Raw genomic sequence first — 127887 nt, 5'->3', positions numbered from 1 at the left:
GACATATGGTGTTAATGAACTGGAATACTCAATGTAGTAGAGATGTCAGTTCCCCCAGAGTGATCTATAATTCAATGTAACTCCTTTCAAAATGCCAGCAAGATTTTTTTTGGTATATATACACACATACTTATCTTAAAATTTATATGGATTATTATGTTTAAATTTATATGGAAAAGAAAAAGAACTAGAACAGCTAAAACAATATTGAAAAAGAAAAAGTATTAGAGGCATCACCCTATCTAATCTCAAGACTTATTGGATAGTGACAGTAATCAAGACAGCCTGATCCTGGGGGAAGCACAGACACGTTAATCAATGCAACGGAATAGAGAACCCAAAAACGGGGCCACATAAGTATGCCCAAATGAACTTTTGACAAAAACTGGAAAACAACCCAATAAAGGAAGGATAGTCTTTGTAACAAACGGTGCTGGAACAACTGGACATTAGTAGGCAAATATATGAACCTGGACCTAAACTTCACACTGCATACAAAGGTTAACTCAAAACAGGTCGTCTTGCAAAGCGGAAATTGAGACAAAGTCATACAGAACAGATGTACGGACACCAAGGAGGGGACGGGGGGTGGAATGCAATGAAAGAATGGGATTGACATGTATGCATGACTATGTATAAAACAGATAACTAATGAGAACCTGCTGTATAGCACAGGGAACTCTGTTCAATGTTAGCACCACCTGGGAAGCCCCATTTAATGCTCTGTGACCTAAATGGGAAGATAATCCAAAAATGAGGGTATATATATATATATATGTACTTATATATGTATACATACATATATATATACACACACACGTATGGGCTGCCCTGGTGTCTCAGTGGTAAAGAATCCGCTTGCCAATGCAGGAGATGAGGATTCAGTCCCTGCATTGGGAAGATCTCCTGGAGGAGGAAATGGCAACCCACTTCAGTATTCTTGCCTGGAGAATCCCATGGGCAGAGGAGCCTGGCGGGCTATGGTCCATCAGGTCACACAGAGTCAGACGTGACTGAGCACAGCAGACGTACATATGTATAGCTGATCCACCTTGCTGTACAGCAGAACTGACATAACATTGTAAAGCAACCATACTCCCAAAAAATTTAATTTAAAAAAAATAGGTCAGGTCTTCCCAGGTGGCTCAGAATTTGCCTGCCAATGCAGGAGGTGTTCAATCCCTGATCAGGGAAGATCCCACATGCCGTGAAGCAACTAAGCCCAAACATCACAACTATTGAGCCTGTGCTCTAGAGCCTGGGAGCTGCAACTACTGAGCCCAAGTGCCACAACTACTGAAGCCTGCGTGCCTTAGAGCCTGCCCTCGGGAAAAGAGAAACCACTGCAACGAGAAGCCTGTGCACCAGAACTAGAGAGAAACCTGTGCCGCAAGGAAGACTGAGCGCAGCCAAAAATAAATAAATAAAATCAAAAAAATTAAAAGGCATCTCATTAAAAAACAAACACAGGTCGTAAATCTTCATGTAAAATGTAAAACTGTAAACTTAGACGAGAACATAGAAGACCATCTTCATGATCTGGGGTTAGGCAGAGTTCTTAGACTTGACACCAAAAGCACAATCCTTGAAAAAACCAAAAAGGGTCAAAATTTAAAACTTTTACTCTGAGAAAGACTCTGTTAAAATGATGAGAAAATAAGCGACTGAAAGAAAATACTTGCAAACCACATATCTGACAAGGACTAGGGTCCAGAATACATTGTAAAACCCTTAAAATCTATCAATTACAAAAAAATCCAATTAGAAAATGGGCAGAAAACATTGACGTTTCACTGCATGGTGTATTCGCTTGACAAATGAACATAGAGAAGATGTCAGCATCACTTGCCATTGCGCATGCTCCGTCCCTTCAGTCGTGTCTGACTCTTTGCCACCCTATGGGCTGTAGCTCGCCAGGCTCTGTCCACGGGATTCCCCAGGCAAGAATACTGGAGTGGGTTGCCATGCCCTACTCCAGGAGATCTTCCAACATAGGGATCAAATACTCACCTCCTGCATTGCAAGCAGATTTTTTACCCACTGAGCCACCTGGGAAGCTCTGCCATTAGGAAGATGAAAATTAAAATTACACAAACTAAAATCAGAATAAAGTGATGATCCATCGTGCAGGACACACCTAACTAGCCTGGCTAATCATAATAATAACAATAAGAGAACCAAATGCCGGTGAGAATTAGAAGAAACTATAACTCCCATATTGCTGATGGGAATGTAAAATGGTACGGCCACTCTCGAAAACAGTTGGAGATTTCTTAAAAAGTAAAGCATACACTACATTGCATTACTCAGCAGTCACGATCCTGGGCATTTATCCTAGAGAAACGAAAGTGCATGTTCACATAAAAATCTGATATGAATGTTCATGGCAGCTTCAATAGCTCGTTAAACAGTTGTTGTTGTTTAGTCGCTAAGTCGTGTCTGACTCTTTTGTAACCCCATGGACTGTAGCCCACCAGGATCCTCTGTCCATGGGATTTTCCAGGCACGAATACTTGAGAAAGTCGCCATTTCCTTCTCCAAGGGATCTTTCCAAATCCTCCTCTCTTGCATTGGCAGGAAGGTTCTTTACCACTTAGCCACCAGGGAAGCTCATTAATACTAGCTAAACTAGTTAATATTATTAGTTTGTAGTAGCCCCAAACTAGAAGCAATCCCTGTGTCCTTCAGCTGGTGAATGGTTAATAGTTCATTGTCAGCACACCCGTTCAATGGAACAGTACGCAGCAATAAAAATAAACTAGTGATATACAAATTGAATGATTTTAAGGGCAGTATGCCGAATGAAAAAAGCCAATTTCCAAAGGTTACATGCTATAGGATTCAATTTATATAACATTCTTGAAATGACAAACTATAGAGATAGAGAACAGATTAGTAGTTGTCAAGGGTAACAGAAGAGCAGAGATGGTGTGACTGTATAATGATCTTTTTTTTGGCCACGTCTCGGGGCTTGTGGGATCTTAGTTTCCTCACCAGGGATCCAACCTGGGCCCTTGGCTGTAAGAGTGCAATGTCCTAGCCACTGGATTGCCAGGAAATTCAGAATAAATCTGTATCTTGATTGTTATACTTATGCATCTTATACATGTGATATAAATGTCACCAAATTATATACAAGTAAAAAAAAATGTGCATTGGAAAACTGGGGAAGTCCCAGTAAGGTCTGTGGTCTAGTTAATTGCATTGTGACAATGTCAGTTTCCTAGTTTTGGGAAAGTGCTACAATTATGTAATAGTGGATTCAAGGAGCTTCTCTAGTATTTTTGCAACTTCTTATAAGTCTACAGTACCGTAAAATTTTAGAAATTTTAATTTTTTTACACAATAAATGTACTAAAAGGAGAACAAGAGATTGCATGAGTATTTTTCCGTTCAGCTTCCCCCTTCTTCCTTACCTCCCTTTCCGCCCCTCCCTGCCCCACTCCAACCGCCTTAGATAACCATTAACTCACAGCCTTTTCTATACACTTATATGAAATGCAGACTCGTGCACATATTCTCCTTTGCTTTTACAAAAGTGGCATCGGTCACGTCTTTCTCTGCAGTTTGCTTTACTCCTTTCACGGTGCTCCTGACACTGGCCAACTTTGTCCTGGGTGGTCAGGGTTGGGAAGCAGGAAGGGGAAGGCATGGCTTCCCAGGTGGGGGTGGGAAGAGCTGAGTCAGGGCACATTTCCTGTGGTCTCAGCTCACCTCACACTGCCCACCCCTCCCTCGGTGCCCGCGGAGCCACCTTGAAATCTCTAGTGAGTCTCTCAGGAGCCCCGCTGCAGGCTGGGCGGTGGCGGCGTGGCAGGCAGGGCGGGGCGGGGGTGCGGGGACCCAAGAGGCAAGTACGGGGGAGCGTTTCCAAGGGCAGAGACTGGGAGATGGCAGGAAGGGGCACTTCGGGTCAGCTGGGGTAAGGGAGGTAGACTGGCTCCACCTACTTGCCCTGAAGAACCTTGGATCCCGCCCCGCCCCGGGGGCTTCCGTTTCCCAGGCAGCCGCTCCCTCCACCTCTCTCCAACCTCTCGCAGATCTGAGAAGACCCGCTGACCCCACATCCCTTCTGCGCCCTGAGGTCCCCAGCCCTGCTCAGCCCTGCCCAGGTGCCCAGAGGGGAAGTTAGGGGAGGGAGAAAAGTGAGGAGAGATAGGTGAGGGAGGCTGGGGAGAGGAGCCGGAGGAGAGGGCCGGGGGAAGCCACGGAAAGGCAGGAGAGTTAGGACTTGTGTTGGGCTCTCGTCCTCTCTGACTTGCTCCGCGCTTGTGCCCGCCACCTGCACCCACCACCTGTGCCACTCAAGTGTGTCTCCTCACCTCTCTGCCTTCAACCTGACTTTGAGAGTCTCCTGTCCCCCTTAACCTGACCCCGCTGTCCTGCTCAGCTTTGACCCTCACATATACCCATCTTTAGGCTCCCCCAGCTCCTCGCTTGCTGTGGCAGGCCTCAGTTTTCCCATCCTGTTGGGTGGTGGGCAGGAGCTATGCCCACCAACTCCCTGAGGAGTCTTTCATTATGTAGATAGATAGATAGATAGATAGATAGATAGATAGAGATAGAGCTTGTTTATCTTGGCTGTGCTGGCTCTTTCCTTGCAGAGTGCAGGCTTCTCTAGTTGTGAAGCTCAGGCTTAGTTACCCCGTGGTATGTGGGATCTTAGTTCCCCAATCAGCGATTGAACCTATATCCCTTGCATTGGGGATTCTTTATTTTTAACACCAAAAAGATTTTGTATTGGGGTGAAAGTCACTCAGTCGTGTCCGACTCTTTGTGACCCCAAGGACTATACAGTCCATGAAATTCTCCAGGCCAGAATATTGGAGTGGGTAGCCATTCTCTTCTCCAGGGGATCTTCCCAACCCAGGGATCAAACCCAGGTCTCTCGCATTGCAGGCTGATTCTTTACCAGCTGAACCACAAGGGAAGCCCAAGAATACTGGAGTGGGTAGCCTACCCCTTCTCCAGAGGATCTTCCTGACCCAGGAATTGAACCGGGATCTTCTACATTGCAGGCGGATTCTTTACCAACTGAGCTATCAGGGAAGCCCCTTGTATTGGGGTAAAGCCAATTAACAATGTTGTGATACTTTCAGTGAACAGCAAAGGACCTCAGCCATACATACACAGTTATCCTTTCTCCCCCAAGTCCCCCTCGCATTCAGGCTGGTACATAACATTGAATAGAGTTCCATGTGCTATATAACAGGTCTTTGTTGTTTATCCATTTTAAATATAGGAGTGTGTATATGACCTTCCCAAAGTCCCTAACTATCCCTTCCCCTGTAAGGGGGATTGTTACTCACTGGACCGCCAGGGAAGTCCCTCTCGCGTCCTGTGTTAATGAGCCCGAGCCGCGGGCCAGGTGATCAATTGTCTACTGTCTTGGTCCCTCAGCGGGGAGTGGGTCTCAGAGCAGCAGCAGAGTGGGAGGGGGTCTCAGCCCACAGCATGAGGGATGGGTAACGGGGATAGACCTCAATAGTAAGAGCTCTCTCTGATATCTCCCAGTGAAGGAGGGTGTGACTCCACAGAGGGCCTGAGAGCGGCGTGCGGGGAGTGGGAGCCCTGGAGGTAAGCCTTCAGCAGGGCAAGAAGGAGGCCATAAACCCCGGGGATGATATTTGACTGCTTACCCTATACTAGGCCCTGCTCTAAACGCATCACTGTTTTATCCCCCTAAATCCTCAGGACGGTCTCAGGACCCAAGTCAGACATATTATTTCTATTTCCCCTTTTCCAGATGAGGAAATCGAGACACAGAGAAGTCAAGCAATCTGCCCTAGGCCACACAGCTTATAAGTGGTAGCTGCTGCTGCTGCTGCTAAGTCGCTTCAGTCGTGCCGACTCTGTGCGACCCCATAGACGGCAGCCCACTAGGCTCCGCCGTCCCTGGGATTCTCCAGGCAAGAACACTGGAGTGGGTTGCCATTTCCCTCTCCAATGCATGAAAGCGAAAAGTGAAAGTGAAGTCGCTCAGTCGTGTCTGACTCTTTGTGACCCCATGGACTGCAGCCCACCAGGCTCCTCCGCCCATGGGATTTTCCAGGCAAGAGGACTGGAGTGGGGCGCCATTGCCTTCAGATTCAATTCTAGGTGTGCCTGACTTGAGAACTGCTTAACACTCATGGGTGCTTGCATGCTATATCGCTTCAGTTGTGTCCGACTCTATGTGACTCTGTGGACTGAAGCCCGCCAGGCTCCTCTTCTCCAGGCAAGAATACTGGAGTGGGTTAACATGCTCTCCTTCCTGACCCAGGAACCTGCATTGACAGGCAGGTTCTTTACCACTAGCGCCACCTGGGAAGCAACATTCATGGGGGAGGCTCCCAAAGATGGTGAGTTTGAGCTGTTCTCTTGAACGCCTGGGGACTCAGACCTTACAACACAGCTGTATCTCCCAGGTGTGTGCCCCTAAATGTGCCACTTGGACCATGACTGGACCTGTGGCCGTTCCTGCTGGATGGACAGGCTGAAGGGATAAGGACATGGCAGGGAGAGGGAAGTCATGGCTGGGCCACGGACTAGGCAGAGGGATAGATGGATAGACAGACAGATGTTGATCGGGGGAGGGAGGTCGGCCTCACCCAGCTCTGCCTCTAACTTCTGTGTGTGGAAAGGGTTGGTACTTCTCTATGGGTGTATCTCTCCTGGAATCTCTGTCTCTCTCTCTGGGTGAGCCTGGGTTCGGCTTTTGCTTTTATTTTTCACACCACGGGGTCTTCGTTTCGGCTCTCAGGCTTAGCTGCATCTCAGCATGTGGGATCTTAGTTCCTCAATCAGACCAGGGATCGAACCCCGTGTACCCTACATTGGAAGGCGGATTCTTAACCTCTGGACCACCACGGGAGTCCCTCAGTTCAGCTTTTGACTCGGGTTTCAGACTCCGGCTCTTTGCTGCTGTCTGTTTCCTGGCTCTGGCCTCTGTCTGGGTGTGTGCATCTCCATTTCAGTCTGGTTTCATATTTGATCAATATCTTCATGGCTCCTGAGGCCCCCCGGGGAGGGGCCTGCTTTTAGCCTTGCTCTGTGTTTTTCAGCCTCAGCTGCACATTGGAAACATCTGGGAAGGTGATAATATAGCAAACATAGCAAATGTTTGTTTGGTGCATATCCGATGCCAGGCACTGTTATGGTTAGGTTAACTCATGTAATCCTGGTTATGTCCTTATAAGGTAGGTATTATTATTACTCCCATTTTACAGGTGAGGAAACTGAGACCTCAAGAAACCACTTCCTAATCTCATAGTTAATAATAGGCAGCACTGGGATTGAACCTGGCGCTCCCTCAACTTTAACATATGTATGAATCACCTGGGGATATTGTTAAAATGCAGATTTCTGATTCAGTAGGTGGGGGGTTGGGCCTGAGATCCTGAATTTCTAGCACTCTCCCAAGGTGATGCTGATGATCTGTGGATCACACTTGAGGAGCAAGAGTTTAAACCATTATAAGTTACCACCTCTTGGTATAGAGCAGTGGTTCTCACAGTGTGGTCCTTGGGCCAGCAGCATCAACTTCACCTGGAACTTCTTTTTTTTTTTTTAATTAAAAATTTTTCAAATTTACTTATTTATTTTTGGCTGCGCTGGGTCTTTGTTGCTTTGGAAAGTCTTTAGTTGCGGCGAGCAGGGGTTTCTCTCTAGTTGTAGCGCGCAGGCTTCTCATTGCGGGGGTTTCTCTTGTTGCGGAGCACGGGCTCTAGGGCGCATGGGCCCAGCAGTTGTGGCGTACAGACTTAGTTACCCCTTGGCATGTGGCATCTCCCCAGACCAGGATTGAACCCATATCCCCTGCATTGGCAGGTGGCTTCTTAGCCACTGAACCACCAGGGAAGTCCAGTAGGAACTTCTTAGAAATGCAAATTCTCTGAGCTACAGTGAATCAGAAATTCTGGTCGTGGAGTCCAGTCTCCTAGGCTTTAGCAAGAACTCCAGCTGATTTTGATGCACAGTAAAGCTTGAGAGCACGACTGATCGAGTGTAACAATTAAGACCAATCAAATCTCTGGGACTGCAGCCCAGACACCGGTGGTTTTACAGTTCCCCAAGTGATTGTAAAGCAAGCAAAGACCCTGAACCACTGGATTGGCTGGAGGGACAATCTTAGTTTATGTAAGAAAACAAACACGCTAGCTGAATTGGAATTTGCTGTCAGGGTTTGGTCCGGCCTGGGGAAGTCTCGGTGGGCATGGCCAGGAGATGACAGATGAAATACTGACTTTGGGAGAGTATCAGAAAACTGAATTCGGGAGGCTAGGGACTTCCCTGGTGGACCAGGGGCTAAGACTCCATGCTTCCAATGCAGGGTACAAGGGTTTGATCTGTGGTCGGGGAGCAAGATTCCTCAAGTTGCAACTAAAGATCCCGCTGCAAGGAAGATTGAAGGTCCCCTGTGTTGCAACTAAGACCTGGAGCAACCAAATAAATAAATAAAAGGAAAGGAGGCTAGAATAGGGATCCTGGATCCTTCCAAGAGAACCCTGGACAGGCAAATCCTTAGAATCCATGGAATGGGTGGGAGGAAAGGACGTTACCCTGAGTTGCCCCTATTTTCCTTGTGAGGAGCACAAAATAAGGGAGCAGATGTTTTTGATGTTTAAACTGGAGCATGGCAGAGGGCTTTCTTGGAATCCCAGGGGACATATGTAGGGTTTGGGGGTGGTGGTGCCAGAATAAAGAAGATGGGTTTAGATGAATTGTCTTAAACACCTCCAGTAATAAATAATGATGATGGTGGTATATGAAATGTGCTCATCATTAGAGAGATTCCCTGAGATGAACCTATGCAATGTTGCTTTCCTTTTTCTGTTGATAAAATTGAGGCTTCATTGTATCCATCAAGTCATCCTTGATTTTTCTCTTTCTCCATCTCTTTCTCACACCTAGCCCATACTGTTTTCAATTTATCAGCAAATCCTGCTGGCTGGTACTTTCAAAGTGTTTCTAAATTTACTCACTTCTCATCCTCTCCACAGCCCCCATCCTGGTTGTGTTATGCTCACCCCCCGGTCAATCACAGCAGCCTCCTCCCTGGTGCTCACTCCCACCCTAGTCTGTCTCCCACACACAGAGATTATGTCCCCCCTTCTATTCAGGAGCCTCTCGTGACTCCCATTTCACTCAGAATCAAATCCAAACCCCTACCATGTTTTACAGAGCCCTTTGAGGGCTGGCCCTCCGGGTCTTCTAACCTCATCTCCCTCATCACCCCTCTCTCCTCTACAAATGGCCTTGCTACTGTCCCTTGAATAAACCCCTTCCTGTCTATAGCTGTCAGGGCTCTTAGTTGCAAACAACAGAATCCACACTGGCTAGAGCAGGAAGGACATTCGGTTAAAGACTTTGGGAAGCTTGTAGATTATCAGAGAGAGTAGAGTGGCAGCTTATGAAGCCAAACTGAAGGTGAAGGTCACTCAGTCGTGTCTGACTCTTTGCAACCCCGTGGACTATACAGTCCATGGAATTCTCTAGACCAGAATACTGAAGTGGGTAGCCTTTCCCTTCTCCAGGGGATCTTCCCAACCCAGGGATTGAACCCAGGTCTCTTGCATTGGGGGCAGATTCTTTACCAGCTGAGCTACCAGGGAAGCCCAAGAAAACTGGAGTGGGTAGCCTATCCCTTCTCCAGGGGATCTTCCTGACCCAGGAATCCAACCGGGGTCTCAATTCTTTACCAACTGAGCTATCAGAGAAGCCAAGAGCCTGGACTAATCTCCAACCACACCATGAGGGCCTCTCTGGGGAGAAAAACCCTGTACCTGTTGCTTAGAATTGCTACAGGACAGGATTAGCCTCCATGAACGTCCTTCACAACCTCCCCTAAAGAACCAGGGGCCTTAAATAGATTTTTATTGGAGTATGCTGTGCTGTGCTTAGTCGCTCAGTTGTGTCTGACGCTTTGTGATCCCAAGGACTGGAGCCCACCAGGCTCCTCTGTCCATGAGATTCTCCAGGCAAGAATACTGGAGTGGGTTGCCATGCCCTCCTCCAGGGGATCCTCCCGACCCAGGGATTGAAACTGCATCTCCTATGTCTCCTGCATTGCAGGCAGATTCTTTACTACTAGTGCCACCTGGGAAGCCCATATATACGTATATCCACTCTTTTTCAGTTTTTTATTTCTTTTTGGCCATGCTAGGAGGCATGTGGGATCTTAGTTCCCTCATCAGGATCGAACCCATGCCCTCTGCATTGAAAGTGCAGGGTCTTAACCACTGGACCACCAGGGAAGTTCCATAGATTCTTTTCCCAGAGGCATTTTATTATAAAAGCCACTGAATGACTGCTTTCCATTTTTGTGGCCACCTACTGTAGCTCTCTCCCTCTCCTTTTTTAAACAAAACCTAAGATTTATTGAACATGTTTTATCTCCCAGATATTGTTACCTTTTTCATTTAATTCTCACAACAAGTACATGAAGTAGATATTATTATTATTCCAGTTATATAGATGAGGAAACTGAGGGTCAGCAAGGTGAAGCAACTTGCTCAAGCAATTATTACACTCCAGACTTTATATTCAAGTCTGTCTTATGTATTTCAAACTAGAGATTCTCAGTGGGAAAGAATCTGCCTGCTTGTATAGCAGATGCAGGAGACACAGGTCAATCCCTGGTTTGAGAAGATTCCCTGGAGTAGGAAATGCCCACCCATTAGAATATTCTTGTCTGGAAAATTCCATGGACAGAGGAGCCTGGCAGATGGTGTGGCAAGGAGTCTGTATCTACCTGACATTATCTTACATATATTTTTGGTAGCAGCTTTATCAAGATATAATTCACACACCATGTAATTCACCTATTTAAAGTGTATAGTTTAATACTTGGAGAAGGCAATGGCACCCCACTTCAGTACTCTTGCCTGGAAAATCCCATGGGCAGAGGAGCCTGGTAGGCTGCAGTCCATGGGGTCACTAAGAGTCGGATACGACTGAGCGACTTCCCTTTCACTTTCATGCACTGGAGAAGGAAATGGCAACCCACTCCAGTGTTCTTGCCTGGAGAATCCCAGGGACAGGGGAGCCTGGTAGGCTACCGTCTATGGGGTCGCACAGAGTCAGACACGACTGAAGTGACTTAGCAGCAGTTTAATACTAACACAACATTAGGATTTCCCTGACAGTCCAGTGGTTAAGACTCCATGCTTCCAATGTAGGGGGCGCAGGTTCGATCACGTATGCTGTGCAGCCTGGTCAGATTAAAAAAGAAAATAAAAAAAATAAATAAAAGGGCCCTTTAAACAGCAATTACATCATCTCAACCTAGTCTTCCTGGCCAGTGGAAACATCTCAGGAGGCTGTTCCTCTCTCCCCAAAGCAATCTTGGTGTTGTCAGTATAATTGGGAAAATAAAAATTCTTAAAAAACAAAGCTAACACAACATTGTAAATTAACTATACTTCAATGTAAAACAAAAGAGCACAATTCAGTGGTTCTTATAGATTCACAGAGTTGCAAAGCCATCACCACAGTCAATTTTGGAACATTTTCAACACCCCCAAAAGAAATCCTGAATGTTTTATCAGTCACTCGGCATTTCCTCTCAATCTCTTCCCCTCACATACAGCCCTGGTGGTGATGGTTTAGTTGGTAAGTTGTTTCTGACTCTTTGTGCCCTAGACAACCACTGATCTACTTTCTAGGGCTTCCCTGGTAGTTCAGATGGAAAGAATCTGCCTGCAATGCAGGAGACCCCATTTCTATTCCTGGATTGGAAGATCCCCGGGAAAGGAAACAGCAGCCCACCCCAGTATTCTTGCCTGGAGAATCCCACGGACAGAGGAGCCTGATGGACTACAGTCCATGGAGTTGCAAAGAGATGAACACAACGGAGTGACTACCCACTTTCAATCTACTTTCTCTCCCTATGGATTTGCCTGTTCTAGCCATTTCATACAAATAGAATTATATAGCATATGATTTTTTGTGTCTGGCTTCTTTTACTTGGAGAAGGAAATGGCACCCCACTCCAATACTCTTGCCTGGAGAATCCCATGGACGGAGGAGCCTGGTAGGCTACAGTCCGTGGGGTCACAAAGAGTCGGACACGACTGAGCGACTTCACTTTCACTTTCTTAGTATGGTGTTTTCAAGGTTCATCCATATTGTAGCATGGGTCAATACTTCTTTTCTATTTATGGCTGATAATATTCCATTGTATGGATATACTGTATTTTGAATATTCATTTATCAGTTGGTGGACCTCTGGGTTGTTTTCCACTCTTTGGCTATTATGAATCTGGCTGCTATAAACATTTATGTACAAGTTTTTTTGTGGATGTTATAAAGGACAGAAAAGTAAGGACCTAAGAGAATCAGAAGATATTAAGAAGAGGTGGCAAGAATACACAGAAGAACTATACTAAACAGACAGATACCCATGATGGAGTGATCACTCACCTAAAGCCAGACATCCTGGAGTATGAAGTCAAGTGGGCCTAGGACTCATTACTACAAACAAAGTTAGTGGAGGTGATACAATTCCAGCTGAGCTATTTCAAATCCTAAAAATGATGCTGTGAAAGTGCTGCACTCAATATGACAGCAAATTTGGAAAATTCACCAGTAGCCACAGGACTGGAAAAGTCGGTTTTCATTCCAATCCCAAAGAAGAGCAATGCTAAAGAATGTTCCAGCTACTGTACAATTGTGCTCATTTCACATGCTAGCAAGGTTATGTTCAAAATTCTTCAAGTTAGACATCAGAGAACTTCCAAATGTACAAGCTGGGTTTTGAAGAGGCAGAGGAACCAGAGACCAATTGCCAACATTCATTGGATCACAGAGAAATCAAAAGGATTTCCAGAAAAACATCTACTTCTGCTTTATTGAGTATACTAAAGCCTTTGACTGTGTGGATCATAAGAAACTATGGAAAGTTATTAAAGAGATGGGATTACCAGACTACCTTACCTGTCTCCTGAGAAACCTGTATGAGGGTCAAGAAGCAATAGTTAGACCCTTACATGGAGCAGCCGACTGGTTCCAAATTGGGAAAGGAATACAGTAATACTGTATATTGTCACCCTGCTTATTAAACTTATATGCAGAGTACAACATGCAAAATGCCGGGCTGGATGAATCACAAGGTGGAATCAATATTTCTGGAAGAAATATCAACAACCTTAGATATGGAGATGATACTACTCTAATGGCAGAAAGTGAAGAGGAATTAAAGAGCCTCTCGATAAATGTGAAAGAGGAGAGTGAAAAACTGGCTTGTTTCAATGTTGTTTCAACATTAAAAAAAAAAAAAACAACTAAGATCATAGCATCCTGTACCATCACTTCAGGGCAAATAAATGGAGAAAAAATGGAAGTGTGACAGATTTTATTTTCTTGGACTACCAAATCACTGTGTATGGTGATTGCAACCATGAAATTAAAAGATGCTTGCTCCTTGGATGGAAAGCTCTGACAAACTTAGTGTATTAGAAAGCAGAGACATCACTTTGGTGACAAAGGTCCATATAGTCCAAGCTCCTTGGACTGCAAGGAGATACAACCAGTCCATCCTAAAGGAACTCAGTCCTGAATATTCATTGGAAGGACTGATGCTGAAGCTGAAACTCCAATACTTTGGCCACCTGATGAAAAGAACTGACTCATTTGGAAAGACCCTGATGCTTGGAAAGATGAAGGCAGGAGGAGAAGGAGATGACAGAGGATGAGATGGTCATCATTCAAACTCAATGGACATGAATTTGAATAAGCTCCAGGAGTTGGTGATGGACAGGGAAGCCTGGCGTGCTGCAGTCCATGGGGTTGCAAAGAGTCGGACATGACTGAGCGACTGAACTGCACTGAACTGGTAGTCACGTACAGAGGTGAGAGTTAGACCATAAAGAAGGCTGAAACTGAAGCTCCAATACTTTGGCCACCTGATACGAACAGCCAGCTCACTGGAAAATACCCTGATGCTGGAATAGATGGAAGTCAAAAAGAGAAGGAGGCAGCAGAGGATGAGATGGTTAGATAACACTGTCGACTCAATGGACATGAGTATGAACAAACTCCAGGAGATGGTGGTGGACAGGGGAGCCTGGCATGCTGCAGTCCATGAGGTCACAAAGAGTGGGACATGACTTAATGACTGAACAACAATTTCATAGGTTGATGTAAAGATTAGAAAAATTAATGCATGCAAATACTTAAATCCATGCCTGGCATGTAGATAGCACCCAATAAACAGGGTCATCATTAACACTTTTCCCCTTCGGCTCTGGTTGGTTTGTAGGCATTCCTAAGGGCTCTTGTGTTAGTTGTGAATTATATTTGACTGGTAGAACAGAGGTCACTTATGCAAGACAGGAGTTTATTTCTGTCCCATGCAAAACAAATCCAGAGGCAGGGCTAGTATTTCAGCTCCACATTAGGGATCCAGGCTCCTTTCAGCCTTCTGCTCTGCCAGTCTCAGCAATGTGTTCCAATCTTAAGATCATTTCCTGGGACTCGTCTGGTAGTCCAGTGGTAAAGCATCTGCCTTGCAATGCAGGGGATGTGAGTTTGATCCCTCGTTGGGGAACTAAGATCCCACACGCCTAGAGGCAACTAAGCCCATGTGCTGCTAGTGATCCCTGAGCCTGCAAGCCACAACTAAGACCAAGGCAGCTAAATATATAAATATTAAACAAAAAATTTCTTCCTTCATTGTGTTTGCTGGAGCCCAAGCCATATTCAAAGTAGATATTACATGGAAGAATAAAGGGCATAAATGGTATCTGCCAGCTGCCTATTCCCTTTAAGAAATTTTCCTGGAAGCCCTATCCAATGACTTGAGAGTTTTCTGTTTGTTTTGCTGCACCAGAAGGCTTGTGGAATCTTAGTTCCTTGATCAAGGATTGAACTGGCACCCTTGGCAGTGAAAGCTCAAGAGTCCTAACCACCGGACCACCAGGGAATTCCTTGACTTGAGGGATTTTTTTTTGTCTTAGCTGCAAGGGAGGCTGGTACACATCTTTTAGCCTGGACCATTGCCATCTGCCATTAAATCAGGGTTCTGTTATTAAAGAAGTGGAGGTTGGATAGAGCCTATGCCAGTAGCAATCTTTGCCACACCCCTGTAGCCAGGTGGGGAATGTGCTGGTGTGGAGAATGCCAGATATGTCCGCTTGAGAAGCATTTCCCACTAGACTGCCACAGTTCTATGAGAGCAAGGATTTTTAGGTGTTCTGTTTACCCAGTGCCTTAGAATAATGCCAAGCACACAATAGGCTCTCAATAAGAATTGAATGAATGTGCTTCTGGCTAACACTCCAAGGAGCAGGAAGAAAGCTTAAAATCATTTGGAATGCAGAAGAAATTTAAAAAAATATTTACTTGTTGACTTGCCTCCAGTTTTTTATTTTGAAAACTTTCACTCTTATAGAAAAGTTACAAAAGTGGTACAATGAGCACTCATATACCCTTTACCTTGATTCACCACTGTTAATTTCACTTCTCCCTTCCACTTGAAAGTAAGTTGCAGACATTACAATACTTCCCACCTAAACACTGTCTTCGAAGCTCCTAGAAACAAGGACATCTTCTACCTAACTCACAATAGTCCACAATTTTAACATTAGAGTAACAGGATCAACTGGGTATTACCTAATATGCACTCCATGTTAAAATGTATCCAGTTATACCAACAATAGCTTTGTTCTTCATTTTTTTTTTTTTTTCAAATTCAGGATCCTATCTAGTCAAGGACTGTGGATTGCATTTTGATGTGAATGTCATCTCTCTTGCCGTCCTTTGATCTGGAGCAGTTCCACAAGCCTGTTTTTTTTTTTTTTTCCTTTTATGACATTGACATTTTTGAAGACTCCAAGCTAGTTGTTCTGTAAGGTATTTTTGCTTGGGTTTGTTTAATTCTTTATTCATGATTCAATTCAAGTTAAACGTTTTGGCCAAGAATAATTCAGAGATGATGCTGCGTCCTCGGTGTATCACGTCCTGAGGGACATGCTGTCTGTTTATGTCCTTTTTGGCTGATTGGGTTAAAGTGTGTGTGTGTGCATATGTGTGTGTGCTCGATCTCGACCGACTCTTTGTGACCCCATGGACTGTAACCTGCCAGGGTCCTCTATCCATGGAATTTTTCAGGCAAGAACACTGGAGTGGGTTGCCATGTCCTCCTCCAGGGGATCTCCCTGACCCAAGGATCGAACCAGCATCTCTTGTGTCTTCTGTATTGGCAGGTGCACTCTTTACCACTGCGCCACCCGGGAAGTCCTTGGGTTAAGGTGGAGTCTGCCAGATTTCTCCACTGGAAAGATTTCTTTCCTTCCTTCTAGTTAATGAGTCATCTGTGGGATTATACTGGAGATTGTGTGAATATCCTGTGCCCTGACAATTTGTATTTCTTTTTAAAAAATATTTTATGACCCAGAGGGATGGGATGGAGGGAGGAGAGGGAGGGGATTCCCTCCCTTCCCTCTTGACTGATTCACATTGTTGTATGGCAAAAAGCAACACAACATTGTAAACCAATTTTCCTCCAATTAAAAAATAAATTTAAAAATATTTTATTTAGTTTACTTTTTTGCCATACCACCCAGCTTGTGGGATCTCAGTTCCTCAACCAGGGATTGAACCCGTGCTCCCTGCAGTAAAATGTCAGAGTCCTAATCACTGGACCACCAGAGAACTCCCATCCAACAACTTTTCACCCAAAGGTTTTAGTGTCCATTGCTGATCCTCTTCTGAATCAATTATTCCATTGGTGGTTACAAAATGCCTTGAGGATTTTGAAATATCCATCTTTGTTCTAGCTTAAACAGTGCAGATTTTCCACAGAAACTAGTTTGCTCTTGCTTTTTTCTTGAAGTCTTTTTGTAGCTGGATTGCTCCTAGCCTGAATCTATTTATCTGTCTGTCCCTGTTCCAGTCCTTATTGATTTTTTCCCTCTTCTGGTTCAGAACTTCTTGGAAAGACTGGCCAAGAGTCCCTATATTCCAGTGTTTGTGGAGAAGACATTAAACTCAAGTGGGCAATAAAGCTTCAGGAACACGGATAGGTGGTGATGCTCATGATGATGATAACTAACATTTATTGAGCAGAGATGATGTGCTGAGAATTATGCTATGATTTAGATGTGTTAAATGACCGTAGATTTTCAACAACCTTATGAGTTAGGTGTTATTTTTACCTTTATTTCAGAGGAAAGCGAGGTACAGAGAGGTTAGATGATTTGATCAAAGGCGCAGACCTTCTCGGTGGCAGATCTGGGTCCTGAATCCAGTGATCTCACCTGAGATTATCCAAAAGACTCACCTCAGCCCTTAACAAAGAGACTTTGTAAAGAGAAAGACTTTGAAGCAGTTAACAAGTGTCTTGTGAAAAGGCCGATACTGATATCAGTCAAGGTTCATTTCTAGAAGGAATAAACCAGTCTAGCTGTTCTAGACAGAAAGGAGTGTAATAGTAAAAATTAGGTAGTTAACTTTATGTGTCTGTTTGCCTGGGCCATGGTGCCCAGGTATTTGGCCAAACACTATTCTGGATGTTTCTATGAGGGTGTTTTTGAATGAGGTTAACATTTAAATCAGTGGACTTTGCGTAAAGCAGATTGTCCTCTGCCATGAGGGTGGGCCTCATCCAATCAGTTGAAGGCCTGATAGAACAAAGAACTGTCCTTCTCTGAGCAAGAGGTAGTTCTGCCAGCAGAATGGCTTTGGACTTGAACTGTGACATCCCCTCTTTCCAGGATATGCAGCTTTTCAGTACACCCTACAGATTTTGGACTTGCCAACTTCCATAGTCATGTGAGCCAGTTCCTTAAAATAAATCTCTGTCTTTCTCTTTCTGACTCTAGAGCTTCCCTGGTGGCTCAGAGGTTAAAGTATCTGCCTCCAATGCAGGAGACCCGTGTTCGATTCTTGGGTCAGGAAGATCCCCTGGAGAAGGAAATGGTAACCCACTCCAGTATTCTTGCCTGGAGAATCCCATGGATGGAGAAGCCTACTCTATCTATATCTAAATCTGTATCTATATTTCTTATTGGTTCTGCTTTTCTGGAGAACCTTAATACACTTATAAAATCATTTCTCAGAGGAGAAAGCTGTAGGCTTGGCCTCCAGAAATGATTCTCAAACAATGCTGCAGAACTGAACCAGAAATTGCTATTTCTGCCACAAGTGGAAAATGGGATTCAAGAGACTATCGCAGGACTGTTGAATTCAAGAGCATATTGGGAAGACTGTTTATTCATCTGTAGTCTCAGCCTCAAGCTCGTTTGTCTCTACTCTGCTCTGTGATTATAGGGCTGAAAGCTTACAAACTACATTTGCCTAGACTCCTTTGCATCTTCTGATTAATTTCTGCCAATGAGAGAAAAAAGCAGGAACTTCCTCCAGCTCAGCATCCTCTCCGTCTCTGTGTATCGTGGCTGTGGTCCCTGAGGAGAGCACTAGAGGGGGTTCTTGAGATCAACACCTGTGAAAGCGAGGGCACTGAATGAGGCTTGGGCAGAGAAGAAGTTGAGCTGTGATGCATTCCCAATAAAGACCTCTCCTGACCTTCCGGGGGCTCTGGATGGCTCTTCAAATGGTCTTGAATCACACTCCTATATTGAGTTGGACTCCTTTTGGACTCCTGGGTCTTTACATCTCCTTGCTCATCAGTCATTGGCTACACTGGAGTGAGGTGTGAATTTAGGCAAAGCAGTTTTATTCAGCCTAGGCAATTCCTAAAGAGAGCTGACGGCTAAGCATTCCCAGCACCTGGAGAAGTAAGCGCGTCATTCCTGAATGGGAGTTTGGGTCATTTATCATGGCATCTACTACACAATGGATAGCTCTAGTTTCAGCTGGAATACTGCAGTGTTCCCAGTCCTAGCTACTTTGTACATTTCCTCCCCCCACAAATATACCAGCAGGATAATATGTCAGGCACCCTGGATGATCAAAGAACCAGTTGCAGGGAATCTGCATTTGAATATCAGAAAATCAGCTTCACAGTTCTCCTTTTGGAGCTTGGGCATCTATTGCAGGGGCTTCCTTCAGAGGCCAGAGCTGAACTGCCTTGGTGCCTCCTTGGAGATCCCAGCCCCTGCTCTTGGTAATCTTGGAATCCACCAAGTGGGGTCTCATCTCTAAGGCCCTGGATTCTGGGAGTACCACCTGACTTCCTTTGCTCCTTCAGACCCAGAAGTGATAGTGGATTTATTCCATTACAATCTTTGGGTTACCCTGACATCTTTTTTTTTTTTCGCTCACCCAGCCTTCCAACACCTAGGCAACCAATTAATCTGACCATAATGAAAGCTGAGAGTCAAAGAATTGATACTTTTGAACTATGGTGTTGGAGAAGACTCTTGAGAGTCCCTTGGACTGCAAGGAGATCCAACCAGTCCATCCTAAAGGAGATCAGTCCTGGGTGTTCATTGGAAGGACTGATTTTGAAGCTGAAACTCCAATACTTGGCCACCTAATGCGAAGAGCTGACTCATTGGAAAAGACCCTGAAGCTGGAAAAGATTGAGGGCAGGAGGAGAAGGGGATGACAGAGGATGGGATGGTTGGATGGCATCACCCACTCAATGGATATGAGTTTGGGTAAACGCCGGGAGCTGGTGATGGACAGGGAGGCCTGGCATGCTGAGGTTCATGGGGTCACAAAGAGTCGGATACGATTGAGCAACTGAATTGAACTGAACTGATTATTTAAAGTTTTATTTTTTATTGAAGTATAGTTGAATTACAATGTGATATTAATTACTGCTGTACAGCAAAATGACTTAGTTATTTATATATATATATGATGTGGGTTCAACTTAGCATGCATGTATATATATATACACACACACATGTATATATGTATACATATACAAGAATACAAAAAAGAACACAACACACACACACACACACACACACACACATAGTCTTTTTCATATTCTTTTCCATTATGGTTTAGCACAGGATGTTGAAGATAGTTCTCTGTGCATACACTAGGATCTCATTTATCCATTCTATGTATACAAGGTTGCATCTGCCAATCCCAAACTCCCAATCCCATCCTCTCCCCTTTGGCAAGCACCAGTCTGCTCTCTATGGCCCCGATTCTGCTTCACAGATAACTTCATTTGTGTCACATTTTAGATTCCACATATAAGTGATACGGTATTTGTCTTTCATGTTTAGACTTCCTTCGCTTAGCAGTCAAGTGATTGTCTCCAGTTATCTGAATTTAAAACCCTCTTGCCTGAAATAACCTAGAGTGGCTCCATTTTCCTGACTGGACCTTGACTGATCCCTCTGCCACAAACAGGTGGAGATGGAAGATCACAAGGTCATCACTGAGACTGATGACTTCAACGATACATCCTGTGCTGGGACTCAGTGACCATGAGGTTGTTCCACCGCTTCTCGTTTGGTCGAGCCACTTGGCATGGAGATCTAACCCTGACTAGGGATTGAGCCTATACCCCCTGAGTTGGGAGCACAGAGTCTTAATCACTGGACCACCAGGGAAGCCCTGTCCTACTGATTCTTGACACTTGTGAATGGGTAGGAATTTCCTGGAATGCTGTGTGTGTGTGTGTGTGTGTGTGTGTGTGTGGTCAGTCGTACTTGGCTCTTTGTGGCCCCATGGACTATAGCCCCCCAGGCTCCTCTGCCCATGGGATCTTCCAGGCAAGAATTCGGGAGTGGGGTGCCATTTCCTACTCCAGGGGATTTTCCCAACCCAGGGATGGAACCCAAGTCTTTTGTGTCTCCTGCATTGACAGGCAGATTCTTCACCACTAGCGCCACCTGGGAAGCCCAGCTGGGATCCTGCCGCAGAACAAAATCAAGACAGTGGGAGGAAGGCCTACGTCTCACTCCCCCCTTTTAAGTCTCTTAAACTACACCTCATTGGCCAAAACTAACTTGCATCCAGAGCTTAACTGGAAAGGGGTCTGAGAAAGGTTTCTTGGTTTCCAGCTTCATGAGGACACAGTGGAGGGAGGTTGGAAAGGATGCCTCTTGACCAATTAACCCTTCTGGCCCCATCAACAAAAGGCTGCCCCAAAACTTTACCAGTGGCAGTCATGGTAGGCAGGTGAGGCTGGGGGACAGATTGTAGGGGTTGAGTGAAGAATTGGGATGAATTAGGAAACTGAGAGGCTGGGGTAGTTTGAGAAAATCCAGGTCAATTGGAAGAGATAACAGGACCTGAGACAGTTGTTGGATGGATGAGACCGAAGTGAATGACAGGGAAATTCACGCTTTCGCCGCTGAGGGCCTGGTTTCAATCCCTAGAGGAGGAACTAAGGAACCGCAAGCTGAGTGGCATGGCCAAATATAAAGAAAAAGTGACAGCAGTATGTTACATGGCAAAAAGGACTTTGCACATGTAATTGATGTTTCAGGCAACAAAATAGAGAGATTATCCTGGGTTATCTGAGCGAAAGTGTTAATCACTCAGTTGTGTCTGACTCTTTGTGATCCCATGGACTGTAGCCCATTAGGCTCCTCTGTCCATGGAATTTCCTAGGCAAGAATACTGGAGTGGGTTGCCATTCCCTTCTCTAGGGAATTTTCCCAACCTAGGGATCGAACCCAGGTCTGCCACATTGCAGGCAGATTCTTTACTGTCTGAGCCACCAGGGAGCTTGTATGAGTGGGCTCAGTCTAATCCCATGAACCCTATAAAAGCAGAGGACTTTCTGTGGCTGGGGTCAGAGAATCGATCCTGAAGGAGAAATCAGAGAGGTTCAAAGTGTGAGAAGGATTCCAGCCAGGGTTGCTGGAAGGGGCCCGCATAGAAACTACCAGAAGGAATATAGGCAGCCTCTAAGAGTAAGACTGATTCCTGCTGGACGCCTAGGGAGGAAGCAAGACCTCGGTCCTACAGTTGTGGGGACAATTCTGCCAGCAACATGTTTGAGCTTAGAAACAGATTCTTCCCCTGAGCCTCCGGGAGGGAAGGCAGCCCTGATAACACTTGATTTTGGCCTGGTGATAGACCCTAAGCAGAGGACCCAGTGGAGCCCCCTCAAAATTCCCATCTACAGAAACTGTTAAATAATAAACATGTGTTGTTTTAAATGGCTAAATGTGTGGTGATGTAGCATGGAAGCCACAAAAACATAAAAAAATAAAATAAGAGAGAAAAAGCCCCCAGATGAGCAGTCTCTCTGCCTGATGATGTCCGTGCGTGTTGCCTCAGCCTGCAGAGGAAGGCTTGGCCCAGCGTGAGCAGTTTCTGGGGCCTGAGTCCTAATGATATAAAGAAGTCACCCGGTTTATGATATTTTTCTGACTTATTCAGAAGTGGGTTAATAAGCAAGGCGGCGCAGGTCATTCCCTGGTGGTACAGTGGGTAAGAATCCACCTGCCAATGAGGGGGACATGGGCCTGATCCCTGGCCCGGGAAGATTTCACATGCTGCAGTACAACCAAGCCCATGGGCCACAACTACTGAGCCTGCACCCTAGAGCCCACAAGCCAAAACCGCTGAAAGCCTGTGCGCCTAGAGCCTGTGCTCCACAGCAAGGGAAACCACTACAATGAGAAGCCCACGCATCGCAGCGCAGAGTGGCCCTGCTCGCAGCATCTAGAGAGAGCCCACGTGCAGCAGTGCAGGGCCAGTGCAACCAAAAACAAAATCCATTAATTATTTCTAAAAATTAGCAAGGAAGGGAAGAATTACAAAGTAGCGGGACAATACTATAGAGGTTAGTGATATGGTTATTATCTTGATTGTGGTGGTGGTTCCACAGATGAGTCCATATATCAAAAGTGATCAAGCTGTAAATTTAAATATGTGCCATTTACTATAGGTCATTTGTGTCTCAAGAATACATATAAACTATACATAAAAAATAGACACGGTGAAGACATGAAAAGACAAGCCATGGAGGGGGAGAAGATATTTGCAAAACTATTTTTGAATAAAGGTGTTTTATCCAGAATATGTTTTTGAGAACTTGCAACTTAGTTAATAAGCCAAAGAACCCAATAAAACTGAGAAAAAACATTTGAACAGACACTTCACCAACAAAGATATATGGATTGCAGATAACAATAGGAAAGCATGCTCATCATTGTTAGTCATTAGGGAAATGTAAATTAAAATAGAAGAATTGATGCTTTCAAACTGTGGTGTTGGAGAAGACTCTTGAGAGTCCGACTGCAAGGAGATGAAACCAGTCAATCCTAACTGGAATCAACCCAGAATATTCATTGGAAGGACTGATTCTGAAGCTGAAGCTCCAATACTTTGGCCATCTGATGCGAAGAGCTGACTCAGTGGAAAAGACCCAGATGCTGGGAAAGATTGAAGGCTGGAGGAGAAGGGGACGCCAGAGGATAAGATGGATGGATGGCATCACCAACTCAATGGACATGAGTTTGAGCAAACTCCAGGAGATAGTGGAGGACAGAGGAGCCTGGGGTACTGCAGTCCATGGGGTAATAAAGAGTTGGACATGACTTAGTGAGTGAACAACAACAACAACAAAATCATAATCAGTCCAGTTCAGTTCAGTTGCTCAGTCGTGTCTGACTCTTTGCGACCCCATGAATCGCACCACGCCATGCCTCCCTGTCCATCACCAACTCCCAGAGTTCACTCAAACTCACATGCCTCGAGTAGATGATGCCATCCAGCCATCTCATCCTCTGTCGTCCCCTTCTCCTCCTGCCCCCAACCCCTCCCAGCATCAGAGTCTTTTCCAATGAGTCAACTCTTTGCATGAGGTGGCCAAAGTACTGGAGTTTCAGCTTTAGTATCATTCCTTCCAAAGAACACCCAGGACTGATCTCCTTTAGGATGGACTGGTTGGATCTCCTTGCAGTCCAAGGGACTCTCAAGAGTCTTCTCCAACACCACAGTTCAAAAGCATCAATTCTTCGGCACTCAGCTTTCTTCACAGTCCAACTCTCACATCCATACATGACCACTGGAAAAACCATAGCCTTGACTAGATGGACCTTTGTTGACAAAGTAATATCTCTGCTTTTCAATATGCTATCTAGGTTGGTCATAACCTTTCTTCCAAGGAGTAAGCGTCTTTTAATTTCATGGCTGCAAAGTCACATTAAGACACCATTACTCATCCACCTGAATGACTTTAAACAGAAGGATTTAAAGAAGCAAGTGCTGAGACTTCTCTAGCAGTCCAGTGGTTAAGAATCCACCTTCCAATGCAGTGGATGTAGATTTGATCCCTGGTTAGGGAACTAAAATCCCACACGCCAGGCATGCTCTGAAATAGGGAAGCCAGCGCAACATGACAAAGACCCAACACAACCCCAAACAAAACAAAATAAAGAAACTAACAAAAATCAAGTGCTAGAGAGTTTGAGAGTAACCGGACTGCAAACTCTGTGAGGGCAGGACTTGGGCTCTCTTTGTCATCACAGTGCCCCCTCATCACCCAGTTCAGGGCCTGGCACAGAGCAGATGTTTATTGAGTAAGTGGACAAAATTATTTACGAAGATATTTTTTGATGACTTCTGGGGTCCCAGAGCACTTGGACCATCTCTCCTAGGGGTTCTCCCTTTATATCTCTCTTATGATGATGCTTGCCTGAGCATTTCCATCTCAGCCTGATAATTCAAGACAATTTCATCTCAAAATACTTAATTTAATCATCACATCCTTAAAAAAGCTTTTTTTTCCCCCTTCCACAAGTAAGGTCACTTTTATAGGTCCTAGGGTTGGGCTGTGGATATCTCTGGGAGAATCGATTTTCAGCTTACCACAAGAAAGATCATAAAATCTTTCTTAGAGCAGTCACCTCCTCTTAAGCCAAATTCTCCTCCGCATGGGTCAGAATCCGACCCCTGTGAAAAGTTTCCTGTGTCTCTTCTTCTTCTTCTTTTGGCGCGCTTTATAGCATGATGGGATCTCAGTTTCTCGACCAGGGATCAATTCTGTCCTCCTGCAGTGGAAACGCAGAGTCCTGACCACTGTACCGCCAGCGAAGTCCCAAAGCACGTGCTCTCTTTTCCCTCTAGAGTCCCTCTCCGCTCTGCTCTAGGTGGGGGTGTGTGGATTACATCCGCTGGGACTCCCTTGCCTTCTGCCTTCCAGCTGGGTTCAGCCATGGGAGGTGTTAGCAGAAAATTGGAGGGAGGAAGAGAGCAGGTGGATATTGACTCTCCTGACTAGCTCCCGGCTGGGCTGGCAGCAGCGATGTTGCAAGAATCTGTGTCAGGGGACTGGGAATCACTCCCTCCCAGGTCCCTTCTGGTTTAGGAACGGTGGTAGCTTCCGGCTGTTGGCTGGGCGGGGGTGCTGCCCTCTGTTGGTCTCTCTTAGCTAGGCACCCGCATCTTTGTACAGTTGTTGCTTCAATAAATCTCTTGCCCTATCTGATCGTTTGGTCTCCCTAGAGGATCGAGAGGATCGTGGCTGATACAGTCACCTGGTCAAGCCTACGCTTGTCCCCAGCAAGAGCGCTAGTGCAGGTTGGTTTAGGTCAATCAAGAATGACGTTGATGGAGGGGAGGGGGAAGAATTCCCTGGCAGTTCAGTAGTTAGGACTCCATGTTTCCATTGTGTGGGTCACAGGTTCAATCCCTGATCCCTGATCCAGTTCCCTGCAAGCTACATCTCACGCCCCAAAATAAAAAATATACAAATTATTTTTAAAGAAAAGAAAAACTGGGGAGGGGCTGTGCTGAAAAGAATGACCTGAGAAATTTTGTTGGTCTGCCCACAACCGTGGGCTTCCTCTCTTTTTCGACAGTTCACACGTTAGAAAAAAAATGTTTAATGATGATAAATTGATTTAATAACGAGTCCTTATGTTATGCCAGGGATTGTGTCTTGGTACTTGACATGATTTAACACATTTAATTCCCACTACCTCCCAATGGGGGCAGGATATTATAATTTATTTTACTGATTGGAAACTAAAAGCTTAACTGACTTGCCCCAGGTCATGAAGTAACTAAGTGAGCGTTGGTTGAGATTCCAAGATCTCTCTGACCTCAGAGCTCGCATTTTCAACCATGACCACCATCCTTTCTCAAACCTGAGATACTTCTGTCCATCAGCTGAGATGCTAATCTCTTGGCATATATTGTTTCTAATCTATGGAAGAACCTCTTTACTTGAATACATGTCACCATCATCTCTCACCCAAACTCCCTCATCTACTCTTAGGTACTTCAGGGAGCTCTCCTCCTCTGAGGCCTGAACTTTTAGAAACAAATCTGAGCAGTTGTATCTTTGATTAAAACTCTGCAGTGACTTCCTGTGTATCTTACAGAAAAATCCAAATGCTTAAAGATTTCACAGACACCAAAGGCCCTGGTCCTGATCTGCCTGTCTGACCTCACTCCCAGCCATCCCTCTGAGGCGTTCTGGACTCACACTGGCCTTCTTTCTGTTTCTCAAACTTTAATGACCAGAGTCCTCCCCAGACTGAAGTTCCTGGGAGGACAGGGACCTGCGGCTCTGTATCCACAAGACTGGCAAACAGCAGGCAACTAGGAAACACTGTCTGTGTAGAATGAGTGAATGGCTGCAGGGGTGAATAAATGAAACTTTCAAAGTGAGGAATTCCTAAGTTGTTTTCTTTAAAAATTTTTTTTTACAATTTGCATTATGTATTTATTTGATTGCGCTGGGTGTTTGTCGAAGCGCACGGATCTTCTATCCTTGTTGGGGCATACAGGATCTTTAGATGTGGCATTTGAACTCTTGTTGCAGAATGTGGGATCCAGTGCCCTGACCAGGGATCAAACCCGGACCCCCTGCATTGGGAGCAAGGAGTCTTAGTCACTGGACCACCAAGGAAGTCCCCTTAAGTTATTTTCAGATGAAGAAACCTAGAGGCCAGGAAAGGTAAACATATTATAAATCACTCAGCAGAGTGACTTGTAAATGTCCCATTTGGGTATCAAATTCAGGTCCAAGTTCAAAGTCAGGCTTCCTCCATTCTCACTGTCTCAGAATGATTGCTCTCAGTAGTAAGTATAACACCACTTAATAAATGAAAATGAACTGACACCAGGAGAAAAGAATACCACCAGGGACACGGGGTTTGCAAACACGGGGACACATAAATAGCAGGACCCAGAGTATTATAACTGTGAACTTTGACATCTGTGATTCCCAGATCCCTCAAGGAATGAGACTTACTTGGGTGGGGAGAGCCAAGAGTGACAGATTCATAGAATCCTCCAAAGGCATTGAAGGGTCAAATCAGAGGACCAGCCCTATAATGGTTAGAGGAACCCACGCAATTATGTAAGTAAGACTGGTTCCTGGTATGCAGGGGTCAGTGACCAAAGTGACCCAGGAATCAAGTCTTCTACTGACCACCAGAGATGATATTCTGTGGCCGTGCATCCCGCAGAAATGGATGCATCCAGGGAATGTGTTCTAGTCTTGGGGAAGAACTAGTGTCTCCTGCACCCACTGTGGGTGGGTTAAGGTTCAGTCGGTGGTGGCAGAGAAGCCATCAGCTGGTGTTCTACCCACTCCAATAGTCTTGCCTGGAGAATTCCAGGACAGAGGAGCCTGGTGGGTTACAGCCCATGGGGTTGCAAAGAGTTGGACACAACTGAGTCACTAGCACTTATTTTGGGCTTCCCATGTGGCACTAGTGGTAAAGAACCCACCTGCCAATGCAGGAGACTTAAGAGACGTGGGTTGCATCACTGGGTCGGGAAGATCCCCTGGAGGAGGGCATGGCAACCCACTCCAGAGTTGTTGCCTGGAGAATCCCATGGACAGAGGAGCCTGGCGGGCTACAGTCCATGGGGTCGCAAAGAGTCAGATGCGACTGAATCGACTTATCAGCACAGTAACAGTAAGGCAAACTCCATCAATAGATGCTAAAACAAATGGGTCAGAGTTTGAGAAGTAATAGGGACTTACGTGGTATCAAAGTCTCCCCACATCCTTATTTACTCCAAAGAGAAATATAGTAACAGTACAGTGGAGAAACTTGGCAGGCACCATCTGAAAAAATAAAAATAAGAAAAACAAGAAGTCATTAAATTCTGATTAGAGCATAGCTCTGCTTGTACTGGCTACCTCTCAAATACATGATAGCTACATGTGATCTGGAGACCATACTGAACAGCTCATCTTAAATGGACACCACTGTTCGAGATTTCTCATCCTATATAGTAACAAATGTTCTCATTGGTAAGGCATTTTTAGTTAATATTACTTTACTTAGAATACATTCTAGGGAATTCCCTGGTGATTCTGTGGTTAAGACTCTTTGCATCCAGTGCAAGGGGTGCTAGTTTGATCCCTGGTCAGGGAACTAAGATCCCACATGCCCAGTCATGGCTTAAAAAAAAACCCAAAACTAATAATAATAAAAAATTTAAAATAAAATAAATTAAAAAGAAGGGGTTTAAAAAAGAATGCTTTCTAGTGACGCTGTCACACCATCACATAGGTACTATGGGAGGATCAATGCTGCTGCTGCTGCTAAGTCACTTCAGTCATATCCAACTCTGTGCGACCCCATAGACGGCAGCCCACCAGGCTCTCCCATCCCTGGGATTCTCCAGGCAAGAGCACTGGAGTGGGTTGCCATTTCCTTCTCCAGTGCATGAAAGTGAAAAAGTGAAAGTGAAGTCGCTCAGTCATGTCCGACTCTTAGCGACCCCTACCAGGCTCCTCCGTTCATGGGATTTTCCAGGCAAGAGTACTGGAGTGGGTTGCCATTGCCTTCTCCGGGGGGGGATCAATAATGGCCCCCAAAGATGCAAATCCCGCATCCCTGACCTATGAATAAATCTTATTACACATGCAGGTGTAATTAAAGGATCTGAAGATGTAATTAAGATTTATGGACTTTGAAATAGAGAGATTATCCTGGATTCCCTGAGTAGACTCAATCTACACACACGTTCTTGTTTAAATTTATTTATTTATTTTAAAATTTTATTTATTTATTTATTTTACTTTACAATATTGTATTGGTTTTGCCATACATTGACATGAATCTATCATGGGTATACATGTGTTCCCCATCCTGAACCCCCCTCCCACCTCCCTCCCCATCCCATCCCTCTGGGTCATCTCAGTGCACCAGCCCTGAGCACCCTGTATCATGCATCAAACCTAGACTGGTGATTTGTTTCACATATGATATTATACATGTTTCAATGCCATTCTCCCATATCATCCCACCCTCGCCCTCTCCCACAGAGTCCAAAAGACTGTTCTTTACATCTGTGTCTCTTTTGCTGTCTCGCATACAGGGTTATCGTTACCAGCTTTCTAAATTCCATATATATGTGTTAGTATACTGTATTGGCATTTTTCTTTCTGACTTACTTCATTCTGTATAATAGGCTCCAGTTTCATTCACCTCGTTAGAACTGATTCAAATGCACTCTTTTTAATGGCTGAGTAATACTCCATTGTGTATATGTACCACAGCTTTCTTATCCATTCATCTGCTGACGGACATCTAGGTTGCTTCCATGTCCTGGCTATTATAAACAGTGCTGCGATGAACATTGGGGTACACATGTCTCTTTCAATTCTGGTTTCCTCGGTGTGTACGCCCAGCAGTGGGATTGCTGGGTCATATGGAAGTTCTATTTCTAGTTTTTTAAGGAATCTCCACACTGTTCTCCATAGTGGCTGTATTAGTTTGCATCCCCACCAACAGTGTAAGAGGGTTCCCTTTTCTCCACTCCCTCTCCAGCATTTATTGCTTGTAGACTTTTGGATCGCAGCCATTCTGACTGGCGTGAAATGGTACCTCACACGTTCTTAAAAGCAGAGAAATTTCTCAGGCTGAAGATAGAAGAGAAATGTGGCCAAGGGAGAAATGAGAGGGACTGCTAGGATAAGGAGGATTTGACTCACGATTACTGATCTGAGACCTAGGGTCCTCGTTAATGGACCAAGAGCTAAGGATGGACCATCACAGCAAAGGATATGGAACCTTAGTCTGACAACGATAAGGAACAGAATCCTGCCGACAACTTAAATGACTTTGAAAGGGGATCCTTTCCTGAGCCTCTGAAACTATCCAGCTAGCCACACTTTGACTTAGCCTGTGAGACCCACAGCAGAGAAACTACCCAAGCCCACCCAGATTCCTGACCTGTGTAAGTGTGAGATAATGAATTTGTGTTCTGTGGAGTCGTTCAATTTGTGAGAATTTGGTGTGGCACCCCCCCAAAAAAACATTCACATACACAAGTACAGAGACCCACACCAGAGGAAGTATCATTTTCTCATTGTTTATTTGTACATTTTTTTTATAAAAAGTAGAAAAATAAACACACTGGGTCTGAGTTTGAGAAATGTCATCCATAAATAAAGAAATAATTATTTGGAGGCAATAAAAAAAAAACACTGGTTTTTTTGCATTAAAATATCTAAAATGCATTAAAAATATCTAAAAAGGTGGGACAGGTTGCAGGCGGGTCTCCCGGGTCAGACACACTGGTCTCCACTGGCAACACATTTCAGGTCCTGGGTGAGGAGGCGGAAGAGGTTGAACATCACGGAGGCTTCGAGGCAGTCCTGGGACTCCTGAGGGAAGAGGGGGACGGCTCAGTATCTCCCACGCCTGGGATCCCAGCTGCCCCAGACAATGGTTTGCCTTCTCCACTCACTCACCTTCTTTTGGGCCTCCTGGAGCCGGTGCAGCCAGTGGTGGAGGCGGCCCCGGGGCCTGGGGCCTGCTGTGGGCTGAGCTGGGACCTGGGGGCAGAGGAGAGAGGGGTGAGGCTGTGAGGCGGAGCCGGGGACCGAGGGGGACGCCCAGGCGGTCAGAGCCCAGACCCGGCCCGGGGCCCCAGCACTCACACAGGCCTGGAGCTTGGAGCGGATGTGCTGCAGCGTGAGAAGGGGCTGCTCCAGGCTGTGGCCCAGGGACGAGTTAGCCATGGCCTCCAGGACCGTCAGCGTCAGGGCCAGCTCTGCCTCCAGAGCCACGGGGCGCTCCCACACCTGAGGAGACAGAAGACACGTGAGAGCTGCATGTGGGAGAGACCAGGTGAGGGGCGGGGGGGCGCAGATGAGGGGGCAGCTGAGGGGGCAGGTGGGGGGCAGCTGAGGGGGCAGGTGGGGGGCAGCTGAGGGGGCAGATGAGGGGGCAGGATGAGGGGGGCAGGTGAGGGGCAGCTGAGGGGGCAGGTGGGGGGGCAGGGGAAGGGACAGAGGGAGGGGAAGCAGGGGCAGGTGAGAGACACAGTCCACGAGGTTGGCTGAGGGGAAGCGGTGGGAGAGGACTGCGGAGGGCAGGGAGAGAAGGAGGAGGTGAGGGGCACCTGCGGAGCCAGAACAGGTGAGGGCAGGTGGGCCTGACTCTTCCAACTCACCTGCAGGTGCTTCAGGTCCCGGGTCCTGGGGAACAGGCGGCCGCTGCAGTCCCAGTCCTTCTGCAAGAGCGAGTCTTCCTAGAGAGCAAGGGCAAGGTCGGGTCACAGCGGGAGGGACGGAGGGGGCCCTCAGGGAGACCGGAGGATGGCCAGCAACAGAGGCGGGAGGTTCAATTCCCAAAGGATGGTAGAGGCTCATCCGGTGCAGGACAGGGGATCGCCCACTGCGGGGAGGGGGGCGGTCAGCCCGGTGGAGGGGGGCAGACCCGCCTGCAGCCCAGGTGGTCTAGGAGCCCACAGGAGGGGGCTGGGGGCTCACCCACTGCAGGAGGGGTGGGGAGACTCACAAAGGCATCCCTGGCCGTCTTGAAGGCCTGCAGCTCTTGAGGGGACAGAGACTTGAACTGGGCCATGTGGCAGCCCCTGGCAGGTGGGAAGGCCCTGGAGGCAGAGGGCACAGGAACTGCTCCTGTCCTGCTCAGCGCCGCAGTCATCAGCATCAGCACCAGCACCAGCGCACAGCCGGGGGCTATGTCTGGTTAAGGAAGGATAGAAAGGTGAGGGGAGGGAGGGCGTCAGGGAGTGAGGGTGCAGGCTCTCGGGAGGTGAGGGTCCCAGACAATGATGCGGGGGCTCACCTAGCTTCATTCCTGCTCTCTGGTGTCTGTCAGAATCGGGGATCAAGTGCCCACTTGGAGGCTGTTGCCTGGGATCTCAGTCTTGTCTGGCGTCTCTGACTTCAGCCTTCTCTTCTGGATCTTGGCTCGTTGCTCCGTTCGTGTCTCTGAACTTCCAGCTCTGTCTGGTCTGAGGTGTAACTGCTGCCTGAGCTCCATGGTGCAGCTTTTAGCCTGTGCAGCCGGGCAATCCCAGCTGATGTAGGAAAAGTGAAAACACAGGTAAAGGCTGACAGTGGCCACCAGGGGAGGCCCGGGCTGGGAAAGCCCAGAGCAGGGTGGAGCCAGTGAGCCAGGTGAGCTCACTGAAAGATAAAATGACATCAATTCATGCTCGCCTCGAATGAGTAATGAAGTAATGAGTGAGTAATGAAGACAAAATCAGGATGGGGACAGCTTCAGCCCCACAAGGGGTTGGGGGTTCTTCTGGAGGGACCAGGCTGATTTAGACTGGGTGGGGAGGGTCAGAGGGATTTTCTCTTTTGCAGCTGCCCCAGTGCAGGGAAAGGAAGGAAAAGGCACCTGTAGGAGGTGTTACCATGAACAACCTAGACCTTCCTAGAGGGAGGCTGGTCAGAGGATGGTAGAAGATCCAGGGGTGCTGATGAGGGTGGGGAGAGGGGGTCAGAAAGGCAGAAACACTCTGTAACTAAGAGAGGAGACCAGCCCCTCCCCACCTGGTACTGATAGTGACAGAATAGGGGAGGGGTGGAGCCTGCACTAACCTGTTCTCTGATTGTCAGGCACAGGAATAGGAGGATCTACTATGAAATCAGGGTGTGACCAAGAGTTCTGGGAAATCAACTGGGTTTGAGAAAAACGACTTCATTTATTCACTAAGTAATTACTCACCCCCTCCCTCACTTTGGGTCAGACCCTTTTTAAGGCACAAGGAAGAGATCATTAGAAAAATAAAAGGCATAAAACAATCCTTCATGAAGCTTTCTTTCTTTCTTTCTTTTTTTTTTTTTTTACAAGAAAAAGGTACCAGAGAGTATGGGATGGGGGGATTAGGCATGTGGAATGTATTATGTTAGATAACATCAGATAATGAAAATGAAAGAAATGAACCAGGGTTGAGAGCAGAGTGGAAGAGAAAGTTTGCATTAAATAAGGTAATGAAATGACACCTGAGGGCAGACCTAAAGGAAGTGAGGGAGGCAGCTCTGTGGAGACCTGAGAGGGAGCCTTCTAAGAAAAGGAAACAGTCAGCGCAAAAGGAAAAGAGAGAGAACCTCCTCTTACTGTGAGCCTGTCTATTTCTCTACTGCAGTGTGGTCTTGAATACTCACGATAGCACCAAGTCATCCATGCTTTAGCCTACATTTCAAATACAGAAGACAGGGTGGGGGTGGGGGACCCAGAGAGGTTAAGATAGTTATTCATGGTCACACAGCAAATAACCAGTGAGGGCAGGATATGAACTGAATTTTGTCTGAAACCAGAAAATAGCCACTGCACTCAGCAGCCCCAGCGTGCTTAGATCTCCTGGACTTGGAGGGAGTTGGATTTTTCCAATAGAAGGTGTGGAGTCCTTTTGACTGTTTCTCTACCCCCTCTTTGCTTCATTCGTAATTCCAGGGAGAGGGTGGACCAAAGTCTTCAGCTGGTAATATCTTTGAACACTAATGGATAATAATGTTTCCAAAGCAACAGCAGGGATATGCCCAAGGCACCTACCAGTGTTCTCATCAGTTCTGTCAATTGCAGGGACCTTATGTCACGGGAGGAGACATGGCTAAAAGGAATCCTGAAAATTGACGAAATACCTCAAAATTCTTAAGCATCATAGTGCTTCTCTTACCAAGGGAGTTCAGGGCAGTGGTTAAGAGCTTGGGAAGAAAGAGAAAGTGTTAGTGCAGTCACCTCCAACTCTTTTTGAACTCTTGAACTGTAGCTCGCCTGGTTCCTCTGTCCATGAGATTCTCCAGGCAACAATACTGGAGTGGGTTGCCATTTCCTCCTCCAGGGGATCTTCCTGACCTAGGGATTGAATCTGGGTTTCTTCCTTGCAGGCAGATTCTTTACTCTCTGAGATACCAGGTAGGAGCTGGGAGCTGGAGTTAAAGACTCTGGGGTTCAAACCAGGCTCTGACCATCACTAGTTGTGTGACCTTGGGAAACAGGCCTTGTAGCTGTCCATAAAGATTGTCCATCCAGAGGTTCAGACTTTTTTTTTTTTTTTTTTTTTTGCCTCACAGCAGGGCAAATAGGATCTTAATTCTCCAACCAGGGATCCATCTCAAGCCCCAGGCACTGGAAGCCCAGCATCTTAACCACTGGACTACCCAGGAAGTCCCTTGACAAATTTTTAAAGTCCAATTGTTTTGCATTTATATGTGTGATGACTTAATGGAGATCAATTATTACTGCCATTCCATGACTTCAGCTGGAAGTTTCAGAAACATTATTTCAGTGTATATTATTCACTGCAAGAGAAGTGCAATAATGCCATGGCATGGATGAGAAAACTGAAGCTCAAAGAGAATTTGTCCAGAGACACGATTCTGAAGTGGCAGGGACAGAACTGAAACTCAAGTCACCTGATTTCCCTGTCTCAGCATTCTGCACTCAACAGCCCTCCTCACAAGGATCACAGGAGAAACAACCAATAAAAATGCAAAAATATTTAATCATTGGCAATAAATTGACAACAGAAGACAGAATAGCAAATACACAGAAACTTCATCAATACAAAACACACAAGTTATGGAATTAAAACAAAAACAAAAACAAACTGCTTCTCAGGACTTTTGGCCCCTTCACTACCCAGTCCCTCAGGGAATGAGGCCTCCCCAGGGGGGAGCTCCAAGAGTCCCAGATTCATGGACTCTCAAGGTGACCACTGAAGGTTCAAAGCTGGGATTGGAACCTGTCATAGGACAGGGGTTGCTGTAACTACAGAAGTAGAAACCGGTCCATGTCTGTGGTGGTGGTTAGCGACCAAGGCAGACTCCAGTCTTTTCCTGGGAGGTTCTTAGGGCGACGCATCCCACGGGAATACCGCTGGTTGCCGGGGACTCTTCCTGGTCTTTGGGGAAAGGGTGCCTCAGGCACCAGCGCATACGGGTGGAGGCTGACAGACCCCCGGGTTCAGTGAGACCACGGAGGAGGGCGGCGCCCGCAGCCAGGCGCTCTGAGCGCTCCGGGTCCAGACGCAGCGGCGGCGGCATCACAGACAAGGTCCCGCGCGCGCCACCAGCCGCAGGTCCCACGCGAGCAGGCGCAGGAGGTGGAAGATGACGGTGGCTTCGTGGCACCGAGGCGAGTCCTGCAGCCCGGGAAGGAGGCAGGGCGGGGCTGAGTCAGGACTCTGCTTCGCGTGAGACACCCCCACTCCAGACCCTCAGGGCGCAAGCCCGGCCCCCGCCGCTTCTTCACCTCCCGCGGTCCTCCCTGCGGTCCTCCCTGCGGTCCTCCCTGCGGTCCAGCCGCGCTCGCGCCGGCTCCACTCACAGCTCGGCGAGTCTTGGGACGCCTCCCGGGCCGCCGCGGGGACCTGCTCCAGGAGCCTGGCCGGGCCAGCTCGAGCTGGAGCGGGGAAGGAGGTCAGCGAAGGCGGTGGAGACCCGAGCCTCCCGCCCCCTCCCCGCTGACTCGGGCCCTCTCCCTTCCGGCCGCAGAGCAAAGCCGGGAGGATGCGATTCGGGTCCGTGCCCGTTTCCGGGCTCAGTGGGACAGCTTCGCAGTGCGGGCCGTGGCCCTGAGACCAGGGGCGCCGAGCGAGCCGGGAGCGGCGCGGGGCCAGGCCGCCGAGCACTCACGCAGGCCGCCACGTCCCGCCCCGCGGCCGCCAGCAGCTCCAGGGTCTGCCCGACGCCGGGGAAGAGCTCGGGGCTCGGCAGGCTGCTCAGCACGGCCCGGGCGTCGGCGAGGTCGCGGGCCAGCCGGCGGAGCATCGCACAGGACTGCGGGGACCGGGCTGGAGTTAGACGGGGCGGCGCCCGAGCCACCCCCCACCACACACACAACCCCGCCCGCCTCGGGCCTCACCGACGGCCGGGGAGGGTTCCTCTTCCGGCGGATCGAGCAGTTTTGGGGGCCCCAGCTCAGCGTCTCTTCTTCCTGCGGGACAAGAGCTGGGGTGACGCAGGGCCTCCTGGCCAGGGCCCCTGGAGCACTGGGACGTCGAGGATTCCTGGACGTGGATCAGGACTGGTCGGGACGGTGGTGTTTTTCTTGTGCTGAACCAGGCTGCGCTCTGTTGAGTGAGCTGAAATGCACGCGCGCTGTGTGTGCGGAGCCTAAGCCTCGACGTCGAGCCGAGTCCGCCTGGAGGGGGCGTCCCATCTTGATGTACCTCAAGGTCTTGTATGACCGACCACCAGAGCCTCAGGGAAGGGGTCGGGGTTCACAGTTCTCTACTCTGAGATGAGCCATGCACCTACTAGACTCCAGTTCGCCAGGGCCCCTTGGGACAAAGACTGGCATATCTGAGCCCGGTGGTGCCAGGGGCGGAGGGGCGGGGGCCTCTGAGCATCACTCACATAGTGGTCCCTCAGCGCCTTGACAGCCAGCAGCGCCCGGGGGTCCAAGGAGCGATAGTGTGAGAGGAGGCAGCGCTGAGGCTCAGTCACGTTGGGGTCGGCAGCTACACCCACAGTCACCAAGACCCACAATCCCACGACCACTGCGGCTGCGCCACTCTGCCCCATCTCTGCTCCTGCTGGAGGCGACAGATGTCAGGGAGCCCAAAGAGAAGGCCCTGAGTCCAAGCCCCTGCCTCTGGTTAGACTGGCACAAGGACTGTCACTCACAGCGTGGACGCTGATCACACCCAGGGGAAGAGACAAGGCGGGTCCTGACACGCCTCCTCCCCGCAGCCTCTCTCCCCTCACTCCTCACCTGCACTGTGGCTTGAGTGCCTGGCGCTGCAGCAGGGCCTGTCTTCCACTGGCCTCTGGGTGGTGTCCAGAGTGGTGCCCACCTAGGTCGGCGGTGCCTGCACCCTCCATGGTGGCTTTTAAGTGTTTCAAGTGGGACCAGTGAGCAACTGGGCTTCCCCGGTGCAGGGTAAGCTTTCCCAACGTCAGTGCTGGCCATTGATCGGCCCAGAGGGTTGTAGGCAGGGATGTGAGGACTTTAACCCACAGTGGGGCAATGCCAGCTATGATGCCACCCCAGCTGACTGCCAACACTTCCAGTCCGTTTCTGTATCCTTTCACTTTCATCACCCTGGGTGTTGTTATCTCTTTTCTATAATGCTGATTAGCTCTTACACAGTTACAAGGCCCTGTTCCAAGGTATTGATATGTACTCATCTCACTCAATGTTTCAAAAATGACACTGCAAGAATTGTTCTATCATACCTCCAATTTGCAGATGGGAAAACCGTGGCACAGTAAGACGAAGGAACTTCTCCAAGATACGCAGCTCACAATCGGCAGAGGCAGAATTTGAGCCTGTCCTCAAACCAGCTTCCAAGCTTGATCTCTAAGCCGTAACTACGCCCACCCCATATCTGACTGAGTGCCTCCTCTCTTTCCTCTTCTGTCCTCACTTCATTCTGTTTCTCTCTCTTCCCTCTCTATTCGCCTCCCCTTTTGTCTCTACCTCTTTGGTCCTGTGTTTGTCTCTGTCAGTAACTTCATTTGTTTCTTATTCCTTTTTCTCACTGAGAAATGGAGTATTTCCTGCCATATCAATAGACAAGGGTGTTACAGCCATCAGTGACTCCGGCCCTCCAAAGGTGAATTTCTGAGCCCAGGAAGAAGAACAACATCCGGCAGCCATCAGGCTGTAACCACTCCCTACGGTGAACGCGGGGGACCTCAGGATACTGGCCCCAGATAGCAGAGATGCATGTGAAAGGAATGATTTCAGTGAGTCCTTGCACACAAGGAAAAGCGCTAAATTCCTTAACTTGTGGTATCTGATTTTCTTTAATTCACAAAAATACTTCTGATGTTCAGACTACCTACCCCTTGATGCAAATTTCAATGTAACCTGACTCCCTCCCCCTCCCACCTCCTCTGAGTAGTTCTCCCAGGACCACTTGAGATGCTGCCTCCTGGACTTAAGTCCTGAAAATTTCCACCAAATAAAATGTAACTCAACTTTTAGGCTGTGACTATTTTTTAGTCAACATCACAAACATGCAAGTGTCTCTGTGTGTCTCAGTCAGTCTCTGTTTTGGTTTAAAAATAAAATCTACTGGACTTCCCTGGTGGCTCAGTGGTAAAGGATGGCCTGCCAATGCAGGGGACATGGGTTCCATCCCTGGTCTGGGAAGATTCCGAGTGCTGAGGGACAACAGAGCCCATACGCCGCAACTGCTGAGCCAGTGCTCCAGGGCCCTTGCTTTGCAATGAAAGAAACTTGCAATGAGAAGCCTGCACGTCGTAACTAGAGAGTAGCCCTCACTCGCTGCAACTGAAGAAGGCCTGCAACAAAAACCCAACAGAGCCAAAATAAAAATAAATAAAAGGGACTTCCCTGGTGGTCCAGTGACTAATACTCTGGGCTCCCAATTCAGGGGACCTGGGTTCGATCCCTGGTCAGGGAACTAGGTCTCACATGCCACAGCTAAGACCCTGGTGCAGCCAAGCAAATAAATAAAAATATTAAATAAATAATACAACCTACTACTTTTCCTGATAAAATTAGTAATGCAGGGCCATTGGATAATGCCTGAAAAATAGAGACATGCATAAGGGAGAAAAAAAAAAATCTGTAAATTCACCACCCACCTCACCCTGTCTCACCTCACCCCAGCTCTGGAACAGTTTTTCCAATGTGTAGAAATGTTACATATATTGATTTGTGTGTGTGTTTTCTGATTATCGAAGTAACACATTCGTTATAAAGATTCAGCCAATTAAAAAAACATACAACTTGGAGAGTTAAAAAAGTCTTTAATCTCACTTTCTGGAGGTAATCTTTTTAGCAGTTAGTTGCTAATCCTCCTTTTTTTTTCTTTTTTCCTCTGTGAACAATTTCTGCCAAGTTGGAGCTTGTCTGTATACAGTTTGGTAGCCTGCTTTTCGTGTCTTACCATTATCTCTCATTTTCATTCCCCCACATCTTTAATTATACTATATCAGTGAGGTCCCCTGCAGGAAAGATGCCTTAATCAATTTAGGCTAATTTGAAGTGGTTTAATACCAGGAGCATTTACCAAGGGATTGGATGGTAAAGGGAGCAGAGGAGGAGTAGTTCAAGGTCTTGGGGCCCAGCTGGCGTGGGTCTGTCATCCCTAAGCCTGAAGAAAGCAGATAGGGGAGGGAGGGGTTACCTGACCTGGGAGGAAGAGAGTCATACACACAGGTGGAGGAAAGAAAAGTAAATACGCTGACTGTATTCTACTTTCCCTCTCTCAGGCCCTATTACTAGGCTCCCCATTGACTGCACTCAGCAGAAGCCAAAGGCCAGCTTCTGGGGCCCAGAGGAGGCTAGAGAAGTGGGAAGAATGAACTTGGAGGGGCAGATGGAAGACAATTTGCATGTACCACTAGTAAGCCTTCCAATCTAATGGGATTATTGAATAACCAATCCCAAACTCCTATTGGTGGGCATTGATATTCTTTCCAGTCTTGTTAAAATCATGCTTCTTAAGACTAGGGGAGAGAAAGGGAGCGACTTTTTCATTCTCTTAATGGTGTCTGTCATCTGATATTTTAAATTTTTCTAATTCACCAATTTTTCTTCTTCCATGTCTTGTGCTTTCAGCGTATACAAAAAATCATCACCACGGTTCCCTAGATTTTCTCCTATACTACATTACAGGAGTTTTATAGTTCTGCACTTTACATTAGGTCTATGATATATTTTAAGTTAATTTTTGTGAAAATGTGCAAAGTCTGCATCTAGGTTTATTTATTTATATTTATTTTTGGCCACACCCTAAGGCATGCAGGATTTAGTTCCCCGACCAGAGACTGAAACTTCACCCCCTGTAGTGGAAGCTCGGAGTCTAAACCACTGGGCCACCCTGGAATTCCCTATCCAGTTGTTTCAATACCATTTGTGGGAAGATTATCCTTTCTTTACTGAATTGCCTTTGGTCCTTTCTCAAAAATCAATTGACTGCATTTGTGTGGGTCTATTCCTGGGCACTCTCTTCTGTTACATTGATTTATTTATTTTTTCACTAATAACAGAGTCTTGATTATTGTAGCTTTATAGTAAGTCTTAACGTGACAGTGTCAGTTCTCCAACGTTATTCTTCTCCTTTAATACTGTGAAAGCTACTCTGGGTCTTTTGAATTTCTGTTTAACTTTCACTTTGTCAATATCCACAAATTAACTTGCTGGAATTTTGGATTGCATTGACTCTATAGATTAAGTTAGGAAGAACTGACATCTTGACAATATCGAATCTTCTTATCCATATTCATAGACGAGTTCTATTTTTAGATGTTCTTTCACTTCTCTCATCAGAGTTTTATAGTGTTTCTCATACAGATTTTGTTTATATTTTGTTAGATTTGTATTAATACTTAAGTATTAAATTTTGGGGAATGCTGAATGTAAATGGTATTTTTAATTTCAAATTCAAATTGTTCATTGAAAGCAATAGGCTTTTGTGTATTAACCTTATATCCTGCCACCTTGCTGTAATCGCTTATTGATTCAGAAATGTTTTTTTTTCCCAGATACATGTTTTTAAAGACATAAAATTAAATACACAGGACTATTAAGAAAACTGATTATATTGAAACACAGTTACCAAAACATTAGAGTAACTTTGCAATAAGTGATACATAGGCCTAATGATCTAAGTACAAGATAGAGCAATAGGTTTAACAACTACTATACTTTGAGGTACTAATAGGAGTAAATGATATCGCGAGACGTGTGCCATATCTGTAAAATGCTATGAAATATCTGTGCCTTCTTTTATGACAAAGTCACAACTTCTGCTAATATTATTGTAGCTTGTTGCTTACATTCATAAGGGAAAGAAATGCTAAATTTCAGTTAGAGGTTAGTGAAGAAGATGTAACCTTCTCCCATGCAAGTTCACCCTTCCCTGAATCCTACTGTAGGGTGGTTCATGAACCCCAGGTTAAGCTGGACTTTAAATAGAATGATGTAGATCTATGTGTACTGACGTGGAAAAATCTTCAAGACAGAGAGAGAAAAAAGGAAACTGTTGAGAACAATGCACATGTTGTGACACTCCCCGTGTTTAGAAATACTCATCCAAGCAAAAGCAATTCACTGGGGAAAAGAGCCCTTTCAAAAACAGTGCTGGGCTTCCTTAGTGGCTTAGTGGTGAAGAACCTGCCTGCCCATGCAGGAGACACCTGGTTCAATCCCTGGTCTGGGAAGATTCCACATGACCCAAGCCAACTAAGCCTGTGCACAATTATTGAGCCTGTGCTCTGGAGCCCAGGAACGGCAACTATTGCAGCCCCCCGTGAAGCACCCTAGAGCCCCTGCTCCGCAGCAAGAGAAGCCACCACTATAAGAAGCCCATGCACTGAAATGAAGAGATCTCACTTGCTGCAACTAGAGAAAGTCCGTGAAGTAATGAAGACCAGACCCAGCTAAGAATAAGTAAATTAATTAACTAAAAAACAATGCTGGAGTAATTGGACATCCATAGGCCAAACAATGAACGTTGATCTAAAACTCACATGAAAATAAAAATTAACTCAATATGGAGCACTGACTTAAATGTAAAACATAAAGCTACAGAAGTTAGAAAAACTTAGGAGGACCATCTTCAAGGTCTAGAGGTGGACAAAGGGATTAATCCATAAAAGGAGAATTGATCAACTGAACTTGATCAAAAATTTGCTCTGTGAAAGACCATGTTAAAAAGACAGGACATCTCTCATGGTACGGTGGATAAGAATCCACCTGCCAATCCAGGGGACATGGGTTCGATCCTGGATCTGGGAAGATCCCACATGCCTGGGAGCAACTAAGCCTGTGCTCCACAACCCCTGAGCCCATGCTCTAGATCCAGTGAGCCACAACTACTGAGCCCAAGTGCTGCAACTCCTAAAGCCCATGTGCCTAGGGCCTGTGCTCCACAACAAGCCACCGCAATGAGAAGCCAGAGCATGCAACCAGAGAGAGCCCTCGTGAAGCAATGAAGACCAGCACAACCAAAAATAATTAATGAAAAAAGAAGATAGAGGAGCTAAAGACTGGGAGAAAATACCTGCAAACCCCCCATCTGATGAAGGACTAGTATCTTGAATAGATAAAGAACTCTCAAAACTCAACAGTAGAAAAATTAAACAATCCATTTGGGAAATGGGCAAAAGACATTAAGAGACATTTCACTAAAAGAGTGAAAGTTGGGAAATAAGTATATGAAAAGATGTTGGACATTATTAGCCATTCAGTTCAGTTCAGTTCAGTCGCTCAGTCGTGTCCGACTCTTTGCAACCCCATGAACTGCAGCACGCCAGGCTTCCCTGTCTATCACCAACTCTCGGAGTTCACTCAAACTCACGTCATTAGAGAGATGCAAATTAAAACCACAATGAGATACCATTATATGGCTATCAGAATGCCTAAAAAAATAGTGATAACATCAAATGCTAGTGAGGATACAGGAAATTGATCACTCATTGCCGGTGTAAATGCAAAATGGTACAGCCCCTCTGGAAAACAGGGTTGGTCATTTCTTAAAACACTAAACATGTGGGGCTTTCCTGGTGGTTCAGTGGTAAAGAATCTGTCTCCCAGTGCAGGAGACATGGGTTCAATTCCTGGCCTGGGAAGATCCTACATACTGTGGAGCAACTAAGCCTGTTAGTTGGTAATTGGTAAAGGACTACATATCATTTAGTAGAGTGTTATTAAATGATATTTATTCATTTAATAATATAAAACTATTGTTCATTTGCTGTTGAAAATTGGAACTGCAGACATGTTTTTCTCAACCATTGTTAACAATAATTATAGCTGATACATGCTGAGCACTTCCTGAATGAAGAATCCCATGGACAGAGGAACCAGGCGGACTACAGTCCATGGAATCACAGTCAGACACGATTGAAGCAACTTAAAATGCACACACACTAAATAACACTCTAGGGAAGACAGAATTTTTCTAAGACCCAGATGAGAAAAAAGGCCGAAAAACAGAAGGGAGGGATATTTGTGCAAGGAAAGAGAAAGAAAAAGACAGGGAGAGAAGACAGGATGTAACGACAAAAGAGTGTGATGGAAGAACAAGCATTAGAAACCCTAGTGTGAGCTCCTGGAGGGCAGGCACTTGTATTGGTACCTCTGCCAAGCTTGCCGCTTCCAATTGAAGGCAATGGTGTGTTTTCAGTTCATCACTAGAGAGCAAAAGAAAGATCAACACACAGAAAATACAGAGTCCAGAATGCAAACAGTAGCAATTGGCTCAGGAGCGAGGGTCAGGCAGAGTCATCGCTGGCACTGGCCCAAGGTGGGTAAAGTACACACACGCTGGCCACTGGCCAGCACTGACGTTGGGAAAGCTTACCCTGCACCGGGGAAGCCCAGTTGCTCACTGGTCCCACTTGAAACACTTAAAAGCCACCATGGAGGGTGCAGGCACCGCCGACCTAGGTGGGCACCACTCTGGACACCACCCAGAGGCCAGTGGAAGACAGGCCCTGCTGCAGTGCCAGGCACCCAAGCCACAGTGCAGGTGAGGAGTGAGGGGAGAGAGGCTGCGGGGAGGAGGCGTGTCAGGACCCGCCTTGTCTCTTCCCCTGGGTGTGATCAGCGTCCACGCTGTGAGTGACAGTCCTTGTGCCAGTCTAACCAGAGGCAGGGGCTTGGACTCAGGGCCTTCTCTTTGGGCTCCCTGACATCTGTCGCCTCCAGCAGGAGCAGAGATGGGGCGGAATGGTGCAGCCGCAGCAGCCGTCGGGCTGTGGGTTTTGGTGAGCCCGGCACTGCCTCCTCTCACATTATCGCTCCTTGGACCCCCGGGCGCTGCTGGCTGTCAAGGCACAGAGGGACCACTATGTGAGTGATGCTCAGAGGCCCTGGTGCCCCCACGGACCCTCCGGCCCCGGGCCCTCCAGGCTCAGAGACACCAGTCTTTGGCCCGAGGGGCGCTCATGTTCTAGCGTCCAGCAGGCACACCTCTGATTTCAGGGTCCACAACTGTGACTCTGACGTCTTCCCGGGTGTCCCGTGGTCGGCTCACATACGGCCTTGGTGAGGGTCACAGAGGGGCGCCCCCTCCAGGCGGACTTAGCTCACGTCGAGGCGCCAGCTCCGCACCGGAAGGCGGGAGCTTTACAGCTCCGCACAATTATCAGAGCGCAGCCTGGTTCGGGACACGAAAAACACCACCGTCCCGACCAGTCCTGATCCACGTCCAGGAATCCTCGACGTCCCAGTGCTCCAGGGGCCCTGCGTCACCCCAGCTCTTGTCCCGCGGGAAGAAGAGACGCTGAGCTGGGGCCCCCAAAACTGCTCGATCCGCCTGAAGAGGAACCCTCCCCGGCCGTCGGTGAGGCCCAAGGCGGGCGGGGTTGTGTGTGTGGTGGGGGGTGGCTCGGGCGCCGCCCCGTCTAACTCCAGCCCGGTCCCCGCAGTCCTGTGCGATGCTCCGCCGGCTGGCCCGCGACCTCGCCGACGCCCGGGCCGTGCTGAGCAGCCTGCCGAGCCCCGAGCTCTTCCCCGGCGTCGGGCAGACCCTGGAGCTGCTGGCGGCCGCGGGGCGGGACGTGGCGGCCTGCGTGAGTGCTCGGCGGCCTGGCCCCGCGCCGCTCCCTGCTCGCTCGGCGCCCCTGGTCTCAGGGCCACGGCCCGCACTGCGAAGCTGTCCCACTGAGCCCGGAAACGGGCACGGACCCGAATCGCATCCTCCCGGCTTTGCTCTGCGGCCGGAAGGGAGAGGGCCCGAGTCAGCGGGGAGGGGGCGGGAGGCTCGGGTCTCCACCGCCTTCGCTGACCTCCTTCCCCGCTCCAGCTCGAGCTGGCCCGGCCAGGCTCCTGGAGCAGGTCCCCGCGGCGGCCCGGGAGGCGTCCCAAGACTCGCCGAGCTGTGAGTGGAGCCGGCGCGAGCGCGGCTGGACCGCAGGGAGGACCGCGGGAGGTGGAGACGCGGCGGGGGCCGGGCTTGCGCCCTGAGGGTCTGGAGTGGGGGTGTCTCACGGGAAGCAGAGTCCTGACTCAGCCCCGCCCTGCCTCCTTCCCGGGCTGCAGGACTCGCCTCGGTGCCACGAAGCCACCGTCATCTTCCACCTCCTGCGCCTGCTCGCGTGGGACCTGCGGCTGGTGGCGCGCGCGGGACCTTGTCTGTGATGCCGCCGCCGCTGCGTCTGGACCCGGAGCGCTCAGAGCGCCTGGCTGCGGGCGCCGCCCTCCTCCGTGGTCTCACTGAACCCGGGGGTCTGTCAGCCTCCACCCGTATGCGCTGGTGCCTGAGGCACCCTTTCCCCAAAGACCAGGAAGAGTCCCCGGCAACCAGCGGTATTCCCGTGGGATGCGTCGCCCTAAGAACCTCCCAGGAAAAGACTGGAGTCTGCCTTGGTCGCTAACCACCACCACAGACATGGACCGGTTTCTACTTCTGTAGTTACAGCAACCCCTGTCCTATGACAGGTTCCAATCCCAGCTTTGAACCTTCAGTGGTCACCTTGAGAGTCCATGAATCTGGGACTCTTGGAGCTCCCCCCTGGGGAAGCCTCATTCCCTGAGGGACTGGGTAGTGAAGGGGCCAAAAGTCCTGAGAAGCAGTTTTTTTTTCTTTTAATTCCATAACTTGTGTGTTTTGTATTAATGAAGTTTCTGTATATGTTTGCTATTCTGTCTTCTGTTGTCAATTTATTGCCAATTATTAAATCTTTTTTTGCATTTCTGTTGGTTATTTCTCCTGTGATCATTGTGAGTGGGGCTGTTGATCACAAAATGCTGAGACAGGGAAATCTGATGACTTGAGTTTCGGTTCTGTCCCTGCACAGAAGTGTCTGTTCCACACACACTTCATAGCTGTGTGTCTGGACCAATTGCTTCTCTTTGAGCCTCAGTTTTTTCATCTATGCCATAACATTATTACACTTCCATTACAGTGAGTAATATACATTGAGATAATGTTTCTGAAGCTTCCAGCTGAAGTCACAGAATGGCCTTAATAACTGGTCTCCATTAAATCACCACACACATAAATGCACAAAAACTGTACTTCTTTCACTTGTCCTGACCTATGGATGGGCAACCATTGTAGCCCAAGTGCAAAGACTGTTTCCCAGGGTCATATAGGTAGTGATCAGAACCAGGTTTGAACCCAGAATATTTTCCTCCAGCTCCAATGCTCCTAACCACTCCCCTGAAGTTCCTTTCTAGGAATTTTCAGATAAACAGTCAGTTTGCATGATTCATTGTTGTTGTAGGGATATCTTTTCCCCTGATATGCTGTTGTTGCTGCTGCTAAGTCGCTCCAGTCGTGTCTGACTCTGTGCGACCCCACAGATGGCAGCCCACCAGGCTCTCCCATCCCTGGGATTCCCCAGGCAAGAACACTGGAGTGGGTTGCCATTTCCTTCTCCAACGCATGAAAGTGAAAAGTGAAAATGAAGTCACTCAGTCGTGTCTGACTAGTAGTGACCCCTCGGACTGCAGCCTACCAGGCTCCTCTGTCCATGGGATTTTCCAGGCAAGAGTGCTGGAGTGGGGTGCCATTGCCTTCTCCAGGGGATCTTCCTGACCCAGGGATCGAACCCAGGTCTCCTGCATTGCAGGTAGACGCTTTACCCTCTGAGCCACCAGGCAAGCCCTAAAAGCAAGCGCTGACCCCGACCTTTCCCCTTGATAGAAGGTGCATGCAGTTGACAGAATCTGACCAGAACACTTGTAGGTGCTCGAGGCACATCCTTGCGGTAGCTTTGGAAACATGATTATGCATTGGCGCTCATAGATATTCCCAGATGAGGGCTGTGGTCCACCCTCTCCAGGACTCCACACTTTCTGTTGGAGAAGTGCATTCCCTCCAAGTCCAGATCTAGCCACACTGGGGCTGTTGAGTACAGTAGTTACTCGTCTGCTGTCAGACAAAACTCAGTTCACATCCTGCCCTCACTAGTTATTTGCTGTGTGACCTTGAACAACTTTCTTAACCTCTCCGAGTCCCTTCAATATCTTCTGTATTTGAAATGTAGGTAAGCATGGATGTCTTTGGATGCTATCACGAGCAAGACCACATTGTAGCAGAGACATAGACAGGCTCACAAAAGGAGGAGGTTCTCTCTCTTTTCCTTTTGCACTGACTGTTCCCTTTTCTTAGAAGGCTCCCTCTCAGATCTCCACAGAGCTCCCTCCCTCACTTCCTTTAGGGCTGCCCTCAAGTGTTATTTCATTACCTTATTTAGTGCAACTTTCTTTTCCATTCTACTCTCGACCCTGGCTCATTTCTTTCATTTTCCATTATCTGATGTTATCTAACATAATACATCCCACATGCCTAATCCCCTCATCCCATACTCTCTGGTACCTTTTTCTTGTAAATGGCTCTGTGAAGGATCATTTTATGTCTTTCATTTTTTTCAATCCTGTTTTCTTGGCACCTTAAAAAGAATCTGACCCAAAGTGAGGAGTAAATAATTACTTAGTGAATGAAGGCATTTTTCTCAAACCCGTCTGATTTCTCTGAAGTCTTAGTCACACCCCAGTCTCATAGCAGATCCTCCTATTCCTGGGTCCCTCTGTGCCTGAAAATCAGAGAACAGGTTCGTGCAGACTCCACCCCTCCCCCATTCTGTCACTATCCATAGGTGGGGAGGAACTGGTCTCTCTTAGTTCTAGAGTGTTTTTGCCTTTCTGACTCCCTCTCCCCACCCTCAACAGCACCCTTGGATCTTCTCTCATCCTCTGAACAGCCTCCCTCTTGGAAGGTCCATGTTGTTCAAGGTAACACTTTCTATGAGTGCCTTTTCCTTCTATTCCCCACACTGGAGCATCTGCAAAAAAGAAAATCCCTCTGTCCCCTCCCCACCCAGTCCTAAATCAGCCTGGTCTCTGCAGGAGACCCGCCCTTGTGGGGCTGAAGCTACTCCAGTCCTGATTTTGTCTTCATTACTCACTTCCTCGGAAGTGAGCACCAATCAATGTCAGTTTCTCTTTCGCTCAGTTGCTCACCTGGCTCACTGGCTCCGCCCTGCTCTGGGCTTTCCAGTGTTAGCCTGTAGCTGTGTTTTCACTTTTCCTACATCAGCTGGGATTGCCCGGCTGCACAGGCTAAAAGCTGCACCATGGAGCTCAGGCAGCAGTTACACCTCAGACCAGACAGAGCTGGAAGTTCAGAGACACGAACGGAGCAACGAGCCGAGATCCAGAAGAGAAGGCTGAAGTCAGAGACGCCAGACAAGACTGAGATCCCAGGCAACAGCCTCCAAGTGGACACTTGATCCCCGATTCTGACAGACACCAGAGAGCAGGAATGAAGCTAGGTGAGCCCCCGCATCATTGTCTGGGACCCTCACCTCCCGAGAGCCTGCACCCTCACTCCCTGACGCCCTCCCTCCCCTCACCTTTCTATCCTTCCTTAACCAGACATGGCCCCGGGCTGCACACTGGTGCTGGTGCTGATGCTGATGACTGCGGCGCTGAGCAGGACAGGAGCAGTTCCTGTGCCCTCTGCCCCCAAGGCCCTCCCACCTGCCAGGGGCTGCCACATGGCCCAGTTCAAGTCTCTGTCCCCTCAAGAGCTGCAGGCCTTCAAGACGGCCAGGGATGCCTTTGTGAGTCTCCCCACCCCTCCTGCAGTGGGTGAGCCCCCAGCCCCCTCCTGTGGGCTCCTAGACCACCTGGGCTGCAGGCGGGTCTGCCCCCCTCCACGGGGCTGACCTCCCCCCTCCCCGCAGTGGGCGATCCCCTGTCCTGCACCGGATGAGCCTCTACCATCCTTTGAGAATTGAACCTCCCGCCTCTGTTGCTGGCCATCCTCCAGTCTCCCTGAGGGCCCCCTCCGTCCCTCCTGCTGTGACCCGACCTTGCCCTTGCTCTCTAGGAAGACTCGCTCTTGCAGAAGGACTGGGACTGCAGCGGCCGCCTGTTCCCCAGGACCCGGGACCTGAAGCACCTGCAGGTGAGTTGGGGGAGTCAGGCCCGCCCGCCCTCAGCTGCTCTGGCTCCGCAGGTGCCCCTCACCTCCTCCTTCTCTCCCTGCCCTCCGCAGTCCTCTCCCACCGCTTCCCCTCAGCCAACCTCGTGGACTGTGTCTCTCACCTGCCCCTGCTTCCCCTCCCTCTGTCCCTTCCCCTGCCCCCTCACCTGCCCCCTCACCTGCCCCCTCACCTGCCCCCTCATCTGCCCCCCCCGCCCCTCACCTGGTCTCTCCCACATGCAGCTCTCACGTGTCTTCTGTCTCCTCAGGTGTGGGAGCGCCCCGTGGCTCTGGAGGCAGAGCTGGCCCTGACGCTGACGGTCCTGGAGGCCATGGCTAACTCGTCCCTGGGCCACAGCCTGGAGCAGCCCCTTCTCACGCTGCAGCACATCCGCTCCAAGCTCCAGGCCTGTGTGAGTGCTGGGGCCCCGGGCCGGGTCTGGGCTCTGACCGCCTGGGCGTCCCCCTTGGTCCCCGGCTCCGCCTCACAGCCTCACCCCTCTCTCCTCTGCCCCCAGGTCCCAGCTCAGCCCACAGCAGGCCCCAGGCCCCGGGGCCGCCTCCACCACTGGCTGCACCGGCTCCAGGAGGCCCAAAAGAAGGTGAGTGAGTGGAGAAGGCAAACCATTGTCTGGGGCAGCTGGGATCCCAGGCGTGGGAGATACTGAGCCGTCCCCCTCTTCCCTCAGGAGTCCCAGGACTGCCTCGAAGCCTCCGTGATGTTCAACCTCTTCCGCCTCCTCACCCGGGACCTGAAATGTGTTGCCAGTGGAGACCAGTGTGTCTGACCCGGGAGACCCGCCTGCAACCTGTCCTACCTTTTTAGATATTTTTTATGCACCAACTACCTCCACTGAATTATTGGTTCTAGATTCCTATATTTTTATGAAGCCCCTAAATTATATTTATTCTTGTACTTTTTATACAATGTGTGAAAATAAACTATTTGTTTATGACATTGACCTTGTTTATATGTGTCTGAATACGTGACTGCATATGTGGCAGGGGGAATGGGAAGAGAGAACTGAAGAGAATATGAAAGAACAGGGACTGGCCTGGTGGCACAGTGGAAAAGAATCTGCCTGCTAGTGCAGGGAGTGTGGCTCAGTTCCTGGTTCGGGAGAATTCCACGTGCCATGGAGCAGCTAAGCCTGTGGGAGCAGCTCCTGAGGTAGCACTCTACAGCTCACATGCTGTGGGCCCTTGAGGTGCACCTGCTGAAGTACATGCTCGCAGGGCCTGTGCTGAGCCACAGAGAGACCACTGCAATGAGCAGCCCGTGCACTGAAACAAAGAGTGGCCCCTGTTTTCTGCAACTAGAGAAACACTGCATGCCACAATAAAGACCCAGTGCAGCCAAAAATAAAGAAGTAAATCATGTTTAAAAAGAGACTATAAAAGAATGAATGAGCAAGGAGTGCAAGAATCACTAAGGATTTTTCCAACCACCACAAGGGGAGATTTTATTGCACCATAAGCTGTCATTACATTAAGAAATAAGATGTCTAGAGGTGGCTGGGTCTGGGTCAGATCAGTGGGACAATGTCTTTATCATGGACCTACAGTCTGTATCTGTGAGTATGTCTAAGGATATGTGTTAAAATTGTGTTTATGGTTCATTCACCCCAACTACCTGTGGTTCTGAACGTGGGATGGCTTGTCAGATTGGAGATTTGCTGGGAGAATTATCACAGAGGAAGTTATCATCAAAAACTATTTAGTTCCACTGTGAGCATTGTTCTATGTAGACAACTGTGTTGGCTACAAATCATTTTGGTTTCTGATCTATGTGTCTTTCATTTCCTTTTCTTGCCTTATTGGAATGGATAGGACTGCACTATTATGTTGAGTAAGAAGGGTGAGAGAGAACATATTTGCTTTCTTCCTGATCTTAGGGGGAAAGCATTCAGTTTCACCACTGAGTGTAAATGTCAGCTGTAGGGTTTGTTTGTTTGTTTGTTTTTTGTGGATGTTCATTTCTTTCTTTCTTTTTTAAAAATTTATATATTGATTTGGCTGTGCCAGGTCTTAATTGCTGCATGTGGGATCTAGTTTCTTGACCAGGGATCAAACCCTGGCCCCCAGCATTGGGAGCATGGAGTCTTACACTGGGCCACCAGGGAAGTCCCAAGATGCTTTTTTTTCAAGTTGAGGAAGTTCCTTTTCATTCCTATTTTTTCTAAGAGTTTTCAAAAATCATAAATGAATGTTTGTGTTTGGAAAATGTTTTTTCTTCATTGATATGATCATGTGATCTTTTTTTTCTTTAGCCTGTCTTGGTGAATTGTATTGATTGGTTTTCAAATGTTGAACCAATCTCGTATGCTTGGAATGAATCCCTTAGGTGGTATAATTCTTTCGATGTGCTGCTGAATTCTATGTGCCAACATTTTGCTAAGGATTTTTGTGTCTGTATGCATTACTTTACTTTGTGTAAGATAACAAGTTCAGACTATTCTTTAAGCCAGTCGAGTTAAAACTTACTGTGTGCTCTGCTGTCACTTCAGTCACGTCTGACTCTGCGACCCTATGGACTGTAGCCCGCCAGGCTCCTCCATCCATAGGATTCTCCAGTCAAGAATACTGGAGTAGGTTGCCATGCCCTCCTCCAGGGGATCTTCCCAGACCTGGGACTGAACCCACCTCTCCTGTGTCTCCTGCATTGCAGGAGAATTCTTTATTGTTGGGCCACCAGGTAAGCCCAAAACTTAATTGCAGCCAAAAGCGTCTTTAATGATACACGTGGAAATGAAAGGCAGGTTTCCCACAGAGCTGACGAATTCTGGCTGCATGGGATCGTTATGCCTCCACCATACCCAAGACTGTCATTGATACAAAGCTGCAAAGAGCCCTCATAATCAGTATCCATGGAAGCGGGGCAGAAGATGAATAACCTGGAGCTACAATCCAGGTGAACAGGCTCTTCTGCCTACCCCAGTCTCTATGACATCGCTGTTCCTTCAAACCTCTGTTTCTTGAAAGTTTCACTCCAACTCTTTCAAGTCTTCTCTGCTTCCTCTTATCAGTGACTCCATCATGCCTTTTCTCTCTCTCCAAACAGATTGCTTTGCTCTCTTCCTCACAGAAGCTACCAGGTAAAAATTCCACATCATCTACACCACACCCTACCTGTCCCCACCCTCTTCTTGCTTCCCCATCAAGATCAGTGAGCCGCCTTTCTTCCTAACTTGGACCAGTGCCTGACCCTGTTCCCTCTTATGTCCTTCCTCCATAAATTATCCTTCTCTTGGCCTCCATTTTCTAGAACTTCCTTTCTACAAGTACCCGCCCATCGGTAGTCTCCGCTTTTATTAAATCCCTTTCTTAATCTGTCCTCTTTTCTGCAACTGTTTCTCCCTCTCCCTTTACCGGCTCCACCTCTTTCTCGACTCCAGGTCTCTGCAGCCCCTACGGCCGCTCCTGTTCCCAGATCTGCACTCCCCAGCAACAGTCTCCTCACAGCTAAACCCTGCGTTACTTCTCCAGTGCTCACCCTAGAAGACTTCTCAGCGGCAGCTGACCCATTCCTCAGTAACTCCTTCTTGTAACTCTCTCCTACTTTGACCTTTGCGATACCACGCTCTTCTTGTCTCCCTTCCACGTCTGCCTGCTTCTTCTCAGCCACATTTTCTGCTTCTCTTTCTTCTTCCATATCTCTTGAATACTGGAGTGTCTCAGGGGCCTATCCTAGATTCTCATTTCTCTTCTCTATACTCTCTTTGGGGTCTTCTCACAAATCCTCATGGATTCACCAACTATATTCTCATTGACCACTTTTGCATCAGCCTGCTTAAGCTGGGTTATGCCTCAGTAACAAATGACCCTCAAACCAGAGGCTTATGACAACGAAGGTTTATTGCTTACTCATGCAACACAACCGTCGTGAGTAGGCTGACTCTCAGCTCCTCACTGGGATCCAAGATGAAGGTGCGGTTCTATCTTGGACTTTGATGGTCTTAGAGAGAGTAGAGAGACAAGGACACATGATGGACTAGTCACTGGCTCTTAGAACTTCTGCTCAGAAATGATACAGATCACTTCACTTCCATCCCCATTTCATTGGCCCAAACAAGTGACACAGCCATGTCTGAGGTCAATTGGGTAGAGATTAATAGTTTCCCACAGAAATGGATTCCTCTCTTTGGAAGGTGAGAAGATATATTTATTTACTTTTGACGTGTGTCTGGTCTTAGTTGTGGTGCAGGGGCTCTCATTTTGCAGAGTGCAGGCTTAGTTGCCACACAGCATGTGGGATCTTAGTTCCCAGACCAGAGATCAGAACCGCATCTGTTGCATTGGTAGGTGGGTTCTTAATCATTGGACCACCAGGGAAGTCCCCGGGAAGAAAATATTTTGAATGATAAGGCAATATAAAACATTTTAAGTTCTTATCTCCAACTCTGACTTTAAAGACAGGATAAATTAGCATTATTATTGTGCATAGAAATCAGCTCAAGTTCAGATCTAAACTGGACCAGCTGATAAGCTAATAGCAACAAAGACTCTGTCCCTAAAAGTTCCCTTGACATCTTCTGAATAATGGTCCTTAGAAAGGGATTGACTGGTGGAAACTCCCATAAGAAGAGATAGTCCACAGGGCTGAGAAGGCAGGATCAGCGTCCACTCTCCATGGTTCTGAACGCCACTGACAGCCAGAAGAAGGTGGTTTCTTCCATCACTGGGACCTTGGTGACTGCCTGTTAACTTCTTCAGCACTTACAGATTTTTTAAATGGCATATTGTCATATCACATGTGGTTGGAGAACAAATGGAACAATCCTACTGTGTGTGAAATGCAAATATGTTTACAGGGATTTTTTTTTCCTTAAATAACAGAAAACTTCAATTCAACTTGCTTAAACAATCAGGACTTTGTAATTTCATACAACAAGAAACCTGATGGTAAGAAGATCAGGAGTTGGCTAATTCAAAAAATCACACTAATGTTATTAATAATCCAAATTCTTCCCATCTTTCAGCCTTGCATTTCAGCTGCATCCTCAGGTTTGATCATCTCAGGTCGTAAGGTGGCTACCACAGTTCCAGACACAATCCTTTGGGCAGAAAAAGGAAAGAATATCCATGTGTCCTGCTTATCACCAAGGAAAACCTTTCCCAGAAGCCTCCTAGCAGACTTCCCTTTAACCCCACACCAACAACTCATTAAGAAGAACAAATCCCAGGACTTCCCTGGTGGTTCAGTGATTCACAGTCTGTTTCGCAGTGCAGGGGATGTGGGTTCAATCCCTGTTTGGGGAACTAAGATCCAACATATCTCAGACCCTGTGTGATGCAACTGCTGAGTCTGCAAGTCACAGCTAGAGGCTCATGCACCGCAACGAAAGATCCTGTGGGCCAAAACTAAGACCCGACATGGCCAAAGAAGTAAATAGTTTCCAAAATTTGCAGTCCTCTGTGCTGTGCTTAGTTGCTCAGTTGTGTCTGACTCTTTGTGACCCCGTGGCCTGCAGCCCGCCAGGCTCCTCTGTCCAGGGGGATTCTCCAGGCAAGAACACTGGAGTGGGTTGTCATGTCCCGGTCCGGGGGATCTTCCCAACTCAGGTATCAAATCAGGGTCTCCTGTATTGCAGGCAGATTCTTTACCAGCTGAGCCACCAGGGAAACCCCAGTGGTCCTGATATCCCAGTGCCTGACTTTCCACCTCTCCCCCCAGCAAATATCTCCTTCCAACAGATCGTAAATGTGCTTACTTACTGGAACTTCCCTGGCAGTCCAGTGGTTAAGACTTTGAGCTTCCACTTCAGGGGTCATGGGTTCGATCCCTGGTTGGGGAACTAAAATTCCACTTGCTATAATGTGGTCAAAAAATAAATAAATAAAAAATAAAAATAAGGACTTCCCTGGTGGTCCAGTGGCTGGAACGCCATGCTCCCGGTGTAGGGGGTTCAAGTTCAATCCCTGGTCAGGGAAGTAGACCTCAGACGCTGCAGCTAAAGATCTCCCATGCTGAGATGAAGACTGAAGACTCCATGTGCTGCAATTAAGAACTAGCACAGCCGAATAAATAAAATAAATATTTTAAAAATTAAAAAAATTCCAGCTCAATCCTATACCCACTCCAGCTACCACATTTCTCTGCCTCCTTGTATTAGTCAGGATTCTTCAGAGAAACAGAACTCTGACTGGATACAGATACAGATATAGACTATATATATATAGTTGTTTGGTCACTAAGTCATGTCCAACTCTTTTGTGACCCCATGGAAGGTAGTCCACCAGGCTCCTCTTTCCATGGGATTTCCCAGGCAAAAATAATGGAGTGGGTTGCCATTTCCATCTCCAGAGGATCTTTCTGACCCAGGAATTAAACCCACATCCCCTGCATCAGCAGACGGGTTCTTTACAGCTGAACCAGCAGAGAAGCCCTAAATATATACACACATATGTATTTATTATAAGGAGTTGGCTTATGCACTATGGAGGCCAAGTCCCAGGGTCTTCCATTGGCCACCTGCAGACCCAGGAGAGCTGATGTGTAGTTCCAGGCTAAGTCCAAAGCCCTGAGAACCAGGAGAGCCTATAGTATAAGTTTCAGTCCCCAAACCAGGATGCTCGTGACTCAGCAAGAGCCAGTGTTCATCTCGAGTCTGAAAGCCAGAAAAGAGCACAATCTCAGCTCAGTGCAGTCAGGCAAATGGAGTTCTCTCTTACTCAACCTTTTCCTTCTATTCAGGTCTGCCATTAATTAGATGAGGTCCACCCACTGTAGGGAGGGCAATATACTTGACTTACTCTACCACTTCAGATGTAATCTAATCCAGAAACACACTTACAGGCATACCTTGAACAATGTTTGGCCAAATGTCTGGGCACCCCATGGCCCAATCAAGTTAACATATAAAGCTAACCATCACATGCCGTTTTCAGCAATGTTTGTCAAAAGAATTGTCCAGGGACTTCCCTGGTGGTCCAGTGGTTAAGAACCCACCTTCCATCGCCAAACCCAGTGGTTGATACTCAGACCAATGTTTCCTGATGTTTCAGCAGTAATTGACATGGGTGCTCATTCTCTGACCTATGAAACACATTCTTCTCTGGTTCCCACTTTCCTGGTTTTCCTTCTCTCTCTGGTGGTTCCTTCTCAGTTCCTTTTCTGATTTTCCATCTCCTGGAACATCCAGGGCTCATCACAGTGCTTATCTCTCATCTATCTGTGATGCATGTATTTATTCTCATGGTTTAGAACCCAATCCCATCTCTATAGTCACAGCTTTGTGGCGGATTGAATTCTTGGTACATATTCTTCACCTTTCCTGCATTTAACCCTTCTCATGGTCTCATTGAAGGCAGAGTTTACTTCTCTGTCCCTTGATTTGGGACCCAGCCATGTGACTTTTTAAAGCTAATGATATATATATATATATATATATATATATATATATATATGCAATGATATACAACAATGTGCCTGTTCTCAGTCCAGTCCTCAAGAAGCCTCATGGGTTTCCTGTTATCTCCTGGGGTTTTGCTCTGATGCTGAGAAGAGCTCTCCTGGCTTGCTGCTCTCCTTTAGCTTGGCCTCAGACCTGAGCCATCCAGACCCTCAGCTTGAATCAGAGCCACCCAACTGAACCCAATCGGAATCATCCAACCCCAGAGGTCAGCAGAGCCATCCCCAGCTCATCTGCAGAGAGCTGAGCTAAGTCAATGGTTACTGTGTTTTTGTGGTTGTTTATTACACAGCACACACTGACTGATACACCTCCCAAACTTAGCTTTCCAGACCTCACTCCTGAACTCCAGGCTTATACATCAAACTCACTACTGAACAACTCCATTTGGACATCTAATGGGCTTCTCAAACTTATCATGCCAGAAATGTAACTCCTGCTCTTCCCCACCCTAAACCTGTTTCTTCTGCAATCTTTCTTATCCTAGAAAATGGAAGCTCCATGTTTCCAGATCCCCAAGCCAAAGACCTTGGAATCATCATTGGTTCCTCTCTTTCTCCCATCTCCCACATCCAGTTAGTAAGTCCAGTTGATGCTACTTGTAAGAATATACTGCACTGGGCCCTTGCTTACTCCCTCACTGGCCCCACCCTGCTCCTGTCCACGCTCTCTCAGCTGAACCATGGCAACAGCCTCTTCCCTGTGCTCCCCAGTCCTGCTGTGGACCCTTAGTCTGATCCCCACATGAAGCCAGAGGATATCTGCAAATACCTGAGTCAAGTCAGGCCCCTCCCCTACCCAGAGCGCTCTTCTGGCTCCATCTCACTCACAGTGTGTTCACTGACCAATGAATAAATAAACCAAGTAACCATATACACGCCAAAGTAAAATCAATCTTTAAAAAAAACCAAATGGGTTTGCATTACCCTAATTATTAGCGGCCATATTTACACGTGCTTATTAGTCATTTGCATAAAAATGAGTCTTTAAAAAATGTTTTGCCCATTTGGCTGCATCAGGTCTTAGTTACAGCACAGAGACCTTTGTTGCATCACGTGGGACCTTTCGCTGCAGTGCATGGACTCTCTAGTGGCAGCACTGGGGCTCAGTAATTGTGGTGTGCAGGCTTAGTTGCTCCACAGCAGGTTTTATCTTAGTCCCTGGACCAGGGATTGAATTCCTGTCCCCTGCATTGCAAGGGGAATTCTTAACCACTGGGCCACCATGAAAGTCTCCGAAACGAGTCTTAGAGGGCCAAAATCAAGGGGTCAATAGGTCTGACTCCTTAGGGAGAATTCTGGGAAAAATTTGATTCCTTGCCTATTTCAACTTCTAGTAGCCACCTATATTCCTGGGCTTGTGGCCTATCTTCAAACAACATCACTCCAGTCTCTGATTTAGCAGGCATACAGATAATCCAGGACAATCTCCTCATCTCAAGATCCTTAATTCGATTACATGTGTAGTTTCTTTCGCCAAGTAAAGGTCACATTCACGGGTTCCAGGATGAGGACCTGGATATCCCTGGAGGCCATTATCAGCCTACCACAGTCAGAATTCCCTCTACTGTACACAGGTGGGACCCCGATGCTGGGAAAGACCCTGATGTTGGGAAAGATTGAAGGCAGGAGGAAAAGGGGACGACCGAGGATGAGATGGTCCGATGGCATCACCGACTCGATGGACATGAGTTTGAGTAAACTCCGGGAGTTGGTGATGGACAGGGAAGCCTGGCATGCTGCAGTTCATGGGGTCACAAAGAGTCGGATGAGACTGAGTGACTGAACTGATACTGATCCTGATCAGCCCTACCACAGTCAAAATTCCCTCTACCGTATGCAGGTGGTGTAAAGGCTGAATTCCTCTTTCCTCCCTGGAGATTTGTGTCCTCTGTGACTGTCTCTCATCCCTTAACCTGCCTCTTACCCAAGCAATGTGACTGTACCTCAGTATCTAATCAGTATCTAATACATCAATATCTAGTCTTCCTTCAGGAACAGGAAACTTGACTTTCCACCAGGCATACGGCTGATCTTTTTAAAATTTTTAATTAATTAATTTTTGGCTGTGTTGGGTCTTCATAGCTACACATGGGCTTTCTCTGGTTGCAGTGAGCGGGGGTTACCCTCTAGTTTCAGTGCACAGGCGTCTCATTGCGGTGGCTTCTCTCATTGCAAAGCTTGGGCTCTAGGGCACGCGGGCTCAGTAGTTCTGGTATGTGGGCTTAATTGCTTCATAGCACGTGGAATCTTCCTGGACCAAACCAGTGATCAAACCAGTGTTCCCTGCAATGACAGGCGGATTCTTCAACACTGGACCACAAGGCAAGTCCACGACTCGATTTCTCATGGCATCGTATGCTCACCTATAACTAAGTTCTGACAGTAGGGTGGAGACAGGCGTATCATGTGTCACTTCTAGAAAGAGCTCTTAAAGAATGGAACATTCTCTTCTTCCCTCCCTCTTATTCTTCATCTGTGGTCTGGAGTAAGGATGCAAAGATGGAGTTCAAGAAATCATCTTGGACCATGAAGAGGAAGTCACATATTGATGATGGAGCAACAAGATAGAAGAAGCTTGGTTCTTCGCATTGTGGAGCCCTGGACAGCTTGAGTAGCACCTATCTTCACATGAAAGAGAAGGAAACTTATTTTCAGGAAAATCCCATACTAATTTGTGATAGACAGCCTAACACCCCCACCAATGATGCCCTTTCCCAGTCCCTAGTCCCCGTGGATATGTTATATTACATGGAACGGGGGAGATACAGTGGCAGATAGAAGAAAAGCTGCTGATCAACTGACGTTAAAATAAGGAAATTATCCTGCACTATCTGGGTGAGTTCAATGTGATCACAAAGATCCTTCAAAGTCAGGGAGAGCTTTGAAGATGCTATGTTGCTGGTTTTGAAGAAGTAAGGGGCCACAGGCTAAGGGATGTAGGTGGCCTCTAGAAACTAGAAAATGCAAAGAAACAGATTGTTTTCTAGAACCTCTAGAAGGAGGCTTGATTTTAGCCCAGTGAGATCCATTGATTTTACAACAGGGAGATCCATTTTAGATTTCTGATCTCCATATCTGTCAGATAGCAAATCTGTATTTTATTCAGCTATTAAATTTACCTCTTGAAATTGGCTTCTTTTTTTTTTTAAGTATTTATTTATTTATTTTTGGTTGCACCAGGTCTTACACGTGGGATCTTCGGTCTTTCTTGCAGCATGTGAGATCTTTATTTGCTGTGTGTAGGATCTAGTTCCCTGACCAGGAATCGAACCCAGGCCCCCTGCATTGGGAGTGTAGAGTTTCAGCCACTAGACCACAAGGGAAGTCCCTGTACTGCTTTAAACCACTAAGTTTGTAATCATTTGTTCTGGCATCAATAGAAAACTAACACATAATTGATCCTGTTTTCTTCTCCTGAATCTTTCTCTGTTTTTAAGGGAGAAAATAATGATAATTATCTCATTAATAATGATAAACAAAACCAGCATCAACATTAATAGTCAACAAACTGAGAATTTTTGTGTGCCTGATATAATCTTGGCACACAACACATTATCTTATATAAGCTTCACCACAGTCTCACAGAGGAAGTAGGAAGCGTTAAATACAAATGTGGGAAAAAAAAAAAAGGCTGAAAATTAGCAAGCTAAACATCAATCTCAAACGTTAGGATAACAACAGCACAATACATTTTAAAAAAAAAGAGTAAAAACCAAATGTACAATAGAAATGAATGTTATGTGTTATTATTAATGAAATAAGAGCAAATTAAAGAAAAACCCTAAGTATACAATAGAGAGGATCTATAAAGCTAAGTGTTGGTTATCGCTAGTAATTTGAAAAAAAAAAATTGCAATTGCATCTCAAAGCCGGTGAAAAAAATTCAGCCATCAAAAAGGAAGGAAATCTTTGCCATTCGAAATGGCATAGACGGCATTATGCTAAGTGAAGTAAGTCAGACCGAGAAAGACAAACACTGCGTGATTTTACCTTTTTATTTAATTTTTTGTTTTCTGCACTGTGAGGCATGTGGGATCCTAGTTCCCCTGTATTGGGAGCACAGAGTTTTAACCATTGGACTGCCTGATCTCACTTTTATGTGGAATCTAAAAAACAAACAAAAAGCTGAACTCATACAGAAACCAAGAACAGATTGATGGATGAATGAAGGTGGTCACAAGGGACACAGTTCTAGTTATAAAATAGGTAAATCCTGGGGATGTAACGTACAGCATGGTGACTATGGTTAACGATACTGTATCGTATATTTAAGAGTTGCTGGATTCCCTGGTGGCTCAGTGGTAAAGAATCCACCTGCCAATGCGGAAGACACAGGTTCAATCCCCCATCCGAGAAGATCCCACATGCCTCAGAGCAACTAAACTCGTGGGCCACAACGGTTGAGCCTGTGATCGAGAGCCTGCAAGGGCAACTACTGATACCAGAGTGCCCTAGAAAGAGCCATGTTCCGAAGCGAGAGAAGTAACTAGAGAGTAGCCCCTGCTTGACGCAACTAGAGAAGAGCTGGGGCAGGAACAAAGACCCGGCACAGCCAAAATAGATAAACAAATTTTTTAAAAAGCTAAGAGAGGAGATCTTAACAGTTCTCACCACAAGGCAAAAAATGTAATTATTTGAGGGTATGGATGTTAACTTACTGCAGTAATCATTTCACAATATATACATATACCATTAAGTTGTAGATCTTAAACATATACAATACTATATGTCAATTATGGGCTTCCCTGGTGGCTGAGACTGTAAAGAATCTGCCTGCAATGCAGGAGACCTGGGTTCGATCCCTGAGTGGGGAAAATCCCCTGGAGAAGTGAATGGCTACCCATTCTAGTATTCCTGCCTGGAGAATCCCATGGACAGAAGAGCCTCATGGACGGGGGTGAGGGAGCGCCAGCCCATGGGTGACAAACAGTTGAACAGGACTGAGCAACTAACACTTCCACTTTCATGTCAATAAAACTAGAAACTTATATCTCAGTAAAACTAGGAATGAGAAGAAAAGAGAGAGAGAATGTACTAATGACCAATATAAGCAACAGAAAAGGAAACCTTCTGAAGTTTTGCCATTTGCAGCAACAAAGGTGGACCCAGAGGGTATTTTAGGCTAAGCAAAATAAGACAAGAGAAAGACAACTACTGTACGGTATTACTTATATGTGGAATCTAAAAAATACAACCAACTAGTGAGGATAACAACAACAAAACAAGAAACAGGGAATTCCTTAGGCGTCCAGTAGTCAGGAAGATCTCACAGCCGACGTGTCAAAAAAAAAGGGAGACAGAGAGCAGATTAGTGGTTACCAGTGTGGGGAAGCGGGAAGGGCAATATAGGGGTGGGGGAGTGAAAGGCACAAACCGCTGGGTGTAAGATAAGCTCAAGGATGTACAGAATGGGAAATATAGCCAGTATTTTATAATAGCTGTAAATGGAGTGTAACCTTTAACAATTGCACAAAAAATAATAAAACAAAAGAAAATGCTCCTTACAAGTCTCAGAACTAGAAGAGGGAACTAGCTTTTGTGTGTATTGTCTCGACTTCACACGAGAGGAAACTGAAGCTCCCAGATGCTGAGAAGCTTCCCAAATTCAGGCAGCCCGTAAGTGGCAGAGTCGCGGTTTGAACCCAAGGCTCCAGCTCTCCCCAGCCGGCTCTAGGAATCTCCGCTTCGGCGCCACCTCGCGGGTACGCCCAGCCTCCGCTCGCCCGGCCCGCAGCCTGAGAAACTCCGCCCCCTCCCCAGATTTGGTTTAGGGTTTTCACTGGGTGGGGCGGGGTGGGGCCGGTCTCTGGGTCAAAAGTGTTAACAGCCCTTGGGAATTTCACACTCTGCTTCCTCCACGGGTTGCTCTGAAATTTCATTAGATTTTTCTCTCTCAGTTTCAACGACTCCCCTATGGTGCCCCCGGGCTCCCTACGTCTCCTCCTCAGCCTTGATCGCCTCTGAATTCCTCCATACCCTCCTGGTAGCAGGTTGCCTGTCTGGAGCCAAATTCTTGGCTCTGTCTATCTCAGATGGGAATGTCAGGCTTGCTTAATGGTCCCCAGCACCGGGAGCTGGTAGAAAACACGGAACCGAAATCCTACCCCAGACCTGCTGAATCGGATCAGTATCTTAACAGGACCATCTCCACCCCACCTCACCCCCAAGTAATTTGGGGCGCAGTGAAGCCTGAGTGCGGCTTCCTAGGTGGCCCTAGTGGTAAAGAACCCATCTGCCAAGGCTAGAAACCTAAGAGATGCAGGTGCGATCCCTGGCAGGGGAAGATCCCCCAGATGAGGGCATGGAAACCCGCTCCAGTATTCTTGCCTGGAGAATCCCATGGACAGAGGAGCCTGGTGGGCTGCAGTTCACAGGGCCACAAAGAGTCAGGCACAACTGAAGTGACTGGGGTCGCACACATCAGGAAGTTTGAGTAGCCCTGGCCTACAGCACCAGGGGACCATGGGACCCAGGGAGGCTTCCAGATAGGTGCCTCGCCTGAAGCAGATGTAGCTGAGAAAATGGTCTTCAGCTGTGTGTCTTGAAGTTAGATGAGGGGTGACCTTTTGTCTGCACTGGAGAAGGTTCAAGTACATTCCAGAAATTTGGCTTCCAGGTATGGTCTAATGAGACTCCATCATGGAGCCCAAGAGATGTTCCCTTTTCTATTGCTGATGAAATTTGGCTTAATTTGTTTGGAAAAATATATGAAATAAACTTTCTAGGAGTTGAGCAAATTGAGCTATTAATACAGAAAATTCTAGATATAATAAACAGTGACATATGAAGTCTTCGAAGACCAAAGCCCCAACCCAGTGTTCTCAAACTCCAGCATCAAGTCATCAGGAGGGCATTTAAAACTCAAGACTGTTGGAGGGTATCCTTGGTGGTCCAGTGGTTGAGAATCCACCTATTAACACACGGGACACAAGTTTGATCCCTGCCCAGGAAGATCCCACTTCAGAGCAACTAAGCCCATTTGCTACAACCACTGAGCCTGTGCTCTAGAGCCTAGGAGCTGCTATTACTGAAGCCTCTACAACTAGAGAGTAGCCCCACTCACTGCAACTAGAGAAAAGCTGGAGTGCAGCAGTGAAGACCTAGCATAGTCATAAATGAATAAATAAATCTTAAACAAAAAAACAATCTCCGAGTGTTGGGAATCCCTGGGGGTCTAGTGGTTAGGACTCTGTGCTTTTATAGTCCAGGGTGTGTGTTAGGAACTAAGATCCGTCAAGCCAGCCTGGACAACACCCCCTCGAAACAAAGCCACAAACAAGCAAGCTCAGACTGTTGGGCCCCATCCCTAGAGTTTCTGATTCATAGACCTGGGGTGGAGCTGGAAATCTACATTTCTCACTAGTTTCCGGGGAATGCTGATGGATGCTGTTGGTCCAGAGATCACGTTTTGAGAACTGCTGCTTCCAAACCAAACAGTCAGGGTTGTTTTGGAGGGTTATATCAGCCCTTGAGAATTATATAGAAATGACCCCTCTCAGTGATCTGTCATTTAAAAAGTGATTCATTCCAGTGATCCAGTGTAAGTTTAAGTACTGATTTGAATATTTTCCTGTATTCATGCAGCAGATTTAGCATTTTCATAATGTTATTTATGTTCAGATTCTACCCAGATTGAGACAAAACTTTCTTTTTTCTTCTATTAGCTGTTTCACATGTATACCCATATATTTTTTATGGTCTGATGAAAAACGTCAAATCAAGACATGAGATGTAAAAAGGGAAATTTTTTTTCACATTGTTCAAATAAAAATATATCAGTGGATTAAAAAAAAAAAAAACCTGCTGTTCCTCCCACTGCATTCCCGGAGTCCTTTGCAGCGCCCCTGTAATAGCTCTTTTCATTGTGTTTGAATTATTGATTTACCATCTAACTTTCTCAAGGGCTCATGGGCTCCTCAAGGGCAGGACATTCTTTCATTTGAAGAAAAAAAAAACCTTGCAGTAAAGAGATGTTTATTTTTCTACCATTTGTCCAGTTTATGTTACTAACGGCAAGGAAATTGTTTCCAGAGGAAGATGCCTAGTGAGTGCTCACGTGGGCATGTTAGATGTTTGCATGGAGTTTTGCAATTTTGAGATTTCATAGAGCATAGGGTGGGAGTGGTTGAGAACTGGGGCTTTGTCAGTGATGGTGGGCGTGTGATTCTGTTGGCAAGACTTTGTCTGAGGCCGTGTTTCTCTGGCACTGTGTATCAAGCGTATGTCTACACTTAATCCTCTAGGATTCACCAGTGAGTATCAGTGATCATCAGTGATACTGATGCTTGAAGGGGTGTCCCTACCTTCCCTCAGCTCGTGTGTGTGTCCCTGGATTGGGGATGCTGTGCCCATGCCCTGGGTTTCCGTGGACTCTCTCTGACTCTGTGCCCCAGAGGGTCCTGCGTTCCTGTCCCTGTCAGGGTCTCCTCACCATCCCCTGTTGCTCTCTGTGTCTGAAGTTCACGGCCCTCCTGGGTGGCTGGGGCTCTAGGTAACTGTGTCTGTCCCCAAGTCCAGCCCTCGCAGAGCTGGGAGGGTGGGGACTCTGTGTCCCTGAAGTTAAGGAGGCCCGCTGGGAAGTTAGCAGCTGGAGATTAGATTTCATAGTCACGAGAGGAAAGGAGGGAGAAGGATCCAGGTTTGATTTGGGGCCGGGTCAGGCCAGGGTACAGGGTCTCAGAATCATTGTAAGAATAGTCCTAACAGTTTCTGTTAATTGTGCATTTAATTGTGCCAGGCACTGTACTTTGTACTTGTATTTGTACTTTTTAAATATTATATTTATACTGTCATTTATAAACATATTTATATTTGGGGCTTCTCAGGTGGCTCAGTGGTAAAGAATCCACCAGTCAATGAAGGAGATGTGGGTTTGATCCCTGGGTAGGGAAGATACCTGGAGAAGGAAATGGCAACCCACTCCACTATTCTTGCCTGGGCAATCCCATGGGCAGAGAAGCCTGGTGGGCTACAGTCCACGGGGTCACAAAAGAGTCAGACCCAATTTATCGACTAAACCACAACATATTTATATTTGTACTATTGTATTTATTCACCATCACAATTAAGTATATATATTATATTTATAAATACTTATGTGAATTGTTCCTAATATTTTAAATAGTATTTTATTGGTTATAAAATACTTTAGATAGTAATTCTATTATCATTTCCTGTTTCTATCATCATTTTGTATTATCCTTTGGAAGACAAGAGGAAACGTTCAGAGAGATGAGTTCACTTGCCCAAGGTCACTCAGTAAGGTGACAGTCAAAACGTGAACCTAGTTCTTAGTGTCTCCAGCCTTTGGCGTTTAACTCCTACGCCACTCTGGGCAAAGCAGAAGACGGTGTCTAGAACAGGAGGGAACAGGGTTAGCCGAGTGGCTGTGGTAACAGCAGATTGTTGTCAGCGTGGTGGGGTGCTGGTGTACGTTTGTTGAGTTTTTCCATGTGCCAGGCACCATGCTAAGGGCTTTCATAATGAGAATATGGCAAGGACTTCCCTGGTGGGCAAGAGGCTAAGGACTCTGAACTTCCAAAGCAGGGGGCCCAGGTTCAGTCCTTGGTCAGGGAACTAAATCCCGCAAGCTGCAGCTCAAGATTCAGTATGCTGCAACTAAGACAGTAGATCTCATGTGCCGCAACTGGGACCCAGCGCAGCCAAATACATATTGAAAAAAAAAAAAAAAGAAGAAGAAGAATAGGCAAACACTCATATGGCACATAGCAAGGGCCTTACTTTAAGTGCTGTTATGCGGATTATTGCATTTACTCCTTACACCAGCATCCTGAGGTGGATACGGCCGTCCTTGTCTCCATGAGACCCTGAGATAGAGTCATTTGAGAAAGCTCATGGAGGTGCTGGGATCTGGCTCCAGGCGGCCTGGCTCCATAGGCTGTTCCTCTAGCCTCCGTACTTTTCTACTATCCCTTGTAATCTTCATAGCAATCCTATAGTGTAGGAAGAAATGTCACCCATTTTACAGATGAGGAAACTGAGACCCAGACTTGGTCTCACCCACAGAGCCACAGACTTGAACCACTATCTATCTGATCAGCTCATTCACACTCCTGACCCTGTTCTCATCTGGCAGGAGGCCAGAGATTCCAGAGAACTTCTGAAGGGCCTTGGCCAGACTCCCAGATGCCAGGGGCCTCATGTCCCTGAGGTCCTAGCCTCCCTAACCTTCCTGTACAGCCCCTTAATTTTGCCTTTGGTTTGTACCATTTTGACTTGCTGATCAGTAAACATCAGTAGACATGTTACAAAAATTGTCTATTTCCCCCCAGATTATGTTTTTCTATTTGTTGCTATACAAAATGTTTAAGTTTTACACAGTTTAACCTATCCTTTGTTTATTTTATTTAAAAAAATATCTATTTATTTGGCTGTGCTGTGTCCTAGTTGTGGCATGTGGGATCTAGTTCCCTGACTGGGGATGGAACCCAGCGCCTCTGCATCGGAAGTGTGGAGTCTTAGCCAGTGGACCATCAGGGAAGTCCCCTGTTTATTTTATAGATGCAAGATTTCCAATCTTGGTTAAGAAAATCTAGTTCCTTGGGAGTGAGACTTCTGGGGTGGGGGGACAGTCGCAGCTTCTTCCTTCCCTCTCCCCTTCCTTGACTTGTCCTTCTTGGGGTACGTGGCAGAGGGTGTTGCTTGATATCTTGTCAGTTTGTAAGTCCTCTTTATATATGTTGTCGTTGTTCAGTCGCCCAGTTGTGTCCAACTCTTTGCAACCCCATGGACTGCAGCACGCCAGGCCTCCCTGGCCCTCACTATTGACTGGAGTTTGCCGAAGTTCATGTTCTTTGCATCAGTGATGCCATCCAACCATCTCATCCTCTGACGCCTCTTCTCCTTCTGCCTTCAATCTTTCCCAGCATCAGGGACTTTTCCAGTGAGTTGTCTGTTTGCATCAGATGACCAAACTACTGGAGCTTCAGCTTCAGCATCAGTCCTTCCAGTGAATATTCAGGGCTGATCTCCCTTAAGACTGACTGGTTTGATCTCCTTGCTGTCCAAGGAACTTTCAGGAGTCTTCTCCAGAACCACAGTTCAAAGGCATTAGTTCTTTGGCGTTCTGCCTTCTTTACGGTCCAGCTCTCACAACCGTACATGACCACTGGGAAGACCATAGCCTTGACTATATGGACCTTTGTCGGCAGAGCAATGTCTCTGCTTTTCAACACACTGTCTAGGTTTGTCATTGTTTTCCTGCCAAGAAGCAATGGTCTTCTGATTTCATGTCTGCAGTCACCGTCCACAGTGATTTTGGAGCCCAAGAAATGGAAATCTGTCACCACTTCCACCTTTCCCCTTCTATTTGCCATGCAACAGTGGGGCCGGATGCCATGATCTTAGTATTTTTAATATACGTAGTCTTAAGCCGGCTCCTTCATTCTCCTCCTTCACCCTCACCAAGAAGCTCTTCAATTCCTTTTCACTTTCTCCCATTAGAGTGGTATCATCTGCATATTTGAGGTTGTTGGTGCTTCTCCCGCCTATCTTGATTCCAGCTTGTAACTCATCCAGCCCGGCATTTCTCATGCTGTGCTCAGCATATAGAGTAAACAGACAGGGTGACAGCAGACAGCCCTGTCGTACCCCTTTCTCCATCTTGAACCAATCAGGTGTTCCATACAGGGTTCTAACTGTTGCTTCTTGACCCGAATATAGGTTTCTTAGGAGACAGGTAAGATGGTCTGGTATTCCCATCTTTCTAAGAGCTTTCCACAGTTTGTCATGATCCACACAAAGGTTTTAGCGTAGTCGATGAAACAGAGATAGATGTTTCTCTGAAATTCCCTTATTTTCTCTATAAACCAGCGAATGTTGGCAATTTGATCTCTAGTTCCTTTTCCTTTTCTAAACCCAGCTTGGACATCTGGAGGTTCTTGGTTCGAATAATGCTGAAGCCTAGCATGCAAGATTTAAGCATGACTTTACTCGCATGGGAAGTGAGTGCAATTGTCCGATGGTTAGCACATTCTTTGGTACTGCCCTTCTTGGGAACTGGAATGAGGATTGACCTTTTCCAGCCCTGTGGCCACTTCTGGGTCTTCCAGATTTGCTGGGATAATGAATACAAAACCACCATCTTTTAGGGATTTGAATAGTTCTGCTGGAATTTCATCACATCCATTAGCTTTATTAACAGCAATGCTTCTTAAGGCCCACTTTACTTCACACTCCAGAATGTCTGGCTCTGGGTGACTAACCACACCATTGTAGTAATCTGGTTCATTAAGATCTTTTTTTAAAATACAATTCGTCCCTGTATTCTTTCCATCTTTATATATGAAGTGAAGTGAAGTCAAGTTGCTCAGTCGTGTCCGACTCTTTGAGACCCCGTGGACTGTAGCCCACCAGGCTCCTCTGTCCATGGGATTCTCTAGGCAAGAATACGGGAGTGGGTTGCCATTTCCTTCTCCAGGGGATCTTCCCAACCCAGGGACTGAACCCAGGTCTCCCGCATTGCCGGCAGACGCTTTAACCTCTGAACTACTTCTGAACTACCAGGGAAGCCCTGGTAGTTATATATCTTTATATATAATAACTACTAATTCTGTGCTGTTCCAAGTGTTGCAAATTTCCCCCCAAGCCTTTTGTATATTACCTTGCAATGATTTTCGTCCTGCAAATATGTCTAGCTAACTTCTCAAACTTGCTCTGGAAGATCTGCTCCTGGGGAGGTGGGGGCGACTCCCTTCTCATCTCCTCCCTCCCATCTCTCCCTTCTCTTTCAAGGTCTGTCTCTCCTTATCTCCAGCTTGTCCTTTCCCAAGGGCCTGCCTGGGGGGGAAGGGTACACGGCTGGCAGGGAGGCCCAGCTCCCCTCCCTTCTTTGGGCCTCTCCCTATTTGGAAGTGGGAGGGGGTTGTCCACTCGCTGTCAATTTTTAAGAGCTCTCCCCGCTATAAGTATTAACCCTACGCTACCCTCTGTATTCCAAGCCGCAGGTCCTGTCATTTGCTGCATTCCGTCTTAAGCAGCTGAGTTTTATGCAAATGAAGTCCGTCCTGTATGCGCGGTTGTGGGTTCTGATGCAGGTTGGGAAGTCTCCCTGCTCCCGGGCGCCCTCGCTTTCCCTCCCCAAGTCCTTATCTCGCAGCTTTTCGCTTCCCACGGGTCGGGCGCATAAAAGGGAGCGGGGGCTCGGCCTCGCAGCGTCACCATGTCCCCGCTGTGCCCACTGCTGCTGACCCTGGCCCTGTTGGCCGTCCCCGGCGTCCGAGGCGCCTGCCCGGCGGCCGCCGACCTGACGAACGCCGACGGGACGCGCACGTGCGCCAAGCTCTACGACAAGAGCGACCCCTACTACGAGAACTGCTGCGCCGGCGCCGTGCTCTCCTTGGAGTCGGGCGCCGACCTGCCCTACCTGCCCTCGGACTGGACGAAAGTCATCTCCTCGATCGTGGTGGGCCAACGCTGCGAGCTCACCGTGTGGTCCGGTCGCGGCAAGGAGGGCAAGTCGCGCAAGTTCTCGGCCGGTAGCTACCCGCGCCTGGAGGAGTACCGCCGCGGCCTCTTCGGGGACTGGTCCAACGCCATCTCCTCCGTCTACTGCAGGTGCCCGCCCGCCGGCCCCAACACCCAGACCCCTGAGCCTCTGACCCAAACTGAGCGTCCTTAGAACCAGTTCCCGAGGTGCCCCTTCTCCTCCCTCCCCCCCCCCCCGTCCCCTCCCCCAAGCCCATGCCCCTTGGATCTCCCAGACCCAACGCTGAGATTCCCAGACTCAATCCAGTCTTCACTCTGGGGGCTCCCCCGCCCCCCCTCCCTGAATTGCCCACTTGCCTACCCACCAGATGGCTGCACTCTCAGGGGAGGGCAGGTGATCTCTGGTGACCTCCAGCCTAGTCTGGTGATGGGAAGCCATCAACCCCCTCACTTCGAAGCCCCCAGAACCAAAGCTAGTCCTTCCTCATCCCCCTAGATCATTAGATCCCAGGGCTCTCAGACCCAACTCTGGGGCTCCCAGATTCTAAACCTGACTGACCCAGACCTCAAGACCCCAGACCTAATTCCAGGAATACCCTATCTAGCCCTCATGCTCCACTCTTCTCATCAGCATCAGCCTTGGCCCCAGAAACTGGTTCCAGTGCCCCCATTAAGGTTCTGAAGCCTCCAGGCCCAACTTTGGAGGCCCCTGAGCCCACCCTGGACACATATCCAAACTCACAGACCCCGCGGCCCTAGATCCACCCAGGGCACCCTCTAAAACCACCCACCTGCCCCTCTACCCCCAAGAACCCCCAGCCCCAAATTCCCAGACCAGGATGCCTAGCCCCCGAATTTGGAGCCCAGCCCCAGCCCCTAACCCCATCTTAGGCTTCTAGAATCCCTCCTACCATAAATCTCTGAGGCCCTGGCACCCCCTTGGCAATAATTTTTGATTCTGTTGCAGTTGCAAATGATACCTTACGAGATCGCTCATCTCCAGCCCTCACAAAGTGCTGAGCCCCTCACCTGGCCTTGTCCATGGGGTCTGCTGAAGTCTGTAAGACCCAGGAGAACAGAGCTTTCTGCCTGCCCTCATATTGCCTTCCCTGTAATACAGCCTTTATGAAGCCATCTCTGTCTGCCATCTGCTTGTGTTTTGGCCCCAAGTCCACGCAGATGTGGGGTCGGGAACGGAGGAGGGAGCAGGGTGGTCAGGGCTGGGTCAGCCCATAGTACCTGCTGTGGATGGGGACACATGCATAGATCCTGTGAGGGCACGGGCATGGATTTAGTGTGCACACATGTGCACACACCCATAGGGCATCTGTGTGACAAGTAATGGGACTGCTGGCTGATGTTTTAAAATCTGACCTGTATCGGGTCATGGGATTTCCAGGTGGGGCAGTAGTAAAGAATCTGCCTGCCAGTGCAAGAGATGCAAGGACTGGTTCAGTCCCTGGGTCGGGAAGAGCCCCTGGAGTAGGAAATGGCAACTCACCCCAGTATTCTTGCCTGGAGAATCCCATGGACAGAGGAATGGTGGGCTATAGTTCACGGGGTTGCAAAGAGTCGGACATGACTGAGCATGCACGCTGGGTCTTAGCTGTGACATGTGGGATCTAGTTCCCTGAACAAGGATAGAACCTGGGCCCCCTACATTGGGAGCCCAGAGTCTTAGCCACAGGACTACCAGAGAAGTCACACGGCTGGCTGATTGTTAAACACTGAAATGCTTTCCACACTTTTTGGTGGATAGCCATTTTCTGAATCCCCCCCTCCCCACACCAGATGTTCAGGCCTGCCAGGGACCTCAAGACTCTCTCAGGATTCATACCTACCATGGTAAGAGGCCTTCAAGGACTCTGCCCCATGTAGGTCCAGGGTCTGTTTTGTGATCTGCCCACAGCCCAGGACTCATGGGTTGTGAAATACTTTTAATGCCCCAGGCTCCAACACATGGAGAACACTTTCATTCTAATTTGCATATTTCTGAAAATTCAAATTTGCAATTTACTACTCCTAAGGATAAGGACCCTTGATGAGTACCTGGGTTTGGGGGCTCTGGAGGAGTAAAAGAGGAGCAATGAGGGGTCTTGGGAGGAGGAGAGGCAGAGGGAAGCTCTGGGGGATGATAACATGTGATTGGAGGGAGGAAGGAAATCTGGGGACATTCTGAGAGTTAAGAGGCATGGGAGAAGAGGGAGGTGAGTAGAGAGGCTACGAGGCCATAAATTTGGAACATAAGAGATCTGAGGTCAAGGGAGGCACTGGAGATCAAGGATTAGAGGACGTGCAAGTGGGAAATGAACTTGGAGCAAACACCAGGGAAACAGCATTCCTTGGGCACATGTATTTATTCATTTAGTCAACAAAGGTTTATTGAGCCCCTATTATCTTGTTAAGCACTGACTCAGGAAGAAGTGGCCACTGCCCTCATGCAGAGAGTGCAGCGAAAATCCCAGCGAGACAGACAGTCAAAGATGTGTGAAGATGTCAAATGAGAAGCCAAGGCCCAGGCAGGATTACAGGGTGTAGGAGGTAGTACGTGATCCAGGAGCAGCCAAGGGGACAGGAGGGTATACAGGGAGAATCGGGGTGCTCAGGGAACATGGTGGAGCTTAAGGGTCAGGAGGTACTAAGGGTTAGGGACTTCTAAGGCTTAGGGAGCTGCTAGGGGTTCAGAGAGATGCTAAGATATCAGAAGTGGTAAGGGAATAAGAAGTCGCTGAGGGGTTGGTATCTTGTATCATCATATAAGAGGTCAGGAGGGGCCCAGGGTCAGCCAGTCACTCCCTGAATTGCACAGACACAGAAGAGTCGGTCACCCTCGTCCGCCGCAGCCCACCATGCTCCATCCGGTTCTTGGTCTTGTGCAGGAAGTGGACAAAGCGGACGCCGGGGCCGTACTGGCGGAATACGTGGGACACCTGGGGCAGCACCAGGGTCAGGAAGAAGTTCTTATTAGGGACCCACAAGCCCTGCTCTCCTCCCTCCTCCCTCTATGAGGTCTTGGGACACAAAAGCACGTGTGGGGGTGGTGGCCGGGGTAGGGCGTTTCACCTGGATCCAGCGGCCAGGAGGGCCTCTCCCGGAGGTGCGGGGAGCCACATGGTGCTGGGCGATGACTGTGCTGCGGTCAGCCGCCAGCAGCCAGACGTGCAGCTCATACACACATGCGTCCAGCCGGCTGTCCTCGAACCTGGGGTGGGGGGCAGGCCTTCAGCTGCCACCACAGCCCCCGCTCCTGGTACGGTTGCCATTCCACACACACACCCACTGGCACCCACTACGTGCACTGGGGCTGGGTGCTGCTTGTGACACGGCAGTGACCAAGACAACCCTACGCCCTGCTCTCATGGGATTAATAATGGTCCAGTGGGGGAGGTGGACATGTCATTAGGAAGCGACAATTAGGCATGGTCAGGGGTGCGATAGGGGACATTCGGGGTACGGGAGCATAATGCATCTGACCCAGCTTGGGAGTGGTCAGGGAAGGCTCCCCGTGGCCTGAGTTCAATTCCTGGTTGAGGAACTGAGATCCTTCAAGCTGTGAGACGCAGCCAAATAGAGGGGAGAGTCCATCTCAAGAAAAGAGGGTGACCAACATCCAAGGAAGAAAGAAGAGGCTCTGGGCTGGAATATTTCAAGAACAGAAAGATTCAGACCAAAAGGGCCAGAGAGATGGAAAGGGCTGGGTCCCCCAGTGGCAGGAGGGTCTCAGGGAGCATGGGGTGAGGCATGCGCTTTGGGGAGCCCACGTGGGCCACCTGGCTGGGCAGGTGGGCGGGGCGGAGGCACCTACCAGTCCATGACCGTGATACGCGGCTGCTCATCGTCCAGTAGCTCCTCCCACAAGCCTTCGGCCAAAAGGTCCACGCACTGCTGCTTCACCGTCCAGCTGTGAGAGAGGGCACGGGGGAGGGCTGCCATCTGCTGGCATTCTCCCAGGTCAACCGGGCCCCCAGAAGCGGGACACCCTGACCGTCGCACAAGGGCGCTGGCCTATGGGGGCTGATCAGCCACTCAGCACCTCACAGTCTCGACTCCTATGAGCTTCTCTGAGGGCGATGCATCCTGAACCCTGTGTTGCGGATGGGGAAACCGCGGTGCACGCAGGGAAGTGACTTATCAAGATCGAGCAGCAAAGAAGTGGCGGAGCTGAACCCAAGTGCCTGTGACCCGGAGCCCCTGAGTTGCGGCATCCCACCCACAATGCAGAAAGGGGGCCTGGTTTAAAGGCAGGCAGCTGGTGGCCTAGGTGACTCTCCTATTCCCACAGAAAGAGGCTGAGTATAGGAACAGTATTAACTGCTAGGCTTCCCTGGTGGTTCAAGCGGTAAAGAATCCGCCGGCAGTGCCGGAGACCCGGGCTGGATCCCTGGGTAGGGAAGATCCCCTGGAGAAGGGAATGGCAACCCACTCCAGTATTCCTGCCTGGAGCATTCCATGAACAGAGGAGCCTGGTGGGCTACCGTCCATGGGGTCGCAAAGAGTTGGACGCGAACTGAGTGACTAAGCACGGCATGGAACACCTACTATGAGCAAACTGGCCAGACCCTATGCCATGTGTTTTACGGGCATGCTCTTAGGATTCATGCTGTTTACAGAGCCGGAGACAAGGGCCCAGAGAGGTAAATAGAGCTTTTCCACGTCCCACAGCGAGGGAGGCCAGAAGAGGGAATCAAACGCAGGCCACGTGTGTCCCGGCCACTCACCTGAGGTTCTGCTGGAGTTTCTCAGTCCTGATGTGCCAGCCGCGGAAATTGCCTGGCGGGTGGAGGAGCAACAGATTAGAACTTGCCGCTTCTCCAGGGCCACCCCTTCCGCAGCATGGGGCTAGCCTCCGGGCGCTTACCCAGAGCCTCCAGGGGTTGCTGGGTGGGACCGGTAGGGGGCGCTGGCTCATAAATGTTGATGCCTGAAACGCGCAGGGAAGCGGAGCCTCAGGCGTGCAGAAGCTGCCCTCCTTCCTGCAGGCTCCCCACTCCCTGCCCGCTGGACTCGGCTGGAAGGACGGGAATCAATGCCCCGCCTGCCAGACCAGCCCAGCCAGGCAGCGGGGAGTGAGTCAGGGCCCAGGGAGAGCCCTGAGAATGTCCTGGGGTCAGAGGGCCAGTGCTCGGAGGGGGAGGGCGTTGCGGCGAGAGAGAGGAGGAACAAAGGGAGAAAGAGAGAGAGGAACCAGGAAAAAGAGAGAGAGTATGGGAGGAGGGAGATAGCTCCAGGAGATAGTGAAGGACAGGGAAGCCTGGCGTGCTGCAGTCCATGGGGTCGCAAAGAGTCGGAATGACTGAGCGACGGAACGGTAACATGGGAGGAGGGTCAGAGAGATACAGGGTGAGACAGACCCTGTGAGAGATAGAGACACAGATGTAGAAAGAGACAGAGATGCAAGTGAGACAAAGAGACACGCTGAGAAAAAAAGGGACCGAGAAGGAAGTGCTAGAATGCGCGGCTGCTCGGTCGCTCAGGCGTGTCAGATTCTTTGCGACCCCATGGATTGGAGCCCACTAGGCTCCTCTGTCCATGGGATTCTTCAGGCAAGAATACTGGAGTGGGTTGTCATGCCCTCCTCCAGGGGATCTTCCCGACCCAGGGATCGAACCTGTGTCTCTTACAGTGCAGGTGGATTCTTTACCGCTGTGCCACTGCGGGGGGAAGCCCCAGAGAAGGATGCAGAGGAATAAAAACGCAGAGGGAGACATTAAGAGACAGAGACCGAGAGCAGAGTAAGAGAAACAAGGAAGCAAAGAGAAGACGAGACCGACGGTCTAGGTGAGCGAGCCCGCGGGAAGGAGACGGAGGCGTGGTGGCCTCCCTGCTGCTCCAGCCTCGCGCAGACCACGGCCCCGCACCTTCGGGGTTGGGCGAGCGCAGTAGGTTGCGGTAGAGCGGCCGCCGCAGGAAGAGCAGCTTCCAGGTGAGGCGAGGGGGCAGCTCCAGGCTCCCTCTCGGCGGCGCCCACTCTTGCAGCAGCAGCTGCCGCGCGTGGGCCTCGGTTGGCGACTCGGGCGCAGGGAGCCCGGGGGTCTCAGGGGCCGCGGGCGAAGGCGGCGACGGAGGCGGGGGCGGCGACGCTGGCTCCTGGGGGCTCGCGGGTTCCTCCATCCCGCTGCCGAGCTCCGGTCCTTCCCGCACCTTCTCCATCGCTCGGGTCTGGGTGAGTGTCCCGGCTCTTCCGCAGGGTTCGGGGTGAACCCGGGGCGGGAGAGGGCGGAGCGCCTCGACTGGCTTTTAAGTAGAGGGGTGTGTTGGGGGAAGGATCCGGGCTCCCAGGCCCTCCTCCCTAGGGCTGGGGAGCCCAGGTCCCAGCCCCTCCTTCTCCCAGCCTGCAGAAGTCCGGGTCCCAGCCCAGCTGGGTTTCCCAAGCCTCCTGCTCCAGTTTCCCCAGACATCAGCCCTGGAGAGGGGTGTGACCAAGGCGCTAATGCCAGGGCTCGGCTTTCTAATGAGGCCCATCCACCTCGTTAACATCCCGCGTGGCTGGAGGTAAGCTTAATTAATGAAGCCCCCTGTCCCCCCGGCAACCTCCCCGTCAGCTGAGCATGCTGTAAGGGGTGGGGGTGGGAGGGGAGTCCCGCCTCTGATTGTTCCTCCTCTGCCCTCACTGGGACACAAACTTGGGACCTAATATTTCTTGTCCCGGAAGCATAGTGGGGTGGGGTGGGGGAGAGAGAGAGACCCAGAGAGACTCTGAGCTAGAGATGGGGAGTCACAGAGATGGGGGACCCGAGGGAGACACTGAGATAGTGTGAGAAAGGGTGCCTTGTATCTCTTCCTGGGGTTGGGCAGGCGGTGCCGGCTGGCCAAACCTCCTCCCTGGGAGGTCATAGGGAGTTTGGAGTCAGGGCTGGAGCGATGGCGGGGGCAGGAGGTCGGGGGTGTGGAGGCAGTGGGGTGGCAGATGAACCTGAAGGGCCAGATGCCCACGCCCACATCCTGCCCTTGCCACATCCCACAGCCTGCCCAGCTAAGCACAGGCTCAGTCCCACATAAGTTACCAGTAACAAGCGCTACAGTGAGCGCTTTCTGCTTGCTAGATGCTGTCCTAAGCTTTTACACGTTCATTTCATCCCCTAACAATGTAGGTGCTACTAATACGGCATTTTATATGTAAAGAAAAGATAATAGTGAATGATTATGGAGTTGCGCGCCAGCCACACACACCCCAGCATCCAGCTTGCACATCAAGCCTGAGTAGGGAGCTGTTGTTATCCCCATTTCACAGATGAAAAACCAGAGGGCTCCCTCACAGGCCTGGTCCCACACCACCCCAGATAACCCCATACGCTTCCCGCCCCAGATTCCCGCAAGATGCTGACAGACACATTCGGCAGACATATGGACTGGAGCTCACACCCAAATGATGATGCTCGTGTAATTAACGCCTGTGTGCTAGGCATTGTTCTAAATTCTTTAGGTGGAATAATTAATTTAATCTCCACATCTTCCATAGGAAATAGGTGCTATTCTTATATCCGTTTTGTAGACTTCTACTTTTGTAGAAGTCTCCATAACTGAGAGTAGAAGTCTCCATACCTGAGAGTAGAAGTCTCAGTTACTGGGACTCAGAGAGGTCTAGTAACTCACCCAAGGTTGCACAGCTGGTATGTGGCAAATTGGACATGGAGTTTCATGTGATACGCAGGGATACAGGTTCAAATTACCCCCAGAGACAGTGGCTCACACAGAAACAGATGGGAGAACGTAGTTACATTTATTGAGTGTCTGCCTTTAACTCATTAAGTCTTACAACAACCCTGGAAGGTGGGGACAGGTAATAGTTCCTCCATTGACTGGGGAACTGAGAGGCAAGAGGTGAAGCGACCTATCTTAGGAAAGCTGGGAATTAGCCAGGGACCTGAGGGGAGGAAGGACTCACAGAAGGGGACAAACTAACTTATGTGCAGTATCCCTGCTCACCCAGAAGTCTTCAAGAGGTTTCCAAATACCTGCAGAGCCCATGGTCCACGCATAACTGGAGACACTCCCACCGTCACTGCAAGCGCACAGACCCACACCCATGCCTGGCTGCCGGCCTGTCTTCATCGGAGGAGGAGGAAAGGACAGAGTCAGGAGGAAGAGTGTCTGTCTAGTGGAGTCAGAGCTGTCCCCAGGTCAGAATCCAGGGCAGGGAGTGGCTTAGAGTAAGAGACCAAAAAAAAAAAAAAAAAAAAGGCAGGAAATCTGTAGAATGAGGATCAACACTCCTCCTCTGTTTGCCCCCCTCCTGCCATGGTGTCCACATTATCTCACTCCTGGGGGCCTCAGCCCCTTCTCTTACACACACACACACACACACACACACACACAACACACACACACACACACGGGCCACAGTCAAAAGGGTCTTATGAAAGGTTAAACACAGGTAGTCACTCCCCCGCTTAAACCTGCCATGGTGCCCCAGTGCCCTCAGGGGAAAAAGCCCAGCTCTCTGCCAGCGCTCGAGGCACTGGATTTCTGGTCCCTGTTCTCGCCCATCTCAGGGATTTTGCTCAGAAAGTTCTTTCTACCCAGAATGCCCTTCTGTCTCACCCATATCCTCATACCACGTGATCCCCAAACTTTAGGGCTCACCAGATTCACCCAGGGAACTTACTTTAAATGTATATCTTCAAGCTTCCCTTGGCAGTCCAGTGGTTAAGATTGGCACTTTCAATGCAAGGGGCATTGGTTCGATCCCTGGTCAGGGAACTAAGATCCCACATGCCTCATGGTATGGCCAAAAGAAAAAAAAAAGTGTATTTTCAAACCTTACGCCCAGGAGTCTAATTCAGTCCCTGTGGACCCCAGAATCTGAAATTTTAGAAACACCCACCCTATCACTCCATACTGTGAGAAATATTTTTACTTAAATCTGAGCAATCCAGGAGCCATACAGAGCCAAGTGTCTCTCAACACTGGATCTCCAGTGTCTCCTTTCTTCACCTTCTGATCAGCAAAGGTCCCAGTATGGGAACTCAAGCTCCGAAACAGTGATCTAGAATCAAAGAAAGCAGGTTGGTGGTTGCCTGGGCTGTAGGGCAGAGGGGTGGCCTTTCTGGGGTGAGGAAAAAGCTTTATCTTAATTGTGGTGGTAGTTATATGGGAGCATACACCTGCCAAAATTCACCAAACTGTATCTTTAGAATGGGTGTGTGTGTGGGGGGTGACTTCCCTGGTGGTCCAATGGTTAGGAATCCGCTTGCCAGTGCAGGGGACATGGGTTACATCCCTGGTCTGTGGTCTGAGAAGATCCCACATGTCTGGGAGCAACTAAGCCTAAGCACCGCAAATACTGATCTGTGCTCTAGAGATCCTGCTCCGCAACAAGAGAAGCCACTGCAATGAAAAGCCTGAGCACAGCAGCAAAGACCCAGTGCAACTGAAAGAAAAAAAGGGTTTAGGGACTTCCCTGGTGGTCCAGTGGTTAAAACTTCTTGCTGCAATGCAGGGGGCAAAGGTTCGATCCCTGGTTGGGGAACTAAGATCCTATATTCAGCCAAAAATAACAATAATAAATTTTTTTTTAATTAATGGGTGTATTTTCTTGAATGTAAATTATATCCCAGTAAAAAAAAGCCAAAAGGACATGGCAGTCCTGATACAGACAGGAAATAGCAACACACCTCCCTGCCCCGCCCTTGGTTGCTCAATGATGTCTGAATGTTTGCAGTCCCATGGACTGTATCCTGCCAGGCTCCTCTGTCTATGGCATCTCCCAGGCAAGAATACTGGAGTAGGTTGCCATTTCCATCTCCAGGGCATCTTCCTGACGCAGTGATTGAACCCTTGTCTCTTGCATCTCCTGTATTGACAGGCAGATTCTTTACCACTAGCCACAAGGCTATTGGGTGAAAAAGGCAAGATGTAGAATAGTGGGCCTTTTATTCTTTCAACAAATACTTATTAAACATCCACAGTGTCCAGTCCCTCTGTGTTGGTGATATAATGGTGGAAGAACAGATTCCTATCCCTGTGCGGCTTCCTTGTGGGAGGAGGGATGGACTTCAGCAATTTAAGAATTTCTTTCTTTCTTTCTTTCTTTTATTGGCCAAGTCATTGGGCTCGTGGGATCTTAGTTTCTTGACCAGGGATTGAACCTGCACCCTAATGTGCACGGGGTCCTAACCACTGAACCACCAGAGAATTCCCTCAATGAGTAACTAATGAACGAGCAGCACTAAATGCTCTGATGGTGAAAAAGGTTGTAATGACAGGGAAAAGGAGTGGGTAGGAAGCCCGTTTTAGCTGAGGTGGTCAGGGAGGGCTTCTTGGAGGAGGTGACATTTGAGCAAAGACCTGAAAAGGAGGCAACAGCAAGTGTAAAGGCTCTAAGGTAGGACCAGGAGTGGTGGGTTTGGGGAACAGGAGGGAGGCCAGTGTGGCTGGAATGGAGGGAGTGCAGGGGAGATGAGATCAGATAGAGCATTGTGGGGAACAGCTCTGTAGGATTTATCTAAGTGTAATAAATTCACAGTGAAACTGCGGGGAAAGTTTCAGCTGGGAAGTGATGAACTAATCTCTAGCTGAGTGTGGGCAGAGGGTGCAGGAAACCAATAAGGAAGGAGCTGGGGGTGGACAAGACCAGAATGGCGCCATGGAGTGACTGCTGGGTCGAGAACAGATTGAATATCTTTGTTGATTTAACAGAGAGGAAAGGCTTGATTGGCCTTGAGGGCTGAGCAATGGGCAGAAGAAGGTGGTACCGTTTGCAGAGAGGGGAAGATGAGGCCAGAACAGGATTGACGGTGAGGAGGAAGCAGGAAGCAGTATTCTATCTCAGATGTCAGTCATTGTTGTTGCTTAGTCCCCAAGTTGTGTCCAACTCTATTACGACCTTATGGCCTGTGGCCCACCAGGCTTCTCTGTCACTGGGATTTCCCAGGCAAGAATACTGGAGTGGGTTGCTACACAAACCCATGTGTCCTGCACTGGCAGGAGGATTCTTTACCACTGAGCCACCCGGAAGCCCCAGATGTCAGTACTGGACATCTAAAGGGGCAATACTGGGGACAGGGGCAGCTGGATGTACAAGGCAGAGTTCAAAGACAGGTATCAGAGCTGAGACACAAATCTGAGAGGCATCACCATGTCAACACCTGAGGAACAGAATGAGATGATAAAAACAACAGTAACAGCAATCGTGGAGCAGTTACTGTGTGCCTGGCACTATGTGCTCCATGTCTATTAAATCAAATGCACCCTGGAAGGTAGGGATTATCATTAAACCAACTTTACAGATGAAGAAACTGAGGCACAGAGAGGTGAAGTGTCTTACCCAAGGTCACACAGCCAGAAAGTGGCAGAGCTGGGATTGGAACCTCTGCTGTCTGGCCCCAGAGTCTGCATCCCCTGCAAGGGTGGCCCAGGTTAGGGCCTAAGCTCCTTTTGCATCTTGATCCTTCTCACCAGCCATCTGGTGAGTCATCTCTGCTCTGCTGAAACCCTTCCCGGCTCCCCAGACTCTCCCCTACCCCAGATTCTGGTTTGCAGCCCCACTTCTAAGTCGTTGAGTTGGTCCCAGTTTACCTCATCCCCGTCTCTGTCCCTTTCGTTACATCCCGGCATCTCTGAATTCTACACATAAGAAGATTCTGAGTTCTCAGAAGCGGCCAGGGGGAAGCCTGGGTGGGCTCTGTCTTCTGCCCTAGGTGGGAAGTAGAGCTGGAGTCCGCTGCTCCGTCTGCCCCATCAAACGGCGGATTCGTCTCTTAGGGCTGCCTCAGCATATTAGCACATGTGTGGTGGCTTACAAAACAGATTTATTCTCTAATGGTTCTAGAAGCCAAAAGTCTGAAATCAAGTTGGCAGGTGGCAACGCCTCAGAGGGGCTAGGAAGGATGCCTTTCTCGCCTCTCCCAGCTCCCAGTGGTGCCAGCATTCCTTGGCTTGTGGTCAAATCACTCCTGTCCCTGCCTCCGTGGTCACATGGCCTTCCTTCACTCTCATTTCCTTGTGTCTCACTCCTTAAAAAAAATTATTTGTTTGGCTGCATCGGTCTTAGTTGTGGCATGAGGGCCCTGTAGTTGTGGTGCAGGCGCTGGAGTTTGTGGGCTCAGTGGTTGTGGCGTTCAGTTGCTCTGCGGCACGTGGGATCCTAGTTCCCCAACCAGGGATGGAACCCATCCCTGCAGTGGAACTGTGGAGTCTCCACCACTGGACCTCTAGCGAAGCCCCCACCCCCAGTCTCTGATTCGGTGGTTCTGGGATGGACCCAAGAGGCGATGCTGCGCTGCTGGTCTGGGGTCCCTCACCAAGAACCACTGTCCTAGTGGCGAGGAGCAGAAGGCTGCCTGCGTTCAGCAGTCCTCGCCCTTACCCTGTGTGTTCTTGGGCAAAGGACTTGCCTTCTTTCCAAAGCTTAGCTTCTCATCTGTAAAATGGGTCTATCTCCTCCCCACGGTGCTGTGTGAGGTAGTCCACACTTTCCTCTTCACCCACCATAAGTCCCGTATTTTTGCTGGTCCTTGACCCGCCAACTTCCTTCCACCTCAGGACCTTTGAATATGCCTCGCCTTCTGCCTACAAGGTCTTCCACTCCGTGCCTCCTCCTTCCTCTCCATTCAAATGTCATCTCTTCATAAGGCACACACCCCTCTTCCTTTATTCTATCTAACAAAGCGTCTCAGTGATTGTCCCCTATTGGTTCATATAAAGCTACTTGGGTGCTCCCCCACCAGGTCAGTTTCCTAGCCCCTGCTCTCCTCTGTCACCACACCCCGTTCTTTCTTTCTCGAACTTCGTGTGGTCTTTAAATACCTATGAGTATGTGGGTATGTTCACTTGGTCATGAACTGTGTCACCTGGTGAGAATGTCAACCTCACCAGGGCAGGGCCTTGGGTGGGGGTTTGTTATTTGTCCCCAGCTCAGGGTTGACACAAACTGGTTGCTCTGTTTGTTGAGCAGGGAGGGCAAGAAGGCTGGGTCCCCAACAGGAGGACAAGGCTCTGTCTAGCCCAGAACCACATCCAACCTGCTTCAGTCTAGCTTCCCATGACTCCTGATGAAAAACCAGTATCACCCCCAGGAGTGCCACTTGGGCCCAGGGTCCAATCCTGCTGGTACAGAGAAAGAAAGGGTGGGGGTGGGCACCAGGGCACCAGGGCACCAGGGCTTGGACCAGCAGATGGTGGCTTCTCCACCAGGACTGCAGAGGATGGGAGAGCCCAGCCAGGTCAAGAGAAGCGTGAGGGTGGGAGAAAGGTGTGCTGGGTGGGGTACCACATCCCCAGAGAGAAACCACTGGGCTCTGAGGTGGGGACATGCGTTGGGCCAGCTTCACCTTGTAGGGGGCCACAGAGAGGCGGGATGAGTTGGGAGATAACAGGAGGGAAACAAGATGGGATGGAGGGAGAGAAAGAGGAAGACAAGGGCAGCTGGTAAGGAGGAAAACAAAGAGAGAGATGAGGATGGAGACAGAAGGAAAGAGAGGCAGAGAAGTCTAGAGAGGCTGAAGCAGAGAGGCAGAAACAGAGATGCTTATGGAGACTGGAATGGAGTTGACCAGATCCAGGGAAGGATCCAGAAGGTCAGAGATATCCAGAAGACATCACCTGGGGGCAGCGGGCGGGTGGGAGTCCAGGGGCAGGCAGGGGAGGGGGCAAGATAAATTTGCCAGATAGAAAGTACGTGCAAGGTCTCTCCTGCGGCATTGCTTAGGAAACCACCGCAAGCTCCCTGAACGTCCATCAGCAGAGGCTGTTCCAGTGAAATCAGGGTTCATATGCACCACGGAATACTACTGAGCCATCACCACGGGCAAGGTTGCTTAGGTACCCCACCTGGGACCGACCACCAGAATACACCGTTAGGTCGCAATTAGAAGGATGTGCACATTTGGTGAACGTTTGTGCAAGGTAGAATATACGCCAGTATACGCATGTAGGTATTTCTAGGTACGCGCATACACTTCTGGAAGGAGATGCAAGAAACTAGTCTCGGTGGCTGCCTTGGGGGACGGGGACCCGGGGGCGGGGCATGTGGAGGGAGGAAGGTTGACTTTGCAATTTAGCCTCTTTGGAATCTTTTATATTTTGAACCATGGGCTTCTGTTACCTGTTCAAATACTCAATACGATTAAATGGCAGAATGAGAGAGATAGAAAGTTGGGGATAAAGGTGTAGAGAAGAGAGGGGGAGGGGAAGAAGGGAAGAGAGAGTTTAATTCTGTCTAGCCCAGTGGTCCCCAGACTTCTGCAGACACCTTTGGCCAACCTGGAAAAGGCTGTGAGCTGGCCCCAGCCCCCAAGCGACAGGTCAGGACCCTGTTCGCTGCCCTGTCTTGTCCCCTGCCCCAGCCCAACACCTCTCAGCATTTTCCAAGAACAGCCATCTCTCTTCTGGAGTCTCTTTTTGGGGGTCCGGCCTAGTTTGGTTGACTGCAGCCCCAGAAGATGGAGGCTGACCCTTTCCTGCTCAGACCTGTGGTCCCTCAGGTGCAGTAGGGAGAGAGTCTCAGTCTTCAAGTGGCTGTGGCATGGTGATGGCTTTGAACCCTGCCTTGACCACTTTCTTGCTGTGTGACCTCAGGCTGGTAACTCGGAGTCTCTGTTCCACAGGGTCCCAGCTGTAAAACAGGACAAGGAAGGTACTTCCTCAGAGGGCTGCTAGGAAGGTTGGTGAGCCTGGAGAGTTAGTCACTCAGTTGTATCTGACTCTTTGCAACCCCAAGGACTATAGCCCACCTGGCTCCTCTGTCCTTGGGATTCTCCAGGCAAGAATACTGGAGTGGGTTGCCATGCCCTTCTCCAGGGGATCTTCCTGACCCAGGGATCAAACCTGGATCTCCTTTAATGCAGGTGGATTCTTTATTACCTGAGCCACTGGGAAAGCCCTAGGAGGACTGGGGTTGCCATTATGAATTGCCGCACACTGGGGTGGCTTGAAACAGCATAAACGTATTCTCTCATGGTTCTGGAAGCAGGGAGTCTGAAGTCAAGGTGTCAGCAAGGACTTGCTCCCTCTGGAGCTTTAGGAGGAGATTTTTCTGCCTCTTTCGGCTTCCGGAGGCTGCTGGTGTGGTTTTACTCATGGCTGTAGGACTCTAATCTCTGCCTGTCTTCACAAGGCCTTCATGGGTGTCTCAAATTTCCCTGTTTTTTTTTTTCTTATAAGGACATTTGTCACTGGTTTTAGGGCCCACCCAGATAAGCCAGGAAGATCTCACCTCAAGGTCCTTAATCACATCTCAAAGTCCCCTTTTCCAAATAAGGTCACACTTACAGGTTCCATGGGGACGTATCTGGTTTTTTTCTTTTTTGGGGATGGTGGGGGAAGAGGGGAACACTATTCAAGCCTCTACAGGGTTAAATGAGGTAACACTAGGAACTCAGCAAAGCGCTGGACACCGTAAGGTTTTGATGAATGCTAACTATTCCCTCGATTTTGCTTGGCCCACATGATACTGTTAAATGTTTTTAATTAGTGACCTACCTTTTTAGATTCAAGGACTTTCACACGAACACGGGGATTTCTTGAGGAAAATCAGAACATTTGGCATCATCAGACCAAACTTCTGCAAGGCTGTGGAGCCCTGAGAAGTCACTGACCTTCAAAGGGACCTGTGTGTGGCCACTTCCTCCCCCTGCCCCATGTCATTTGCCTGGCCCTGGGGTGTCAGAGTCGGAACATCCTGCTCACTGTTGCAGCCTCTCTGCCCAGCCTGAGGCCTGGCTCAGAAAGTCAATGAGGGCATCCTTGGTGCCTCAGTGGTAAAAAAAAAAAAAAATCCACTGCTAACGCAGGAGACTGGTTCGATCCCTAGTCTGGGAAGATCCCACATGCCGAGGAGCAACTAAGCCCACGTGCCACAACTATTGAGCCTGTGCCCTAGAGCCCGGCAGCCGCAACTACTGAAGCCCATGGGCCCTAGAGCTCGTGCTCTGCAGCAAGAGAAGCCACCACAATGAGAAGCCTGCACACCACAGCTGGAGAGTAGCCCCCGTTCAATGCAACTAGAGAAAAGTCAGGGCCACAAGAAAAACTCAGCACAGCCATAAATAAACAATCTTTGTTTAAAGAAGAAAGCCCATGAAGGACTCACGGCTTTAGGCCTGGCCGCTGTAGGCCATGTGACCTCAGTCTCCTCATCTGTGAAATGGGGGAAGGTGTGGAATGATTCCTTGGCCTTTCCCCTGTGGGACGTGGCGGGAGGCAGGCACGAAGTTTGAGGTCAACAATGACTCACTGTGGCAGATAAACTGCCATTCTCATTCCTGGCTGCATGTTAGAATCTCCTGGATAATTCTCATTTTAAATACCTGTAACCAGACCCCAACCCACACCAAAGGGGGTTGCCCTTTGCTTACAAAACAGACCTTCATTGTGGCCTTCAAGGCCTTTATTCCTCCCAAGACCTCTCTCTTCTTTCATTCCTTCTTCTGTGCCCCTCCTTTTTCCCATTCTTCTCATGGGAGTCATTCTATTGTGCGAACAAGTCTCTTTTTTGGTCTTGCAAAATGTTGCTGTTTAGTCGTGTCCAACTCTTTTGGGATCCCATGAACTTTAGCCCACCAGGCTCCTCTGTGCGTCGAATTTCCCAGGCAGGGATACTGGAGTGAGTTGCCATATCCTTCTTCAGGGGATCTTTCTGACCCAGGGATCAAACCCGAGTCTCCTGCATTGGCAGGCGGGTTTGTTACCACTGAGCCACCTGGGAAGCCAGGATTATTTTATATACACAAGTTTTGATTTGCAGACTTGGTTGGCTTGGCTTTTTGCTATGGGCACAGGTGGGCCCTGGCTCCTGACGACGTCGCAGGAACCTTGCCTTGTGCCCTCAGCTCCCACATAAATACTGCTGCCGCGAACATCCTTGGGCACGCCCCCTCACGGTCCCAAGAGAGAATTTCTTTGGGAAGTCACCCAAGAGTGGAATTGTTAGGAGATTCGTACTTGCAGCACTTCATTTGACTAAGCCAGACATTAATTTTTACCAGATTCATAGTGTTAAAACGACAGCTCATTGTTAAATTTTGCTTTTTTTGTAAAAGTAAATGTTTATTATTATTTGTGGCACTGGGTCTTAGTTGCAGCGCTTGAGATCTGTCTTCATTACAGCACATATGATCTTTAGTTGCAGCAAGTGGCCTCTTTTTTCTGTTGCGGCATGGAAAGTTACTTGCGGCATGCGGGATATATTAACAATTCCCTGACCTGGACCCCCTGCATTCTGAGCTCGGAGTCTTAGCCACTGGCCCACCAAGGAAGTCCCTGGAATTTGTGTTTGTCTGATTACTAATGAGTTTGAGCACCTGTGCACATCCTTGTTGGTTTTTGGAATTTTTTTTTTAGTTGCTTGTTTATACCATTGTGTATGCCCATTTTTTCTGTAAGGAATGCTCTTTTTCTTGTTTAAAAAATATATCTTAAAGATGTTAGGATTTGCAAATATTTTCTCCCATTCTGAAACCCAGTACATTTGCCCATTTTGTCCTTCCTTGAACAAAATAAATTTTGGCATAATCAAACTGATATTTTTTCCTTTGTAATTTATTCCTTTGGGGTTTTCAGAAGTCCTTCTCTGCCCCTAGGTTATCAATTATTTTCTTCCATCAACTTTATAGTTGACCTTTCATGGTGATGTTTAATCCAGCTAGAGAAACACTGTCCGATAAACTAAGGTAATAGTTTTCACATCTCTAATGTGTAATTCTCAGCCACCGGCCAGAAGCAGCAACTGAACGTGTGAAATGTGGGTAGTGCAACAGAGAGACTAAATATTTAATTTTATTTCAATTAAAAAGTAAATAAGCACATGTGAATAGCGGCTACTGCCCTGCACAGTACCGACCTCAGGTTCCCTTGTGTTGTATTTGGTAAGGAGTCAGGTTTTTTTCCATCAGTTCAGTTGCTCAGTCGTGTCCGACTCTTTGCGACCCCATGGACTGCAGTGTACCAGGCCTCCCTGTCCATCACCAACTCCCAGAGTTCACCCAAACTCTTGTCCATCGAGTCGGTGATGCCATCCAGCCATCTCATCCTCTGTCGTCCCCTTCTCCTCCTGCCCCCAAACCCTCCCAGCATCAGAGTCTTTTCCAATGAGTCAACTCTTCACATGAGGTGGCCAAAGTATTGGAGTTTCAGCTTTAGCATCAGTCCTTCCAACGAACACCCAGGACTGATCTCCTTTAGAATGGACTGGTTGGGTCTCCTTGCAGTCCAAGGGACTCTCAAGAATCTTCTCCAACACCACAGTTCAAAAGCATCCATTCTTCGGTGCTCAGCTTTCTTCACAGTCCAACTCTCACATCCATACATGACCACTGGAAAACCCATAGCCTTGACTAGACGGACCTTTGTTGGCAAAGTAATGTCTCTGCTTTTCAATATGCTATCTAGGTTGGTCATAACTTTTCTTCCAAGGAGTAAGCGTCTTTTAATTTCATGGCTGCAATCACCATCTGCAGTGATTTTGGAGTCCCCCAAAATAAAGTCTGACACTGTTTCCACTGTTTCCCCATCTATTTCCCATGAAGTGATAAGATGAACCAATTTCCTCAACACTGTTATTAAACTATCTGTTCCCCCCGCCCCTCATCCGTTTGCTCTTGCGTACACTTGGGTCTGCCTCTGAGTTTTCTGGCGTGAAGCCTGGCGCACCTAGTGAACAGCAAGATCTTGTAGTGACAGAAGTTTTAGACACACAGCCGCCCAGAATAAAGACTACATTTCCCAACAGCCTTTGCTTCTGGGCGTGGCCGTGTGACTTACTCAGGCCAAAGAGGCCACGGGGAAATCTTAAAGGGAAGGGGCGTGCCCTCCTATTCACGTGGGAGGGGCCGCAATCCTAGGATGGAGGAGCCGCAAAGTGGTAGGAGGCTGGGACCCTGCAGACTGAGCAGGGCTGCGTCCCACGCTCCTTGGCCTTTTACCAAGAGCAACTGTGGATCTCAGTGGTTCTCAGACTTGAGTGGGCATCCGCGTCCCCTGGAAAGCTTGTTACAATAGATTGCTGGCGCCACCCAGAGTCTCTGATTCAGCCTGGCGTGGGGGCTAGCAATTTGCATTTCCAGCAAGTTCCCAAGGATGTTGCTGGTCCAGGAAGCACACTTTGAGAGCCACCGGTCTGACTTGTTTCAATCACTCATTTTGGGTCGGTGTAAACACACCGCTGATCCACAGGTGAGTACATCCCTGACTCCCCTTCCTGGGCGTCTGCAGTTCAGACCGGCACCCAGAGCGCCCCCTGCTGCAGCGGAGGTAACGTTCACTCGGTGCCTGGTCAGTAGCATGTGGACAGAGGGAGTCCTCCAGGCCACGTGGCCGGGAGGGACGCGTCCGCTGCTGCTCTGCCCCACTTGCGCTTCTAAGAGCTCTCTTGTTCTGTAGAGGCTGCTGCTGCTGCTAAGTCGCTTGAGTCGTGTCTGACTCTGAGACCCCATAGACGGCAGCCCACCAGGCTCCCCCATCCCTGGGATTCTCCAGGCAAGAACATGAGTGGGTTGCCACCAGGCTCCCCCGTCCCTGGGATTCTCCAGGCAAGAACATGAGTGGGTTGCCATTTCCTTCTCCAATGCATGAAAGTGAAGTCGCTCAGTCGTGTCCGATTCTTAGCAACCCCATGGACTGCAGCCTACTCCTCCGTCCATGGGATTTTCCAGGCAAGAGTACTGGAGTGGGGTGCCATTGCCTTCTCCTCTGTAGAGGCGGGAAGCCTGAAAACTCGTAGAACTCCCTTGCCAGTGAACATCAGTGAGGTCCTGGCGGTAGGAGGCACTGGAATGGGAGCAGAAGGCAGAAGTGGGGAAAGCAATCCCGTTCCAGCCACGGCAGACCCATTCTGGGTCTGACTGACTCTGTTACTCCAGCCTCCAGGAGGCGGCGGCCTCCCGCCTTTAAATGACTGCTGGCTGGGTCACTGGCTCAGCGGTAAAAAATCTGCCTGCAATGCAGGAGATGCAGGTTCGATCTCTGGGTGGGGAAGATCCCTTGGAGGAGGCAATGGCAACCTGCTCCAGTATTCTTGTACGGACAATACCATGGACAGAGAAGCCTGGCGGGCTACAGTCCATGGGGTCACAAAGAGCGACACAATGGAGCAACTGACCACTGCACGGCTGGCTCCTCTGGCTCCTCGTCTTCCCAGTGCCTTGGTAACCAACCCCCTGGATTAAGCCCTGCCCCTCCCTGCTTCCGGACCCCACTGGAAACAACTGGAGAGGCTGACTGATACCCTGAGACCGCTTCTGCATGGTACCTGGAGGCAGGTCTGGAGGAGATGCCCTCACACCACCCAAGACCCTTCTTGATACAGCAGTGATGGTGACTGAAGGTCTCCATGGAACCATGCAGAGCTGCCCCCACCACGCAATGGACGGGCAAGTGATTCTCGTCCCGAAACCTAGAGCTCTCTGGGCATCGCGTGAGCTCATCACACAGGACTGTCAGAGACAGCCATCTTCTCCACTGGCCTTAGCTGGCTCTTGGCTCACGGGTGTAGCAGCTTCTGCAAGGAACCAGGAGCTATCCTCTTTTTCTATTTTCTGGAACAACTTGTATAGGTGGGAATTACCTGATCCATCTGTCGGGTGGAATTCATTTGTAAAAGCACTCAAGTTTGAAGCTCTGCGTGTGTGTGTGTTGTCATGGGTGGGTGTGGAGGGCGTATTTCAGTCTTTTCTTGTGCTGTTTCTCCCCACACCAATTTTGGCATATATATTTTTTTTCCCCCAAAGAAAATGTATCCATTTCACCCAGGCCTCAAACACACTCATATAGAGCAGCAGTTGGCTGTACTGCTGTTTTAAATCTGTCTGTCTGTCTATCATGCATGTGTTCAGCCAGGCGGTCACAGAAACAGAGCCCTGATTCTCGGGGGACTCAGGGCCTGTGGAGAGGGATGCTCAGGGGGCAGGCACTGACAGCTGGGGGGAGACAGGACTTAGCTGGATTCCCTGGGTCTTCCCCACACTTTCTGACCACACACCAGCCTGGGGTCCCTGGTGCCACTGATGCCTGGAGGGCTCTGGGTGGGGGGTTCCCTCCTTGCTCTCCCAGGTGCTGGAGAGGGCATGCGCAAAGCCCACCCCAGCCTGGGGCGGTCACTGCCCAGAATGCAGAAGCAGCGGTGTCACCTGTCAGCCGGCTATTCTCCTGAGACCCAGCCTCAGCCTGGAGGGAAGGACTCAGCCAACAGAGTGTTTCTGAGGCTGGGAGCCCTGGGTCCCTCCGTTGTAGCCGATCCCCCCAAAGCCCGTCTGCCTGCTGACCAGTTTCCTAACGTCAGCTCCCAAGGATCAGTTCTTCTCCACTGAACGCACCCCACCCAACCTTTATGTTTCCAGCAAATCGCAGACATTGCAAGCTGACCATCCTGGCATGTGGACTGGTAAACTGGCTGCCTTTCCAGGCCTGGGTCGTCGATCCGGTCCCCATGAGAAGGCGCTACTGGCTGCTGGGCTGGAACTCACTCCCCACCACCTCCTTGCCAGAGGCATGGCCCTGGCCCTTAGTGGGGCTGGAATCCTGGGGTCAGCCAAGCCTCCCCCCAAGCCTAGAGCCCCACCCCATCAGCTCTCCCCACCAGCAGGCCTGGACCTGGGGTGGGGGGGAAGCTCCACACACACTGCACACACACAAAACAAGAAAATGTTTTAATTGTAAAACTAACTTGACGGAGGGGAGGGCGGGGCTGCGCTGAGGGGCCAGGAACCTGATTCTTCAAGCGGTGGTTCTGTCCCTGGAGCCACCCCGCGGGCCAAGGACCGTCTGTCCCCAGATGGGGGCTAGAGTGTTATAAAATGACAATATAAATAGACTTCTAGAAAAGAGGAGGCTGTCCAGGTGCAGTAGTCATGTTCTGCAGAGGCTGGGGGTGGGTGGGAAGCCCCGCCCCCTGGATCCCAGGTCCAGCCACACAGAGGGGTGCGGGGCGAGGGAAAAGGCCACTCTTCAGACATTCATGATCGACCCCTGCAATGGCTCGGGGGGAGGGGCTGCGTGTCAGGTGAGGTCTCAGACACCCCCACTTGTAGGCTGGAAGACACTGGAACTGGACCTTCCACATGCACACCCACGCGCGCGCACACACACAGACACACACACACACACACACCTTTCGTAGTGTTGTCTCCACCCTGGCAGTCCCCACGGCGGATTTCCAGTGATGGGAGGCCGCCTGCCCTTCCTGGAGACAGGAAAACCCCGGGGACGGGCCTGTCCCAGAGGGTGGGGGGTCTTGGGAGCCTCACTTGCTCCCATGAGTCCCTGTGTTTCTTTCAAAATCACAAAATCAAAACCGGAGCTCAGTAGTAGGGTCCCGCACACCCCCCGGCAAGGAGGGCGGCGCCACACGGAGTGTCTCCGGGGCTGGGAGGAGCGGGGCCGGCCCCCCACTGGCCTCTGGCCAGGCAGGGGTGACCCAGGGGGCTCTTTGGTTCAGGGGTGGGGGTGGCACCGGGCCTCATCGGGTGCGGTTCTGACGCATGAGGGGCACGATGCTGGCGGGTGGGCCCGCTTTGGCCAGGAACGGGTGTTTGAGCAGCTCGGCCGCTGTGGCCCGCTGGGCCGGGTCACGCACCAGCAGGCGGTCCAGGAAGCCCTTCAGGGACGGTGACACCTGTCGGGTGGGGCAAGAGGGTCGGTGAGCAGTTCCACTGCTCGCTTGCCGACAGGCCCCCAGTTTCCTCCTGCCTGACGGGCCGATGGCATTTACTCCCCAGGGAGGGGCAGAGAGGCCCTCAGCACAGACAGCTTGGCCCCAGGGGCTCACCGCCCCACTTTTGTGATTCAGCAGGAGCTGGCAACAGCTGGGCCCTGGAGGCACCCCTTTTTCAGCAGGTAATTTCCCCACCAGGAAGGGCCCTCTGCTGGACCTCGCCAGCCAGCCTGAGCGCAAGCTCTGAGGGGCTGAGGATGCAGAGTCCAGACAGAAGCTCGAGGCCTGGGGGCGACTTGGCACGGCACGCAGTGAGCACCACCTCGGAGCCATGGGCGCGCGAGCCCCACCCACGCCCAGCGCCCTCCTTGGGCTTGGGCTGGGCGGTGCCCTCCCCCCACCCACGTGTGGCCTTCCCCACACCCGCCGCCTGCGGGAGGGGCCCACCTTGTGCAGGTTCTTCAGTCGGGGTGGCAGGTTGTCCCGGATCATCTTCATGGCTTTGAGGGGTGGCTCATTGAAGTAAGGGGGCTCCCCATCCACCATCTCGATAACCATCACCCCCAGAGACCAGATGTCCACCTGTGGTGGGGGCAGGGCAGCAGCGCTGAGCTGTGTGGGTGTGGCCAGCGCTCGGGGGACACCCACAGACAGGTGGCCCTGCTTCCATCTTTGCCTCTTCACTCTGGAGTTTTTGGGCCCTGAACACTGATACCCAGCCTGCCAGACTCTATGCACTCCTCACCCAGGAAACCCTCTGAAGGGTTCTGCCCACCCTGCATCCATCCCCTTCTTTTTGCTACCCCCTCCCCCTGCCCCTGGACTCCTCTGGAGAACCCCCTCCTCGCTACTTCAGTCCATGGTGCATGCCCAAACTGTCTTAATCTGCAGAGTGCAGAAACAGTAATTGGTTCAGGAACGGATGCGTGACCCAAGCTGAGCCAATCACAGTCGACCCTGAGACTTGCAACAAGATAGTCAGGAAAACAGTCCTCGTTTCTGCTCTGATGGGGGCAGCACTTGCCTGAGTGAGGGCTACACGGGGAAAATCAGAGCCGGGAGGGACACTGCACACAGCTGGGTATGAAGCCTGCGCCCCCGCCGAACTTTACAGTCGTAGGGACCACAGTTTTCCACTTTGCTAAATCCTTCTTGAGAAGGGTTTGTCACAGGCAGTCCTGGTGGAGATGGTCCCTCAGAATCTCCTACCAGCCTCCCCTCCCAATGTGACCCCACTCCTGCCTGCAGTTCCCCAAGCTATGCTTCCACGGGCACCCTGGCCAGGCACTGGGTCAAGTCTTATTGACTGACTGTCCTCAGAGCCACAGGCCATAGCTGGAAGACCTCAGGACCAGGCAGGGAATGGCAGGGAGTGAAGCAGGTCAGTGCAAGCAACACAGACAGGTTGGGGCTGTGACCAAGACTACTAGGGTTCCCCTGCTCCTCGGCACCTGACTGTTGCCATGAGGGAATGCGGCCTCCTTGTGCCCAGATCACTTGGCTTTCCACCAAATTCAGACTCACGTGAGAGCTCTTTTTTAAAAAAATGTTTGCAAGAGCATCTTCAGAGCACATCAGCCAGTTTGAAGCCTCTGCCCCAGGCTGGCAGACAGGGTCAGGGCTGCTCCTGCCCAACCTCCTGTTCCCGTTGCCAAGCACTGGCTCCGAACCAGCACTCAGCCAAGCCTACTTCTCCCCCCAAACTGTCCCTGGCGACCAAACCCCCTCACCCCAACACTCTGGACTGCAACGGTGTAAACCAGTGCTGACAGCAGGGCGACTGACTGCCTCTGGCTCACCTCTGGCCCATAGGGCAGGCGGGAGATGAGCTCTGGGGCCATCCAGTAGGGTGTGCCGACTAAGGACTTCCTCCGAGGCACCTCCTTGCTCACCTGGGCGCAGAACCCGAAGTCTGACAGCTTCACCTGGAGCAGGGCGCAGAAGTGGGGGTCAGAGATGCCGGCGGGGCAGAGTGAGCAGAGGCAGTCGCCTGTTTAATTCCTCAGCCTCTGACACGCTGGGTTTCTACATGCCGCCCAGAAGTTAGAGCCTGACCTCGGCGGAGCTCTGCCATCTCCTGGCCGGGGCCCTCAGCGGTATCAGCTGCCCAAGATCACCCATCTGCCTCCTTGACAGGGTCTGTGCTGGGGCTCCTGGGGGAGGCAGCCCGAGTCCCATGAGTACCAGAGGCTGGGCAGGGATTCGGACCGGGCTGGCTCTCCATGCCGTGCCCTGGGCCCTGGCTTCCCGGCAGGAGGCATGTCTTTAGTTGTAGAGGGTGAGATGGATGCTGCCTGTCTCTCTGCAACAACCAACTCCTCAGAACCAAGGATTTACACCTTCTTGGGAACTATGGGCCCTATTGAGACTCCCGAGGATGTCAATGGACCCTCCAGAGAGCACGTTCACACACTGCACATACAGTTCTGTGCTCACCCGTGTGCCCCAAACACGTCTGTAGAATCTTCAGGTGTTCATGACCCCAACCGAGACTCCCTGGGAAGCAAAGCCTTCCCCCAACCCCCCGCCTCTGTGAACTGGCTTAACTTTCCTGGGGGAGGGCAGGCAGATCACCAACCAGAATCTGGTGAAAGTCAAGGGCCCCCTCCCCCTGAAAAATCACATCCGCTCTTGGAATACGAATGCAGGTTCTGGGACCAGGAGGCTTATCCATGGACTGCAAGCTTGGAGCTTCAGTGCAGAAGACAGGACCGGGAGTCCACAGCCCAGTCCTGGACACCAGGCCAGGAGCAGGTTGTCACATGGCCGAGAGCTGTGGCTGGCCACCTGGATGCAGTCTCCCCGCTCTGGGTCCGGGGCTAGACTCCAGCTCTCAGCGGCTGGGGCTGATGATGGCAGAGCCCCCCACTCACCTGGACCCCGACTCTGGACTGATGCACCAGGAAGGAATACACGTACTGCTCCTCAAGGGACTGAACTGGGGGCTGGGCCCACCCCACCCACAGGGTGAGAGCTGGGCAGAGGCCAGGGGAGGCCAAGCCACCCCACCACTGCTCACCCTGCCGTCGTGGGTCAGCAGGATGGAGTCACTTTTGATGTCCCGGTGGATGACTCCCTGGGCATGGAGCACGGACAGGGCCTGCAGCACGGCCAGGCACACAGCGGCGATCTGCTCCTCGTTCATCCTGGGAGGGCAGGGCAGGTGGGGGGCGCGGAGTGAGTGGCGAAGACAAGGGCCCCATCCTGGGGTCTGATGGGGACATGGCCCCACCCTGGAGGCGTGATGGGGACAGTGTGTTGGTTCTGAGATGTGGCCCCACCCCAAGGGGTCTAGAGGGGAGCAGTCCTGATATGGGCGAGGTCTGGGGGCACTCTGGGGACCCAGCAGCGTCCAGCTGCCCAGCTGTACCTGGTGTGCGTGACGATGTCGGTGAGGGCGCCTCCCTCCAGGAACTCCATCACCACCCAGAGCTCGTCCCCGACCAGGTAGCTGTTGTACATCTCCACCACGTTCTCATGCTGGTAGTCCCTCATGATCACCACCTGCTCGTGGGAGGCGGGGTTGGCACGGTGTGGGGAGGACCAGCAGTCCCTGCCGCCACAGCCCGCCCTCTTGGGGGGGGTGCCCTGCCAAACTGCAGGTCCAGTTCCACCTGCCACTCTTGCTCCTCGGGGTCCAGTCCAGGGACTCTCCTCCCACGGCTGAAGCCAAGGGGCCCAGAGGCAGCGAGGGCCTGACATCTGTGTTCTATTCCGGGGTGCTCCCACCCCATGCACACCTCACACTGCTGACGCTGGCCTCTGGCCAGCCCTGAGTGGGTCTGCGAGCAGCCCTGAGTGGGTCTGCGAGCAGCCCTGATGGCCAGGCTGGCACTGGGAGAGGGCGCTGGGACGAGAGCACTGAGCACAGGGCTGAGACCAGAAGGACAAGCAGGGGCTCAGACACAAGGCGGGGCTGGGGGTTAGACTCCAGGGGCAGGAAGGCCTAGCGAGGCAAAGCCTGGAGGTGGGGACATGACGCCCACCGTGCGTAGCTCCGGCAGGCCACGTTAAACGTGCGCCGCTGAGTGCTGCACTGGGGGAAGGGCGACAGGCTCAGGCCTGAGGGGCTGGAGTGGGAATGGGGAGGTTCAGGGCCCCAGCCCGGGGACAAGGGGTGGCGGGGCCTCTCTGAGATGGGGAACCAGGAGAGGCAGGTGTGGGGTCAACAGTGTGGGGCCAGTATTGGACCTGGTGGTGAGGGGCCTGGAAGGCACATAGAGCGCCAGTGGGGCTAGGGCCTGGAGCTGGGGCTTGGGGCCTGGCCAGGACAGGACGGCATGGCAGTGGGTATCATGGGGACAGAGGACACAGCCTGGGGAGGTGCAAGGAGCGAGGACAGGAGCTGGGCTCAGAACTCACGCCTGGCAAACCCCAGCCCCACAGGACCTCTCCTGGTTCTCAGCCCTGCATGCCCTCTAAACTGTGGGGTAAGGGAGCCCCGGGAGGAGTGGGGCAGCGGCGGGGGGCAGGTGGGGAGGCGGCGAGCCCCGGGAGGAATAGGGGCAGGTGCAGGAGCCCTGGGGGAAACAGGGGGCCCTGGGAGGAGCCGGGGGCCCTGGCAGGAGCCGGGGGCAGGGGGGCCCAGGGGGAGTGGGGTAGTTGGGGGGGGCCCTGGAAGGAGTGGGGCAGGTGGGAGGGTGGGGGAGCTCTGGGGAGTGGGGTAGTTGGGGGGGCCCTGGGAGGAGTGGGGCAGGTGGGAGGGTGGGGGAGCTCTGGGGGGAGTGGGGCAGGTGGGAGGGTGGGGGGACCCTGGGAGGAGTGGGGCAGGTGGGAGGGTGGGGGGGCCCTGGGAGGAGTGGGGCAGGTGGGAGGGTGGGGGAGCTCTGGGGGAGTGGGGTAGTTGGGGGGGCCCTGGGAGGAGTGGGGCAGGTGGGAGGGTGGGGGAGCTCTGGGGGGAGTGGGGCAGGTGGGGGGGGCTCTGGGGGGAGTGGGGCAGGTGGGAGGGTGGGGGAGCTCTGGGGGAAGCAGGGGGCCCCAGGAGGAGCACGGGGGGCAGGGGGGTCCAGGAGGAGCACGGGGGGGCAGGGGGCCCAGGAGGACCACGGGGGGGCAGGGGGGCCCAGGAAGGAGCACGGGGGGGCAGGGGGACCCAGGAGGAGCACGGGGGGACAGGGGGCCCAGGAGGAGCACGGGGGGACAGGGGGCCCAGGAGGAGCATGGGGGGGCAGGGGGGCCCTATGGGGACGGGGCGGCAGGCCCACCTCATTGAAGAGCAGTTCCCGCCGCTGCTGCTTGCGCAGGTCCATCTTCTTGACGGCCACCAGCCTGCCGGAGCTGCGCACGGTCGCGATGCACACGATGCCGGTGGAGCCCTCGCCAATCTTGATGAAGTTGTCCAGGTAGGAGCGGGGGTCGCCGGGGTCCACCACCAGCTGCAGGGCAGCCCGGAACTGCTCGTGGGACACTCGCTGGGGCTCCCGCTGCGGTGAGCGGGGGCCGGAGGGCCCGGGGGCGGGGGGCCCGGCGGGGGCGGTGAGGGTGCGGGCTGGAGGGGCCAGCTGGGGCTCAGAGGCGTGGGGGCCCAGCACTCCAGGGCTGGGGGCACCATGGGCTCGGGCAGGGGGCCGGGAGGAGGACGACTGGGGGATGGCCAGGCCCCCCACCGATGGCCCATTGGGGGCCATGTTGTGAGGCTCCCCCTGCAACAGAAAAGAGAGGTGGCTGTCAGAGGAGGGGCTGGGGGACAGGGACCCCGGCTGCAGGACAGACAATGGTGGTCAAGATGGAGATGGACAGTGGGCTGGGGCAGGCTGGAGTTGGGGGGTGGGAACAGGGTGGGCAAGGTGACAGTCAGGGGTCCTGGGGTGGGGGAATGGTTACCTGGGTGCCCCGGGACGGGTGGTCCGTGTCGGCCCGCGGGTACGTGTTAAAGGGCCGGCCAGCCGCCACTTTCGCCCCGCTGGCTAGACTGGCGGGTTGGTGGGGGTGCCGACGTCAGGCCCAGAGAGGGGGCGCTTGTCCCGGGAGGACTCCTGGGGCCCTCCCGAGCCCTCCCTGGAAGACTTGGGCCTCTTGTCCGGCCCCGCCCGCCGCCTGTCTCCACTGCTGCCACCCGCCTCGCCATGACTGGCTCCCCGGCCTTGGCTGCCCGCCTTCTCTGGGGCCCCTCTGGCCGTGGCGGCCTGCTCCGCGGGCATCCCGTTTTCCTGGCGGGCACGGGCAGGTGGCGGCGGGCTGTCTCTCCGCAGGGAGTTGGAGCGCGTCACCGACATGTTCTCGAACTCGTCGAGCAGCAGCGTGAGGGCCCCATCCTTGGCGCCTTTGCTGCCCCGCACGATGGTCTGGGGTCCAGGGCAATGGCAGGGTGGGGGCCGGGCAAAGAGGAAGGGGACACAGGACGTGCATCCAACACAGGCGGACAGGACAACACAACACACAGAGACAAGACAGAGACGGGATGAAGAAATGCCACGGGTGATGGTGGGGCCGGGAGGGCGGGGCGGCCCGGGGAGGCCCGCAGCCCCGCCCCCAGCACCGAGCCTGGCAGGAGGGCTGTTGCCCCCGGGCTGGGAGCATCGGTTCCCAGGATGCCCCTCGGAGAAGCACCCCCTGCCTTTTCCTTGTTCTCCAGGCTTGCGGGGGAAGGGGTCCCTGCCCTACGGGGTGCAGGGGAAGGAGGGCAGAGGCCACGCCAGCCCATAACAAGCCCTGGAAAGCTGCAAATTACAGGATGCGGGGGCCAGGGCCTGGCTTGGCACCTCCTTCCCTGCAGCCTGGCAGGGCTGTGAGCCCTGAACACGCCCTCTGTTCCTGTGGAGGCTGAGGGTGGGGTGAAGTTGAAGTGAGAAAGGTCTGGGCCCGGAGCAGAGGGCAGGAGTGCCTGAGGGCCGGTCCCAGGTGCACCCTGCCTGCCTGCACCATCCTGATCCAGCTCACTGCCTCCAGGGCTCCCCCCAGGGGCCCCCACCCACCAGCTCCAGGCACACGGGGCCTCTTAACTGCTCCTCAAACACACCAGACATACTGCAGCCTCAGGCACTGGCTGCTCATCCTGCCTGGAGTCCTTCGCCGCCCCCCCCCACCGTCTGCCCGGGGCTCCCCTCCTCAGTGCGCCCCCTTCAGATCTCTGCTGCTGGCTCTCCCTGACTTCCTGTGGTCTAAAACGCCAGCCTCGAACCCTCCCTATTCCGCTCTCTTGCCTTCCTTTTCTCAGAGCACTTAGAAGCAGCGGACGTGAAGCACGCGCACAGCTGTCTGTGGCCTGCTCCCCACGTGCAGTGTTCGTGAGGGTGGCCCCTGGCTGCATCTAAGGCCTACAACAGTGGCTGGTATGCAGAAGGCTGAGCTCATGAGTGAGCGAGTGAGGCGGGCAGGCTGGGAAGGGGCTGCCAGCGCAGAGCACAGGCCCCAGTCCTGTGCGTCAGTCACTGGTGGGCAGGGCCACGGGCTGACAGACATCCTGAGGCCAGCACTGCCTCAAATGTGCAGAAAACTCGAGCCCCGCAAAACCCACCGACAGGCCACTGTGCCCTGTGGGCAGCCCCTGCCCCTGCCTCTCCTGGACCCTGGCTGCTAGTAGGGCAGCCTGGTCTTGCCCCAGGGGCCCAGTGAAACAAGGGAGACACCTGCTCAGGCTTTGGTGCTGGAATAAGAGGTCAGGAATCCCTGGGGGTCGGGGAGGATTTTTTAGGAAGTGCCTGAATGAGGGCATAACCAGCAGGCATGCAGCCACAGGGCCTGGCAGGGGGAGGAACTGAGGTGGGCTGGGTGGGGCCAGCGCCCCTCCAGTGGCCCCAGCTGATTCATCAGAAGGCGGAAACAGACTTGAATGTAAAGTCTTGCTCTTCTAGGCAGTGGCAAAGAATTCAAAGTATCCAAGACCCCTGCCTGGGGCGCACAAACACCTCAGTGGGAGACCCTGGAGGAGAGGTCTGCCTGGGGCTCCTCCCGCCAGGCTGGGCTGGGCATGGCATCCAGGGCACCAGCAAGGATGAGTCAGCCCCGGGCCTGCTGACCGGCCCTTCCACCCCCACCCCCACCCCTCAGAACAACCCAGGCTGCCCTTCCTGGTTTCCACTGCCCTCCGGGTAAAGTCTGTGCTCCAGGCCGGCTTTGCAGGCTATGGGGGCCACACCCCCTGCCCCCAGACCAGCCTCACCACAGGCCACGCCCGGGGAGCCAAGACCGTGGAGACAGGAATGGGGTTAAGAGCACGGGCCTTGGAAATGGACCTTGATTCAAATACCAGCTCGGCACAGTTTGCTTAAGATGGCAGGGAAAAAACTGAAACCACCCCCCACCCTCCGCGCTTCCTGCGGGCTGTTTCCTCCACTACAAGCCCTGGCTCTCCACCATCTATCTGCCTGAATGACGCCTCCTGTCCTCTGCCCTCAGGGCTCAGCTCAGGTGACCCTGACTCCAGGAAGCTGGCCTGGACCCCGGGGATGGGTCAGACGGCCCCTGGGGCCTCTCCTGGCCCAGCTCTGACCACTGGGGCGGTCACCATGTGGGAACCGGTCTGTCCCTCTGCCTGCAATGGGAGGCCTGTCAAGACCCAGGATGAGTCTGTGGTCCTGGGGACAGAAGCACAGGGCTCAGGACAGACAAATGAGTTGGGGCTGGCGTGGGGGATCGTCAGAGGGTCAAGGTCAGCAGGGGCTTCTCAGGAGGGAAGGTGGGTTGGCGCTGGTGCCTGGTGAGGGATCAGTGGTGGATGGGTGAGTGACAGGTGAGGATGGGGGGTGTGGTTGGGGTGCGCCTGTTTGGCGGGCAGCAAGGGCGGGTCCAGTGTTGGGCTGAGGGCTGGGGTTACCCCACAGGGGCCGGCGCAGGTCAGGAGAGGCAGTGGCAGGCGCCAGCGTACCTTGGGGGCCCCAGGCTGGATGGAGGTGATGCAGGCGGGGTCGATGAGGGGCTTGGGCCGGCGGGCCGACTCCTCGATCAGGCTCTGCCATTGGCGGGGCAGCCCCGTGAACCTCTGCTCATGCTGGTCGAAGCCCGTGTGCACGCGGTGCTCGAAGTTGGACGGCGCTGAGATCTCGACCCGCTTCTTCTTCTTCCCGAACATGGCGCCAGGCTCTCCTCGTGGAGAGTGCAGAGCGGGGCTCCGGCCGGCAGCCTGCGGAAGGGCGCGGCTCGCCAGGACCTGCTGCTTCTCCTCCATCCTCCGTTCCTCCCGTCTCTCTCCCCACGCCCCGACCCTTCCCACAGCCTGCACCCCACCTGCAGCCCAAGGGACCCTGTGAGCACCCAAGTCAGGCCCACTCAGGTAGAAAGGCGAGCACTCCTCGTGGGCTCCTCTGCTCTCAGCTCCTCCTCTGGCTCACAGTGGCTTCCGACCTCAGGGCCTCCGCCGTGGCAGTTCCCTCTGTGGGGCTGGCGCCTGACTCCCGCCCGCTTCAGGTGGCAGGCACTGGTGGCCCCTCTCCTGAACATATACCCCAGGGGCCCTGTCCTTCCACCCCATCTCACAGCATGTCTAACTTCTGGAAACTACGCTGCTCAGTCTTATGTTTGGGCTTCCCTAGTGGCTCAGACGGTAGAGAATCCGCCTGTAAAGCAGGAGACTTGGGTTCGATCCCTGGGTCAGGCGGGTGCCCTGGAGAAGGGAACGGCCACCTGCCCCAGTGTACCTGCCTGGAGAATCCCATGGACAGAGGAGCCTGGCCGGCTCCAGTCCATGGGGACACAAAGAATCGAACTCGACTGAGCGACTCACACACATCGCCAGTCTTGTGTTTACAGTTCAGCGTTTGCAACCCCCATCGAGACTCCCGGTGCCATGGGCCCGGTCTCATCTGCCCCGTTTCCTGGTGTCCTGCCCCCTGTCCCAGCCCCCGCCCAACACACAGGATGTGCTCTGTGACCCGTGCCTAGCGGCGGCCACCTCTGTGCCTACTTTCTCAGCCTGGACTGTGGGCTAGAAACAGCACGTACCTCTGGTTACTTGTTCAACACATGGTTACCAAGCCCCTGTCCGACGCGTGACTCCTAGGCAGCCTCACTAATATACTCCCACTTTACAGATGAGGAGACTGAGGCTTGGAGAAGGCAAGTTGCTCACAGAGTGGTGCAAGACCCACTTCATGAAGGATCCTAAAAGACTAAACTGCCCCTGTCTTTCGGGCCTGTGGTTTCCAGGCCAGTACTCAAAACAGTACTGGCAGAGCAGCGGTAAATGCTCAATGAAAGCGAGTCGCTCAGTCCAACTCTTTGTGACTCCTATCGACTGTAGCCTGCCAGGCTCCTCTGTCTATGGAATTCTCCAGGCAAGAATACTGCAGTGGGTACCCATGCCCTTCCCCAGGGGGTCTTCCTGAACCTATGAAAGCTGAATTTAAAAACCGAAGGGGCTGAAGGGGACATGCGGAATGGTGGTGTCCCACAGCGGGGGCCGGAGACAAGAAGAGCAGGGAAACCAGATGGCCAGAGTGCAAATCTCTCTCTGCTGCCTGCTGTGTGACCCTGGGCAAGTGACTTAGCCTGTCTGTGCCTTGGCTTGACCCCTGTGGGGCGGCTGCCAGGAGAATTAATGAGTTAACGATCAGGGCTCGGTGCAGGCATGGAGGGAGGGCCCAGTCAGCGGCTTGCTCTTCGGATGACGAGGATGACTCCCAGCTGTGTCAGGAGCCCAGGTGCAGCCCCCCCGACCCCAGCCCCACACGCACGGCCCTGGAGCCCAGGTGCAGCCCCCCCCCGACCCCAGGCCCCCACACGCACGCCCCTGGAACCCAGGTGCAGGCCCCCCCCCCGACCCACAGCCCCCCCCCCACACGCACGCCCCTGGAGCCCAGGTGCAGCCCCCGACCCCGGCCCCACACGCACGCCCCTGGAGCCCAGGTGCAGCCCCCGACCCCGGCCCCACACGCATGCCCCTGGAGCCCCGCAGACCTGCTTTGCTGGCTGTGCTAGAAGTGCCCTTGGGCGGGTGATGTCTCCTCTTGGGGCTTTGGGTTACTCATCTGTAAAGTGGGAAGAAAACATGCTTTGCTTACTCATCCATCCAGCCATCAGCAACTCACTCCTTTGTGCCCAGCCTTGTGCTGGTCAGTGTGAGGGACACAGTGATGACCCAGACAGCCTCTGAAGGCCCAGGATGGTCGGGGCTGGGGTCACAGGGTGCCAGACCCAGCCTGCAGGGATGGCAGGGTAGGGATACGGAGGCTTCCCAGAGAAGGGCTCCTATGAACTGAGACCCGAAAGGCGAGGGTAAGTGCCCTGAGTGGGGATTTCTATCTGGCTCAGGCTGGGTCCTCAGCACCTGGCATGGTGCCCGGCGCGGGGTTGGCCCCAGCAGAGTGAGTCTCGTGACCCGGAGAGGACGCCCATGAAAGGATCCGTGATGCGGCCCCAGTAGCCCCTAGTCGTCCTCCTGGCTCCTTTCCCGCGGGAGCAAGGCGTGAGGGCGGAGAGGCCACCATCCCCAGCCCAGAGGTGGGACCGTGGGTGGGCAGCCATCCAGGAGAACCGGTTTGGCGGCGGGAGCCCAGTGGGAGGCGGGTGGGGACCCAAGCAGCCAACCTGTCTCAACTGGCCTGGGCCTCCTGGCCAGCAGGTGGCCAGAGCTGTGGCTCTGCCTGGGGAACAGACCTGGCCAGGGTCGGGGGGCCCTCTGCCCCAGCCCCTTCTCTACCCCCACCAAGCCAGGAGCCCCTTCAGTGCGGCTCCCCCATTCCAGAACCCAGAACACTGTCTATTCCACCCTCCCAGGCCTCGGGGACCCTGACCGACCCCGTTCTCCCTCCAGGCTTCTCTGCCTTCGCCTCCCTTGCAGCCCAGCTCCTCTCCTCATCCCTACATCCCGATTCTCCCCCATCTGCCCAGACGTGTGCCCCCCTCACCCGCCCACCCTGGTCCCACGGCCTCCTGTCTGCCCAGATTTGCCCCTGTCTGGCCTCAGGCCCAGCCTCACTCCTCACCTTGGCCTCTCTCACTCTGCCAGCCCATCCCTGCCCCCCAGCCCGTGGCTTATGGGCCCCAAGTCAGCTTGGAGCCCTCTGCAGGACAGGATTAGCCGCATGACCCCTCACTAAACCTGGGAGAGGGAGGAGCTTAGGATCCAGACAGGGTGGGCAGGAGGCAGCCTGTTAGAGGGGGCAGCCAACCCAGGATGCCCACCTGCGAGGCCCCAGGCCACCCAGCCCCCGCCTCCTGCGGCGGGTGACTACAAAGGATGGGGAGAGAGGGGCACACCTCCGGATATTTGCCTGGGGCCACCCCTTCCCTCTGGGCGCTGCACAGAGGGCAGGACAAACAGAGGAACCGGCCGTGTTTATAGTGGCCAGGCGGGAGCCCCACCCCAGGGCAGCTCTGAGCATCGCTGGCTCCCCTGACCTCTCCATCAGTCCCCAAGCTCCTGACTTAACTGGAGCCACAGAGGGGAGAGAAAGGAGCTGCTACATGTGAAGGGAGGGGCCTGGCCAGGAGCAGCAGGACGTCAAGGAGTGGGCGCTGGGTTCCCAGGCATGCCCAGAACTCAGGAGTCAGACAGCCCAGGGCCCGGAGGCCGGCTCTGCTGGGAGGCTGAGCCAGCCCACGGTGGAAGCATGCTGTGTGGCCCTGGGCCAGCAACTCTGTGCCTCAGTTTCCTCTTCTGTTAGAAGAGGACTGAGACGGTACCTGCTTCCAGGAGTTCTTGCAAGCAGTCACAGAGAACCCAGCGCGATGGCCTGGCCCCAGGGCCGGTGCACACAAGGGGGCGGGCGGTAGACATCAGTCACCGCGTCAGTACCAGCCCTGCCGGCACCTCTGCTAAGCACTTGACCCGCAATCTGCACGCCCGACCCCGGAGGAAGGGGCCAACTTGGGCCTTGTGTTACACACAAGGAAGAGGAAGCACAGACAGGGCACCCACTGGCCCAGGTCACACACAGCTTGGGAAGCAGAGTGGACTCAAGACACCAGGCTGGTCTAACCTGAGTCCAGGCCCTGCCAGTTCTCGGAACGATAGCAGCCACATCCTCGGAGACACGTGTGTGCCTGGGCCTGCTCTGTGTCTAACCGCATTCCACCCTCGCCCCTAACCTGGGAGATAGGCATGCCCATCATCCCCAATTCACAGGTGGGAAGACTGAGGCCCAGTGAGGGGAACCCTAGGACTTGAACCCGGGCAGTTGGAGACTCGCCTGTCCTGTGGTTGTGCTTCTGTGTCATTATCGTCATCAACTCCCAGGCTGTCCCTGGTCTCTGCCCCATCCTCCCTCCATCCCCTTCCTCTGTTCACCCAGACACTGCTTTTTCTCTCCTGCCCTGACCCGTCCTGGCGGAGAGGGTCCCTCTTCCTCCGACCTGCCCAGGCCCCCAGTGGTAGGTGGGAGGTGGCATAATGTGGGGACCCACCCTACCACCACCCTCCACCCCCCAGGGCTCCTCCCTCGCCTATTCCACAGGCCTTCAGCACGTCCGTCTGCAGCGAGAAAGCAGTCCAAGAGCCAGTGCCAGCCACCAAACGTGGTTTACCGCGGCTCAGCCCCAGGACTCACACCACCACCTCCACCACCGTGGGGGCCCCTGAGCCTGCACAGACGCCGATGCTGAGCTCACTGCCTCCCAGGACTTCCGTGGAGTGGCTGACCTCACTCCCATTGTGCAGATGTGGAAACTGAGGCTCACAAAGGTGAAACCTCTTGCTACGGTCATGAAGCAGAGGTGGGCATGGAAGACAGCTGCCCCACCGCAGAGTCAACATCCTTAAACTCTGGCCCGTGGCCCATGACGTCTTGCATGATCGGCCGGTCGGCTCTCCTCCCACAGGCCCCCTCGCCCCCTCGCCCCCTCTGGCCCAGCCACCTCGGCCTCTTCACACCCTGGACATGGCCCATTCAGGGCTTTTGTTCTGGCAGCTGGCCCCCACCAACTCTCTTCTCACTCATCTCCACAGAGCTACCTCCCTCCCTCTCTGTCTCCGCCCAAGTCTATGCATGAATGTCCCCCTTCCCGTCCTCTTCGGTGCCCTCCCTGCTCTATTTTTCCCCACTGTACTCTCCACGTAACTCTGTGTGTGTGGGCGAGTCTTCGGTGTCTGCTCCTACGAGAACGTCAGCTCCTGCAGGGGAGCAGGGCCTGGCCTCTGTCGAGCTCCCCACTGTGCCCCAGTGCCTACGACGCGGCGTGGCAGGCACTCAAGGAACATCTGGTGAGTGAACAGTTCACCTGAACCCGCTCCGCGGTGCCCCTGCTCGGATACCTCAGGCTCTGCCCGGGGTCTCTCTCTGGCGGAGAAAGGCCTGGAACCCAGAGGCAGAGGGTGAAGCCGTGACCCCAGCGACGTGGAACATGGGAGGGCAGGGCGCAGCTTGCAGCCACCGACCTGGGCAGAGAAGCCTCTGAAGCTCACTGCTCATTGCTCCCCCAATGCAGACACATGTTGATCCTACGCTAAAATGTTTATTTCAATTAAAAAAACCCAAAAACTTCTGAATGATTTCACATGCGGGATGGGCAGTTTCCGACCTGTCCGAGCAAAACCTTCCCATTTTCCAGTCACCCCCTGCGCTCACAGGCTCTGCCCGCTGACCTTCCATGAGAAAAAAATGCCACCACTCTGCGGCTCCCCGCACCAAGGAAATGAGTGCCCGTGGAGGAGCCCAGTCCGCGAGTGTGATTGTGCGCTTGGGAGTGTGTTGTGTACACATGTGTGTGTGCGCGTGCAGACTTCCTTTCTTCCTGCCCTGCCTGCAGTCCCGAATAAAACTGCCCCCACCCGACAGGGCAATGGAGGGTGCTGACTCAGCCAGAGCCCTGGGGCCCGAGCGGAGGACGAAGCAAGGGCTACGGCCGCCCTTTCCTAGTCACTGAATGAAACTAGAGCAGGAAGCGGGTGAAGGAGACGCGCTCACCGGCCCCCTCACCCTTCTGCCACCATCTGCAGCCACTGGCTCCAGAAGCCCCCTGGCTGCCTGCCTCCCTGCGCTGTGCTCTGATGCTGGACGGGGGTCTGTCTTACCTTGGCAGCCCCGGCAGGCTCTCACAGTCCCCCTGAAACCCCAGACCATTCCCCCTCACACCTCTGCTCACCCCATCCACGTGCCCATCACCCCCCCTTCACCGTTCTCCTCCTGACCAGTCCTTGCAGGGAATCCTCAGGTACCCTGTCCCCAGACCCCGCCTCAAGCTTTGGGACTGACATGTGCCCAAGCTCTCTCCTTGGCAGACACCTGCTCTCCCCACAAAGGGCCCATCATACCCACTCGCCATCTATTCCATCATCCTTGTCGGGTGAGAGCTGAGCTCTGCCAGGCCCGGGGCAGGGCCCACAGCAGAGGCCAGGAGAGCCAGGGATGTCCCTGCCCTTGCCAAGCTCACATTCGAGGGGAAAGGAGACAGCTCACGGCAAGATACACCAGAAAGCCAGCTAGTGAGTCAGATGGTGAGTGCTGAGAAGAAAAAGAGCAGGGGTCAGCTGGATGTGCAGGGTAAGGGGACGTGGGGAACTTCAGTGAAGCGGTGAGGCAGGGCCTCGCAGAGGTCGCACTAGAGCAGGGTGGGGAGAGGAGTGGGTGCCTGGGGGAGGAGGACCCGGCCTCGAGAACAGCCAGCGCAAAGGCCTGGGGCCGCAGTGTGCTTGATGGCCAAACAGCAGAGCGAGGCCGAGTGGCTGGGGCGGGGCGGGGGGCACGGGGAGGACTCGGCTCTTACCTGCGTGAGATGGAGCCGCAGGAAGGCTGTGAGCAGGACAGGAGCAGGGAGGCCTGGAGGAGGACGCGTGAGGCCAGCAGGAAGAGGATGGATGGGACACGTGGGGCCTGTGGAAGCGGGAGCAGTGGGCAGGCTCTGGGTGCACTGGACAGGTCGAGAAGGCGGGAGGCTTTGGTCTGGTCTTGCCCATGGCTGCATCCCCCCCGAGCCTGGCACCTGATCCGTTCTCTCCCAGCCCTTAGCATCACCTAACGTGTCACATGGTCACGATCGTGTCAGCTGTCTTGCCGCTAAGTCGGTGGCTCGGCGTGGGCAGGAACCGTGTTCTGGCTGTTATAGCTGCATCCCAGTAACAGGGTTCTGCCCTGTGTGGTTACTGGGTGGGTGGAGGGGATACACGGGTTTCAGCGCTGACTTTGACCATGCTAAACCCTCTGGGCAGTTCCTGGGTATATGGGTGGAGAGGCCTTCCTCTCCTGTTTCCCAAACTAGGAAACTGAGGCCCAGAGATGGGAAGTCCCTGCCAGGGCTGCCCAGCGCCGGGGCACAAAAGTGTCCGCTCTGCCCCCTGGGGAAGACCTGTCGCTGCCCCCTTAGCCTCCTGCCTCCCAGCAACCCTGGCTCCTGCCAAAGCTTCTGCTCCAGATGCAGGACCTAGAGGAATACGGGACGAGAACACTCACAAGAGACAGCTCAGCCTCCGATGACCAGGACCAAGATCAGAGAGGCCACGTGGTTAGGAGGGAATCTGAAGAAAACAAACCCCTCCACTGGGATGAGACTCCCCACTGGGACTGAGCAGGGTCCTGCCCACCCCGGGGCCTCACCTCCTCCCCACACGAGCGCCTCCTTTCCAGGCCTAGACACATGGAGCTTGCTCCAGCCTCAGGGCCTCGGTGCCCACTGCGCCCTTGGCCCACAGCCGCGCGGCTCACCCATCCTCAATCATCAGGTCTTAGTGCAAACACATTCCCTGACCCCCTGACAAAATTTGCACCGCAGCTTTCTACTTCTCCGTGGCACTTATTACCATCTGGCATTTTATATACCGGTCGATCCTAAGTCCTGCCTCCTGCCCCTGCCCCCAGCAGGGGATCAGTGGCTCCCCAAGAACAGGGGCCTTCGTCTGTCCTGTTCTCGCTGCACCCCGGCGGCTGGAGCGGGGCCTGGCGCACAGCAGGCAGCGGCAATACCTGTGCTCTGACTGAGTGACGCCACTGCCGCGGTGATGAGGCTGGACCCCGGGAGGAGCAGGGCAGAGGGTTAGACAGGAGTCCCCAAGCCCTGTCCACACCGCCTGCAAGTCTGACCTTGACGCCTGCAAAGGAACTGGGCCTCCTTAGAGTCTGAGTCTGGCTATTTAGCAAATAACCTGGTGTTTGTTCCAAACACAAGAGGTGCCCGGCTGTAAGCCCACTTCCCCAGGCCCTCCCACCACACAGCCTAGGCGGGGAATTTGAGCAAGCGGCAGTAAATCTTGGCTAGAGGCACATCACACAGGGGGTATGCCGCCAGAGATCCGTGAGTCCCCACGATGGGTGAAATCCCACAAAAAGACACAGATCCGGGGCCACCCTGGCCTGGGGGAACAGGGCCTGGAGCTGGCCGGGTGGGGAGTGAGGGGCACCCTGCTCTCCATGTTCCAGCCACACCGCAGGCCTCTGCCCACAAGGACTCCGAGGGCAGCTGGTGAGGAAGAGTGGACACCCAGGTTTGTGGCTGCTCTACCACCGTCAAGCTGTGGGCCGGGAACTCGTGACTCTGGGCCTCTATGTCCTTGTCTGCAAACTGGGGGTCATGACGGTTCCTCTCTCCCCTGGGGTGTTTGAATGATCGAAAGAGATGACCTAGCAAAGCATTCAGAGCAGTGCCTGGCGCCTAGTGGGTCCTCACCACTACAGGCTGACTGCGGTTATTAGCGCTGCTGCTGTTTCCGCGCAAATAAAGGAACAGATGAAGGAAAGAGGGTCCCCAGAGCAGGGCCCCCCGAGCAGGGCCCCCGAGCAGGGCCCCCGAGCAGACATGCCAGTCCTCCTGTCTCTGTTAAGGTGCTCCCTCTCCAGGGCTGGGACAGGGCAGCACAATGGGCCCCCTTTATGTTCCGAGGGCTGGTCTGCCTCTCCCGCTAGACTGTGTCCCCCCGGAGGACAGGCCCTGGGGCCATCTCGGCCACCCTGCCCAGCACAGGTCAGGGCACAGCTCAGAGAATGTGGCTGGATGAAGAGATGGCGCTCCGAGCCCCCGGGAGGCCAGGCGGCTCCTGTGGCAGCCCCAGGGTTGGCCCCCTGCCACCCGCCCCCCGGGCAGACTCCACGGGGCATAGACACAAAGGGCGCTGTTGGAGTCCCTCAGCCCCCCAGGGAGGGGAATGGATGCCATAACAAACCTGAGAGTGTGGGCGAGCCCCCGGAGACTGGGGAAATCAGATTGAGACTTCATTCGTTCCTCCCCTGAGGTGGGGCAGGAAGGAGGGAGGGGGCGGGAGGCAGAAAAGAGACTCCAGAGGCCTCCCCGGCCCCCCTTATGCAAGTCCTTCCCCCCCCCCAGACACACGCACACCCCCAAGATACAGAGCACACGAGGTCGCGCCACAGTGCACAGAAGCTGACACAGATACGCAGCACGGGCGTCCAGCCACACAACCCCAGACCACAGGAACACACACTCTCGTCACACGGCAAAGCGCCTGAGACGGGACAGCAGGAGCTAGGCGCAGGAAGGGCCGGCCTGCCCTGAGCCTCAGCTCCTGCCTCGGGAACGCGGGCCCAGCAAGTGGCCGGAGCCGACTGTGCGGCGTCAGTGGGAGAAGGTGGGGAGCAGTCTTAAGAGGGGCCTGGCTCAGAGGAAGCCCTGAGAACGGAGGGTCGCAACACTGGGAACCCACAGTCGGGATCCCAAGAAGTTAAGGACCCAGAAAGCCCTTCCACAAACAGTGTAAAGAGCCATACACTCCAAACATGCAAGGGCTCCGGAGAGACCCAGAGACGCATACAAAGATCCTGGGGGAAGCCGACGACACAATCCCAGACACTCCGTGATGGCTGGACTCACCTAGGAAAGCAGAGCTCAAGACCCCATCCACCTAGGAGCCCTCCTGATACAGAGGGAAACCATGGGAACCACACACAGTGGGCAACGAGACCTGCCACAGACCCAGGCACACACACCACCAAGTCCGCGGCCAACCAGGGACCCCTCGGAACCACCCCCATGCAAACCGGACCCCGAGAACACACTCCCACAGAGACGCTCGGGGGAGGGGTACGCGTGGAGGGGGAGCCTGTGCTGAGACCGGGGCTAAGTCCCAGCGCACAGACACCTGCCATCTCCGCCTGAAACACACATGCAACCCCGCCCTTCGCCCAGATGAAGGTGTGGCCCCTCGCATGCGCTCAGGTGGCTGCCCTCCCCCACACCCAGGCGGGCCGCCCCCTCCTCCTCGAGGCCGGGCCAGCTCACCTCCACCATCCTTGGCCCTCCCTCAGGCCTGGGCTGCCCGCAGTGGGGCAGGCCAGCAGACACGGGGCTCCCAGCTGAAACCAAGCAGGGAGCCAGGATCGAGGGGTTCCCCTGGCCCACCGAGGAGAGCCGGCTGGCCTCTGTGCCCCAGGCGCCCTGGCAGCGGCTGGCAACTCGGCCCTGCCCTGGCAGGAGTTGAGCTTGGCTGTGGCTCTAACCCCTGGGAGGGGGAGGGTGGGAGGGCGGGGCGGAGGGAGGCGGGGCTGAGCCTGGAAAGCCTGGGCCACGTGGCCCACAACTGGCCCGGTGGAGGGGAGGGGACCCAACCACTGCCCCTGCTCAGGCAGGGTCACTCTCCCACCACATACGCACGCCCCCATCTCACATCCAGGCCAGGCGAGGTGCCAGGGGAGCAGAGGCTACCCCACCCGGGGCTGCGCGTCTGAGAGGGGCAGCCGGGCCAGTTAGGTGTGAAATACCAGCCAGGGCTGCGGTGCGGGACAGGGCGCCAGGGCGTAAGCGTCCTCTCTGATGGGGAGGGTGGCGGGAGATCTGGGGCTTGCTGCGTCCCCTGACACCCAGGCTGCGATTCTAGCAAGAGCTCCAGAGGGCACAGTGACCGGGGCGCTCCTGCTCTGCCGCCCTTGCCCATCAGGATGAACTTGAGACTTGCAGGCTCACCAGGGGAGATCACGGTGAACCCCCCCCCCATTGCCATATCTAGGTGTGAGGGGGGCTGGAAGACTATGACGGCGATGGGGAGAGAGAAAGGTGGAGACGGCCAGGACTTCTGTGTGCCATGCTGGCTGGCTGGCCAGGATGTAATTAACCCTTCTGAAAATAAGCGGCCTGACTTTCTGGAGAACCTCCTCCGGGCTGGGACGTGCTCTTAGCACACATGAAGTCGGTTTAGCTCAGCGTTGCCCTGAACGGGCAGGTACGTTATCAGGCCGTTTTATCACGTGGACCAGCAGGCCTGACTGGCTTGGAAACCCCATCTACCCCTTCTGTCCACCACCTGCCCACTAAGCCGGGGGCTTCCAGCTGAGCCTGGGGCCACCGCAGCGCAGGTCTCAGGGCCCCTCCCTAGGTCCCAGGCTACCTACCCCCTCCCCTGGCAGCGTGAAGCACCTGTCAGGCAGCCACCCAGACAGGAGCCAAATGGGGCGGGTCCCCAAACCGGACCGGCTGGTTTGGGCTCTGGTGAGGGAGGCGGTCAGGACTGGGTAGGTCTGACCAGCCAGGGAAACTAGGTCCCATGGGAAGGGACGGGAGGGGAGGGAAGGAGGGAGCACCCCTCCTCCAAAAGGAAGTCTCCCTGGAGACAAGGGGTCCTCCTGGGGACAGGCCTCAGGGGCAAGGAGAGGTCCGTTCAAGAGCCTCTCACAGGGACTTCCCTGGTGGTCCAGAGGTTAAGACTCCATGCTCCCAGTGCAGGGGGGCACTGGTTCGATTCCCGGTCAGGGAACTAGAGGCCACATGTCGAAACTAAGAGCCTGCATGCCACAACTAAACACCTGGAACAGCTAAAGGGGGAGAAAAGAGAGTCTCTCACGCCAGAACAGATCTTCATAACAAAAGTTTTAAAACATACTCCCAAAGAGAGACTAAACTAGCGAAGCCCCATACGATCCATCACTCAGATTCTCAGCCATCAAGCTCGGTCATATTTAGGCTTCATCTCTCCCCTCGCTTTCTTTCCCTTCTCTCTGGCTCAGTCTCTGTCTCTTTATCACATGGACACAGTTCAAAAGCCAGTGGCACCGAAGGGTGACACTGACAGGTCGGCGCCCTCCCGCTTGGCCCCAGCTCGGCCGTGGAGTCACCTCTCCTGGAGGCTCTACTGTCTTCTGAGAGCCTAGGCATACCTGTGTGAGCGTGCATGTATGTGCACAGAGGCACGCGCACACACAGATGCTTTCGCACTTAAAACAATCATAACCGGCAGCACACCACACACGCCACCGCACTCTGCTTTTCTCAAGGCCGTTCGTTGGCTCCTCTGTGCCGCGGGCACCAGGAGGCGTTTGGCAGTGACCGGTGGAGGTGAAGACATGCTGGGGACCTGGCGTGCTCTCCTGGACCCACCCCCAGGGGCACACACGGGGAGGTGCACACGGCACAGTCTGAATGGGCGAGAGACTGGAAACACCAGCAACGCTCGCCCACAGCAGGCGGATCCACTGGCCTCACACGAGAGTACACAACGGAGAGAACGAGCGACCCACAGCCAGGTGCGGACGGACATCAAACATGGTATCAAACAGAAGCAGCGAAACAAACCCAGCACATCCTAGGACTTTGTTCAGAAGCAGTTCAAAACCAGGTAAAACGAAATATGCTCCTTAGGGATGGGAGGGAGCGACTGCCTCGAAGTCAGGGAGGGGCTGCCTCCAGGGGCGGGGGCGGGGGCTGGCACCATCTGTTACTTCAGCTGGAGGAAGTGGTTACGTGGGTCTTCCCCTTAGAGTAATCGGTCATACGGTACATTTCTACTTTATGCGCTTTCCACATGTAGCCTAACCGTGATTTTAAATGAAAAAAATAGATATGTCTAATGATCTTTCCAGGCTTCCATCTCTGCAAAACACAGCGCTGCTGCTTTAGCAGCTGCGTGCAAGGGCCACGATGCCTTGAGCCAGTCCCCACGGGGCCAGGTCAGTGGCTTCCAGCCATTTGCTCTTACACATTGTGCAGCAGTGAAAACCGTGGGCAGAAGTCACTTCCCAGGTGTGCCAGCATGTCTGTGGGCCAAGTGCCTACCAGCAGGACTGCCGGGCAAAGCACAGCACTGCCAAGCTGCCGCTCTCAGCCCTTCCCTTGGCCTCAGGCCCAGGGTGTTGTCACACCCTCCCATCTTCCCCACTCAGACAGGTGAAGTCTGGCCCCTCTTGGCCTTGTTTTCATCCGCCTTTTGGTGCTTAGTAATTGCCGGCTTCCCAGATGGTGCAGCACCTGGGAAGAATCTGCCTGCCAGCGCAAGAGACTCAGGTTTGATCCCTGAGTCGGGACGCTCCCCTGGAGAAGGCAATGGCACCCACCCCAGTATTCTTGCCTGGGATGTCCCATGGACAGAGGAGCCTGGTGGGCTACAGTTCATGGGGCCACAGAGAGCCAGACGCAACTTAGCGACCGAGCAAGCACACAGGCACTTTGTAATTGCGCGTCCTTTCAAGTCTGCGAAAGTCACCAGAACTCCTTTTCTGCAAGCCGCTGCCTCCTACATGCCGCATGACATGGACAAAAAAGAAAAAAAGGTTGATTCTGGGACTTCCCTGGTAGTCCAGTGGTTAAGCCTCCACACTTCCACTACAGGGGGTTCAAGCCCTGGTTGGGGAACTAAATTTCCACATGCCACACAGCGTGGCCAAAAAAAGGAAAAGCCTTTGTCTGTTTTTCTGTGAGGGTCAAGATCTTTGTACACCTACCCCAGCTCCCAGCTCTTCCCACCTCTCCAGCCTCATTTCTCCACCACCACCCCCAATCATGGGTTCTATCTCGCATTCATGTATTTTGTCAACAGAAACAGAACACGTGTCCACCATGTGCCGTCCAGGCTGGGACAGGGGTGCAGAATGGTCCCTACCCCCTGGGGCTTACAGTCCAGGACCACCCAGGGAAATGTGAAACTCCAGCTGAGAAGGGTGGCTGGAGGGATGAGGGCACAGCGGCGCCGAGCTGGAGCAGGGCAGGGGCCAGGCCGCCAGGGGACTCAGGGGAGCCAAGGCAGGCGCTGAGGAGGGCCTGCGTCTGGAAGACAGAGCTCTGGCTATGGCCTGAGTGGGCGTGGGGACAGGTGACGAGACCGAGGCGCTGCTCCGGGCAACTGGTAAAGGCAGCCACGGCCAGGCATGCAGGGAGGGCCCCAGACCAGAGGTGTGTCTGCCCGCAACGTGCAACTCCTGTCCATGAGTCACATTTGGGGGCCGAGGCCAAGGCAGGCGCCAAGGGCAACTCTGAAAGTCGGTAAGTCACACTGCTGTCTTTCACACAAGGGTGCGCCAGAGGGGCTCCAAAAATGCCAGGCCCCAGAACTACTCAATTGTGGAAGAGATGAATAAAGCCCGAAGACTCACTTTCCCTGATGGTAAGGCCTGGGGTACAACCACAGTAATCAAGACAGTGGGAAAAAAAACAGAAGTCAGCGAATAGAATAAAGAATCCAGACAAAGACCCAAACAAATACACCCAGCTGGTTTTTAAAACACTGATTTTTTTTTCATTGTGGTAAAATATACCTTGTCTGTTCTTCAGTTGCTAAGCTGTGTCTGACTCTTTGTGACCCCATGGACTTTAGCACGCCAGGCTTTCCTGTCCTTCACTATTCCCCAGAGTTTGCTCAAACTCATGTCCGTTGAGTTGGTGATGCCATCCAACCAGTTCATCCTCTGTCATCCCCTTCCCTCCTGTCTTCAATCTTTTCCAGCATTACCATCTTTTCTGATGAGTCGGCTCTTCGCATCAGGTGGCCAAAGTATTGGAGCTTCAGCTTCAGCATCAGTCCTTCCAATGAATATTCAGGACTGATTTCCTTTAGGATGGACTGCTTTGATCTCCTTGCAGTCCAAGGGACTCTCAAGAGTCTTCTCCAGCACCATAATTTGAAAGCATCAATTCTTCAATGGTCCAACTCTCACATCTATACATGACTGTTGGTTAAACCACAGCTTTGACTATATGGACCTTTGTCAGCAAAGTGATGTCTCTGCTTTTTAATATGCTGTCTAGGTTTATCATAGCTTTCTTTCCAAGGAGCAAATGTCTTCTAATTTCATGGCTGCAGTCATTGTCCGCAGTGATTCTGGAGCCCAAGAAAATAAAATCTACCACTGTTTCTACTTTTCCCATCTATTTGCCATGAAGTGATAGACCAGATGCCATGATTTTAGTTTTTTGAATGCTGAGTTTTAAGTCAGCTTTTTCATGCTCCTCTTTCACCCTTACCAAGAGGCTCTTAAGTTCCTCTTCACTTTCTGCCATTAGCGTGGTATCATCTCCATATATGAGGCTGTTGATATTTCTCCCAGCAATCTTGATTCAAGCTGTGATTCATCCAGCCTGGCATTTTGCATGATGCTATATATAAGCTAAATAAGCAAGGTAACAATATACAGCCTTGTCGTACTCCTTTTTCCATTTTGAACCAGTCCATTGTTCCATGTCCAGTTCTAACTTGCTTCTTGACCCGCATACAGGTTTCTCAGGACACAAGTCAGGTGGTCTGGTATTTCCATCTCTTTAAGAATTTTCCAGTTTGTTGTGATCCACACAGTCAAAGGCTTTAGCACAGTCAATGAAGCAGAGGTAGATGTTTTTCTGCAATTCTCTTGCTTTCTCTATGATCCAAGGGCTCCCCGGCGGCTTAGACAGTAAAGAAGAATCCACCCACAATGTTGGAGACCTGGGTTCGATCCCTGCGTTGGGAAGATCCCATGGAGGAGGGCATGGCAACCCACTCAAGTATTCTTGCCTGAAGAATCCCATGGACAGAGGAGCCTGGCGGGCTACAGTCCATGGGGTCACGAAGAGTGGGACATGACTGAGCGACTAAGCACATACATACTTTATGATCCAACGGATGTTGGCAGTTTGATCTCTGGTTCCTCTGCCTTTTCTAAACCCAGCTGGTACATCTGGAATTTCTCAGTTCACATGCTGCTGAAGCCTAGCTTGAAGGATTCTGAGTATTACCTTGCTAGCATGTGAAATGAGCACAATTGTATGTTAGTTGAAACATTCTTTGGCATTGCCCCTCTTTGGGACTGGACTGAAAACTGACCTTTTCCAGTCTTTCGGCCACCACTGAGTTTCCCAGATGTGCCGACACACTGAGTGCAGCACTTTAACAGCATCATCGTTCAGGATCTGAAGCAGCTCAGCTGGAATCCCATCACCTCCGCTAGCTCTGTCTGTAGCAGCACTTACTGTAAGGTCCACCTGACTCCACACTCTAGGATGTCTGGCTCTGGTAAGTGACTATCATGGTCATCCAGGTCATTAAGATCTTTTTCGTACAGTTCTTCTGTGTATTCTTGCCACCTCTTCTTAGCATCTTCTGCTTCTGTTAGGTCCATACTGATTCGGTCCTTTATTGTGCCCATCTTTGCAAGAAATGCTCCCCCGGTATCTCTAATTTTTTTGAAGAGATCTCTAGTTTTTCCCATTGTATTGTTTTCCTCTATTTCTTTGCACTGATCACTGAGAAGGCTTTCTTATCTCTCCTTGCTATTCTCTGGAACTCTGCATTCATTTGGGTATATCTTTCCCTTTCTCCTTTGCTTTTAGCTTCTCTTCTTTTTTCAGCTATTTGTAAGGCCTCCCCAGACAACCACTTTGCCTTCCTGCATTTCCTTTTCTTGGGGATGGTTTTGGTTACTGCTGCCTATACAGTATACATAACGACTTCCCTGGATGGTAAAGAATCTGCCTGCAATGCAGGAGACCCTGGGCCAGGAAGATCCCCTGGAGAAGAAAATGGCTACCCACTCCACTATTCTTGCCCAGAGAATACCATGGACAGAGGAGCCTGGCTGGCTATAGTCCTTAGAGTTGCAAAGAGTCAGACATGACGGAGCTATTATATATCTATCTATGATTTTAACCAGCCTTAATCCTAGAGTGTGAACTACAGTAGCACTGAACGCATTCACAACGCTGTGCAACCACCACTGTGACTCATGCTCCAAACTGTGTCATCATCCTCAGCAAAGACCCTGTGTCCATGGACGCTAGCTCACCACTCCCTCCTTCCCCCCAGCCCCTGGCAACCCCTATTCTACCTTCCTTCTCTATGAATCTGCCTGTTCTTTGTGGAATATATAAGTGGACTCCAAGAATATCTTTCCCGTGTGTGGCTTATTTCACTAAGCATAATGTTTCAAGGTCCATCCATTTTGTAGTATGCATGTAAACCCCATTCCTTTTTATGGCTAAATAACATTCCATTGCATGTAGACACCAAATTTTGTTTACCCATTCATCTGCTGGACGCCTGGGTTGTTTCCACTTTTAAGCTATTGTGAATAAAGCAACTATGAACATTAAAGTGTACAAATATCTGTTCAAGTTTCTGCTTTCAGTTCTTTGGATACGTATCTAGGAGTCGAATTGCTGGGTCATATGGTAGTTCTATATTTAACCTTTTGAGAAATGACCAAACTGTTTCCCACAGCAGCTGCACCATTTCGCATCTCCAATAGCAGTCCACGAGGGCTCCAATTTCTCTATCTCCTCACCAACACGTTAGTTTTCTTTTTTTTTTTAAGATAATAGCCATCCTGGTAGGTGCGAAGCTGTATCTCATTGTTGTAATTTATTTTTGACAAAGAACTATAAGCAATTCAATGGAGGAAAGACAGCATTTTCAACAAACAGTACTGGAACAACGGGACATCCATATGCTAAAAAAATGAACCTGTATCTGAACTTCGGACTTACACAAACCTTAACAAAACTTTTAGAAAACAAACCAACACATCTGCACAATCTAGGGCTAAGCACAGGCTTCTCAGACTGGATACCAAAAGCACGACCCATAAAAGGAAAAATTATTAAAGTAGGCCTCATCAAAATTAAAAACTTCTGGTGGATTTCCCTGGTGGTCCAGTGGTTAAGAAGCCGCCTTCCAGTGAAGGGGACATGGGTTCGATCCCTGGTTGGGGAACTAAGATCCTATACGCTGTGGGGCAACTAAGCCAAAGCACCCCAACTAGAGGCCACACATCACAACTACTGAGCCTCGCACACTAGAGCCTACGCTTTACAATGAGAAGCCTGCAAGTAGGGAAGCCCAGTCTAATCTGCAAGTAGGGAAGCCCAGTCTAATCTGCAAGTAGGGAAGCCCAGTCTAATCTGCAAGTGGAGAAGCCCCCAGTCTAATCTGCAAGTAGGGAAGCCCAGTCTAATCTGCAAGTGGAGAAGCCCCCAGTCTAATCTGCAAGTAGAGAAGCCCCCAGTCTAATCTGCAAGTGGAGAAGCCCCCAGTCTAATCTGCAAGTAGGGAAGCCCAGTCTAATCTGCAAGTAGGGAAGCCCAGCCTAATCTGCAAGTGGAGAAGCCCCCAGTCTAATCTGCAAGTAGGGAAGCCCAGTCTAATTTGCAAGTAGGGAAGCCCAGCCTAATCTGCAAGTGGAGAAGCCCCCAGTCTAATCTGCAAGCGGAGAAGCCCCCAGTCTAATCTGCAAGCAGAGAAGCCCCCAGTCTAATCTGCAAGCGGAGAAGCCCAGTCTAATCTGCAAGTAGGGAAGCCCAGTCTAATCTGCAAGCGGAGAAGCCCCTAGTCTAATCTGCAAGTGGAGAAGCCCCTCGTGTAAGGCCATACCGCCCTCAACGCACCCGACCTCGTCTGGTCTCAGAAGCTAAGCAGGGTCGGGCCTGGTGAGTACTTGGATGGGAGAAGCCCCTGTGTCCCACACTAGAGAAAAGTCTGTGCTTCAACGAACACCCAGAGCAGCCAAAATTTAAAAAACAATAATAAATTTTTTTTAAAAAATTAAGAACTTCTGGTCTGCAAAAGTCCATGTAAAGAATATAAAAAAGTAACAGATGGGGGAAAATATTTGCAAGCCACATACCTGACAAAGGACTAATATTTCGAAGACATAAAGAATTCTCAACACTCAACAGTAAAAGAACCCAAACAATCCAATCAGCAAATGGGCAGAAGACATGAAGATGATTCACCAGAGAGGATACACAGATGGCAGACAGGCTCATGAAAGGATGTCTGACAGCATTAGCCATTAGAGAAATACAAATTAAAGCCACAGAGAATTATCATTACATGCTCATTAGAATAGCTAAAATAAAAAATAGTGATAACACCAAATGCTGGCAAGGACGCAGAGAAATTGATCACTCATTCGCTGCTGGTGGGGATGTAAAGTTGTACAGCCATCCTAAAAAATAGTTTGGCAGTTTCTTTAAACATGCATCCACCTACATACCAGCAGCTGCACTTCTGGGTATTTGTCCCAGAAAAAACGAAAATTTACATTCACACAAAAACCTGTATGAGATTGTTAACAGCAGCTTCATTTCTAACAGCCAAAAACTGGAAACACCCCAGATGCCCCTCAGTGGGTGAATGGTTCAATAAACTATGGCACATCCACTACTCAGCGAAAAAAAAGGAGCCAACTGTTGACACAGGCGACACCCTGGATGAATCTCCAGAGAACCATGCTGAGTGAAAAAAATGCCGACACCCGAAGGTTCGGTACAGTACGATCTTATTTACACAACACTGTTGAAAGGACAGAATTATGAAAATGGGGAACAAACAGATGAGTGGCTGCCTGGAGTGAGAAGCAGAGCAGGGACGGGATGCAGCCGTAAAAAGGGCACGGGGCATCCTTGTGAGGGAGTCTTCTCCATCCTGACTGTATCTGTGACAACGTCCTGATTGTGATCTTGCACTGACTCTAATTCTGTAGAATGTCACTACTGAAGGGAGCTGGCTAAAGGCTACAGGGGCTCTCTCTGTGTTGTTTCTCACACCTCCAGATTAAGGCACAATGATCTCAAAGTGAAAAGCTTCATGAAAAAATACTAATATTGTCGTTCAGTCTCTAAATCATGTCTGACTCTTTGCGACACCATGGACTGCAGCATGCCAGGCTTCCCTGTCCTTCATCAATCATTTCCCGGCGTTTGCTCAAACTCATGTCCCTTGAGTCGGTGATGCCATCCAACCGTCTCATCCTCTGTCACCCCCTTCTCCTCCTGCCCCCATCTTTCCCAGCATCAGGGTCTTTTCCAATGAGTTGGCTCTTCATATCAGCTGGCCAAGGTATTGGAGCTTCAACTTCAGCATTCAATCATTCCAATGAATACTCAGGGCTGACTTCCTTTAGGATTGACCGGTTTGATCTCCTTGCTGTCCAAGGGACTCTCAAGAAGTCTTTTCCAGCAACACAGTTCAAAAGCATCAATTTTTCAGCGCTCAGCCTTCTTTATGGTCCAACTCTCACATCTATACATGACTACTAATAATTTATTAAAAATTTCAGACCCTTTCCCACCTTAGAACATGCTGTTCATTTTCCTTGGAGCACACAGGCTTCCACACACTGACTCCTCTTACAGCCCTCAGCTCCGATGTCTCCTCCTCCAGGAAGCTTTCCCTGATTTCCCAGGCTGGAGCCAGGGCTCATCTCAGTCCTCAGGGCTTCCCCCACCCAAGCCATGACACAGGGGCCTGTGCTTTCCTCAAGGTCACTCTGGGGCCGTCACTGCCTGGTGCCACGTCTGTTTCTATCCCTGGACATGAGGGCAGGGTCGTGGTGGGGAGACAGGTCAGAGGAGGAGCGCAGTGATTATCTACAAACTGCAAGAGAGAGTGGCACTGACAATAATATTGACAGCTAACTCTTGTTAGAGAGATTTCTACATGCTAGATCTGTTCTGAGAGCTTTACATGGATAAAATAACCTGTATAACAACCCCATTTTACAAATGGGGAAACTGAGGCCGCCGGGGGTGGTGGTGGAGGAGGGATGAGGGAGGAGCTACGAGCCCAAGGTCACCCAGCTAGCAGGTCGCAGAGCTGGGAAGCAAACCCACGCCTCCAGATCAGGGCTTTCGATAGGATCACTATCCACAAGGTTCTCCAGGAAAGGCTGGATGAGACCAACTGAAGGGGAAAGCCAAGGGGCAGGGGGGCAGGGGAAGAGACCCTGCTGCCTCTTCCCTAGTCTCTAGTCCATTCCCACATGGAGGGGAGGGCGGGGCGCGCTCACCCTCCTCCATGGAAGGCCCCTTCTGTGGAAATGACACACCCAGAATGGTACCAGAACCCCCTTCCCACCTAACAGGCATCTGGGAAGGCCTCTTCCATGTCAAGGGCCTGTAACTGAATCCCATTTATCAACCTGGGAAGCCAGCAGTGCCCTCTATGGAGAGGAGTGCCCACCTTCACTGGACGCATGCCTGCGTGCGTGCCAAGTCTCTTCAGTCGTGTCCGACTCTTTTGTGACCCCATGAACGGCAGCCCGCCAGGCTTCACTACCCATGGGATTCTCCAGGCAGGAGCACTGGAGTGGGTTGCCATGCCCTCCTCCAGGGGATCTTCCCAGCCCAGGGATCAAACCTGCATCTCTTATGTCTCCTGCAGTGGTATCAAACCAGGGAGTGGGGCAGGGGAAGGGGGAGGGTGGCGAGCCAAGAGGAGCCCCCAGGCGCCCTCCTGAGGCTCCCCCAGGGCAGGGCTGCCTTCATCTGGCTGTGGGAGGGGCTTCCCTCTGCATTCCCACTGGCAGGTGACTTCATCTCTCCACTAGAGAAATCTCCAGAGCACAATACTGAGAGCAAGCTGCAGCTGAGCAGGGAACCATTTACATCCAGTTTTCAAACCTGCAGCACGATATGATATGGATACTGTTTGGGGAAGCAACGAGGAATCACAGCGAGGCCGGGGTACCTGCGAGAGGGGACCCTGGGGACTCTAACCACGGCAAGTGTGTTTCCTCTCTTAGCTGGGCAACAGGCCCAGGGGAGGCCATCAGGTGGCTCTCTGATCTCTTTCACACACAGTCTCTTTTGCTCTCTCCCTGTCCATCTGTCTCTAACACATACACACTCTCTCTCTCCACCCACCCCCCAAGGCTGTAACTGGTCCTGTGACCAGAGCAGCGGCTCTCCTTGGTCCCGTGCAACTCTTGGGAATGTGCTGTGTGACTCAGGGAGCTCATACCGGGGCTCTGTGACAACCTAGAGGGGTGGGATGGGGTGGGAGGTTCAAGAGGGAAGGGACACATGAGTACCTATGACTGAGTCATATTGACGTAGGGCAGGAACCAGGGCTTCCCTGGTGGCTCAGACGGTCAAGAATCCACCTACAATGCAGGAGACCCTGGCTCCCTGGGTCAGGAAGATCCGCCTGGAGAAGGGAATGGCAACCCACTCCAGTATTCTTGCCTGGAGAATTCCATGAACAGAGGAGCCTGGCGGGCTACAGTCCATGGGGCTGCAAAGAGTCGGACACGACTGAGCGACTAACACACACACACACGTAGCAGAAGCCAACACAATGTTGTAAAGCAATTATTCTTCAATTAAAAGTAAATTAAAAAAACCAGAAAGAACCAGGATTCCATGGCAGGTCTGACCCAGGCCGGAGTCCCTCCCTTAACCATGTTTACACTCTCATGCGGCCATGCACTCAGCAACTCTTGATGATACACTCAGTGTATGCCAGGCATTGTTAGGCACTGGGGACACAGTGCATAAGACAGTCCTTCCCGGAGATGACATGCTAGTGAGTGAGGGAGATAAGATAACATAAAAGCAAACAAAAAAGTACATGACCAGTGGGAGGGGGAGCAGAGCACGGCGTGTGTGTGGGGGACGGGGTGTCTCGGGGGGTGGGGGTCCCTGAGCAGGAGCAGGGGGAGTGAGGGAGCCACGTGGGGAACCCAGGGAAATGCTTTCAGGGTAGAAGGAACCACAACTGCAAGCTCGTTCCAGAATGCCTGAGGCTGGCCCAGGAGGCCGGTGTGGCAGAAAGGGAGGGAGGGTGTGAGGGGAGAGCCACGTGGCTGAGGTCAAAGAGAGTCTACACTGAATGCAGAAGAAGGGCCGCTCGGAGCCCAGACCTCCTGACCACAGCCCTCCCGGAGGTGCAGCTGCCCTACCGCCATCATGTTATGTTGAGGAGGAAGCAGGTGGGGGGATGGGAAAGCTCCCCGGGGGCCCAGCTGGCCAAGGGCAGAGCTGGGGCAGGAGCCCCTAAAGATAAGCAGAGAGGAGGGTGAAGAATGAGGGTGGGGGAGAGGGATGGCTCTCAGCTGGGGGCCTCTGGCCCCAAAAGAGCAGGAGCCCAAAGCTACGGTTCGGTTCATGAAGAAGGCTCACTGGAAGCCAGGGGCTCAGCACAGCCCTGTGCCCCCAGACCCCGGTCGCCTGTTCTGCTATACCGCTTACCAGCCTCACTAAGAGCAACTTAAGAATTTCCATTTTAATCCACTCACTTGCAAAAAAAAAAAAAAAAAGAAATTACTTCAAAATAGTCAGCCAGACATGAAGGTTGGCCTGAATTCCTACAAAGCACCATCTATGAAGTAGCGGAACCCGAATCCAATTGCACCTCTAGACCCAAGGCCCAACAAACAGGAAGCGCGGGGGACAGAGGAACCCGTGAAATGACACCACGAGGATGCCCCAGTGAGACCCGGACCATGGAGAGCTCCAGAGGACGGAGGATCGGGCTTTTGGTAGGTCAGTGACCCAATCAGCGGGCACAGGGAAGAGGGGCCTATCGGCCAAACGTGGAGCAGACCTTGTCCGGATGCCAAGTCAAACACACACGCTGGAGAAAACGACGGCAGGACAACTGGGGAAATGCGAGGCTACTCAGAAAGTATTGGTTCTTTTTCTCCTGTGACCACGGTATCGTGTGTGGGGGTGTGTTTAAAGACTCCTTATCTCTTATATGCAAAAAATCCGAGATATTTATGGCTGCAGTATACCGATGTTTAAGAACTGCGTCCAAAGAAATCAGGGAGGTGGGGGGTGGGGTACAGACGAAAAAGCCAGGTGGTGACAGATAACTGCTGAAGCTGGGGCGGGGGCCGTGAGGAGGGCGGCAGGCCATTGTTCAGAAGAACATGCGGACACTTCCATCATACAGAGGTTTTAAACGTTTCGCAAAAGGGAATGTGACCTAGTCAGAACACTGACGAATTCGTGGGTCGCTCACCTTGTGAGCCTTAATTACTAAATCCAAACATGTATCCTGCCTCTAGTAACTGAAACAGACCTCACGGCAGTAGTAGCTATAACGACATGATGATGTGACCTAGTCAGAACGGTGACGAATTCGTGGGTCGCTCACCTTGTGGACACGTATCCTGCCTCTAGTAGCTGTAATAGACCTCCCGGCAGCAGCAGCTATAGCGATGGCAGACCTGGGCCGAGAGTCGCTCTGAACGGGAACCAGTGCAGAGACACCCGGGGCTCAGGGCCTGGCCCCGGGTCACAGAGGAGGCTGGGGCAGCCGGGTGAGGCCAGCAGGAAAGCTGGATGCCCAGTCGTTGCCCGGAGGGGATGGGGGAAGAGGAGGCCAGGGGGCCCTTGGGGAGCGGGGGCACAGGGGCCTCTGGCCTCTCAGCTCCCCTCATGCCCACTGAATGAATCATAATGGCTCCTGCGATGCCACAGTCACATCTGAGCACAAACCTTTCCTGAAATTAAACCATCAGCCACTCCATGGGAGCCTGAAATGGTAACCAGCAACAGATGACAACATCAGATTTGGCGGCCCACAGGATCTGGGGGGTCCACCAGCCTGGGCGCTCCTCCCTGCAAGGTTGCAGGGCTGGTCCCAGGACCCCAGGCCCTCCACGAGCAGGGGCACGCATGCCCTGCCCCCCACCCCCTCCCCCTCCAGGTGCCAGGAGCAGCCAGGGCGGCTGGCGTGCGGGGACCAGCACCGCCCCCTCGTCCTGGGTCTGCAGAAACCATCTCCCCTGTGTGGCTTCGGCAGGATCCTGCCTGCAAACAGGGAAGCCTCTGCAGGGGAGTTGAGGGAGTAGAAACTGAGGGAGAGGAGAGGAGAGACAAGAGGCAAAGACTCGGGAAGAGAAAGATGGGAGGAGGAGGGGACAGTCAGCTGCCCAGACGGGCTGGTGGGCCAGGGATGAAGCAGCCCCGACGCCTCCTCTGGGGCCTCAGCTCCCTTGTCAGTAACGTGGGAATAACAGTCACATCTTCCTGTAGTGAGGCTGTGGGGGTGACAGGGCTGACACGACTTAATTACCCCATGTCAGAAGCCTAGAAAAGTGTCCAAACACTGCGAAAGCTAATATGTGATTTCTACCATTTCTGTAAGCCAGTGGCTCTCATCTCGGTTCAGAATCACACTACAGTTGCCCAGGGAGCTTAAAAAAAAAAACAAAACACAAAACCCAGTGCTCAGGCCCCACAGCCAGAGATTCAGATTCAAGTGGTCTGACCTTTTGTTGTTTAGTCGCTCAGTGGCGTCCGACTCTTTGCGACCCCATGGACTGCAGCGCGCCAGGCTTCCCTGTCCTTCGCCATCTCTGGGAGCTGGCTCAGACTCATGTCCGTTGAGTCAGTGATGTGCACCTGTGCCAGGTAACCCTAAGGACCATGGGATGGGGGCGAAGAGGAGCCTGGACACAGAGTCCCAGGACTGAGTCCTCAGGGGGTGGTATAAGTGAGACAGACTGATGGGGGGCGGGGTAGGGGGCGGAAAGGAAAAGGAGAGGGAGGGGCAGGTCACGCGGCCCAGGAGGCCCCTCTCTGCCTGCCCACCGGAGTCTGGGGCCAGCTGAGGAATGCAAGGAATGAAGCCAGGCCTGGCACGGCCATCCCCAGGTCCCCTCCCCCCTCGCAAACTGCCAAGAGCCCATCCTTGGCCAGGTCACTGGCCAGGCTGTCAACCGCCCCCTGCTCCCCCAAGGCCTGGGCAACCACTCAGTCCTCCGGGCCTGAAGCCTACTCCTAGCCCTCTCCTTGGGGTGCCCGTCCTGAGCCCCTTTCTCCTCTTGGGTCCTCTGTGCCCCCAGTGCTGGACCACAGAGCGCAGCCCAGGCGCAGAGCCCTGATCAGTGGCGGGTGCACGGTGCTGACTGCAGCACGTGGCGGGCAGAGTTCATCTCCTGCTCTGGAGGTGGGAGTGGCCTGAGAAGGCTGCCCAGAGGTGTGACCTTTAGCCCAACCCCAGAGAATAACCGAGGTGAGAGCGTGAAACAAAGGCCTGCGAGGCTGGAGCGCAGGAGGTGAGTGGAGGGGTCAGGCCCAGCCCACCAGAGGGGACCTGGAAGGGTTTGGAGCCGGGAAGGGACGCGCTCAGACGGCAACCACAGGCGCCGGCTGCCCTGCACCTGGTCCCCTCGCAGGGCTGGAGAACCGCGGCCTGCCTCCAAGGGTGCTCAGCTATCCCCACATCCCGCCACCACCCCAGGGGGAGCGGCCCGGCCCTGGCTCCCTCTGGCCACTCTGTGAGGAGACCCCAGCGAGCTGCTTCCTGCATCCCTGAGCCTGTTTCCTGATAATTAAACCGTAAGCTGATTAGTCAAGGAAAACCTTTAATTAGCCCTTGAAATCATTCAGGAAAATTACAACCTCCTCTCCGGGCAACCTGCCCGCCCTCTGCCAGGGCCCAGGGGCGGTGCCTGGAGGAAGCAGAGCATGGGGGAGCCAGGCTCCTGCCTCTGCTCTGAGGGCCTCACCCAGCCAGGCCGAGCCCAGGGAGCAAGACGCCGCGCGGGAGGGGCGGCCACGGGCTCCCCTCTGCCACATCACCAAGTGCCCGGAATAAACCCCGCAAGAGGTGGGCAAGGCCTGGCTGGAGAAGTGTGACCCTCTGCTGAGTGACATCAGAGGAGACCTAAATAAACCGAGAGACAGACCACGTTCATGGACTGGGAGACTCAACGTCATGTCTGTTAGTGGGGCACGAGGCTTGTCTCATATCTAAGGGGCGGTACAAAGTCAACTGGCCGAGATACTTGGGAAGAAGGACGCATGCGTGGGA

The 127887-nt window shown here is 51.6% G+C and overlaps 6 protein-coding genes and 2 long non-coding RNA genes across 9 annotated transcripts; 4 read left to right on the top strand and 4 right to left on the bottom strand.

Annotated features, from left to right (window-relative positions):
• On the bottom strand, positions 30347-35086 carry LOC108638070 (interferon lambda-3-like). The gene is made up of 6 exons (XM_018063174.1): positions 34918-35086; positions 31584-31771; positions 31237-31314; positions 30722-30865; positions 30533-30616; positions 30347-30445 (listed from the first exon to the last, which is right to left on the bottom strand). Exons 1-6 carry the CDS (start codon positions 35084-35086, stop codon positions 30347-30349), a joined length of 762 nt encoding a protein of 253 aa, XP_017918663.1.
• LOC108638069 (interferon lambda-4-like) lies at positions 35086-36868 on the bottom strand. The gene is made up of 6 exons (XM_018063173.1): positions 36841-36868; positions 36401-36576; positions 35907-35978; positions 35678-35821; positions 35370-35444; positions 35086-35184 (listed from the first exon to the last, which is right to left on the bottom strand). Exons 1-6 carry the CDS (start codon positions 36866-36868, stop codon positions 35086-35088), a joined length of 594 nt encoding a protein of 197 aa, XP_017918662.1.
• LOC108638068 (interferon lambda-4-like) lies at positions 43388-45110 on the top strand. The gene is made up of 6 exons (XM_018063171.1): positions 43388-43415; positions 43741-43824; positions 44246-44313; positions 44399-44542; positions 44776-44850; positions 45012-45110. The coding sequence occupies exons 1-6, from the start codon at positions 43388-43390 to the stop codon at positions 45108-45110; spliced, it is 498 nt and encodes a 165-aa protein (XP_017918660.1).
• LOC102182821 (interferon lambda-3) lies at positions 48356-49694 on the top strand. The gene is made up of 5 exons (XM_018063271.1): positions 48356-48541; positions 48811-48888; positions 49176-49319; positions 49425-49508; positions 49596-49694. Exons 1-5 carry the CDS (start codon positions 48356-48358, stop codon positions 49692-49694), a joined length of 591 nt encoding a protein of 196 aa, XP_017918760.1.
• Positions 69446-70900, top strand: SYCN. Its single transcript, XR_001296791.2, has 2 exons — positions 69446-69895; positions 70734-70900. It is a non-coding gene; the product is annotated as a syncollin (long non-coding RNA).
• Positions 72126-75983, bottom strand: NCCRP1 (non-specific cytotoxic cell receptor protein 1 homolog (zebrafish)). Its single transcript, XM_018062383.1, has 6 exons — positions 75625-75983; positions 74625-74687; positions 74485-74536; positions 73572-73667; positions 72830-72968; positions 72126-72696 (listed from the first exon to the last, which is right to left on the bottom strand). The coding sequence occupies exons 1-6, from the start codon at positions 75914-75916 to the stop codon at positions 72556-72558; spliced, it is 783 nt and encodes a 260-aa protein (XP_017917872.1). The 5' UTR covers positions 75917-75983; the 3' UTR covers positions 72126-72555.
• Positions 75971-79117, top strand: LOC106503127. Of its 2 annotated transcripts, XR_001296790.2 has the most exons (4): positions 76022-76258; positions 77697-77886; positions 78712-78771; positions 79066-79081. It is a non-coding gene; the product is annotated as an uncharacterized LOC106503127 (long non-coding RNA). The 2 variants fall into 2 exon arrangements; XR_001919486.1 differs by having other exon boundaries at positions 75971-76258; positions 78712-79117.
• On the bottom strand, positions 91331-108573 carry PAK4 (p21 (RAC1) activated kinase 4). Its single transcript, XM_018062382.1, is given in 11 exon segments — positions 91331-92312; positions 92799-92933; positions 94151-94276; positions 95371-95497; positions 95722-95855; positions 97556-97993; positions 98175-98273; positions 98276-98635; positions 101158-101412; positions 103185-103255; positions 107931-108573. Coding segments are annotated over 9 exon segments (1779 nt in total). The 5' UTR covers positions 101362-101412; positions 103185-103255; positions 107931-108573; the 3' UTR covers positions 91331-92156.

The sequence above is a fragment of the Capra hircus genome, chromosome 18, assembly GCF_001704415.2.
Source record: "Capra hircus breed San Clemente chromosome 18, ASM170441v1, whole genome shotgun sequence".
NCBI lineage: Eukaryota > Metazoa > Chordata > Mammalia > Artiodactyla > Bovidae > Capra > Capra hircus.
The sequence above is the reverse complement of the archived record's forward strand: the minus strand, read 5'-3'. Positions and strand labels throughout refer to the sequence as shown.

Excerpts from the sequence above, each read along its gene's own strand:
- LOC108638070 (XM_018063174.1), bottom strand. The coding sequence starts at position 35,086 with ATGCCGCCGCCGCTGCGTCTGGACCCGGAGCGCTCAGAGCGCCTGGCT. Across the intron at positions 31,772-34,917 it reads AGAGTCCCCGGCAACCAGCG|ACATAGCCCCCGGCTGTGCG; the intron begins GTATTCCCGTGG and ends TTCCTTAACCAG. Across the intron at positions 30,617-30,721 it reads GCTCCAAGCTCCAGGCCTGT|GTCCCAGCTCAGCCCACAGC; the intron begins GTGAGTGCTGGG and ends CTCTGCCCCCAG.
- LOC108638069 (XM_018063173.1), bottom strand. The coding sequence starts at position 36,868 with ATGGAGGGTGCAGGCACCGCCGACCTAG. Across the intron at positions 36,577-36,840 it reads TGCAGGCACCGCCGACCTAG|GAGCAGAGATGGGGCAGAGT; the intron begins GTGGGCACCACT and ends CGCCTCCAGCAG. Across the intron at positions 35,185-35,369 it reads GTCCCAAGACTCGCCGAGCT|GACTCGCCTCGGTGCCACGA; the intron begins GTGAGTGGAGCC and ends CCCGGGCTGCAG.
- LOC108638068 (XM_018063171.1), top strand. The coding sequence starts at position 43,388 with ATGGAGGGTGCAGGCACCGCCGACCTAG. Across the intron at positions 43,825-44,245 it reads ACAGAGGGACCACTATGTGA|AAGAGACGCTGAGCTGGGGC; the intron begins GTGATGCTCAGA and ends TCCCGCGGGAAG. Across the intron at positions 44,851-45,011 it reads GTCCCAAGACTCGCCGAGCT|GACTCGCCTCGGTGCCACGA; the intron begins GTGAGTGGAGCC and ends CCCGGGCTGCAG.
- LOC102182821 (XM_018063271.1), top strand. The coding sequence starts at position 48,356 with ATGGCCCCGGGCTGCACACTGGTGCTGGTGCTGATGCTGATGACTGCG. Across the intron at positions 49,320-49,424 it reads GCTCCAAGCTCCAGGCCTGT|GTCCCAGCTCAGCCCACAGC; the intron begins GTGAGTGCTGGG and ends CTCTGCCCCCAG. Across the intron at positions 49,509-49,595 it reads TCCAGGAGGCCCAAAAGAAG|GAGTCCCAGGACTGCCTCGA; the intron begins GTGAGTGAGTGG and ends CTCTTCCCTCAG.
- NCCRP1 (XM_018062383.1), bottom strand. The coding sequence starts at position 75,916 with ATGGAGAAGGTGCGGGAAGGACCGGAGCTCGGCAGCGGGATGGAGGAA. Across the intron at positions 74,688-75,624 it reads GCGCTCGCCCAACCCCGAAG|GCATCAACATTTATGAGCCA; the intron begins GTGCGGGGCCGT and ends TGCGCGTTTCAG. Across the intron at positions 74,537-74,624 it reads GCAACCCCTGGAGGCTCTGG|GCAATTTCCGCGGCTGGCAC; the intron begins GTAAGCGCCCGG and ends TCCACCCGCCAG.